A 122267-nucleotide genomic window follows, 5' to 3' on the forward strand; every position below is an offset into this window, starting at 1 on the left:
AACCGACTAGCGGAAACCGACAGGTAGAAACCGACTGGCGGAAACCAGGTAGAAACCGACTAGCGGAAACCAGGTAGAAACCGACCAGCGGAAACCGACAGGTAGAAACCGACCAGTGGAAACCAGGTAGAAACCGACCGGCGGAAACCGACAGGTAGAAACCGACTGGCGGAAACCGACAGGTAGAAACCGACTGCCGGACACCAGGTAGAAACCGACTAGCGGAAACCGACAGGTAGAAACCGACTGGCGGAAACCAGGTAGAAACCGACCAGCGGAAACCAGGTAGAAACCGACCGGCGGAAACAAGGTAGAAACCGACTAGCGGAAACCGACAGGTAGAAACCGACTGGCGGAAACCAGGTAGAAACCGACCAGCGGAAACCAGGTAGAAACCGACCAGCGGAAACCGACAGGTAGAAACCGACCAGTGGAAACCAGGTAGAAACCGACCGGCGGAAACCGACAGGTAGAAACCGACCAGTGGAAACCAGGTAGAAACCGACCGGCGGAAACCGACAGGTAGAAACCGACTGGCGGAAACCGACAGGTAGAAACCGACTGGCGGAAACCAGGTAGAAACCGACTAGCGGAAACCGACAGGTAGAAACCGACTGGCGGAAACCAGGTAGAAACCGACTGGCGGAAACCAGGTAGAAACCGACTGGCGGAAACCAGGTAGAAACCGACCGGCGGAAACCAGGTAGAAACCGACCAGCGGAAACCGACAGGTAGAAACCGACTGGCGGAAACCGACAGGTAGAAACCGACTGGCAGAAACCAGGTAGAAACCGACTGGCGGAAACCGACAGGTAGAAACCGACCAGCGGAAACCAGGTAGAAACCGACCAGCGGAAACCAGGTAGAAACTGACCGGCGGAAACCAGGTAGAAACCGACCAGCGGAAACAAGGTAGAAACCGACTGGCGGAAACCGACCGGCGGAAACCAGGTAGAAACCGACCGGCGGAAACCAGGTAGAAACCGACCAGCGGAAACAATGTAGAAACCGACTAGCGGAAACCGACAGGTAGAAACCGACTGACGGAAACCAGGTAGAAACTGACCGGCGGAAACCAGGTAGAAACCGACCGGCGGAAACAAGGTAGAAACCGACTAGCGGAAACCGACAGGTAGAAACCGACTGGCGGAAACCAGGTAGAAACCGACCAGCGGAAACCAGGTAGAAACCGACCAGCGGAAACCGATAGGTAGAAACCGACCAGCGGAAACCAGGTAGAAACCGACCGGCGGAAAGCGACCAGCGGAAACCAGGTAGAATCCGACCAGCGGAGACCAGGTAGAAACCGACCAGCGGAAACCGACAGGTAGAAACCGACTGGCGGAAACCGACAGGGAGAAACCGACTGGCGGAAACCAGGTAGAAACCGACCAGCGGAAACCAGGTAGAAACCGACCAGCGGAAACCAGGTAGAAACCGACCAGCGGAAATCAGGTAGAAACCGACCAGCGGAAACGGACAGGTAGAAACCGACCAGCGGAAACCAGGTAGAAACCGACTGGCAGAACCCGACCAGCGGAAACCAGGTAGAAACCGACTGGCAGAACCCGACCAGCGGAAACCAGGTAGAAACCGACCGGCGGAAACCAGGTAGAAACCGACCGGCGGAAACCAGGTAGAAACCGACTGGCGGAAACCGACAGGTAGAAACCGACTGGCGGAAACCAGGTAGAAACCGACCAGCGGAAACCGACAGGTAGAAACCGACCAGCGGAAATCAGGTAGAAACCGACCAGCGGAAACGGACAGGTAGAAACCGACCAGCGGAAACCAGGTAGAAACCGACTGGCAGAACCCGACCAGCGGAAACCAGGTAGAAACCGACTGGCAGAACCCGACCAGCGGAAACCAGGTAGAAACCGACCGGCGGAAACCAGGTAGAAACCGACCGGCGGAAACCAGGTAGAAACCGACTGGCGGAAACCGACAGGTAGAAACCGACTGGCGGAAACCAGGTAGAAACCGACCAGCGGAAACCGACAGGTAGAAACCGACTGGCGGAAACCAGGTAGAAACCGACTGGCGGAAACCGACAGGTAGAAACCGACCAGCGGAAACAAGGTAGAAACCGACCAGCGGAAACCAGGTAGAAACCGACCAGCGGAAACCAGGTAGAAACTGACCGGCGGAAACCAGGTAGAAACCGACCAGTGGAAACAAGGTAGAAACCGACTGGCGGAAACCGACCGGCGGAAACCAGGTAGAAACCGACCGGCGGAAACCAGGTAGAAACCGACCAGCGGAAACAATGTAGAAACCGACTAGCAGAAACCGACAGGTAGAAACCGACTGACGGAAACCAGGTAGAAACTGACCGGCGGAAACCAGGTAGAAACCGACCGGCGGAAACAAGGTAGAAACCGACTAGCGGAAACCGACAGGTAGAAACCGACTGGCGGAAACCAGGTAGAAACCGACCAGCGGAAACCAGGTAGAAACCGACCAGCGGAAACCGATAGGTAGAAACCGACCAGCGGAAACCAGGTAGAAACCGACCGGCGGAAAGCGACCAGCGGAAACCAGGTAGAATCCGACCAGCGGAGACCAGGTAGAAACCGACCAGCGGAAACCGACAGGTAGAAACCGACTGGCGGAAACCGACAGGGAGAAACCGACTGGCGGAAACCAGGTAGAAACCGACCAGCGGAAACCAGGTAGAAACCGACCAGCGGAAACCAGGTAGAAACCGACCAGCGGAAATCAGGTAGAAACCGACCAGCGGAAACGGACAGGTAGAAACCGACCAGCGGAAACCAGGTAGAAACCGACTGGCAGAACCCGACCAGCGGAAACCAGGTAGAAACCGACTGGCAGAACCCGACCAGCGGAAACCAGGTAGAAACCGACCGGCGGAAACCAGGTAGAAACCGACCGGCGGAAACCAGGTAGAAACCAACTGGCGGAAACCGACAGGTAGAAACCGACTGGCGGAAACCAGGTAGAAACCGACCAGCGGAAACCGACAGGTAGAAACCGACCAGCGGAAATCAGGTAGAAACCGACCAGCGGAAACGGACAGGTAGAAACCGACCAGCGGAAACCAGGTAGAAACCGACTGGCAGAACCCGACCAGCGGAAACCAGGTAGAAACCGACTGGCAGAACCCGACCAGCGGAAACCAGGTAGAAACCGACCGGCGGAAACCAGGTAGAAACCGACCGGCGGAAACCAGGTAGAAACCGACTGGCGGAAACCGACAGGTAGAAACCGACCGGCGGAAACCAGGTAGAAACCGACCAGCGGAAACCGACAGGTAGAAACCGACTGGCGGAAACCAGGTAGAAACCGACTGGCGGAAACCGACAGGTAGAAACCGACCAGCGGAAACAAGGTAGAAACCGACCAGCGGAAACCAGGTAGAAACCGACCGGCGGAAACAAGGTAGAAACCGACTAGCGGAAACCGACAGGTAGAAACCGACTGGCGGAAACCAGGTAGAAACCGACCAGCGGAAACCAGGTAGAAACCGACCAGCGGAAACCGACAGGTAGAAACCGACCAGTGGAAACCAGGTAGAAACCGACCGGCGGAAACCGACAGGTAGAAACCGACTGGCGGAAACCGACAGGTAGAAACCGACTGGCGGAAACCAGGTAGAAACCGACTAGCGGAAACCGACAGGTAGAAACCGACCAGGGAAACCAGGTAGAAACTCACCGGGCGGAAACCGACAGGTAGAAACCGACTGGCGGAAACCAGGTAGAAACCGACCAGCGGAAACCAGGTAGAAACCGACCAGCGGAAACCGACAGGTAGAAACCGACCAGTGGAAACCAGGTAGAAACCGACCGGCGGAAACCGACAGGTAGAAACCGACTGGCGGAAACCAGGTAGAAACCGACTGGCGGAAACCGACAGGTAGAAACCGACTGGCAGAAACCAGGTAGAAACCGACTAGCGGAAACCGACAGGTAGAAACCGACCGGCGGAAACCAGGTAGAAACCGACCAGCGGAAACAAGGTAGAAACCGACTAGCGGAAACCGACCAGCGGAAACGGACAGGTAGAAACCGACCAGCGGAAACCAGGTAGAAACCGACCAGCGGAAACCAGGTAGAAACCGACCGGCGGAAACCGACAGGTAGAAACCGACTGGCGGAAACCGACAGGTAGAAACCGACCAGGGAAACCAGGTAGAAACTCACCGGGCGGAAACCAGGTAGAAACCGACTGGCAGAAACCGACAGGTAGATACCGACTGGCGGAAACCAGGTAGAAACTGACCAGCGGAAACCAGGTAGAAACCGACCGGCGGAAACCAGGTAGAAACCGACCAGCGGAAACCAGGTAGAAACCGACCGGCGGAAACCAGGTAGAAACCGACTGGCAGAAACCGACCGGCGGAAACCAGGTAGAAACCGACCGGCGGAAACCAGGTAGAAACCGACCGGCGGAAACCAGGTAGAAACCGACTGGTGGAAACCGACAGGTAGAAACCGACCGGCGGAAACAAGGTAGAAACCGACTAGCGGAAACCGACAGGTAGAAACCGACTGGCGGAAACCAGGTAGAAACCGACAGGTAGATACCGACCAGCGGAAACAAGGTAGAAACCGACCAGCGGAAACCAGGTAGAAACCGACCGGCGGAAACAAGGTAGAAACCGACTAGCGGAAACCGACAGGTAGAAACCGACTGGCGGAAACCAGGTAGAAACCGACCAGCGGAAACCGACAGGTAGAAACCGACCAGTGGAAACCAGGTAGAAACCGACCGGCGGAAACCGACAGGTAGAAACCGACTGGCGGAAACCGACAGGTAGAAACCGACTGGCGGAAACCAGGTAGAAACCGACTAGCGGAAACCGACAGGTAGAAACCGACTGGCGGAAACCAGGTAGAAACCGACTGGCGGAAACCAGGTAGAAACCGACTGGCGGAAACCAGGTAGAAACCGACCGGCGGAAACCAGGTAGAAACCGACCAGCGGAAACCGACAGGTAGAAACCGACTGGCGGAAACCGACAGGTAGAAACCGACTGGCAGAAACCAGGTAGAAACCGACTGGCGGAAACCGACAGGTAGAAACCGACCAGCGGAAACCAGGTAGAAACCGACCAGCGGAAACCAGGTAGAAACTGACCGGCGGAAACCAGGTAGAAACCGACCAGCGGAAACAAGGTAGAAACCGACTGGCGGAAACCGACCGGCGGAAACCAGGTAGAAACCGACCGGCGGAAACCAGGTAGAAACCGACCAGCGGAAACAATGTAGAAACCGACTAGCGGAAACCGACAGGTAGAAACCGACTGACGGAAACCAGGTAGAAACTGACCGGCGGAAACCAGGTAGAAACCGACCGGCGGAAACCGACAGGTAGAAACCGACTGACGGAAACCAGGTAGAAACCGACTAGCGGAAACCGACAGGTAGAAACCGACTGGCGGAAACCAGGTAGAAACCGACCAGCGGAAACCAGGTAGAAACCGACCAGCGGAAACCGATAGGTAGAAACCGACCAGCGGAAACCAGGTAGAAACCGACCGGCGGAAAGCGACCAGCGGAAACCAGGTAGAATCCGACCAGCGGAGACCAGGTAGAAACCGACCAGCGGAAACCGACAGGTAGAAACCGACTGGCGGAAACCGACAGGGAGAAACCGACTGGCGGAAACCAGGTAGAAACCGACCAGCGGAAACCAGGTAGAAACCGACCAGCGGAAACCAGGTAGGAACCGACCAGCGGAAATCAGGTAGAAACCGACCAGCGGAAACGGACAGGTAGAAACCGACCAGCGGAAACCAGGTAGAAACCGACTGGCAGAACCCGACCAGCGGAAACCAGGTAGAAACCGACTGGCAGAACCCGACCGGCGGAAACCAGGTAGAAACCGACTGGCGGAAACCGACAGGTAGAAACCGACTGGCGGAAACCAGGTAGAAACCGACCAGCGGAAACCAGGTAGAAACCGACCGGCGGAAACAAGGTAGAAACCGACTAGCGGAAAATGACAGGTAGAAACCGACTGGCGGAAACCAGGTAGAAACCGACTGGCGGAAACCGACAGGTAGAAACCGACTGGCGGAAACCAGGTAGAAACCGACTAGCGGAAACCGACAGGTAGAAACCGACTGGCGGAAACCAGGTAGAAACCGACTGGCGGAAACCAGGTAGAAACCGACTGGCGGAAACAAAGTAGAAACCAACTGGCGGAAACCAACAAGTAGAAACCGACCGGCGGAAACCAGGTAGAAACCGACCAGCGGAAACCAGGTAGAAACCGACCAGCGGAAACCAGGTAGAAACCGACCAGCGGAAACCAGGTAGAAACCGACCGGCGGAAACCAGGTAGAAACCGACCAGCGGAAACAAGGTAGAAACCGACTAGCGGAAACCGACCAGCGGAAACGGACAGGTAGAAACCGACCAGCGGAAACCAGGTAGAAACCGACCAGCGGAAACCAGGTAGAAACCGACCGGCGGAAACCGACAGGTAGAAACCGACCAGCGGAAACCGACAGGTAGAAACCGACCAGCGGAAATCAGGTAGAAACCGACTAGCGGAAACCGACAGGTAGAAACCGACTGGCGGAAACCAGGTAGAAACCGACCAGCGGAAACCGACAGGTAGAAACCGACCAGTGGAAACCAGGTAGAAACCGACCGGCGGAAACCGACAGGTAGAAACCGACTGGCGGAAACCGACAGGTAGAAACCGACTGGCGGAAACCAGGTAGAAACCGACTAGCGGAAACCGACAGGTAGAAACCGACTGGCGGAAACCAGGTAGAAACCGACTGGCGGAAACCAGGTAGAAACCGACTGGCGGAAACCAGGTAGAAACCGACCGGCGGAAACCAGGTAGAAACCGACCAGCGGAAACCGACAGGTAGAAACCGACTGGCGGAAACCGACAGGTAGAAACCGACTGGCAGAAACCAGGTAGAAACCGACTGGCGGAAACCGACAGGTAGAAACCGACCAGCGGAAACCAGGTAGAAACCGACCAGCGGAAACCAGGTAGAAACTGACCGGCGGAAACCAGGTAGAAACCGACCAGCGGAAACAAGGTAGAAACCGACTGGCGGAAACCGACCGGCGGAAACCAGGTAGAAACCGACCGGCGGAAACCAGGTAGAAACCGACCAGCGGAAACCGACAGGTAGAAACCGACCAGTGGAAACCAGGTAGAAACCGACCGGCGGAAACCGACAGGTAGAAACCGACTGGCGGAAACCGACAGGTAGAAACCGACTGGCGGAAACCAGGTAGAAACCGACTAGCGGAAACCGACAGGTAGAAACCGACCAGGGAAACCAGGTAGAAACTCACCGGGCGGAAACCGACAGGTAGAAACCGACTGGCGGAAACCAGGTAGAAACCGACCAGCGGAAACCAGGTAGAAACCGACCAGCGGAAACCGACAGGTAGAAACCGACCAGTGGAAACCAGGTAGAAACCGACCGGCGGAAACCGACAGGTAGAAACCGACTGTCGGAAACCAGGTAGAAACCGACTGGCGGAAACCGACAGGTAGAAACCGACTGGCGGAAACCAGGTAGAAACCGACTAGCGGAAACCGACAGGTAGAAACCGACCGGCGGAAACCAGGTAGAAACCGACCAGCGGAAACAAGGTAGAAACCGACTAGCGGAAACCGACCAGCGGAAACGGACAGGTAGAAACCGACCAGCGGAAACCAGGTAGAAACCGACCAGCGGAAACCAGGTAGAAACCGACCAGCGGAAACCAGGTAGAAACCGACCGGCGGAAACCAGGTAGAAACCGACCAGCGGAAACAAGGTAGAAACCGACTAGCGGAAACCGACCAGCGGAAACGGACAGGTAGAAACCGACCAGCGGAAACCAGGTAGAAACCGACCAGCGGAAACCAGGTAGAAACCGACCGGCGGAAACCGACAGGTAGAAACCGACCAGCGGAAACCGACAGGTAGAAACCGACCAGCGGAAATCAGGTAGAAACCGACTAGCGGAAACCGACAGGTAGAAACCGACTGGCGGAAACCAGGTAGAAACCGACCAGCGGAAACCGACAGGTAGAAACCGACCAGTGGAAACCAGGTAGAAACCGACCGGCGGAAACCGACAGGTAGAAACCGACTGGCGGAAACCGACAGGTAGAAACCGACTGGCGGAAACCGACAGGTAGAAACCGACTGGCGGAAACCAGGTAGAAACCGACTAGCGGAAACCGACAGGTAGAAACCGACTGGCGGAAACCAGGTAGAAACCGACTGGCGGAAACCAGGTAGAAACCGACCGGCGGAAACCAGGTAGAAACCGACCAGCGGAAACCGACAGGTAGAAACCGACTGGCGGAAACCGACAGGTAGAAACCGACTGGCAGAAACCAGGTAGAAACCGACTGGCGGAAACCGACAGGTAGAAACCGACCAGCGGAAACCAGGTAGAAACCGACCAGCGGAAACCAGGTAGAAACTGACCGGCGGAAACCAGGTAGAAACCGACCAGCGGAAACAAGGTAGAAACCGACTGGCGGAAACCGACCGGCGGAAACCAGGTAGAAACCGACCGGCGGAAACCAGGTAGAAACCGACCAGCGGAAACCGACAGGTAGAAACCGACCAGTGGAAACCAGGTAGAAACCGACCGGCGGAAACCGACAGGTAGAAACCGACTGGCGGAAACCGACAGGTAGAAACCGACTGGCGGAAACCAGGTAGAAACCGACTAGCGGAAACCGACAGGTAGAAACCGACCAGGGAAACCAGGTAGAAACTCACCGGGCGGAAACCGACAGGTAGAAACCGACTGGCGGAAACCAGGTAGAAACCGACCAGCGGAAACCAGGTAGAAACCGACCAGCGGAAACCGACAGGTAGAAACCGACCAGTGGAAACCAGGTAGAAACCGACCGGCGGAAACCGACAGGTAGAAACCGACTGGCGGAAACCAGGTAGAAACCGACTGGCGGAAACCGACAGGTAGAAACCGACTGGCGGAAACCAGGTAGAAACCGACTAGCGGAAACCGACAGGTAGAAACCGACCGGCGGAAACCAGGTAGAAACCGACCAGCGGAAACAAGGTAGAAACCGACTAGCGGAAACCGACCAGCGGAAACGGACAGGTAGAAACCGACCAGCGGAAACCAGGTAGAAACCGACCAGCGGAAACCAGGTAGAAACCGACCGGCGGAAACCGACAGGTAGAAACCGACTGGCGGAAACCGACAGGTAGAAACCGACCAGGGAAACCAGGTAGAAACTCACCGGGCGGAAACCAGGTAGAAACCGACTGGCAGAAACCGACAGGTAGATACCGACTGGCGGAAACCAGGTAGAAACTGACCAGCGGAAACCAGGTAGAAACCGACCGGCGGAAACCAGGTAGAAACCGACCAGCGGAAACCAGGTAGAAACCGACCAGCGGAAACCAGGTAGAAACCGACTGGCAGAAACCGACCAGCGGAAACCAGGTAGAAACCGACCGGCGGAAACCAGGTAGAAACCGACCGGCGGAAACCAGGTAGAAACCGACTGGTGGAAACCGACAGGTAGAAACCGACCGGCGGAAACAAGGTAGAAACCGACTAGCGGAAACCGACAGGTAGAAACCGACTGGCGGAAACCAGGTAGAAACCGACAGGTAGAAACCGACCAGCGGAAACAAGGTAGAAACCGACCAGCGGAAACCAGGTAGAAACCGACCGGCGGAAACAAGGTAGAAACCGACTAGCGGAAACCGACAGGTAGAAACCGACTGGCGGAAACCAGGTAGAAACCGACCAGCGGAAACCGACAGGTAGAAACCGACCAGTGGAAACCAGGTAGAAACCGACCGGCGGAAACCGACAGGTAGAAACCGACTGGCGGAAACCGACAGGTAGAAACCGACTGGCGGAAACCAGGTAGAAACCGACTAGCGGAAACCGACAGGTAGAAACCGACTGGCGGAAACCAGGTAGAAACCGACTGGCGGAAACCAGGTAGAAACCGACTGGCGGAAACCAGGTAGAAACCGACCGGCGGAAACCAGGTAGAAACCGACCAGCGGAAACCGACAGGTAGAAACCGACTGGCGGAAACCGACAGGTAGAAACCGACTGGCAGAAACCAGGTAGAAACCGACTGGCGGAAACCGACAGGTAGAAACCGACCAGCGGAAACCAGGTAGAAACCGACCAGCGGAAACCAGGTAGAAACTGACCGGCGGAAACCAGGTAGAAACCGACCAGCGGAAACAAGGTAGAAACCGACTGGCGGAAACCGACCGGCGGAAACCAGGTAGAAACCGACCGGCGGAAACCAGGTAGAAACCGACCAGCGGAAACAATGTAGAAACCGACTAGCGGAAACCGACAGGTAGAAACCGACTGACGGAAACCAGGTAGAAACTGACCGGCGGAAACCAGGTAGAAACCGACCGGCGGAAACCGACAGGTAGAAACCGACTGACGGAAACCAGGTAGAAACCGACTAGCGGAAACCGACAGGTAGAAACCGACTGGCGGAAACCAGGTAGAAACCGACCAGCGGAAACCAGGTAGAAACCGACCAGCGGAAACCGATAGGTAGAAACCGACCAGCGGAAACCAGGTAGAAACCGACCGGCGGAAAGCGACCAGCGGAAACCAGGTAGAATCCGACCAGCGGAGACCAGGTAGAAACCGACCAGCGGAAACCGACAGGTAGAAACCGACTGGCGGAAACCGACAGGGAGAAACCGACTGGCGGAAACCAGGTAGAAACCGACCAGCGGAAACCAGGTAGAAACCGACCAGCGGAAACCAGGTAGGAACCGACCAGCGGAAATCAGGTAGAAACCGACCAGCGGAAACGGACAGGTAGAAACCGACCAGCGGAAACCAGGTAGAAACCGACTGGCAGAACCCGACCAGCGGAAACCAGGTAGAAACCGACTGGCAGAACCCGACCGGCGGAAACCAGGTAGAAACCGACTGGCGGAAACCGACAGGTAGAAACCGACTGGCGGAAACCAGGTAGAAACCGACCAGCGGAAACCAGGTAGAAACCGACCGGCGGAAACAAGGTAGAAACCGACTAGCGGAAACCGATAGGTAGAAACCGACCAGCGGAAACCAGGTAGAAACCGACCGGCGGAAAGCGACCAGCGGAAACCAGGTAGAATCCGACCAGCGGAGACCAGGTAGAAACCGACCAGCGGAAACCGACAGGTAGAAACCGACTGGCGGAAACCGACAGGGAGAAACCGACTGGCGGAAACCAGGTAGAAACCGACCAGCGGAAACCAGGTAGAAACCGACCAGCGGAAACCAGGTAGGAACCGACCAGCGGAAATCAGGTAGAAACCGACCAGCGGAAACGGACAGGTAGAAACCGACCAGCGGAAACCAGGTAGAAACCGACTGGCAGAACCCGACCAGCGGAAACCAGGTAGAAACCGATTGGCAGAACCCGACCGGCGGAAACCAGGTAGAAACCGACTGGCGGAAACCGACAGGTAGAAACCGACTGGCGGAAACCAGGTAGAAACCGACCAGCGGAAACCAGGTAGAAACCGACCGGCGGAAACAAGGTAGAAACCGACTAGCGGAAACCGACAGGTAGAAACCGACTGGCGGAAACCAGGTAGAAACCGACTGGCGGAAACCGACAGGTAGAAACCGACTGGCGGAAACCAGGTAGAAACCGACTAGCGGAAAACGACAGGTAGAAACCGACTGGCGGAAACCAGGTAGAAACCGACTGGCGGAAACCAGGTAGAAACCGACTGGCGGAAACAAAGTAGAAACCAACTGGCGGAAACCAACAAGTAGAAACCGACCGGCGGAAACCAGGTAGAAACCGACCAGCGGAAACCAGGTAGAAACCGACCAGCGGAAACCAGGTAGAAACCGACCAGCGGAAACCAGGTAGAAACCGACCGGCGGAAACCAGGTAGAAACCGACCAGCGGAAACAAGGTAGAAACCGACTGGCGGAAACCGACAGGTAGAAACCGACTGGCGGAAACCAGGTAGAAACCGACCAGCGGAAACCGACAGGTAGAAACCGACTGGCGGAAACCAGGTAGAAACCGACTGGCGGAAACCAGGTAGAAACCGACTAGCGGAAACCGACAGGTAGAAACCGACTAGCGGAAACCGACCAGCGGAAACGGACAGGTAGAAACCGACCAGCGGAAACCAGGTAGAAACCGACCAGCGGAAACCAGGTAGAAACCGACCGGCGGAAACCGACAGGTAGAAACCGACTGGCGGAAACCGACAGGTAGAAACCGACCAGGGAAACCAGGTAGAAACTCACCGGGCGGAAACCAGGTAGAAACCGACCGGCGGAAACCAGGTAGAAACCGACTGGCGGAAACCAGGTAGAAACCGACTGGCAGAAACCGACCGGCGGAAACCAGCTAGAAACCGACCAGCGGAAACCGACAGGTAGAAACCGACCAGGGAAACCAGGTAGAAACTCACCGGGCGGAAACCAGGTAGAAACCGACCGGCGGAAACCAGGTAGAAACCGACCAGCGGAAACCGACAGGTAGAAACCGACTGGCGGAAACCAGGTAGAAACCGACCGGTGGAAACCAGGTAGAAACCGACCGGTGGAAACCGACAGGTAGAAACCGACTGGCAGAAACCAGGTAGAAACCGACTGGCGGAAACCGACAGGTAGAAACCGACCAGCAGAAACCAGGTAGAAACCGACCAGCGGAAACCAGGTAGAAACCGACCAGCGGAAACCGACAGGTAGAAACCGACTGGCGGAAACCAGGTAGAAACCGACCAGCGGAAACCAGGTAGAAACTCACCGGGTGGAAACCAGGTAGAAACCGACTGGCGGAAACCAGGTAGAAACCGACCAGCGGAAACCGACAGGTAGAAACCGACCGGCGGAAACCAGGTAGAAACCGACTGGCGGAAACAAGGTAGAAACCGACCAGCGGAAACCAGGTAGAAACCGACCAGCGGAAACCAACAGGTAGAAACCGACTGGCGGAAACCAGGTAGAAACCGACTGGCGGAAACAAGGTAGAAACCGACCAGCGGAAACCAGGTAGAAACCGACCAGCGGAAACCAACAGGTAGAAACCGACCGGCGGAAACCAGGTAGAAACCGACCAGCGGAAACCAGGTAGAAACCGACCAGCGGAAACCAGGTAGAAACCGACCAGCGGAAATCAGGTAGAAACCGACCAGCGGAAACGGACAGGTAGAAACCGACCAGCGGAAACCAGGTAGAAACCGACTGGCAGAACCCGACCAGCGGAAACCAGGTAGAAACCGACTGGCAGAACCCGACCAGCGGAAACCAGGTAGAAACCGACCGGCGGAAACCAGGTAGAAACCGACCGGCGGAAACCAGGTAGAAACCGACTGGCGGAAACCGACAGGTAGAAACCGACTGGCGGAAACCAGGTAGAAACCGACCAGCGGAAACCGACAGGTAGAAACCGACCAGCGGAAATCAGGTAGAAACCGACCAGCGGAAACGGACAGGTAGAAACCGACCAGCGGAAACCAGGTAGAAACCGACTGGCAGAACCCGACCAGCGGAAACCAGGTAGAAACCGACTGGCAGAACCCGACCAGCGGAAACCAGGTAGAAACCGACCGGCGGAAACCAGGTAGAAACCGACCGGCGGAAACCAGGTAGAAACCGACTGGCGGAAACCGACAGGTAGAAACCGACTGGCGGAAACCAGGTAGAAACCGACCAGCGGAAACCGACAGGTAGAAACCGACTGGCGGAAACCAGGTAGAAACCGACTGGCGGAAACCGACAGGTAGAAACCGACCAGCGGAAACAAGGTAGAAACCGACCAGCGGAAACCAGGTAGAAACCGACCGGCGGAAACAAGGTAGAAACCGACTAGCGGAAACCGACAGGTAGAAACCGACTGGCGGAAACCAGGTAGAAACCGACCAGCGGATACCAGGTAGAAACCGACCAGCGGAAACCGACAGGTAGAAACCGACCAGTGGAAACCAGGTAGAAACCGACCGGCGGAAACCGACAGGTAGAAACCGACTGGCGGAAACCGACAGGTAGAAACCGACTGGCGGAAACCAGGTAGAAACCGACCGGCGGAAACAAAGTAGAAACCAACTGGCGTAAACCGACAGGTAGAAACCGACCAGGGAAACCAGGTAGAAACTCACCGGGCGGAAACCAGGTAGAAACCGACCGGCGGAAACCAGGTAGAAACCGACTGGCGGAAACCAGGTAGAAACCGACTGGCAGAAACCGACCGGCGGAAACCAGGTAGAAACCGACCAGCGGAAACCGACAGGTAGAAACCGACTGGCAGAAACCAGGTAGAAACCGACTGGCGGAAACCGACAGGTAGAAACCGACCAGCGGAAACCAGGTAGAAACTGACTGGCGGAAAACGACAGGTAGAAACCGACCAGGGAAACCAGGTAGAAACTCACCGGGCGGAAACCAGGTAGAAACCGACCGGCGGAAACCAGGTAGAAACCGACTGGCAGATACCGACCGGCGGAAACCAGGTAGAAACCGACCGGCGGAAACCAGGTAGAAACCGACCAGCGGAAACCGACAGGTAGAATCCGACCAGGGAAACCAGGTAGAAACACACCGGGCGGAAACCAGGTAGAAACCGACCAGCGGAAACCAGGTAGAAACCGACCAGCGGAATCCGACAGGTAGAAACCGACTGGCGGAAACCAGGTAGAAACCGACTGGCGGAAACCGACAGGGAGAAACCGACTGGCGGAAACCAGGTAGAAACCGACCAGCGGAAACCAGGTAGAAACCGACCAGCGGAAACCGACAGGTAGAAACTGACTGGCGGAAAACGACAGGTAGAAACCGACCAGGGAAACCAGGTAGAAACTCACCGGGCGGAAACCAGGTAGAAACCGACCGGCGGAAACCAGGTAGAAACCGACTGGCAGAAACCGACCAGCGGAAACCAGGTAGAAACCGACCAGCGGAATCCGACAGGTAGAAACCGACTGGCAGAAACCAGGTAGAATCCGACCAGCGGAAACCAGGTAGAAACCGACTGGCGGAAACCAGGTAGAAACCGACCAGCGGAAACCAGGTAGAAACCGACCGGCGGAAACCAGGTAGAAACTCACCGGCGGAAACCAGGTAGAAACCGACTGGCGGAAACCGACCAGCGGAAACCGACAGGTAGAAACCGACTGGCGGAAACCAGGTAGAAACCGACCAGCGGAAACCAGGTAGAAACCGACTGGCGGAAACCAGGTAGAAACCGACCGGCGGAAACAAGGTAGAAACCGACTGGCGGAAACCGACAGGTAGAAACCGACTGGCGGAAACCGACAGGTAGAAACCGACCGGCGGAAACAAGGTAGAAACCGACCGGCGGAAACCAGGTAGAAACCGACCAGCGGAAACCAGGTAGAAACCGACTGGCGGAAACCAGGTAGAAACCGACCGGCGGAAACAAGGTAGAAACCGACTGGCGGAAACCGACAGGTAGAAACCGACTGGCGGAAACCAGGTAGAAACCGACCGGCGGAAACCAGGTAGAAACCGACCAGCGGAAACCGACAGGTAGAAACCGACCAGCGGAAACCAGGTAGAAACCGACCGGCGGAAAGCGACCAGCGGAAACCAGGTAGAAGCCGACCAGCGGAAACCAGGTAGAAACCGACCAGCGGAAACCGACAGGTAGAAACCGACTGGCGGAAACCGACAGGGAGAAACCGACTGGCGGAAACCAGGTAGAAACCGACCAGCGGAAACCAGGTACAAACCGACCAGCGGAAACCAGGTAGAAACCGACCAGCGGAAACCGACAGGTAGAAACTGACTGGCGGAAAACGACAGGTAGAAACCGACCAGGGAAACCAGGTAGAAACCGACCGGCGGAAACCAGGTAGAAACCGACTGGCAGATACCGACCGGCGGAAACCAGTTAGAAACCGACCGGCGGAAACCAGGTAGAAACCGACCAGCGGAAACCAGGTAGAAACCGACTGGCGGAAACCAGGTAGAAACCGACCGGCGGAAACAAGGTAGAAACCGACTGGCGGAAACCGACAGGTAGAAACCGACTGGCGGAAACCGACAGGTAGAAACCGACCGGCGGAAACAAGGTAGAAACCGACCGGCGGAAACCAGGTAGAAACCGACCAGCGGAAACCAGGTAGAAACCGACTGGCGGAAACCAGGTAGAAACCGACCGGCGGAAACAAGGTAGAAACCGACTGGCGGAAACCGACAGGTAGAAACCGACTGGCGGAAACCAGGTAGAAACCGACCGGCGGAAACCAGGTAGAAACCGACCAGCGGAAACCGACAGGTAGAAACCGACCAGCGGAAACCAGGTAGAAACCGACCGGCGGAAAGCGACCAGCGGAAACCAGGTAGAAGCCGACCAGCGGAAACCAGGTAGAAACCGACCAGCTGAAACCGACAGGTAGAAACCGACTGGCGGAAACCGACAGGGAGAAACCGACTGGCGGAAACCAGGTAGAAACCGACCAGCGGAAACCAGGTACAAACCGACCAGCGGAAACCAGGTAGAAACCGACCAGCGGAAACCGACAGGTAGAAACTGACTGGCGGAAAACGACAGGTAGAAACCGACCAGGGAAACCAGGTAGAAACCGACCGGCGGAAACCAGGTAGAAACCGACTGGCAGATACCGACCGGCGGAAACCAGTTAGAAACCGACCGGCGGAAACCAGGTAGAAACCGACCAGCGGAAACCGACAGGTAGAATCCGACCAGGGAAACCAGGTAGAAACTCACCGGGCGGAAACCAGGTAGAAACCGACCAGCGGAAACCAGGTAGAAACCGACCAGCGGAATCCGACAGGTAGAAACCGACTGGCGGAAACCAGGTAGAAACCGACTGGCGGAAACCGACAGGGAGAAACCGACTGGCGGAAACCAGGTAGAAACCGACCAGCGGAAACCAGGTAGAAACCGACCGGCGGAAACCAGGTAGAAACCGACCAGCGGAAACCAGGTAGAAACCGACCGGCGGAAACCAGGTAGAAACCGACCGGCGGAAACAAGGTAGAAACCGACTGGCGGAAACCGACCGGCGGAAACCAGGTAGAAACCGACCGGCGGAAACAAGGTAGAAACCGACTGGCGGAAACCGACCGGCGGAAACCAGGTAGAAACCGACCGGCGGAAACAAGGTAGAAACCGACTGGCGGAAACCGACAGGTAGAAACCGACTGGCGGAAACCAGGTAGAAACCGACCAGCGGAAACCAGGTAGAAACCGACCGGCGGAAACCAGGTAGAAACCGACCAGCGGAAACCAGGTAGAAACCGACTGGCGGAAACCAGGTAGAAACCGACCGGCGGAAACAAGGTAGAAACCGACTGGCGGAAACCGACAGGTAGAAACCGACTGGCGGAAACCAGGTAGAAACCGACCGGCGGAAACCAGGTAGAAACCGACCAGCGGAAACCGACAGGTAGAAACCGACCAGCGGAAACCAGGTAGAAACCGACCGGCGGAAAGCGACCAGCGGAAACCAGGTAGAAACCGACCGGCGGAAACCAGGTAGAAACCGACCAGCGGAAACCAGGTAGAAACCGACCGGCGGAAACCAGGTAGAAACCGACCGGCGGAAACAAGGTAGAAACCGACTGGCGGAAACCGACCGGCGGAAACCAGGTAGAAACCGACCGGCGGAAACAAGGTAGAAACCGACTGGCGGAAACCGACAGGTAGAAACCGACTGGCGGAAACCAGGTAGAAACCGACCAGCGGAAACCAGGTAGAAACCGACCGGCGGAAACCAGGTAGAAACCGACCAGCGGAAACCGACAGGTAGAAACCAACCGGTAGAAACCGACCGGCGGAAACCGACCGGCGGAAGCCGACCGGCAGAAACCGACCGTCCATCCATCTTCTCAGAATAAACGGTAAAACCAGATGCTGTTCATGAAACCTCAATATTTATTCATACATGTACAGTTGAAACCAGAATTTTAAATGCACCAAATAAAAACATTTTTTTTCTCATTCTTTTACATTAACTCAGTGGTTCCCACAGATTTTCTGGGCCCCCTATGGATTACAATAAAATCCCCCCCAAAAAAGAAAAACAAAATCAACTGGTCCCACATGGTTCAACCCGACATAAACCTTTACACATATTTTGTTTTCAAACTCCACTCAAGTTTATTTCACACTTCAGGTTGCAACAAAACTACAAACCATCTTTACAGTGAAACACTTTTGTGTAACTGTGTTTTTTTTTTTCATCCATACCGCTTCTCGCCCCAACTGCAATGGCACGGCGTCCCCCCTAGGGGGCGCGCCCCACACTTTGGGAACCACTGCATTAAATCAAACCAAATTTCTCTTGTTTTATAGTTACAATTACCAATATTATTTATATTTTATGGGGCCGCTTAGAAGACACGGGGGAATTTTTTTCTTTTGCGTTTTCAATAATTTACTGGTTGGATCAGCAGCACCTTGAATATGGAAAGTCTTTCTTCTACAATGTAAGAAGGTTTTGTAGGGAGCGTTACTATCTCGTTTGTGAGATATCTGAAGTTTTACATCTTTTTCTTTAAGGTACAAATGCACCAAAACGTTTGTGCAAAATGCAAAAGCCAAACAAACCCAACATGGGATTTCTGTCTCTTTCCATTGTTTTTTACACAAACAGAAACTTTTCGTAAGACATAAGGAAAGACAAAATACATTTATACTATTTGGACTGTTTTTAGTTACATTCACAGGGCAATAAAGTCATTTAACAGTTTTGTAATTTTTTGCGTTGGTAGTCTGGTTAATAAAGATCCGTTTTCATGTTCAGCTCCATCTCAAATGTACACAAACAAACAACCAGATTAATTTCCAACCAGTTTTTTAGTTTTGCACCAAAGAATTAAAAATGTAGAAACATGTTTTCATTGAGGCTCTGTGAAAGTATTTGCTAATTTAAATTGACATTTATTATCACTGATTTACCCAAAATAGACCAGGCTGTATTTGCTCATTTATTGTGAGGAAACACAGAAGAAAAAATAAATTCCCCATGTCCTCTAGAGCAGCGGTCCCCAACCGGTCAGCCCTTCGCAATGTTGCTGCGGACCGGCGGGGGTCCGCGGACCAGTGGTTGGGGACCGCTGCTCTGGAGGGCTCCGTACTATTTGTCAATTGCCAAGAGACATTTTGGTGATTTTTGTTGAATTCAGATGTTTCCTTCCACAAACGTCTGATTGGTAAACTGGCAGATTTGAGTTATTTTGAGTCTCACCTGTGGATGTATTTTAGAGTCACACCTGGATCTCACTGCTTTCTCCTTTGACTCGAAGAGAACTGTGCCGCTGCTCCAGCCTGGTCCCTCCTTGAGAACAATTTCCAGATAGTTGAAGGCGCCGCATTGATCTGTTCAAACAATTATACGGGAGTATAAGCATGACGCAAATGTCCAACCGTCATAGCACTCAGGAAAGATATGGGTCCTGGTCCAAAATATGCAAACTGACCCCAAAATAGACGCCAAAGTTCTTGTGAAGATGCTGCTGAAGCTAGAGAAACATTTTCTGTACCAACGGTAGCTGAAAGGCTGCTCAGCAAAGAAGAAGCCATTACTAAAAAGAAAGATAAAAAGCCAGATTATAGTTTGACATGTTCCATTGTCCGATGAACTAAAGTTGAACTGTTTGGCCATAATCACCAATGTTACATTTGAAGGAAAAACAGAGATGCTTTTACCTTCCTTCCTAAATGGAGAGTATGGGGAGATATCAGAGCAACATCTACAAACATCAGCCAAGATGTTCAAGCTTAAGAGAAGATTGGTAATAATTTTGGTGATTCTGTTAGAGCCATAAATAAGAAATATTTAGATTATTTGTATGACTAATTAATCCAAAACAAGAGAAGTTTGTTCTGGTTTAACTTTAGAAACGTCTGTTCTGAGAAAGAGTGAGACGTAAATGATCATCCTTTACTCTTATTTTCATGTTTTTGTAATTATTTGTTTTCCATTTCATTCAAATACCAGATCAACTACTGAAATCTGATCATGGAGCTTTATTGTGAAATTGTGAAAAGAACAAAGACAAATAAATCCCTGTAGATTCACTGGAATGATGCTAACGAGGTTGGTTAGCACAATGTTAACAAAAGGTTACCAAAGGTGACAATGTTGCTCACCTTTTTCACTGGGACAGGGGTTAAAGGTCATGTTGGTATCGGGGTTAGAGCTGCTGCTGACCGACTCACCTGTTGTCAAGTGGTAAACGGTACAGGGACAAGATAAATATATGAATATCTTGGTATTTCTTTTCCTTAATTCATTAAATGGTATGGAGGCCAACAGTAGTCTGTAGCTAAGCTAACTATGCTAAATGGTTCATCTCACACGTCTAGTCACCTCTCTTGGAGAAAAACTGGGTTATATATATATATATATATATATGTACAGTACAGACCAAAAGTTTGGACACACCTTTTAATTCAATAAGTTTCCTTTATTTTCATGACTATTGACATTGTAGATTCACACTGAAGGCATCAAAACTATGAATAACATGTGGAAATATGCACTAAACAAAAAAGTGTAAAACAACTGAAAATACCCCTTATATTCTAGTTTCTTCAAAGCAGCAACCTTTTGCTGTGATTACTGCTTTGCACACACTCTGCATTTTCTTGATGAGCTTCAAGAGGTAGAAACCTGAAATGGTTTTCACTTCATAGGTCAACCTGCCCTGTCAGGTTAATAAGTGGGATTTCTTACCATATAAATAGTCATGAAAATAAAGAAAACCCATTGAATTAGAAGGTGTGTCCAAACTTTTGGTCTGTACTGTACATATATACTGTATGTATATATATATATATATATATATATATATATATATATATATATATATATATATAATTGAGTATTAGAGCCAGATAGAGAAAGATTTTTCTTTTTTGAAATTATGAGAATAAAATCATAATATTATGACAGCAGAGTTATAATATTAGACAAAAAGAAACTATTTTACCAGAGAGAAAAGTCAAACTGCAAAGTTTTGATATGGAAATGCCCAATCATTTCTAAGTCCTGTTACTTATAATAATTTGATGCTGATGTGTTAAAAGATTTTAATATTACCTTATTTCTAAAACTGCTTTTTTAAGCATAACTTTACCAAGTATTCAACAACCCTCATTTGATTTTTCTAAATTATATTTGTAATACGACCTTGTTCTGCTGATCTAACTTTACTATATTAATATCATGAGCTTATTCTGGTAATTGGTCAGTGAATGTGGATCACAGAACCGGTACCAGTCAACACGTGTTCCGTCTTTTTCACAAGAAAGGAATCGAACTCAGGTGAGGATGTAGGTGTAAACTGTCAGCCTTTAACTCCAGGATTGTTTTCCCACCACATAAAAACGCAGAACAAGATCATTTCACTAGAACTTGTTTAACTCCTGGAGATGTTCTGATGCTCATCAGGTCCTGAAACAGAAATCTGTCAGTTATCGCCTCATGGCTGAAGGCTGAAATGAAGAAATGTTCCTTTTGTTAATCATTGTAATTAACAATCATTTGTTTTATGAGTTTGAGATTGCAACTAATCTTTGGAAGTTAAATACACAAAAGGAAATTCATAATTGGTTGTCATCTAAATCTCTTCAAACTGATTCTTTTTATTGGAAATGGATCGATTATCGTACCATTTGCCTATTGGCTGAGCCGGTGGTCTCAGTCTGCATTCACTGGAGTCCTGCAGCTTTTAGACGCGTCCCTCGTCCTTCAACAGGAGTTTATTTACTAAATCATTCAACCTTGCACTTAAAATACTTTGTTCAACAAATTTAATAAGCTCAACACTCAACTGAATTCATCCATCCATCCATCCATCTTCTTCCGCTTATCCGAGGTCGGGTCGCGGGGGTAGCAGCTTCAGAAGGGAGGCCCAGACTTCCCTCTCCCCGGCCACTTCTTCTAGCTCCTCCGGGGGAATCCCGAGGCGTTCCCAGGCCAGCCGAGAGACATAGTCCCTCCAGCGTGTCCTGGGTCTTCCCCGGGGCCTCCTCCCGGTGGGACGTGCCCGGAACACCTCACCAGGGAGGCGTCCAGGAGGCATCCTGACCAGATGCCCAAGCCACCTCAACTGGCTCCTCTCGATGTGAAGGAGCAGCGGCTCTACTCTGAGTCCCTCCCGGATGACTGAGCTTCTCACCCTATCTCTAAGGGAGAGCCCAGCCACCCTACGGAGAAAACCCATTTCGGCCGCTTGTATCCGCGATCTCGTTCTTTCGGTCATGACCCAAAGCTCATGACCATAGATGAGGGTGGGAATGTAGATCGACCGGTAAATCGAGAGCTTCGCTTTTTGGCTCAGCTCTCTCTTCACCACGACGGACCGGTACAGCGCCCGCTTGACAGCAGACGCTGCGCCAATCCGCCTGTCGATCTCCCGCTCCCTTCTTCCCCCATTCGTGAACAAGATCCCGAGATACTTAAACTCCTCCACTTGGGGCAGGACACCCCCCCTGACCCGGAGAAGGCACTCTACCCTTTTCCGGCTCAAGACCATGGCCTCGGATTTGGAGGCACTGATCCCCATCCCGGCCGCTTCACACTCGGCTGCGAACCGCTCCAGCGAGAGCTGCAGATCACGATCTGATGAAGCCAAAAGGACCACATCGTCTGCGAAAAGCAGACTCAACTGAATTACTAGGTAAAAATCAGACATGAATGAAAACTAATGAACAACCAAAAGTAAACCAGCAAAAATGAACAAATGATAAAACCAACACAAAAATGTTACATTGTGAAATGTGAATATTGATATTCTGAATAGATGGTAAAGAATCCTGGTTATGTTATATGACGCTTTTCAGCTCTGACACATAAAACACAAAATTACTATTTTATGTTTTATTATCGACCCGTCTGGTCAATAATATTATATTATTATAATATTTTTTTTACAAATTATCTCTCATGCCATATTATATTATTATATTATTGTAATATAATATTATTATATTATCGACCAGATGGGGGCGCCACAGCTCTAAAATTTACAGCTAATTTGAAAGCGTTCATGACGCACTGCTGGCTGGGATCATCATTTTTTCACAGGAATATCTAAATAATTCATGTTTAAAGGTGGTGAATGTTTCTGTTTTTCTGCCTTTAAATTGTTTTGAATGTTTGATAAATTTGATTTTTCAGTTTTTAGGGTCTTAAGTTAGAAATTTCCTTATGTGCACAAATAAGAAAGTTGCAGACTGATTGAGGTTTTATTCCAAATGTTCCTGGTTTTAGGCTGGAAGGTTTTTAGATGTGAATCAAAGATGGGATTTTTCTCAAGGAAAAAAAACTGATTTATAATTAGAATGAAGCTGTTAATTTCAGGAGTTTAAATGAACCTAGCAGCTCTGGGTGGTTCTTCTTCATGGGTTTTGTTTTCTTCCTCATGTCTGGGTGTTTGTGCTACGTCTGCAGATCTCAGTAAGTCAGCAAATCTTCAGTCCAATAAGGAGGAAATATCATCCGTTTGCTGCTCTTCTGAACCTGCAAGATCTCCAGCGGTAAGACGGTTTCTTCTGATTCTGAACATTAGGATGATTAAAGCAGGCAAACATTTTGAAGAAAAGCATTGGATAAAGCAACACTGCTGCTTGACTCTAAAGAAGTAACTTCCTTTATTGGAGAGAAATATACACTGACACAGGAAAAAAAAATATTTTCTGATGTTTTGGTCAGAAAACTGACTGTTTTTTACATGAATAGTATAAATTTTCATTCCGTCTTACAGCAGTTCATAATTTCCATTTTATTTCAAAACCAAAATGAGCTTCAATCGACTCCATGCAGAACTTTTAGTTTCTACTGGGAGAAATTTATTCCTCATGTGTGGGACCAGTGTTACTGGACCAGCGTTCATTTTAGTTTCACTACGTATTTCAAATAAAAATGGATCCCATTTTAGTGTGTTACTGGTGCTAAAATAATCCCATCAGAATCATCTGCTGACTTGGAAACTGAAAAACTCAGAACTCCAGAAGAACCTCATAATATTTCACTAATATGTTTCTTTTTTTAGATCATTGTTTTTATTATCTGTTTTTCACAATTTAAGGATGAGATTTTCATACTACTGGCTAAAGATTTTATAGTTTGCATGAATTGTTTCTGTCAGATGCAACATAAATAATCTGATCACATATCGGCTGCTGCTTTGTTTAGACACTTTTAATAACTTTAAAATAAAGTTGAACGTGAAACCAAGACTTGTCGTCATCCTGCCTGCGTTCCTGTTTTCTCTCTGCAGCGTTTGGAGCCATGGGAGCCGATTTGGTCTGTGCGGTTCTGTTGGCTGTTGCTTTGCTGCCGTCAGCCGTCGAAGGCGACGTGAACTGTAACGGCCGTCCAGGAGAACTTGGACCTCCTGGACGAGACGGGCTGGCTGGGATGAAAGGCCAGAAGGGAGAGCCAGGTAGCACCTTCCTTCTGAAACCCAAGTCACATTTAGGATTGTTTTAAAAGGGACCTTTTCATAAAAATTCATAGTTTACATGTTTTGTTGCACTTGGGTTTCATCTGCTACTAAAAACAAGCCAAGAGCTTAAAAAAAATTAACTAGCTGGCAATAAGTTATTGCTTTTTGGTGTCTGGAAAATGAGCACAGCCTGTTACCTAGCAACCAGAGATGAGCTCCAGCATGTTTGGTCAGCTGGTTTTACCACTGTAAGCGCTGTACAATGGCTGCTGGAAAAGATGTGTGTTTTGTTGTTGATTTACCATCCAGAAACCTCTTTCTGCATTCTGGCTCCACTTCTGCTTTTCAAACATGTACCGTTGTATGATTGCGCATCTGTCTGCAGCCATTTTTACATGTGGGAGTAAACGTTGAGTTGAGGGGCGTGGCCAGCAGCAGGCTTAAAGTGACAGGACGTCCTAAAACATAGGCAGAGCTGAGCAGATTAAAATTTCATTATCTAAATGTAAAAATGATTTTGTGCGAAAAACGTAATGAAGATATGTCTATCCTAACCTGTTCAAAGAAGCATGATAAATCACCTTTAGGTTTTTCTTAAATATGTGATTTCACAACTTTAGGATTATCGATTATTGACTAAATACTTCTGAGTTTATGACTACATTGCATCTTTATGTGTACTAAACAGACTTCTGTCACTGGACTGAACCAAGCTGCAGCAAGTTGAGACTTTAGTTTAGTTTGATTAACTGATTTCTGCAGATGTGTCTGAACTTCAGGGTTTGCATTGTTGCCTTCAGGTTGACGCTGCAACCCTGCAACTTTTAGACCAACCCCTTTTGTTGCACTCTTCACTGGTTTATGACTTTGTCCTCAGCTGTCCGGGTGGACGGCCCAGTGGACACAAGCATGCTGCTGAGGCTGAGAGGGGACAAAGGAAGCTCGGGGCCACAAGGGCCGATGGGTCCAAAGGGTTACCGCGGTGACGTGGGAGCAGCAGGAATGGCCGGCAAGCCTGGTCCACCCGGTCCAGTGGGGATGGACCTCAACCCCGGTAAACGCCCCTACAGTTCGCTGCACACACATTTATATCTGACCTCAAACTCGCTGACAAGCACAAACTTCACATAGAAAAGCACCAGAATAACTGAGGAGGAAACGGAGACGGTTTTCAGTTATTTGGACGCTAAAGTCCAGGTTTCCTCCAGAAAACCTGCGGAGCCCGGTTCTACGGCGCCGAGCGCTCTGGGTGGCCCTTCAGATGATTCTGTGGCCCCCACTGCATTTCAAGAATGACTCAAATGCAAACGTTTTATATGTAATCAGGGTAAATTTATAACCAACATAATGTTCTTACAATATAAATTGTTTTAATAACCAAATGTTTGTAATAGAGACTTTTACCGACTTTGCTTGATTAAATATAGGAAGAGTTTTGAGAGAAAGAAACTAGAACAGAATAAATTTGTTCAAAAAGAATTTCATGAGATTGTCTTGGGAAAAAAGTGTCTTCAGTCAGAGGTTTCTTTGACTGTAACACAGACTGCTACAGCAGATCTCTCCTGCAACACCCATCATTATCTACAATAACTCTGAATTAATATGAATTATAACAACATTTAATTTCCCTTTGGGATCAACAAAATATTTTTGAATTGAAAACTAGATGAAGTTTCTTTTAATATGGAAAATCATTTTAAAGTTTGGATCCACATTTTATACAAGAGAAAAAAATCAGACAGAATTAATTGATTGATTTTATTTCAATTTTTCTATTATTAGCAGAAGTTTTCTGACTTGTTGATTTTTGCCCACATAACAAAACGTTTGGACGCCACTGGTTTAATTAATGTGTCTGTGTTTCCAGGTCAAAGTTCGTCCAATCAGGAAACTCACTCAGCTTTCTCTGTGAGGAGAAATGTCACCACATATCCACCTTTCAACCAGGTCGGCTGAAGGTCACATTTTTACACTCCAGGACTGATTTATTGTTTTTCTAGTCAGAACTGAAACTGAAAGCTTATTTGTTTCCTGTCAGAAAATAACTTATCAGGAAGCCGTCGTCAACACTAACAACAATTTCGCCATAAACACCGGCATCTTCACCTGCAGAACACCTGGTTTTTATTACTTCACCTTCCACTCCATCGCCAAGGTGCCTCCACTTTGTTACACTGCAATTCTGGCTAAAAATGCTGTAAAAATATGTAGCAGTTGTTGAACATCTGCATGTGATTTTAGGTCAGCGTGTGCCTGGGTTTAGTCAAAGCAGGAGAAGTAGAGAAAATAGTGTTTTGTGATGAAAACACTAGGAACTCTGAACAGGTAAGTGTCCAAATTATACTCAATATACGGCATAAAGCTGCAGTATGAAACTTTTATTCAAAGAAAATCTGTTTTCTACATTTTTGTGACAGAATAATATGAGAAAGATGTAAAAGATCCATCTCCTCCCAGTACTATTATTCCCATCTGAACAAATGTACCGCTCCCAACCAAAAACAACCAATCAGAGCCAGGAGGAGGGTCTTAGCGCTGTCAATAATCCTCATGAATGCACTGCTGAATGTGCTAAAGGGAGTGAGACAGATGTCAGGATTTACAGTTTTTCTGCCTCTAAGATGTGACATTTGATAAACCCTCCAGGCAGCAGAGAGGAGCAGCGTTTCTTCTCAGAGCTCTGATGTGATGAGTTGTGGTTTTTTTCCAGGTCCTGTCTGGTGGAGTCGTGTTGCAGCTGACGGCGGGACAGCAAGTCTGGCTGGAGTCCTACAGAGACCAGCAGCAAAACCTGCAGATCCAGAAAGACGTCGATGCAAAAGACGTCAGAGAAAAACTGATCATCTTCAACGGCTTCCTGATCTTCTCAAATTCATAATAAAACTAGTCGAGTTCTGATTTCAGAGTCTGAGGTTCAGCAGCTGCGTCACGTAAAATGTTTTCATATTTACTCATTTCAGAGCTGATTGATTTTTATTAAACTCTGAACCTAAAGTTGATCGTTTAATGAAGTGGATCCAAACTTTGGGGGAAACAGTAGCAACTACTCCAAACAAAATGTTGAGCATTTTTTATTCTAATGTTTATTTGCTGAAGATATAAACACCATATAGTAATCAAATAAAGCAGTCAGATGTCTGTCGTTCTTTGTAGACGTAAAAGAGAAAAGGCTCTTGCAGGTTTGCCAGATTAAAAACAAACAACAAATCATATCTTAAATTTGTAATATTTTTTCTGCTTTTCTTTCTCTTTTTAGCGACAGGAAGAGTATGTGGCTCACTCTTGCTTTATTTTTCCAAGTTTATTAAATGTCACAGGATGTTTTTAGAACTATTCCTAATAAAATTTAAAGATGAATACTTTCTGTTTCAAAGTTTTCCACTTTAAGGTTTTAAAATCCAGATCTGCATCAACTGCCTGAACCAGCAAAACACTTCAATGCTATTTTTGAACTGTGATTAATGGCCGGAAAAAATGGTTCTGAGGTCCACAAATGGCCCTCGGGCCGCACTTTGGTCACCTCTGATTTAATGCCATAAATATAACTCAAAATGTTTCTTTGTTCTTTTAATTCCAGTAGCAAATACATTGAAATTCTTTAAAATGTAGATTCTTGTTCTGCTAAAACATTTTTGCTTTTTGTTCATAAAAAAACACTGAATTATTTTAGTGTTTTTTAAAATTGCACTAAAATAATGAATTTGATCTTTTAACCTCAACCTTGATGTGTGTATTTTATTTTCTCCTCTCTATTCTTTACCTCAGATTCTTACAGCCAGATGAAGAGTTGAAATAAATAAAGAATGCAGTCATAGTATTAGGACAACAAAGTCATAATAAGCAATATTACCAACATAAAGTATTTTTCTATGAGAACAAACTTTTCTACTCTATAGAGTCACAGCAGGAGTGGTGGAGTTAAGATAATCATAATTATTCCTAATTCTAATTTTCAACCCTTGTTTATGTCCAGGTTGACGGCATCTGGCGTTTTCTGAAGCTAATTATGAAGAAAGTCTCACATCAACAATAACATCAAAGGAAAGTTAAATGACCTCAGACTGCAGAGGCTTTGAAAATAATCACACATCCCATTAACTTCACATATAGAAGTGGCACAAATCGGATTTTTGGGGGGTAAAAACATCAGAATTGGTCGTGGAAAAGTAAAATATGGATGTGATTCAGCTGCTGAGTGAATGTGTCTGTAGCAACATGAGATATTTATCTTCTCCTCAGAGTTCATGACAATCCTTCCTGGCTGATTCTGTTTCTTCCATCATCAAATCATTTTGGTTTAATTGTGCAAAGGAAACGAAACAAGTTGGGTTTCTGCACTTCCTCTTTCTGGATTATGGTGCCACACCCTGCTGTGACCCGTGGTGACCCACGGTGACCTGCCGTGACCCGTGGTGACCTGAGGCGACCTTTGCCTGCTGCCACAGTGGAGCTCCAGTGTTTCTCAATCCTTTACAGGCTTAAAGGAAACCGAACCAATCGGCCCAAAGCTGCAGAGAGAATAAATAATTCTTTGGTCATTTGACCTGCAGAGCCTCCGTGTTGTTAGCTTATTGTTGGATTCTACACTGACACCAACCCTGCTGGAAATATCTTTTTTATTATGTTTTATGTTTCCTGTTTGATACTTTACACTGTAAAAAAAACATTTCTAATACCAGCAGCTGTGGTTGCTGGAATTTTACCGTATAAATTCAGATTTTATAAGGTTTTAATGCATTTATATGTAAAATCGAATAAATGCAGTAAAACCCGTTTTTACACAGTAAAATTCTGGCACCTCTGGCTGCCCGTATTTTACTAAAATACAACAGACACAGAGATGGAAAACAAGGGGAAAAAACCAAAACAAATAAAGAGAGGAGAGGTAAAGAGTTAAAAGGGAAAAAAGAAAAGAATGGAGGAGAGAACAAACGACTGAAAACAGCCAAGAAATTTGTTCTACACCTGCAGAAAGAGAGAAAAAGACAAAAACTGAGAAACCATAGTAACAAACAATAATATAATAACTTATAATAATGATAATATCACTGAAAAGCTCTCTGTACTAATTAGTACAAGATGTATTTAGTGATAACTGCAGCCCAAGACAAAAAGTATCTGTAAGCAACTGAATCCAGACAGTTTGCTTGTGTATATAGGTTTTATCCATTAAAAAGTTCAATAGTCAACAGCAGGAGCTGCAGGCGCCCAGAACCCGACATGGAGGAGATCAGACCCAAAATCCTTCCAGAAGCCACGAGCTGCAGGAGGTCAGATTGATTTGACCTGTGAAGACGCTGCTGCAGTAATAAATGCCACTAAAATAAATGTGTGGATGAGTTTCTCTAATGTTGGGATATTATTCCTCCGATCCTGGAAATGTTCTTCAGGTGATAGAAGGCCGACTTTGTAACCGTCTTTATGTGGCTCTGGAGGTTCAGGTCAGAGTTCAGCCTGATGTTTAGTTTCCCTGAGACAATAACTGAAGCTGACTCTTGATCGCTCATCTTTAGGTCCAAAGATCAACACTTCAATTCTGTTTCTGTTCATCTGGAGAAAGTTTTGGCACTTTTTTCTGTTCTAAGTTTCTGTTCTGGTTCCGAGTCGCCCACTGGCTCCCTGTAGCTCAAAGAATAGACTTTAAAATACTGATGTTAGTTTATAAATCACTGAACGGCTCAGCACCACAATACATTAAAGATCTGCTGTTGTTGTATCAACCTTCCAGACCTCTCAGGTTCTGGTTCTGGTTCTGCTCTGCATCCCCAGAACCAGAACCAAACGAGGAGAAGCAGCTTTCAGCATCTATGCACCACAAATTTGGAACAAACTTCCAGAAAACTGTAAAACAGCTGTTACTTTGTGTTTCTGTGTTTGTTGTGATGTAAAGCACTTTGAAATGCCTGCTGCTGAAATGTGCTATACAAATAACATTTGATTGATTGATTGATAAAGATATGGTTACATCCCGTTCAGTTTAGAAATTAATAACGCTGGTGAGCATCTACACTGATGCTTATTGTTATCTCATATTTCTCTCCATTATATAGGGATTTTAAGGTTCTCAATCTTGTTGCAAGATAATAGAAATAATCTTAAAGTAGCATAATAATGCACATACTAGTATTCTAATTTGGAGGTTGGTGGAGGTTATTAGCCAGTTCTTGTTAAACACACTTCTGTATTTGTTCGCTCTGCTTCATCTCCGAGTTCACATTTTATTGTGAACTACTGCCGTGTATAACACTGCTGTCTCCATTGTTCTGTTTTTATGGAGACTTTGGGTGTTGCTTTGTTATGGGTTTATTTTTGGGTATGGGTTGTGGGGAGGACCATCTCAGCTCTTTATGGTTGTTTTTATTTTTATTTTCTTAAATGGTTAATACCACTGTAGACCCCGGTATGGCAGGACCAGGCACATCTCTTCGTTTCATTAGCTGGAATATCAAGGGCATGGGTCACCCTGTTAAAAGATCAAAAGTTTTTTCCCACCTGAAGCAGTTAAAACCTTCTGTAGTGTTTTTACAAGAGACTCATCTTCGCATTAAGGATCACAACAGGTTACGTTGCTCTTGGATGAATCAAGTTTTTCATTCAGATTTTAATTCCAAATCAAGAGGAGTAGCCATTTTGATTAGTAGAACAGTACAATTCTCGCCCACTGATGTTATAGCTGATAAATATGGCAGATATGTGATAGTTGCTGGAGTATTGATGCAGAAAAAGGTTCTTCTGGTGAACATATATGCTCCAAACATTGATGATGCTGAGTTTGCAAATAGATTATTGAGTAGCCTCCCGTTTTTGGATTCTCATTTGCTAATTTTAGGGGGTGACTTAAGTTGTGTCATTGATCCAGAGCTAAACCGATCTAATCCCCGTAAATGATCTAAATCTTTAATGGCTCAAGCATTCTCTGATTTCATGAGGCAGAGTGGTCTTATTGACCCGTGGAGATCCCGAAACCCAACCAGTAAAAAATTTTCTCTCTTTTCCAAGGTGCACCACTCTTATTCCAGAATTGATTACTTTTTTATTGACCAAGCTCTCAATTCATGTGTAGTTTTCTCTGATTATTTGAGTATAATGATATCAGACCATGCTCCTTTATTATTAGATATTCAGTTCTTATAAACGTAGTCGACCGCTGTGGCGGTTTAATTCTCTTTTACTGGCAGATGAAGAATTTTGTGACTTTATTTCTAATGCAATTGATGAGTTTCTGGTGTTTAATAAGAATGATTCCACTTCTCATTCACTGTTATGGGAAACACTTAAGTCCTATCTTAGAGGACAAATAATTTACTACACATCTCTGTCTAATAAAAGACATAACTCGAGGCTTACTGAATTGGCAACAGCCATTGCTAAACTTGATCAAAGATATGCCATAAGTCCCTCACCAGAATTATTTAAAGAGCGTATGGGTGTTCAATCAGAGATTGATTTAATTTCTACCAAAGAAGCTGAACGCTTACTTTTACACAGTAAAGGTTCATATTATGAATACGGCGACAAGGCTGGTCGTTTATTGGCACATCAGTTACGGCGCCAGGTCAACTCTCGTATAATACCTAGTATTCAAAATACTCGACAGGTAATTACAACCGACCCCACCGAAATTAATGATACTTTTAAATCATTTTACGCTTCTTTATATTCATCAGAATTTCCCACAGATAATAATAAAATGGAAGAATTTTTTCAAAGTCTTTCCATTCCTGCTATTGATATGGATGCTGCCAGGAGCATGGATTCTTCACTCAGCCTGGTGGAAGTAATAAATTCAATAAAAGCTCCTGGCCCTGATTAATTTCCCTTCAAATTTTATAAAAAGTTCTAGAAAAATTGGCACCACTATTATTGGCTATGTTTAACGAATCTTTAGAACGCAAGACTTTACCTCCAACATTAACACAGGCTACTATAGTTTTACTTCACAAAAAGGACAAGGACCCAACTTTATGTGGTTCTTACAGACCATTGTCCTTGGTGAATGCAGATGTAAAGGTGCTAGCCAAGTTGGTTGCTTCTCGTTTGGAGAAGTCCCTCCCTTTGGTTATATCTGAAGAGCAAAATGGCTTTGTCAAGGGCGTCAATTATATTTTAATGTGTGCAAAACTTTTTAATGTCATCTATTCAAAGCATTCTTCTGATATGCCCGAAATGGTCATTTTCCTGGACGCTGAAAAAGCATTTGACAGGGTGGAGTGGGAATACTTGTTTGTGGTTTTGAAGAAGTTCGGATTCGGTGATACATTTGTTTCTTGGATTCGTCTCCTTTATGCATCTCCCAAAGCCAGTGTCCATACTAATGATATATACTCAGATTATCTCTCTCTGTGGTACACGTCAAGGCTGTCCGTTGTCGCCTTTGCTCTTCATTATTGCAATTTAGCCTTTGTCTATCGCATTGCGCGCTTCCCCCTCATTTAGAGGGATTTTTCGGAATGGGACAGAATATAAATTGTCCTTATATGCAGATGATCTGTTGCTTTATGGATCTAATCCCGCTACCTCTGTCCCCACTGTCTTGCATATCTTAAATAATTTCAGCTCCTTTTCAGGCTACAAATTGAATTGTGAAAAGAGTGAATGCTTTCCCATAAACACTACTGCCTGTGATATTCAACACTCTGACTTTCCATTCAAACTCAGTCTCTCAGGATTTAAATATCTTGGTATAAATGTGACACGTTCTTTATCTGGCCTTGCTTCTGCTAACTTTTCGCCTCTTATTACAAAGACTGCGTCTGATTTCCAGAGTTGGCGTAATCTTCCTCTCTCCCTTTTGGGAAGGATTAATGTTGTCAAGATGAATGTCTTACCTAAATTTCTTTTTCTATTTCAGTCTATTCCTCTTTTTATGCCAAAAGTCTTTTTTGATTCTTTGGATAGGTTGATTGGTGGGTTTATTTGGAATGGGAAACCTCCTCGAGTTCATAAAACATTATTGCAAAAATGTAAACTCAGTGGTGGACTTTCATTGCCTGATTTTCAATCATATTATTGGTCTGCGCACATACAAAAAATTAGTTATTGGTTAAAATCGTCCAGTTCTCCTTGGTGCAAATTGGAACTATCTTCATGTGCTGGGTCTTCATTGTCTGGTCTAATTTTATATTCAGTACCTATAAAACCCTCTTTATTCACTAATAATCAAGTTGTTCTTAATACACTGAAAATCTGGTTTCAATTTAGAAAGCGTTTCATCTTTATGCCCCTTGACTAACAACCATTTGTTTCCTCCATCTCTTTCTGACCCATCATTTTCAGTTTGGTATGACAGGGGTTTAAAACAAATAAGAGACCTATATACATCAGGAGTATGTGATAGCTTTACAAATTTATCTTGTATCTATCAGATACAATTTACCTGGTTGGCATTTATTTCGTTATTTACAAATTCGGAATTTTGCCTCTAAATGTTTCCCACATTTTCCTTCTATACCCTCTGAACAGCCCTGGGAACAGATTATTGCATATAATCTACTTCAGAAAGCTACGATTTCAAAGATTTATCGTTTTATTTTAAATCTAAGGGTTGATTCTAATGTCAAAATCAGAAATGCATGGGATAAAGAGTTGGGAATCCAGCTGACCCAAGATATTTGGGATGACGCCATTGACAGAATTTGATCTTCCTCATCTTGTGCTCGTCTTAGTTTGATTTAATTTAAAGTTGTGCATAGGATTCATTTCTCTAAATCTAGGCTTTCTCAGATTTACCAGCATGTTGTGGATATATGTGATAAATGCAAAGGCTCTCCATGCAATCTTGGTCACATGTTCTTTCTTTGTCCCAAATTATATCATTTTTGGTCTAATTACTTCACAATTATGTTTTCTGTTCTGAAAGTAAATTTGCAACCTTGTCCATTTGTTGCCATATTTGGTATCCTCAACCCTACCTTAGTGCTAAGTTCTGCTCAAATGGAGATTGTTGCTTTCACATCTTTATTGGCTAGACGTACTTTACTGTTACACTGGAAGTCTGATAAATGTCCCTCAATATCCCTCTGGGTTAAAGACATGATGTTTTTTTGAAGCTTGAGAAAATCAAACACACCCTTCGAGGGTCTACACAGAAGTTTTACCAAAAATGGCAATGCTTTCTTTCCTATTATTCAAACTTGGAAGTTTTGCCCAATTGAAGGTGCCTGCTGCTGAATTTTGTGTTGGTTATAAGTATGGGTAGTCATATCTGATGAGTATATTTTTTATTTTATTTTCCATCAGGTTGACTTTAAGCTGAGATGGGAAGGGGGGGGGGGGGGGGGGTTCAAGGTTTTTTTTGTTGTTTTTTGTTTAATTTTCTTTTCTGTTGGAAAAAAAAAAGGCTGAAACTGCTGGATTGTAATTTTGGAATTTCTATTTTTGTGTAAATGTACTGAGGCTGCACAGTGGCGCAGTTGGTAGCACTGTTGCCTTGCAGCAAGAAGGTCCTGGGTTCGATTCCCGCCCGGGGTCTTTCTGAATGGAGTCTCTATGTTCTCCCTGTGCATGGTGGGTTCTCTCCGGGTACTCTGGCTTCCTCCCACAGTCCAAAAACATGACTGTCAGGTCAATTGGTTTCTCTAAATTCTCCCTAGGTGTGAGTGTGTGAGTGAATGGTTGTTTGTCCTGTATGTCTTTGTGTTGCCCTGCGACAGACTGGCGACCTGTCCAGGGTGACCCCGCCTCCCGCCTGGTACGTAGCTGGAGAGGCACCAGCAACCCTCCTGACCCCATCAGGGACAAGGTTGAACAGTAAATGGATGGATTGATATACTGAGTGTATTGATGTGTATTGATCAATATGTATCCATAGTGAGATGTTTATGTATGTTTTGGCTCTAATAAAAAAAAAAAAAAAGAAACAAAGAAATCTCAGCTATTTATGTCTGACTGGAACCAGTTGAGTTCTGGACCGACCTGTTCCAGTAATATCTGAAGGTCAACGGTGTCAAAAGCTGCACTGAGGTCCAACAGAACCAGCACTGGTTCTTCCACGGTCTGTGTTTATATGGATGTCATTGAAAACTTTGACTAGGCCGGTCTCAGTACTGCAATAACCATGGCAACCGGATACATCAAACTGGTTGTTCATCGTCAGGAAACCGTTTCACCGTTGGAACAGATTTTTCAGTCACTTTCTGATTAATGGAAGATAAAAAAGTGAATATGGAGCAATAAAAACACAAACATAAAGGAAACCCAAAGTCAAACACCAGAACTTCTTGACCCAAAGTCAAACACCAGAACATCTTGACCCAAAGTCAAACACCAGAACATCTTGACCCAAAGTCAAACACCAGAACTTTTGACAGACACTATGACTCCTTGTTCCCGCCTGTGGTTCTGCTCTGCATGAGGTCCAAACCGTCTCTGAATGTAATGTTTCATTCTGGATGTTCAACTTCATTTGTTGAGTATTTTTTGAAGCTTAGGTCCATTTCCAGGGTCTGTGAAGTTACTGGTTTGCTGTTGGGATTCAGTTCTGTCTCTGGATCTCTGTACCCTCCCAGAAATGCAGAACTGTCGGATCAGAAATCTTTCCTCACAAGATTTTATGCTGACTTCCTCGTCTGGCCGCTGCAGGACTCGGAGCTTCTCTTCACTTTGCTTTTTACTCCCTCGGTATGTTTTGGATCCTTAATAAATGTATTTTAATGCTGATTTTTGGTTTTATGGTTATCTCCTTTATTAAGTTTCTAAGTTTTTGTCAGAGACTTTAATGTCTTAATTCCCTTCTCCCTGTTTTTCCTGAATATTTCTTGTTGTTTCCTCCTTTGACCTGATTTTCTCATATTTAATTACATTTCATTTTCACATATTTGACTCCTCTGATCGTTGCCTCGTTTCCTCGTTAGCCTCATGCTCCTCCGACGTTTTCTCCTTACGGGAGCTCTGCTCTCATTGGCTGGACCTCTACTGGTCGCCATGGAGACCTGTCCAGCAATGCCAGGGATGCCAGGTCTGTACGGGTTGCCCATCAGGGTGGATTGTTTGTGGGGCGTTTCTGTGATGTTTTGTGTTGTTCCTCAGGTATTCCTGGACTTCCGGGTCGAGACGGCCGCGATGGGCAGACAGGAGAAAAAGGAGATCCAGGTAGATTTTCCAAAACCTTTGTCATGTTTGCTTTTCTGTTGTCAGATCCGGTTTAAGGTTTTTGATGATTTTCATGCTGAGATATTAATTTGTGTTTTAAGGTAATTAGCAAAACATTAGCAGTAGCTAATACCACTGAAACTTTTTCTTATTACTTCACATTACAGCCAGACATTTTAATCTATTTCAATGGATTTTTATGCGATAAACCAAAACACCACAATGTGGTGAATAACTGGGAATTGGAAGGACAATAATACATGATTTTCAGTTCATTTCCCAATGAAATCTTAAAGGTGCGTCATGGAATTGTACTCAGAACCTGGAGTGAGTGGACTGTTGAAGCGTTAATCATTTTTGGTTCGACTGGCACCAAGAACCAGTGAAGGAAACGACAGGAAGAAAAACTTCCTGCTTCAGGAAAAATGAGCTTCGGTGTCAGATTGTAGCGGTTGTAGGATTTCTCTTTTGTCTTTGGCTAAAGGCTACGAGCCGTTTCTCATGCTAACGCTAAACTAGCTGGTTTGTTTTGGTTGTATTTACCCAGAATGCCCTGGGTTGTAGTCCACTTCCTGCTTTTGGAGCGGCCTCCAGGCTGCTTACCGTTTACATATCCATTCAAACTGAACCAGAGTTCACTTCAACCGAACCGAGACGGAGGTTTATAGGCGGACCAGAGTTTATTACACATTCACAGCTCACCAAACAAACTGGAGTTTAATTAAAGTGGACTAAACAGTTCAAGTTAAAGCAAAGTGCAAATATATTTTAAATTAAAATAAAACAACTTTCACTTCATTTCTTTACACATAATTTTGTTTGCAAAACCCCATTTCAAGACAGAAATTAGATATTATTTTCTGTAAGTAACCAAAATGGTATGAAAACCAGGTTAATTTCTGTTTGTAGTTTAATATATTTTAAAAGTTTTATTTCTTAGTATGAGGTTGTAATGGAGCAGCACCAAAATGAAAACATCCACTCACTGTCGTTCACCAGGAGCAGAACGGACCGGCAGCCTGGGGCCTCAGAAGGGCCTGAAGGGGGAACCGGGCCCGGTGGGACCGCTCGGCAAACGGGGCCCGTCAGGGGAACCGGGCAGCGCAGGGATTCCCGGGCCTCCAGGAGAGCCAGGAGAAGCTGGGTACGACAACACAGACAAGCAAAAATAATAATTAATCTACTGTAATTTTTATAGAAAATCGCTTTACAAGAGAAAAATAAATAATAAACAGAACAAACACTTACATTATTTAAAATAGTTCAAGTATTTAGTTCACATGGAGGTGTTTCTATGCAGAATTAAATTAGCTTAAAAATAAAAGATTCAAGTGTAAAATTCAACAATTTTCCATAACTTCCAACAATTTTAAACAAAAGTTCAGCCACAAAACGAGAAGGAAGAAATCTGTCAAAGCCAACAAATACTTAAATACTTTCATCTGGATTTGATTTGATTTGAGTGCTGATGAATTAAACCCTTTGAAAATGATTTATGATTTTTTTATCCTGTTAACTTTTGTTTTTCAGTTTATTTTTAATGCAAATTAACAGTAAAGCTTATTTTAAGACCAAAAGGTCTAATTCAACACAGTTCAGTTGATTAAATCAGATTCAAGCTTCATTATTATTATTAATTATTACTTTCATCATTATTGCTGTTTTGTTATTTATAAATTGTTTTGAAAACTTCAAGTTGTTGTTAAACTTGAATTTAGTGATTGTTTTGGGAAAATAAAGTCCGTTTCTATTCTATAACAGGCAGCTCATTTTCATTTAAAGCTACACATTAAAATCACATCAATTATCAACGGAAACCTGAAAATGACATCAAATGTTCACTTCCTGGTCAAGCACAGGGCCACTGTAGGGTGGAACAACCGGAACAGTCCTCCACCAGAAACGCTCTAGAAGTGAGCAAACATGTGGCCTAAACCAAGTCAAACTAGAAAACAAAGACAGTCTTGCAGTAGTTCTGCCACTAGCTGGATAAAATATAGTAAAAAAAGTTGATTTCTCAGCTTCAGAACCAGAACCTTCCTGTTTTCTGCAGGTCGGCTGCGGCGCAGCAGAAGGCGGCCTTCAGTGTGGCCAGAGCAACGTCCGAGTTTCCTGCTAAAAGCAGCACAATTCGCTTCACTAAAGTCATAACCAACATCGAGAACGACTTCAGCACAGAGACGGGACACTTCAGGTCAGCATTTTAAACTCCGCTTGGTTTCAAGTGGATTTTCCAAACCAGGTTTAAGAATCTCCTCGTCCTCCAGGTGTCGGGTCCCGGGGATGTACTACTTTGTGTATCACGCTTCTCTGGAGGATAAACTCTGCGTGCAGCTGAAGCTCGACAACAATCTGCTCACGTCATTTTGTGATCATCGCCGCAAAAAACAGGTCAGAGCAGGAGGCGACTCTTCAGTTTGTCATTTTATTCAACATCTAGTCCTGAGCGGAGCCATCCTGCAGCCTCTGGATGCATCCTGCTCACTTCCCATCAGCACCTGCTTCCCCAGTAGCCATATTATTGCACAGGTTGAAATGACCAAAATACATTTGCAAAAATAAACACGGAAAAAACTCAATGCAAAGTTATTAAGACGAGGAGGTTTTTTTTTCATGTTACAAGAGTCATGTGATCCTCCAGATGTTACTACTGGCAGAAACGCTGAAGAAGACGACAGGAAGTAGTAGGAGGGTGATGGTTTGTTTTGCGTTTGGCTCCACAGTCACAAAACGTTTTGTGTCATTCCAACATGTTGAATCCGTAGCTCTTCTGTAAAATCGCCAACTATCATTTCCCCAAAGCGCCGCATACGCAGCCGCGGGATTTCGTCAGTCCAAAGCCCGAGTGATGCCGACATCTATTCCGATGTCTGAATTATTGCGTGAACAAGCTTATTCACATGTGATTTTAATTTCACTCCTTATTTGATGGAAACACCGCAATTGCGAAAGTGTGTTTTGTCGACATCAGCAGAATACAAACAAAGATTTGTTCCCAGATCATTTGGATCATTCAGATCTGCAGAGGCTTGTTAACATTTCATGCAGGTGTGTCGAAGCAGGAATGCATCTAAAGGTTCAGGACGGTAACTCTCCAGGACGGGACCTGAAAACTCCAGTTGAGCAGGAAACTCTGTTAAACTTCTGTTGTCTGGGAATTAATCTGGTTTTCCTGCAAATCAAGGAACTACTAGCGTATTGATTTCTCTTGGTGCACATAAAGCAAAATAAACACGATCAAACTGAAAATGTGCCATCATGAGCGTGCAGTAAGAGCGAGGTCTCTCCTGGTTCCAGGTGATGTCAGGCGGGCTGGCCGTCTACGTGTCTCAGGGTCAGGAGGTCTGGCTGGAGACCAGGGAGCACAGAGGGATGACAGGAAGAGGCAACGGCTACAGCATCTTCTCTGGGTTTCTGCTGCATCCTTACTGACCTGCAGCACGGACGCAACAACAACCACCACACAAATTCTCCTTACTTTCCCACTTTGTGTGTCTCCTATTCGGATTTGACTGAAAACCCAAACTGAGATGTTGAGAATTTGTTTCATTTGAATCGATTTCCTTGGTTGGATTTATCATTTTTGTGTCACCAGTAAAAAGATTTTCTGCTAAAACCCAATGTCCCAGTTCTCTCATTCCTTTACTTTTGTATTTTAACTCATCACTCTAATAAATTATGAACAAAGAGTGGCAACAAAAACTCTAGGATTTCTCACTGAGTTCCTTTCTCTGCACTGGGAGCTGATTCCAGTTGGAACTGAATATTTTGATTGACCAGAATAAGAGAAAAGTTTTATTTATCTGCAAACACCTGAGACCTTCACCTGAGTGGAGACCCCCCCCCCCCCCGATCTTCAAATGTATTACTAGGAGTACCAGAGAAAGGTCATTTAACATTTCTACCTTTGGACCCCAGAGATGGGTCGACTGACCTGAAGGATCTTATCTAGCAGGTGCTTTTGTTCAGTAAATAGGGCCATTACCTTATAAGTACCCTGGTAATGGCCTCAACGCATCTCACAGTTGCACAATTGTTCCTTAGACTTAGACTTAGACTTCGACTTCGACTTAGACTGACTTTGTTGTCATTTTCAATGCACAGGGTGTATACAGAACCAAATTTCGTTGCATACGGCTCAGGATAATGTTTGAGGTTCCAATGTTGTGAGTAAAATAAAATACAGTATAAAATATGAATATAAATCTAAATATAAAATATAAAGTGCAGGACTGACAGTAAAATAGAAGTTATTTAGCTCTGTACATGTGCAAGGTATAAAGTGGAGACCAGTTTTTGAGTGCAGTCCAGTTAAGAGTTCAGCAGTCTGATGGCAAGTGGGAAAAAGCTGTTTCGGAACCAGGTGGGCCTGCACCGGATGATGCAGAACCTCTTTCCAGAGGGCAGCAGGGAGAACAGTCCATGGTGGGGGTGTGAGGGGTCACTGATGATGTTTCGGCCTCAGGACACGCATCCTGCATCGATGGTTGACCTGACACTTCGCCCTTTTGCCTGAGCTGGGTGTGGAAGGTTGTTGCCGAAGCAGTTTCTCCTTGTGTGCCTTCTTCTCACTCACATGAGAGTTACCGAACTCTTTTGCAAGCTCAACCAGGAAGTCCACCCGTCTCTCCTGCACCCCAATGCATGCCTGATAAAGCACATGTGCATTCAGTGCTGCCATGTCAATCATGTTTGCCAGGTTTGCTGACCAGCTGTCACATAGTGATGGAACCTTGGTCACCCCCCGCAAGATTATGACTGAAATAAATGCCATTAGTTCTTGTGAACTAAATAGGTGAAGCAGTCACCTATTTATCCTCCACAGCACAAAAGGCTGCATGCAAATTTGCATGTGCTAAGTCTCCCAGATTTCTTTTGCTTACACTTTTTGCATGATTTTTTTGAGGTGGATCAACACAATTAATACCCTCTTAGCTTTATTTCAAAGAGAAACATTACGCATTTCTTTTAGAAAAACCTTTGCATACTTTTTGAAACAGATTGTATGTTTTGCAAACTCTATGTACATTTGGCAAAATGACCTGGATAATGCAGCACAACATCATGGATCAGCTGCAAAAGGTCACATCTCTCCAAAAACACTTCATGTATGCTTCAAAACTAAACTGAAGAGCACTACCTACAGGAGATCTGATCTCCTGCAGGTATCATAGATACCCACCCCCAACATGGACTATTCACATTCCTACATTCTGGCCTGACGGTCAACGGCCACATTTACAATTGAAGAAGAATGCTAATTTGAGCCATCAGAGTCGTCAGGGTGGACTCAGGGCCTTTTGGCCCTGTTTCGGGACATCAGGGGAGAGGTCGAAACCCTGGTACTCCTAGTGTTAAATCTAATAAATCAAACGTTGATTTGTGCTGCTATCATTTTAAAGATATTAATGAAACAGTTTCTGTAGATCATCAGAGGTTATTATCAACATCTTCAAAGCAAAAGCAGCACAAACTCACCACAAGCTTTTGACACCAATTAGATTTGAGTAATGTGTGTGGGGGGGAGGAGGGGGGTTCACCTTTTGACCTTTAAACTTTTGTTTCTATTTTCAAAGCAAAAGCAGCTCAAACAAAAAATGTTGCTGCACCAACCAACACAAAGGAAGTCGACTTGTTCGACAACAATTTTGTCTAATTTGAAGAAGGTGGATTGTTAGCTTTCTTAATAAAGATTTAATGTAGCTACAACAGAAATATTTAGTTTTTTAGCTAAAAGCTAAATGGTAAATTTAGTACTTATGTCACTTTATCAAGTCCAGAGGATCCCAAAGCTCTTCAACCTACATTCAGTCATTCAGGCACAAACTAAATGTTTAGTTGAAACTGGGACATTTGGAAATGAAGAGGAGAAAATAGAACCTGCAGTTTTTCTCCTGTTACAGGATCAAATCTACAGTTTTCACAATACAAGACTTTTATTGTTGAGGGTTTTTGTGTTTGTTGGTTTCATGTCTTTTTTTTTTTACCTTTACCTTTTTTGGTTCAGAAAATACAGGGAAACATTAATGTATTATAATCAACTCTAAAATCAAAATGACAATAAAAATCATGCAATGTGATGCCAGGAGTTTTATAATGCTACAAAAGAAAAGTTGTTTTCTGGTAAGCAGGACTTTTTGTATATATAACATGATTAGAGAGTTTAGGATAAAAAAGATTAAATGTTGAAAGTGTTGATGCTTCACCTCCCGACATTCTGATTCTGTAATTTTGCAATCTTTTATTTGTGGACACAGAAGTGAAATATTTAAACAGGAAGTTGGTGAAAAAGCTCCGTGATAAAAAAGTGATGATGAAGCAATAACAGGCAGATATCAAACCAAACATTTCACATTTTGTTCTGTTTTTCTGAACTTCCTGTCCAGATTCACTGAAACACAGACATCGATCCCGCCTTCTGCACGGACCTCAGTATCTGTTCCACAAATTATTTCATATCGTCAGCAGAACCAAGCTGCAGTTTTCATATCAATACATCCTAAGTAAGCTGCTCAGTCAGCTTCTCTGGTGCTCAGATCCTCTTTTCCATTTTTCATTCTGGGTTGGTTTTCACAACCAAACCACAAAGGATCAAAACAATCCAATTTAATATATACATGTATTTTAAACTAGAACTGAATTTTTGACCTCATGGATCAAATGAAGTGTTAAGTTTCACTGCAGCTGGCAGTGAAACGAACCAGAGGAAATTAAAAAGTTACCATTTTGACGCTTTGTGTGTTTTCGTGCAGACCCTGGTTTCCAAGCAGCCAGTTTTTCCAGAACCACCTTAAATGAGCCTTTCTGCTGCTCTGAAGGGGTTTTTAAGTTTTTGGTGTTTTTAGTCTTTGGCTCCTTTGTCACTTTAAAAATTGAGGATTGAATCAAAATGTTGGAAAATGCCATTTACTGCTCAGAAATGCATAAACTAATGAAAGTTAGCCTGCAGGAAGATTTGTTTTGTTTTATCTGTTTTTGAATCATCCTATTAATTTTATTTCTCTATTGTTTCGTTTGAGCAGAGTGACATGTCAGGAGGGAGAGACTGTTAAATAAAAGTGGGCCCAGGTTGGACCCTTGAGGAACCTCACAGTTAATAATTGTTCTTTACAAATGTAGAATTACCAACTGGCTGAAAATAATCCCTCCCTGGTTTGGTCCCTGGAAATATTCATTCATTTTCTACATTCACCAGTACTGACAATTTTTTACCAAGTTTAATCCACATGTTGCTGATGTAATCATTAAGCATTTGTAATGAATTTATTCAAACTACCCAATGGGATTAGAGTGGAGAAGTTAAACGATGTTGATCCATTTTCCCAAAGTATTCACACCCCTCATTTTCTACAATATTAATTAAGCAGCTTCTGGACTCTCTTGTTGTTCGGGTTTTTATTTAAGGGTATCAGAGTGAGGCTGTTGAATTTTAATCAGAAACATTTTCCTCCATCCATTTTCTTTACATCTTGTTCCTAGTGGGTCTGGAGGGGCAAAGGTGAATTTCTCCAGGGAAACATTTTTGGCGACAGGCGGGTTTCACCTGGTCAGGTCGCTAGTCCATTGAAGGACCAACAACCACACACACACACACACACACACACACACACACACACACACACACACACACACACACACACACCCACACCTAGGGAGAATTTAGAGAGACCAATTAACCTAACAGTCATATTTTTGGACTGTGGGAGGAAGCTGGAGAACCCGGAGAGAACCCACCATGCACAGGAAGAACATGCAGACTACATGCAGAAAGACCCCGGGCCGGGAATCAAACCCAAGACCTTCTTGCTGCAAGGCAACAGAGCTACCAACTGCGCCACTGTGCAGAAAACAGAAAACTCTCCCTTTCATGTCATATTGTTGTGCTACTTTGTGTCGATCTGTGATATTAAATCCAAATAAAATACATTCAAAGATTTTTTTGTCCTAATGTGATAAAACTGGAAAAGTTCCTGCGGTGTGAATACTTAGCGTGGCGTTGTGGAAACTCTGTCAGGGTTTTTACAAAACCCACCAAGGCAGGTTGTAAAGTCCAGAACTGGACCGAGCATCTGTAGACTTTAAACTTTGGATTTATGTAAATTAAATCCCCTCAATATTCTGAGTGTTCTCTAGGCGATACATTTATATTGAACACGTTTAAAATAATTATTTTCCCAGCTACCTGCAGTGAAAAGTCTGTGTTGTAGCCTAAAAACAGCTTTACTGACCAGCAGAGGGTTTTCTGAGTTTCACTTCATGTTTCCTTCCTGATTCTGCGCAGCAGGAAAACTTTCCAACGTCTTACTGCTGCACCACAGGACGACGGACATCATTACTGCAAATGGTGAGACTATCTTATATTTTATAAATGTTGTGCTACATGAAGTAAAGTTCAAATCGTGAAAGAAAATCGTTGCTAGATGGAGACGTGTGCAGCTTCCCTGATGGGCTAAAACGCGTTCAGTAGGACAGACCTCATCTTCAGTTCACAGAAAACTGACTATAGCAGTAAAGAGATGCTAAATTAATGCCGAGATCAAATGAAACATCATTTACATTAAAATGCGTGAATGTTCAGTTTGTCTAAATATTCTGGATTACAGCACAGATTCAGATCATTTTAGGTCATGTTACTTTATTAGTGGCTGAAGTGAAATTACTATATTTAAGCAAATTTAACCAAGATATTAGACATTTTTATATCGACTTTTTTTATTTATTGCCTGAGACAAAATTATGGAGTGTGAAAAATTAATTATTCTTCCTCTAAAGGCTAAAATACTGGCTGACAAATTTTCTGAACTGGCCAGCTCTTTGGAATGGGATTTCCCACTGTCTTTAAGAAAAAAGCATAGAAAATATTGAGGATAGAAAGTTCTATAATCTCTGCTGTCAGCAATATTTGAACTGAGTTTTAGTGATGGTGACTTTCACCATTCCTGCTGACAGCAGGTAGAACATGGAATAATGCTCCATTTGCCCACTTGTTGATGGATCTGCTAGCTTTTGGTTGCTGGTCTATCACACAAACTCCCAACAAAATACATTTAAATGTGGTTTTAATGTGAAAAAATGTGGGAAACTTCAAGCAGCATGAACGCTGTAGCAGGAAATCTAAAAAAAAAAAAAACCTCTTTACATTCTTGCTATTTTGAATTATTCTGGCAAAAACTAGATTTGCTTCGTGCAGAAGGTTTGGGTTCCGGGCGGCTATTGAGAAGCGATTGCTTCCCGTTTGAAATTTTACCCACTTGCCAACATTTGCCGTGACGTAGGCCAGTTAGACGCTATGAAGCTTGCCGGAAGTCGTCTGCTGTAAACAAAGCGCCCTCCACTGCGAAGAGAGAAGAGCCGATCCCAACGTTAATGTTAATTCAATATTTGGAAGCGTGGCCAACACGGACTGAACGGCTTTGTTCACGTCCTCGCTGTCTTTACCAAAGACTAAGACAGACTACAATTCTAAAACAGCACAGAAAATCAACCTCATTTTTCACAACTTCTTCCGTTCGCGGATTGGCGAAAATCCATGGAGGGAACCAAAAGCCCAGACTGTGTTGGCTGATTTTGAGTATATATCATATTTTGGGTCTGTATTGTGTTTCTGCCCAGGCCCTCCAGTGGCTGAGCTGCGGTACTGCATGGCTGCTTCTCTTGGTCTGCATCGTCCCGGTGGACATGCAGTCCTGCACCGGAGGAATCCCCGGGATCCCCGGGATCCCCGGCACCCATGGACCCAACGGACGGGACGGTGTGAAGGGGGAGAAAGGAGATCCAGGTGAGCTCAGGCCGGACAGAACCTGGACTGAAGATAATCTTTTTGACTTTGAGTTGACACAGTTGAGGGAGTTTGGTGTTTCAAACATGCAGCACAGCAAACACTTTTTACGTTTTTGTTTTTGATTAGAAGCCTGAGTGAAGTTGCTCCCAAAACAATTTAGTTAGATTTTGGGTAATGTGGGGAGGCTGGTTGACCTTTGAACTTTAATATCTTCAAAGCAAAAGCAACACAAACAAAAAGGTTTGCTACACAAGCAGAGTGGAGTTGATTGTCACCAGTTTTCTCTGATTTGAAGGAGGTGGGGGGGCTGGTTGACCTTTCGTGACCTCTGGAAACATTTGTTGCTATCTTTAAAATGATAGCGGCACAAACAAAAATTGTTGCTGCTCAAATGTAGTGGAGTTGATTGACACCAATTCTGGTAGATTTGGAGAAGGTTGTGGGGAAGCTTCATTCATACCGATGAGCATGAAATCAGTGTTTACCTCCCTGAACAGGTGAAGGAGGCCAGCCAAACAGGGGCCAGAAAGGGGTGGCAGGTATGCGGGGCCCACCGGGCCGGCCTGGTATGAAGGGGGACACGGGCCTGCCGGGCCCTGCCGGATACCCGGGCCAGAAAGGGCAGAAGGGAAGAGCCTTCAACCCATCCAACAAGCAGAAATACGTCTTCTCCTACAAGAGAGCCATTTCAAATGCAGCAGAGAAGAATGCGCCGATTAACTTCAACAGGTGAGAGGAACCGGCCGACGTTTTTACAGAAACCAGGGAGGAATGTCACTGACTGAGAGGCTGAGCAGATCAGTTATCACAGAGAGAGTCATCAAAAAACCTGGATGAGGCTGGAAGTGGAGCCAGTGATCAATTAGAGGCAAACTGAGACGACAGCTCTGTGGATTCTAGTTCATCTGAGCTGAAAGGCAAAACGTTTGGTTCAGATGGAACCAAAATCAGGATCCAGACTGCAGGGTTTACTGAGGCCAACATGGATCCAACCGTACATCCAACTGTACATCCAGCAATACATCCAACAAGACATCATCTAACCGTACATCCAACCGTACATCTAACTAACAATTCATTGGTCCATCCATCCATCCTGCGACTTCTCGATCCATTCTTTCCTAAACCTGAACCATTTAGCTGCAGTAAGATGGTAAAAAAGCTGCCAAGCATCTAAAAGTTGCAGGATGGCAGCTCTTCTTAGGCTCTCTGATATCGCCTCAAGTCACTATTAAAGATGAACTTAGATTTGTTTTCTAAAGCAAAAGCCTGTTATTACACCAACAAATTGTAGAACCAACTTTTCACTTTTGAACAACACAAACATGTGCTTTAAACTCCTGCAGAGTGATTTTGCCTGAGTTGGAGCCACAGTTTCAAGGAGAGACGCTGGTAAACGGGACGTTCCAGTGTACAATCAAAGGAGTGTATTTCTTCAGTTTCCACGTTTCAGCAAAGACCCGAGTGAGTCTCAGGGTTCTGTATCAGACCGTCTGCTTTGCCTGCAGGTTTCAGGCTGAGATTCACCATGATTTCACCTTGCAGGTGTGTCTGAAGCTGATGAAGGGCAGCGAGGAGCAATTCACGCTGTGCGACAGCGCCGACGGTTTCTTGGTCACGTCCGGCTCGGCGGTTCTGGACCTGGAAGTTGGAGATAAAATTTCTGTGGAGCTAACCGGGCGCACCACCATGGTGGTGTCGCAAAGCAGCACCAGCCACAGCTTCACCGGCTTCCTCATCTTCCCCACCTTTTAACCCTCCGACCGTCCACCAGCCCGTCCACCAGCCCGTCCATCAGCCCGTCCATCAGTCCGTCCACCAGCCCGTCCATCAGTCCGTCCACCAGCCCGTCCACCAGCCCGTCCATCAGCCCGTCCATCAGCCCGTCCATCAGTCCGTCCACCAGCCCGTCCACCAGCCCGTCCATCAGCCCGTCCATCAGCCCGTCCATCAGTCCGTCCACCAGCCCGTCCATCAGTCCGTCCACCAGCCCGTCCATCAGTCCGTCCACCAGCCCGTCCATCAGTCTGTCGGACATTTCTACCAGTCAGAGGAAATATTCATTCTTGGTAGTAAAGGCTGTATCTGTTCTCCAAAAATGACATTTCACGTTTCTCATGAAGACTGCACAATCAGAAAATCTTCCCAATTATTTTTACCTGGTTTCCAGTGCAAATACTTTGTACACTTGAAATAAAACAAAACTAACTTATAAGTAACTTCTCAGCAAGAAATATGAGCTTATTTCAAATCAATAAAAAGTTTTAGTTCCACTTGCAGATTAGTTCACTTCTAACATGGGAAAAGTGTCTTTTGTAAGCAAAATAATTTTATAATGAGACATTTGTTATAAGACCAATGTCTTGCAACAGTATAATTCATACAAGTAATATAATTAATTACATTTTATTAATATAACATATTTTATTAAGAATTTATTGACTTAAAATAAGCTACTATATCTTGCTGAAAAATTATTTGTAAATTCGTTTTTTTTATTTCAAGTGTACTAAGATATTTGCACTAGAAATAAGACTCAAAATTCTTGGGAAGATTTTGTGTTTTTGCAGCGACTTATTGGACGTCTTGCCTGTGTTTTACTGAAACTGCAGTTTTATTTGTTTTGTCAGCATAAAATCTTTGGTCCAGTTTAAATAAAGTTAAAATCAGTCAGTTTGCTTCATGTTTTATTTAACCAACAACCCATCCATGTGTCTCTGAACGCAGTTGTTTCAAAGTATTTAAAGGCTGTCAAGAGAATATGACCAGGACGCTAATGTAGCAACAACTAGCAGAGTTACTAAAATAAATCTAATGTTTAAATGAGATCCAGACAGTAACATTTATAAAGCAATAAGGTTTTACTGCAGAATGAAATTAAATTGTATGAAATCTTAAAATTTTTCATCGCCAGATTTTTACAAACATGACATTATTGTATGTTAGTAAATTGTATTAAGAATTTCATTTTATTTTTTTACACATTAACCACAAATAAACCAATAAATTACATATTGCAGACTGAAACCCCTGCAGCAACTTCTCCATCTCAGCAGAAACATTAAACAGCAAGTTTGACAAAAATCAATGAATTAGTTTAATCACAAAAAACTCCAACAATTAGAAAAACATACCAACAATATTTTTGACATTTAGCTAAAATCAAACTTCTCACTTTCACAAACTCTTGCAGAGGTATAGTGGCTAATTATTACATCTACAATCAAAAATGTGTTGAATTAGATTTTAGAAAATGACATAAGGAAGTAAATCATGTTTAAATGTGTGGATGGTGACCTGCAGTGTGTGTGTATCCCAGGTGTTAATGAATGGAACCACCCTCTCAGTGAATGTGTGTGTGATGGTGTGCATGTGAAGGTTAGAGTCAGGGTTAAAGAAGGACAGAGATGCTTTGTCCCAGTCTGTGGAGCGTCGTCTTCTCCTCCAGAGCACGTAGTGCATGCTGCGTATGTTCCATAATAATACGCTAATCCCACATATTCAGGCTCACCCTGGGATTTAACCGACTCTGCCGACACCCCCAGCTTCCAGCCTTTATTTCTTTCAACCTGGATATCCCAGCTGTGAGTCCCAGAATCAAAGCCCTCAGATCCCAGGGCAGAGTGGCCAGCGGTGACCCTCTCTGGGTTTTCTGGGAGATTCCCAGTCTGTCCCAGCGTCACACTGGTGAAGTCACTCCCAGATGAGCCGTGTTTGGGTCCAGAACCAGAGGAGTGTAGGTCACCATGTTCTCCATGTTGCTCCAGATGTTGAAGGCCAGGTTGCCCAGATGTTTGGCCTGGTCTATCAGAGCTCCTGAGGGCAGCTGTGGATCCTCCAGCAGGGGGCAGCGCTGGACTCTTTCCACTGCAGCCTTGTAGTTGTGCAGGAATGAGACGTCTGCAGCTCTCAGCTCCTCCTCTGTGGCTCTGACTGTGTCTGAAAGAGCTGCTATCTCTCTGCTCAGAGCCTCCATCTTCTCCTTCATCATCCCCCTCTTCTGCTCCTCTTCCTCCCTCAGTGCAGCCAGCCTGGCCTCCTCTTCCTCTGCTAGAAACTGATGAAGCTTCTTAAACTGCTCAACAATCTGCCTCTTGGCCTGTTTTGTCTGGATCTTGATGTGGTCTGCAGTTCTAACGCAGTTTTCTTTGACTTGTTCAAGGAGCTTCAGTTTCTCTTGTAGCGCCGTCCTGATGTCGTGGAAATCCTGTTCAGCGTGAGACGGATCAGGATCTCTGACATCCTCCCATTGCGAAGCCATCTTTTTCTCTGAATGAAGCAGAAACTTCAGAGCAGTTCTGGTTCTGTTGAAGCTGAACAGATGGACAGTAGTGCACAGGTTTAAACTTCAGGAGACGTTTGTCGAAATGAGAGGCTTGTCTGTTTTTCTCAGGTCATTTCCTGGTCTGGTTCAGGTGAACTTCAGAAATCGGACCAGCCTTCGGTTTCATCCTGCACATAATGCAGCAGGTATGAAACATCCTTATCACAAACTGTTTCTTTGTTTTTCTTTGTGCATCGTTTCAAAAAATGTCATCTGATCAGATTGTTGGTCTGATAAAATGCCGGACAGTTTTTCATTTCTGAGGAACCTCTTTGGTTTATATCTTGATATAAATATTTCAAGATGAATTCAGAGTCGTTGTTCAGATTCGTGGGAAAGATTTACATCAGTTTTGTTCCAGTTTTTGCCATAGAGGTATTTAATTTATTCAACGTGGCAAATTTGGACATTTTAGTAAATTAAAAAATAAGACGTGCACATAACATTCACGGCCTTTTCCACCATAACTAATGATTGATCTAAAATGTGTCTTCAGATGGATTCAAGCTGTAGAAACTTCGTTGTATGCATTTCTAATATTGTGTAAAAAAAAAAATCTTAAGTGGTTAAATCTCCAGGATGCTGTTTTTAATCCAATTAATCACAACAATCACATTAATTACTAAAATAATCGTCAGTTGCACCCCTAAATTTTATCCTCTTAAATGGAAAAATGTTCTGGTACAAAGTATTTTTCTTTCATATTCATCTAGAACAACTTCCAGCGACTCCTTAGATTTGTGAGCAGCGAAGTTTTCATAAGTTCATTTTTTGCTGTCAAGAATGAACCGAAGTTCTTTCTAGAGCCACAAAACTGCAGAAAAGTTAGGAACCTGTTCTTTAATACACCGATTTTAATGCAAATATCCAATTACCTTTTTAAAACTGAATTTATGCTCTGCTTTATTTTTATGCATTTTTTAAGCTTTACATCATGTTATGTTATTCCCTCATCAAAAACATACCTGGAGTGTTGCTTTGATTCTTCATGCAGGTTTGAGAAATCCTTTCATCTCCATGGCAACCATTCAGCTGTGCAAAACGCCTGGGTGGACCTAGCTCCGCCCTTCAGGCATAGCTCCTCCCCCACTCTGCTCCTTCAAACTAGCAGGTAAAAACGTTAAGGGGTTAATAGAGGAGCCATGTTGTGATGACTTCCTGAAGGCGGAGCTTCAGACAGAGCAGGAGCTTTTAAAGAGACAGAGGCCCAATTTCAAGACGTTAAAATGAGAAAGTAAATTTTTAAGTCATATTTGATATATACAGCATTTTTATAACAATTTCAGGTAACAGTTGATTATACTATGAAACGGAACTATGAGCCTGGAAAACGCAAAATACTTTAAAGTATTTTTCTTACAAGTTTGTTTTTCCCTTTTCAAAATAAAAAAAGAAGCGAGATTTAGAGTGGATTCATTTTTCTAGATTCCAGTTTATTTTAATTATCAAACATACAGTACATCAGATCAGGATTTAGTTTCACATTCCCCAATACAAAATGAGAAGTTTTCCCAAACCCTCTGATACAAAAACTCCTTTTCATCCTAAAGTATCAAAAGTAGCAGTGATAATGGCGACGGCATTAACGACACCAAGACAGATTCAATGTTCTCCAGCTCAGATCATGATGACAGAGGAAACGGATCAGAACCGAGCCACTGGCTCAGGTAGTCTGTGGCGGACTGCAGCAAGCAGCAGCTTGAAGGCAGCGTAAACAGGCAACTTTTACGGCAACATCGAGGAAGAGATGAATTCTGGGAGTGACAAATAATCAGTAGTTTCACAAACTAAAAGGAAGAAGTCCAGTTTTTCCCCAACCGGGATGAAAAATCACCGTTTGGCACCAATTTGGTTCTGTTGGCCGTTTGTGGTGTGGACCAACCAGCTCAGAAGACGTTTCCGTCCTGGAACTGAGCGTTTAACAGGAAAGTGCTTTGTTATCAAGTAATGCCTGTTTTCCCTAAATCCAGTTTAACATTTTGGGATCGGGTTGGGATTCTTTTTAGCGTTTTAACTCCATTAAAATGTTCAAGCAGAAAATCCTGGACTTTTACAGAGAGGGAGGATTGAGCTTGTTTTTTGTTCAGCAGCGTTTTCATTCGACAGTAATCTGTAGTGCAGTCAATGTTTCCTCTCCAGCTCAGCAGCAGGCGGATCCATGGTTTTTCCCGTGGTGCATTATGGGACGGTGACGTTGAACGGGGATCCTGGGATGTGGTCGTCGCCCCACTTGACCACCAGGACGTAGCCGCCCCGTTCCTTCAGCACGTAGCTGACGTTGTACTGCAGGTTCCCCAGATGTTTGACCAGAACCTCCTCACAGGGGACCTGAGGGCCGTACACGCCCACCAGCAGCATGTTCTTACCTGGGAGGAGAGAAATATCATTACAGAACCGGAACCAAAACTCCCACTAGTCTGAATCGAAAGGGATCTGCGCCATCTTGGTAGGCAGCCCAAACGACAGCTGAGCCATGAGAACGACAGGAAAGTTTACTGACACTCTTAACCAACATGCGAGAGAAAAGTACGGGATCGACCCGTATGAGACGGATAATGTGGACAAGCTGCCACCGAGGGTCAAACTCATTTTCATCTTGGGCCAAATCAAGATAATAAATATTCATAAAAGGTCAAATTTGTTATTGCACACCTTCCTGTACAATCTGCACTTCAGGAAGTGATTGTTTGGAACAGACCTCTCACCTGGTTTAGCTTTGCTAACTTTGTTGCTGGTTTTGTGAAATTGAACACAGTACAGCTTTGGTCAGAAAGCACAACAAGCTTTTCACTGATGCATTCTGGGTACAGAATAAACAATTTGCTGAACCTCATGAAGAGCATGAGGAGAGGAAACGAAACTGTTGCGTAAACATTGTTCATCTCCTTCAAAATAAGAGCATGAATATAAATGTCTAATTGAATTCTTAACAGGCGATGACCAAAACATCAACACAGATGTTGAACTTTATCCAACTGAAAGTTTACAGCACAGCCATGCAAGTTAGAGATTTAGAATTTATTTGGGAAATTTACCTGAGTGGAAGCTAAGAGCGCTAAAGTTAGCAAAAAGGCTAAACAGAAAGTTAGACAATTACAAGTGTTCACAGAAGTGGCGGTCCATTTCTGTGACACAGCTTCACCCCCTGGGGACAAAGCGGGCGGCGTACTACCGGATCATGGTAGCAGTAATCCTCAGCACCAGTTATTGTAATGTTGAAAGTCGCCAGCGGCTGCACGGCTCAGCCTCCTACCAGCTTTGCTGCAGTCCACAGAGAAGTTGCTCTTCTGGCCCACGAAAGCCTTGCTCAGTCCGGGTCCTCGGCTCAGCACCTTGCTGGCGTCCGAGTCTCCCGGTCTGGGCATGGCGCTCTGAGCGAAGCTGCCGCCGGCTGTTCTTAGAGTCGGATCCAGCGTCAGGGTCGACGTCTCGTTGGCGTTGGTCACGTTCACCAGCCGGTTACCTGAGGAAACGCAGAACGCCCGCTGTGAGGGTGAAAGGTGTAGCTTTCGACCTGGTGGGGACGGGATCTCATCCCCGTACCTGTGACTCTGGCCTTGAAGGGGCTGCCGGTGATGTGGTTGGGCCCTCCGTATTTGACGCTGATCATGTAGGTTCCCGGTGCCATCGGAGTGTAGTGAACCTTGTAACCTTCAGGGATTTCCTGGCAGTCCATCTTCACTTTGGACGGACCCTCGATGGTCACGGCTAGCGCTCCGGGTCCCGCTTTGGTGTTGTTAATGATGAACTCCGACTGGGTTCCTGCAGAAACAAGAACAAAATTTAATCATTCAGGTTTCTAATTTCAAGCATTTTCAAGGCTCAAACTTTTCCAGCACACAAATTGGAAATAAAACAATAACAATGATGAAGATTGGTTGGATATGTGGGAAACACATCAGACATCCACCAATTCGCGGATATGGAGGGAATTCACATGGAAAAATCTAGTAGGATTTTTCATCACGCCTAAAGTTAAGAATAGATATAAGGACACAAACATGAACCGTGGATCAATGAACGCCGATCATTCTCACATATTCTGGTACTGTCCTAAAATTGCTCAATTTTGGAAAAATGTACATGAAACTGTGAAGAAGATTCTGGGATATGATATTCCTATGAATAGTGTGGTACTATATCTTTGCAATTTTAACAATATCAAAGTAAGGGTAAAAGACAAGTATCTGATTAAGATATTGTTAATAGCTAGCAAGAAAGCTATTACGAGGAAATGGGGAAAGGCAGATCCTCCTTATCAGGAACAATGGACTGGAATAATAGAAGAAATCTAAATTATGGAAAAACTGACACATCGTTTGAGACTTCAGCAAACACAAATGGAAGAAAAGTGGATGAAATGGACAACATTCAAGACCAAAGACAGCACAAAAATAAACAGGCAAACTAGACGGGTCAAAGGTCAAATAGAGGAAAAGCTCCCAAGCTAAAGTTTTATGTTATGTTGAATGTGAGGTGTTCATGTACATTAAGTACGTAAACAAAAGTGAAAAATACTAATAAAAAGTTAAATGATAAAAAAAACAATAAAAAATGAACAAAAAAGACAGTTTCAGCTCACGGTTATTTAGGCCTGTTATGATCAATTTTGCTGGACGATAAATTATTGATAAACAGAAGTTATTGTGATGAGCGATAATATTGTCATTTTGAGACCATTTTCAAGTTGTGATATAATAATGCAAGAAAACATTCTCATATCGATAACCTTTAAATTCTAATGAACATTTAACACTGAAACTGAAAAACATTTTAAATATCAAAAATAAATAAACAGAAACAACAAATAAAATGAATCACAGAGTTTATAAACCAAACCTTCCTCCAAAAATCTGTTTAGTTGAGACCAAAGCAGCAGAATGAAGACTTTTATCATCCAGTGTTACGGCTGCAGTGGGTCTCTGCCCTTTTTCCTTGCAGGGTTCTGGATCCAGGCCTTCTGCAGGTGTTGGGTTTTTCCCTGATTGGTTCTCTGCTGCTTTAAAAGCTGCTGTGCTGCAGCAGACAGGAGGCTTTTCCTCTCTCCCTCCTCAGAACCCCATTTGGTTTGGTTTGTATCTTATGGTTGAGTTTTGTTAGGTTTGTTTTGCATTTGCTTATTTCTGGTTGGCTATGGGTTTTGCATTAATTTATTTTGGTTTCTCATTTCAGGTGTTATTTCTTTAGTATAATTTAATAAATTCAATTTTCATTTAATCAGAAAATCTTTGTGTGGTCTCCTTTAATGTTACCCCACCAAACGAGCCTGGTGGACGTAACAAAAGAGGAAAACAATTAATCACACAAATGGAAATGATTGAGTTTGTTTTCATTTATGATGCAATTAATTGATTTATTGGTTATTGCAACAGGCCTATTATTGTCAATATCTTGCGATGGCATTTTACAGCATCGACAAGATGAACTAAAATAGAACATTTTATTTTTTGAGTGCGTCTCTTGCTCACTTTAAACCCGACTGGTAGGAGAAAGTAAAAAAAGAAACAAATATATTAAGAAATGTTCCTGCCAAGTTTTCAAGCATTTAGCAAACAGAAATAATTTTAATAATTGTGACGAGAGAAGTTTATTCTGGTTTAACTTCAAACAGAAAAAAATTATATTTATATATAAAAATTATATATTTATTATCTCTAAATATCTGGTTTCAACTACAAATAATGATTTCCAAATGTTAGATTCATTTTACAATAAATAAGGACTTTATGAAGAAATAAATCAATTTGAAAACCTTTCAAACATGTAATTGAAACCCGTTCCCTAAAAGTGTCTCGGATGGACACCAGCTTTAAACTGAGAAAACATCCATAACTGACGGACAGGAAGCCAGGTTGAACAGGTGACTCACCTGTGGTGCCTCTCTCCAGACCGGATCCGTACGCCGTCACCAGACCGGGCTCTCCGCTCTGTCCTGGTTCTCCAACCCGGACCTGGAAAGGACTTCCTGGGATGTGAGAGCCGTTGAACTTCACGTCGATGGTGTGAACGCCGTTCTCCCTGGGGATGAAGCGGATGGCGAACTTATCTGGAAACAAGAACGGCACAAAGAGCCTGAACACGATTCACCTGCTCAGGTTTAGAAACAGAAATCAATTCAGGAGCAGAATTTCAGAACGACAAACAAAATTGTTTCGACAGATTCTCACCTCAATGACACACTTTGTTGTTTCAATGACAAATTCTTGTTTTAACAAACTTGTTTAACGTCAAGTTTCTTGTTTTAATGAGTCTTTCTGAACAAGAAACTTGTTTTAACCACGTAGCACATTAAAAAAAGACCATCATTAAAACGAGAATTTCTTTTCTTCCTGTTGAATAATTCAGGGATAAAAAAAAACTAACGTTTTCTGTTTCTTCTGATTTAAAAGCCAAAGGTTAACATTCACATTTTTAATCTCAGATTAGAAGCCATTATTATATCAGGCAGTTTATTAAAAATCAGTTTTTATCGATTGTTTTGACCCCTGAAGACGACAGGCTGACCTTTCTCCAGCTCCGTGACGACGCACTCCTCCAGCGCTCCAGACGGACTGTGAACCTTGGCCTCCAGCTTTCCCTGTGCTCCATTCAGACGCACCGCAAAGGATGCTGGGTGATTCGCCTTCAGACCGGACTCCTGATGAGTGGACAGATGAGTAACTTGAGCGAAAGCAGCGTCTTCTGACTCCATTAGGATTTATTCTGGGCTGCAGACGTTCGGATCTCTTCACCTACCTGAGCTCCTTCCTGCAGCTGCAGCCTCAGACAGTCAGAGACTCAAAACTTATTACATTTAGGCCTAAAACTTTAGATCTGCATTTCTTTTTAAACAAATATTTTAAAAACGGACACAAAAAATTACTAACCTGGAGACAAAATTAACCTTTTGCCATTTAGTGGAAACTAAAGTTAAACTTTTTTTCCCCATTAAATATCTTTAAAAATTACTGTTGATTAGCTCTATAGTCTTTATAAAGTAACCTTACATTTAAAAATGTTACGTTTTCTGGCATTTAGCAAATAGAAATAATTTTAATAATTCTAACTGACCCAAAACGAGAGAACTTTAGAGAAACAGACAGAAAAAAAATGTGTATTTGTCTTTAAGTTTCTGGTTTCAACTACAAATACTATTCAAATCTAGGGTTTAAATCAAATGTTAGATTGCACTTCATTACAAAACTGTGCAGTGTAAATATAAAGTACTTTTAAGGACTTTATGCAGAAATCAAGCACTTTCCAAACCTTGAAAACACCTAATTAAAATCTGTACAAACTAAATATCTTTAAAAATGACTATTTCTAAAGTGTGTTCTCAGTCTTTATAAAGTAATATTATATTTCATAGGTAAAGCTCCACTAAAAATGAATAAAATGATTATTTTTTCCAGTATTTGATCAGGAACGACTGATGCTTTCAGATGCTTAATGTCCTCTGGAATTTAAAATGAGATGCAGAAACCTTTGGACCTGAAACTCGTCTACTTCAGATCAAAATCACCAGAATAAATGTGAACAGACATGAGGCGTGCTGGCCTGCTGCAGTGCTGCAGTCAGAGCTGATGGTGGCGCTGTTAAAAGCCTTTAAATGGACACAAGAGAAACACCGACAGTTCCACACCGAAGGAGGACGAACCAGAACCAAGCAAAGAACCAGACACAAACGGACCAAGTTTGCATGAAATCAGCTTCTATTCTTCACATTCTGTGTTTTTTTTTTGGGGCACTCAGTTTAACTTTTGAGCTTGAGTTAGCAGATGAGTTTTGGTCTTTAGTTAGTTTGCTTGGCTGTGGTCACAATCCATGGGAGCAGCTGCATAAGAAAATCTAGTTGGTTTTTTCCCCAAAATGAAGGTTTGACAACCTGAGAGGTCGACTGAAAAACCGTCAGGAAGAGAATTTATTTAGGTTTTAACCTGAAATGTTTTAATGCAGAACTGGAGAAAATTCTGAATTGTTGCGGCTTGTTTTTAAAAGGGATGAGTTGCAGCCATTCAGGTTTATGGAGCCAAAATTAAGGGCTATTTTTAACAGTCCATAGCAAAAACATAAACACAGACGTACAGCTATTTAACTGAATGTCTACAAAACAACCAAATAAATTAGTAATTTAGAAATTATCTGGAAAAATTTGGGAGACGCTAAGTTTTCAACGTTAGCATAAACGCTAAACACCGAATGCTGGCAGTTGGTAACCAAACGTTCAACAAAGACGTTGAAGTTTAATGAGCCGAATGTTTGCAACTAAATTAGCTCTTCAGAATTTATCTGGAAGAATTAATTTAGGGGAAGCTAAGGGCATTAAACGTTCTCAGAGTTAGCAAACATGCTAAACGGCTAATTACCTGAATTCTTAATAGACTAGAAACAAAACCTCAACACAGTTGTTGAATTTTACTTGCCTGTCTTAAAAACTTTTCGTAAAATACATTAGCACTTCAGGATTAATTGACAGAAATAGATTTTGGGGAAGATGGAGATCGACACCAGCACTCCTCCTCCATTTTCTTGCCCCAATTGGATAACGGTGCAAGAAAATGGAAGATTAAGTGGAATGTAAGAGCACTAAGCAAAAAAAGATTAGCTCCGCTATTAGCAGAAGTGAGCCCACCACTGAGTTCGGCCAATTCTCTCTCCTCCTTCATGTTAATCTATGTTATTCTCCCATCTTTAATTTGCAGATTTGAGTGACATTTTTAACATGTCTTGTTGCATCAGTGCACCCGAAGCAGTCGAACCCTCACAGGTCAGCAGATCTTCCATTATCTGGGAGTTTTATGCAGCTGTGCCCCAACGTCCCTTCAGGAAGCAGGACAAGGCAGGGTGTGGAGGTGTCTCCTCATGCCTCACCTGAAGGCCGGCAACAGTGAGGCGCCGCGCATCGTTCACCGGCGCCACGACCGGGACCAGGTAGGGGCTGTCGGGAATGTGCTGCTCGTTAAACTTCACCGAGATCTCGTAGTCGCCTGCAGAGGAAGGAGCGGCGGCGTGACTCTCAGCTACCTTCAAAAGCAAAGCTGCTGCATGAACTGTCTGAGTGCTAGCTACCGGGCTCCTGAGCCACATAGGAGATCCCGCAGGATCCGTCTTTACGGTCGTCGAAGGAGATCTCCGCCCTGCTGGGACCCTCCATGGCGACGGACAGACCGCCGGCGCCGGCCTCACGCGTCCAGATGCTGAACTCGGCTGTTAGCGGGTCAGAGAGGAATGAAAGTAAGTTCTGATCTTAAAGCTGCAGTTGGCATCGTCTCCCCCAGTGCTAACTAGAAACAACCAATCACAGCCAGGAGGAGCGTCTGAGCGCTGTCAATCACCCTCCACGTGGCGCTGCTCATCCTCTCCCTGCTTGGCTACAGCTTCATCAATGCTCAGGCTAGTTAGCATAGCCACCAATGGTGGCAGACAAAAGTGTTGTAACGGGAAAGAGTTCCTCCGCCGTTAGCACAATTAGCAGCGCATTTATGAGCTTTACTGACAGCGCTAAGACCCGCCTCCTGACTGGTTGTTAATTGCTCTCAATCATCCTCATGAACGAGCTGCTAAATGTGCTAAATGCTACATGATGTTTTGCAACATAACATCTTTATGTATTTGTAACATAAAAATGTTAAGTTATAAATAACTTAACTTTTTTTTATTAAACAAAAAAGCTACATACTTTAACAAAACCAACCAAACTGGTATATAAAATAATTACGCCGTGTGTGCAGCACAGTTGCTCGACACCAGACTTGCTTGATTTTGTAAATGTGGGGAGGCCGGTTGACCTTTGACCTCTGGTTCGTACCTGGCTCCCCGGCCAGCGCTCCCTCCAGGCCCGGACCCCCGGCCGTCACCTTGCCCGCGCCGCCCTCTCCCAGCGGGCCCACCGTGAACTGGAAGGGGCTGCCCGGTACGTGCACGCCCCTGTACTTCACGCCGACGCTGTGCACGCCCATCTCCGTGGGAACGAACCGCACACAGTAGGTGTCGTTGCCCATGGAAACCAGCTCAGCGGGCCGGCTGGTTCCAGACGGCGAAGTGACTTCAGCGGTGATGTCCTGCATGTCCATCGCTGCACAAAGGTAGAACAACAGAGTTAATGTACAGATTATTTAACTCAGGAAGAATCTACTCAGATTTAAAGTCTTTCTGTAACGTATTAAAGATGTTTGATTTGACCCAAATCTGGAAAATCTGGGGAGGGAAAAACTCTAAACTGTTCAAGGAGCTTTTTGTCACTGGGCTTCCTAAGGAAACATTTTGAAATAATCAGTCAGCCTGGATGTTGCCAGAAACGGCAGAAGCGTCACACAGGCACTTAAACATCATTCATCAGACCAAAACCTCGTTTTTAATTAACAAATGACACCAAGTATTACAAATTTAGCCATTTTGGCCCTAAACTTCGGCCTCTACTTCACTGTAAAGAAAAAAAAAAATCTTCCCAAGAATTTTTGGACTATAGTGCAAAAATCTTGTATTTTGGACATTTAAAATGTCGTCCAGTGTTAAATGTTCATCAGAGTTGAAAGTTTATTGACCTGTGAGAATGTGCTCTTGCATTATTATTATTATACCATTACATGAAAATTTTTTCAAAACAATAATATTTATCGCAACGACGTCCAACTAAATTTGTTTTCGCGGTAGGCCTGGTGAAAAGTTAAAAACCTCCTAATCACTAACAGCTGCGACTCAGAATGAAGCATTTCATGCAGCAAACCTTGCGCTCCGTGTTTAACAACGCACCCTCCGTCCCAGCCGGACCGGGCACATCAACAACCCAAACACCCGGCGCCGCTGCCGCCAGCACCAGACCCGAGAGGCCGGAAATGAGGCACACTGGGCCCAGGGAGGGGCTCCGAGCCTGGGCGGCAGAAGAGGGGCGGCTGCCCCGACCGCCGGGTCTTCCACACCACCAAAGGGAGCAGTGAGAGCGGATAGAGGGGCGAGAGAGGAGCTGCTGAGATAAAACCAGGAGGAACCAAGTAGCTGGAGAAGAGAGAGGAAGATGGAGGAGACACACAGATGGAGGGAGAGGAGAGAGAGAGAGGAGAGGAAGAGGAGAGAAGCTGGGGAAGATGAGAGATGATGGAGACGGGGAAAATTAAGTTAGAAGAAATAAGGAAAGTAGAATCAGAAAAGATCAAACACAGAAAATGAGACTCATCAAGTTGAGAGAAGAACAGAAAGCTGGAAAATAAAACCAGGCTGAGCGGCTCTGATGTGAACAGCTGAAAAACTATTTCTCTTCTTGAGATTCGTTCTATTTAAACTAATTTTGTCATAGTTGGGGTGTTTTCGAACCTGATAGTCCAGTAGACACAGTTTGACTGATTCAAACTAAATACTTTAAAAAACGGTTCCCCTCCTCACCTGTGGGGGTGCTGCATCAAAACAACAGAAGGAAACTATGCAAAAACACACAAGATGACAATGAACACAACTTCCTTCTTCACAAAATGTAAACAAAAACAGAATAGAGTGAGATTTAGGCAACCGGAGGACTTCTAGCACTAGGCTAGCACGTTTGTTTTGGTTGCATTTACCCAGAATGCCCTGCCATGTAGTCCACTTCCTGGTTTTACAGCGGCCTCCGGTCCGCTTGGCGTTTACATATGCATTCACTTCAACCGAACCGAGATCAAGATTTGTAGACGGACCAGAGTTCGATTAGCATTCACACCTCACCAAGCAAACCGGACTTTTCAAGTCCGAGTGGAGTTGGATTAAAGCGAACTGAACGGGTCCGATGTGAATGAAGCCGTAAACAACCACTGAGTAAATGCAAAACATAAAAATACAACCTGCCTGACAACATGAAGGAGACGAGAATCTCAGAATCAACTCACCATGTTTCTTATAAAAAGCAAAAAGTCAAAGAGGGTTGAAAGCTCTACAAACTCTTAAAGGCAGTCGCCCAGGGCGGCACCAACCGGTGGTCAAACTGGATGGTCAGAGTGTGTTTTTACCGGGTATCTTCAGGTTGAGGTCGCACATGCTGCCGACGCTGGCGACCGACGCCGCCTTCTGTCGACAGGTGATGCTCTCCCGGATGCGACCTTCGCCGGTCACCCTCACCGTGAACGGACTTCCTGTAAATAAAAACAAAGCTTCATCAAACCTCCGGGCTTCCTCGTCGGAAAACCCGATTTCTAGCTGATCTTGCCTGGAACGTGTTCCTCTGCAAACCGGATGGAGACGATGTAGTTTCCAGGTTCGGTGGGACAGTAGGAGACCTCACAGGTCCCGTCCTCCACGTCCTTCGTCTGGATGTCCACCTTACTGGGACCTTCAATAGCCAGAGCCAGGCCGCCGTAACCTGTCCAAACGCAGAGAGCAAAGGTTGAGGTGCAACGCCTCGTCGTTTGGGTCGTCAGAGGTCAGGGGGCCGGACCGACCTGCCTCCCTTGTGTCGACCACAAAGCTGGCGTTGGTGAAGGTGGTGGCCTGAACGAGGCCGTCGCCGTGGGCTTTGACTCGTCCGGCGTCTCCGATCTCGGACTGGACCACATTGATGGTGATGGGGCTGTTGGGGACGTGCCGGCCGTTCTTCAGGATGCTGACCTGGTGTTTGCCCACCTCCCTGGGGATGAAGGAGATGCCTGCAAAGGAAATGGAAGGGAATCAATCACCTGTACGTTATCAATGCCGGAGGACAAAACGATTCTTTTACTGACCAATGCCATCGAAATGAAACCCGGAAATGTAGGCATTACTGATTTAGTGCAGAGCGCCACAGCAAAGGGGAAAATAAAGCAGAAAACCTCTTGAATAATAACTCTACAACACTCTCACTCTGTGTTGGCTATGGTACACACAGACCCGCTACCATAGCAACTGAGACGACGACCATATCAGGATTAAACAGCAAAAATCACTCAAGGATTTCCCACACAAAGAGAATATTCAATCCATTACAATATTACTTTTTTATGCTCAATGTTTATTTTGTGATTATTAATAAGTGATTGCTGTGGTAGATTAGCCACTTGGATTCACCAATCTACAAAGGTTGTAGATTGATGAATCCAGGCCAGTGGTAGCTAGCAGACTAGCTACCTCTGTTAGCTAGAGGTAGCTAACTAACAGACTAGCTAATTTAACCACCCGTTCTACAGCACATCTACATCTTAAGGTTGTCAAAGTCAAGCCAGCACAATGGACCCAATTTCCCCTCACTGGCTATTTTTTCTTGGATTAAAAGTCCTTCCTGACCTTCTTATCTTGTTATCTTAGTGTGGACTATTAGTAGCAAAACACTGCGTCCCTCTTTCTTTTTTACATCAGGCGTCTATTTAAGATTTAGTGCATTATATCGATAATCAAACAGCTCAAACCGATGCCAGTCATCGCTGGGAGATGGGCGGGATGTTTCGCACGTGACTTCACAAAGCATCGCACCAATAAAGCAGATTAAGAAGCAAATATGTGTGTTACCAATGTGGTTGTTGGCCATCCTTTTCAGCAGGCAGGGCTCGTCCCGTCCAGACGGCGCTCTGATGCTGGCGGTCAACACGCTGAGGTCAGTCTCGTTGATGTCCAGGAAGAAATCTGCTGCAGAGCCCAGTTTAACCTGAGAGCGGCGCTGGTTGTCCTCTGGAAAACACGGCGACAGGAAGACGAACAAAAACTACATCAGGCTGGAGCAGCATGGACAAGGTGAGCGATGAAAGACTCGCCTCTAGCCGTTGAAATTACATTTATAAAACCTAATTCAGAACTAATGACTAATCCGGTAGACTGTTTAATATGGACCATGCCTCAGGGATTTTGTGTTTAATACTCTGTATTTTTGTTCAGCTAATTATAGCAAAAGCCCAACATGTTAACGACCACAACTGAAATCCATGAGAAGTGGACTATTAAAATATTCTAATAGTTCAGACACCAAATATATATGAATTAGTATGCTTAGCGGAAGAAAGGCTCAATAAAAATTACAAGGAAAATAGACAAAAAAGAACAAAAAAGTGGAAAAAAAGAAAGTGAAAAATAAAATTTATGCAGAAAATTAAAAAAAGGGAGAAAAGAAAATTGGAAAAGGAAAAAGATGAAAAAGGACAAAACAGAAATTTTATAAAATCAAAACTGGACAACTGGAAAAAAAGAAAAAGATAAAAAAACAAAAGAGAAGGACAAGAAATAAAATAAATTGGGAAAAAGATTTTCTCACTTATGCAGCCAAAAAATAAAAAAATCATATGTTTGTACGTATGTATGTATGTGCTCACAAATATACAACGTTAGAAATGAAAACTAAACTAGTTGGGATTGGACTGCAGACAGCTGTCCTTTAAAAACGTTTCTGTTCAACCTGCTGGCTGATGCTGGGATTAAACATTAAACAACACAAAGTTTAGTTTATGTAGAAACTAAACGCTACATCTAGAAATGTAGCGTTTAGTTTCTATGTTCCTCAACTCTGGAACAAACTCCCAGAAAACCTGAGATGTGCAGAAACTGTTAAACAATAAATTTATGAAAGCTTCCTAAAGAAAGGTGCCAGTCAGTCACTTTTCTAACTTGTATTTTGCTTCTTTATTTTCTGTGAAGCATTTTAAATGAGGTGGAGCAATGTAGCATTACCATAAAAGTAGAATTTTTCTGTTGTGTGTGTGTGTGATGGTTATTGTCCTGTTTAAGGCTGTGTGTGTGTTGATGTGGGTTCTGACCCGTGATCCTGGCGGTAAACGGGCTGCCTTCGATGTGATCTTCGTTGTATTTGACCAGGATGTTGTAATCTCCAGGCAGCGTGGGAAGGTAGCTGACGGTGCACGTCCCGTTCTTATTGTCTACGCAGCTGATCTCCGCTTTGGACGGACCCTCGATAGCCAGGTCCAGACCGCCTGGAGAGAGAGAAGTTTAGATTTGTTAAAACAGCTAACCACCTGTAATGTGACGTTTTTAAACATTTCTATGCTGGACTCGCTCCTCTCCTGCAGCGTACCTTCAGAGGCGTCTTCTGTGCAGACTGTGAAGGTCGCCACCTTGTTGGCGACGCCGTAGCTCAGTCCAGGCCCGAAAGCCGTAACGTTGGGGCTGCTGCTGTGGTTCACGTAGAACTGGAGCGGAGACTCTGCAACAAACAGAACACTGTTCAACCGATTTATAACATTTCTTTTAAACAGAAAGAGTGACTGCAGGAGAGAAAAGTCACGGTTTAAAACATCCACTGAAGTTTGGAGCAGAAAGACATTAACCACTTTAATAGGTTCTGGTATGATCACTTTCTCCTGGTACCAGCTGCAGTTCCTTCTCTGGACAGCAGATGTCTCCAAACTCAACACATCTCACCCATTAAACATTGAAGTTTATTTTTCTCTATATAAAAACTGGTAATTTTACTAAATAAAAGTATTTTTGGGTTATTTTAAATATAATGTAAACTAAAAAAATTATTATCAGAGCACAAAGCATAGAATTTATTTATCTTTTATAACAGTTTTTCTGCATCGGACAGATTTTTACAAAGTTCTAAAAGCAGCTTTACGTCGGTACCGACCTGGGATGTGTGTGCCGTTGTACTTGATGTGCATCTCATGCAGGCCCGGCTCAGTCGGGGCGTACTGGACTATCACTGTCCCATTTCCGTTGTCTGCGATCAGCGGCTGCGCAGACTTGCCTGAAGGCATCAGCACCTCACCTGCAGAGAGAAACGACAGTGAAGGCATCATTTCCGCTCTCCGTTCCCTCTGCTCCTCTCCTCTGTGACGGAGTTTACCGGTGATTTCTCCCGGCCTAAAGGCGAACGGGATGATCATGTCAAACGGTCTGAAGCCACTGCCGTTCACGCTGCTGCTGATTGGCTGGTAGTTCTCTGACATCACCTGGACGACACACAGGTGGAGAGGGATTAAAGCTGGAAACAGACTCCCTGAACTGCACTGCAAACATGCTACTGCATCCAAGCGTTTACATCCATGCTCATATCTGTACAGATCTACAGTTTTTTATTGTTAATTGTAAATAATCTGTTTTTTAATGCTCATTTAAACATGAGCATTTTTTAATTTTTTTTTATGTAACCAACTCAGTTAGAAATTCCTCTGAACTGGAGTATTTATGTCAAAAATATTCAAAATGAAATCATTTTTAAGTACATCGAGTCAAAGATAATGTTTCTCTATTATTTTATATATACAAATTGTCCGTTTTGTGTTTAAAGATCTATATGGATAAATAAGATTTTTTTTCTTCAAACTGCTCCTTTTCATTAAAAACCTGGGTTGACATGTTCATTTTAAACTGTAAATTAATTCAATAAGATTTGCCCTTACTGTACTTTGTTATATTCTATCTTTGTTTGATAATATCCAGTGTTATATTATCCATAATTTATCCATAAAAATCCAAACCTGAACAAATGACCAGATTATTAAAATCAGACCAATCATTATAAAATAAAAATTTAATTAGTGTGAACTGTGCATATTTTATTGGCTCTGGACATGAACAGATGATCTGCAGGACAAAAAGGATGAATTTTGTTGGTAATCCATTACAAATATCTGGAACATGGCTGTGTGTGTGTGTGTGTGTGTGTGTGTGTGAGAGAGCTGGTGAGTGTATTGTGGTACCCATGGCTGGAAGCCAGCGCTAGGGGGACCGGCCTGTCTCTGTTGCTGCGCCATCTGCTGTTGGCTGATGGGAACTGCATCAGTAGCCTGAGGGACACGATAAAATGGATTATTTCTAATCATGAATAAAGTTACCAAGAATTACAGAGTTCCTCATAAAGTATTAATTTCCTCCAAAAGGTTATTTAAACCACAAACTGCAGTGGATTTTATTGGGACTTTAGGGGGGAGGCCAGACCCCTTGGAGGCGGGGCTAAGTCCACCCAGGCGTTTTGCACAGCTCAATGGTTGCCATGGAGACTAAAGAATTTCTTAAACATGAATGCAAGAATCAAAGCAAAGCGGAAATAACATTATAACAATTTACACGGTACTGCCCTTTTAACTGGTTTCTATACGTTTCCTGTGGAAATCGGCAGTAAAAACGACGATCTAAAACTCGACTCGGCATAGTCAGCCTCACGCTGTCATTTTTATGAAAGGAAATAATCTTTGCGTTGATGTAAGTTAGCGACGGCCCCCTCACCATGACTTTGAACGGACTGCGCGGGATGTTTTCCCCTCCGAAGCGGACGTAGATGGCGTAGTTCCCCGGAGCCGGCGTGGCGTAGAAGATGTCAAAGGTGCCGTCTTCGTTCTCCAGAACCTGGGCCTCCACCTCGCTGCCGTCGGGTTGGACCACCACGCAGCTCACCTTGCCCTTTCCGGCCGCCTTGGCGTTCACCAACAGGCCCAGCTCCTCGCCGATGGCCACGGTCGGGCCCACGCCCGGTCCTGGGGAGACGGAACCGTCACCGATCTGAACCCACTGAACGAAGAGCCCACGGAGAGGAGCTGGTCCCCCCCACCTTCTTCCAATCTCAAAATTGGTGTCATACATTCAGTAAAAGTTTTTCATTTTAAAGACATGAATAAATGACTCCAGAGATTTGCCACTCCCTGATTGCTACAAAAAAAAAGTTGCACAATCGTAGCCGAGTTGATCGTCACCAAATTTGTTCAAGTTCGTAAATGTGAAGGGGGGGAATGATTGACCTCTGACCTCTGGAAACTTCCCGCATTTACAAAAATCAAACAAATTTGGTGTCCAGCAACTGTACTACAAATATTTCAGCTGCACAACCATAGCACAATTAACTAATATCAACTTCGTTTGATTTGGTTAAAGCTGCAGAATGTAACTTTTATGCGTTTTTCACATTTGTTACAACTGTCAGTATATCATGACAATTTATTATGAGACAGAATCTGTGAAAGGTTTTCCTCCATGTCCTCCCTGAGCTGCTATTGGCGTTTTAAGAAATTAACCAAAATCAACCAATCAGAGGCAGGAGGCGGGACTTAGCGCAGTCGATCAGTCTGATGTACTCACTGCCAATTGTGCTAATGGTGGATAAACAACTTCAGGAAAATGTTTATCCGCCGCCATCGGTGGCTGTGCTAATTCTAACGTTAGCATTCATAACAGAATCTGCTGACGGGGACAACCTGGCAGCGCCACATGAGATTGTGACCAACAGCGCTAAGACCCGCCTCCAGGCTGTGATTGGTTGTTTCTATTTAGCACTGGGAGAAGGTGGAGAAGTTGGATTTTTCATAACATAATGACTGTCACAACAGTTTCAACATATTTAAAAAATATATTTTTTATAAATTTAGATTGCAGCTTTAATGTGGAAAACCTCAGAGACTTTTTTTTTGTAAATCTTAATTATAGCAGCACAAACAAAAATTTGTTCTCAACAATAGTTTGACAGCAATTTGGTTTAATTTGAAGAACTTCGCTTGGGTAAACGCCGTTTTTACCCGTCACCGTGCATTTGCTGGCGTCTCCGGTCGCCGTGGCGCGGACTCTGTAGGGCGACGCCGGGATGTCGTCGCCGCCGTACTTTATGACGATGGTGTAGCGCCCGGTGCGGTCGGGGACGTAGGACACCGTGTAGGTCCCGTCATCGTTGTCATGGATACTGGACTGCTTGGGTTTCCCATCCTGGTCCTGCGGTGGACAAACGCATTGTGACGCAGTCTCTTCTGGTTACCATGTGAGGCGAGCGGCTTACTGACCGTGATGAGCACGCTCAGCTGGCCCTGGCCGGCGTCTCTGGCGTCGATGTTGAACTGGACCGGGAAGCTGGCGGGGACGCCGCTGGTCAGCCCAGGGCCGCTGGCACGCACTTTACTGGCGTCATGGGTCGGCAGAACCCTGAACTTGAACGGACTGAAGGGATCAGATAAAACAACAGTTAAGAGTTGAACGCTAAAATTTCAACATTTCAGAAGCTTTAGTTTGAAAACCTTTTGGGATCGTTTCCTTCTGTGGGTAATTTAACTGATTGTCTTGGATTATTTTGAATAAGATTCATTTGAATTAAGTACTCCATAATTGTCACGGTAAATTTTTCTTGGTGATAAATTATCCCAGAAGTTATTGCGATAAAGGATGATATTGTTGTTTTGAGACCATTTTCAAGTAATATAAAAGCAAAAGCATGTCATATAATAATATAATAATCTGAATGCTTCCATTTTCCCCATTGATGGGTTATTTTGCTCTTAATATGAAGATATATTTTTTAATATTTTTCCTTTAAGTAACAAATATGTACTCCCAGTATCACCCAAACACCTTGTTGTGTGTGTGTGTACCTGCGTGGAACATCCTCGTCTGCGTATTTGACCGAGACGGCGTACGGTCCCTCCATGGATGGCGTGTACGACACGGTGTGCGTCCCGTCGCCGTTGTCCGTCACCTCCACCGGTTCTGCCAGCCCCTTTGGGCCCGTGACGGCCACCGCCAGCGGCGCCTCGCCAGCCTTCCTGCAGTCCACACTGAAGGATTGTGGGATATTTGCTCTGACTCCCGACGCCACACCTGGACCCGACACCTTGACCTTACTGGAGTCGACCACGGCTTTCACCGGGACCTTAAATGGACTTCCTGGAAAATAAAAATATGAGGGGTTTAAATGTAAAATACAGGTAAAAACTTAAATAAAAGTGTTTTTTTGCCATATTTGTTAAAAATGTCACTTTGGTCAAAATATGGTAAGAGACAGATAATTATCTGTAAACACTGAAACGAGCACAGTGGTGTCCAAAATGCGGTTCAGGGGCCGTTTCTGGTCCAGGGCAGCTGCTCGATTAAAATCTTCTGACAATGGAAAATGCTCTAAAGTATTTATCTTTTAATAACCAACATTTCAAAGCAAACAGAACCACATTTATTTAGTTACTTGGTCAAAAATGAAAGTTACTGCTTTCATTTGATCGATTAAACTTTGGTAAAAACAGGAAGCGTTAAAAGTAAAAAAAGACACAAATCCTGTTCTTGCAATATGGCAAATGTGCAAAATCTTTTTTTAATGTTGGCTCTACAGTGATGCCCTTCCTTGTTAAATTAACATATTGAATAATTAGTTTATTGTTGAACAGGAAAAACCAAATTTTTTTGTGTGTGATTTTTTCCCCTTCTTGTGTAAGATTTTGGCATTTTAATGGATATTCAAGACAAAAGCAGATCCTCCTTTTACGTCCTGCTCATGTGCTGCAGATGTGTTCAGACATCATGACATCCCCAGCCGGCGGAGCAAACATCAGAACCACGAACCGACGCGGCTCATTAAAGGTGTTAAACACGCCAAACAAAGTCAATAAAACCGAGCCGCGTCTTTGCCGTTGGAGCCAAAAACCTCTCGGCCACATCTTTGAAGCATTAAAGTTGATCGCTCGGCACGAGTTTAACGAGACAAAAACAATCCGACAACCTCAGAACATGAGGCGGAAATGAGGCCCGAGACATCAAAGTTTATTTATGATGCGTTCAAGGCGAGTGAGACGCGAGTGAGTGTTTCATTCCTTTTCGTCACGTCATATTTATCATAATCCCCACAAAGAAACAAAAATCATCTGAAATCCGGATTTTAACGAGAACATCTGCTAACACTGAGCCAGCATCAGACTGAAGAACAGAGACTTAATCCTGCGTGGAAGCATGACCTCACCTGGGATGTGCTCGCCACCGTAGGTGATGTTGACGTCATAGAGGCCCGGCGTGAGCGGAACGTACTCCACGCTGCAGCTGCCGTCTTTGTTGTCTTTGCACGACATCTTGGACTCAGACGGACCCTCCACGGTGATGCCGAGGCCACCGATTCCTGCACCCCTGTGGGGAGAAACGACGGCATGACGGTAGAGAACAGGTCCAGCAAAGACGCTGTCTTATGGTTTATGACAGGTGGGAAAGTTTTACAATCTCACGACTCGATTCAGATTTCTGGAGCCACAATTCAAAAATTAACTTGTTTTTTTTATTTAAAAATAATGATTTCTGCTTTAAACCATCAGTGTTCAAAGGATTCTCATGATCTACTTGATATATATTAATATTTGTTTAGTTATTGAAACAATGGTTTTGGTTTTTGAGGATTTAATTTTTGGAAAATGTGTATTTTTGGGGGGTTTCCATAGTTCAGAGTGATGTCAGCATACAGAGGGCGGCCATCTTGTTTTACAGCTTCTGTTAATTTGAACTTTAAATTCAGGTCAGCTCTAAGAAAAAGATAAAAACTTCAGTAATGAGAAAAGCTGATTTTTCTCACTAAGAAATCATTTTGTTTTGGAAGATGCGACGCTGTGAAGCACCTGGTGATGATGCTGAAGGCGTTGTTCTGGTCCGTCAGGGCCTGCTGCAGCCCCGGCCCAGTGGCCACCACCCTGCTGGGGTCGCAGCCCTCCGTCACAGAGACTCTGAACGGACTCTTGGGAACCGGAGCATCGTCGTACAGAACGCTGACGCTGTGGACGCCTGGGAAAACAAACCAGACGCTTCAGAACCCCAACAGTCCCACAGGCGGACGGGTCGGGTCTCGCCCTGCAGCCTTACCGTTCTCGAAGGGCGTGTACTCGACGCTGTAGGTCCCGTCGGCCTGGTCGGTGACCACGCACTCCGTCAGAGCGCCGGACGGATTCTTCACCTCGGCCTTCACGTGCTCTCCTCCTCGCCGGGTCAGAGGTCGGGCGTCCACTGTGAAATCCGTGGTGGCTTCTCTGAAAACGGCTGCAGAGGAAATTTAAAGTTCTTACACTTGAATTTTAGTGACTTTTCCCCCAAACGGATCTGTTCCAGCCGCACACCTTGGCCCTCGATACCGGGTCCAAACACTTTGACCTTGGAGGTGTCGACTGCAGGATCCACCATCACCTTGGCCGGGAAGCCTGGCACGGATTTACCTCCGTACTTCAGCATCAGGGTGTACATGCCGGAGGTCAGGGGGACGTAGGTCACCGTGTACGTCCCGTCCTGGTTGTCCACCACCTCCGTCTTCGCTTTCATGCCTGAAATACAGAGAAAAAATATGACAAAACATCATATTTAGGATTATTCTTTTGTCTTCACACCGAAACGTTCCTCACATTCTGCTTTTTCAACAGTTTGAGCTCAGATTAACTGGATGAGAATATCTAAAGATCAATGTTCAGGTCTTACCATAGATTTTTATGCCGTTACTTTTTCCACTTTCGCTACATACATGAAGTAAAATGGTGCTTCTTAAAGAAATTACCACCACTTTTCTATTCTAGATATTAAAAATATTAAAGTTGTATTTTAACAAAAGGTTAGGTAGCTTTAGCTAGTGTAAAGTTTTATTTTTATGGACTGAAGACAAATTGACTCTTTGGTTTTCAAATGTTGCAGATGTTTGATTACATAAAGGAGGCTGAATATAAATTCACACTTTTCTAAAATAAATAAACTCTTTCAACTGGAAGTTCTGTTTATCTTTTATAGAAATCTCAAACTTGCACGAAGGCTTGTTGTAACATGATCAAATTAAAATTTAAACACTTTCTAAGTTCTAACTACTGACCAAAACAGGTTTAAGTTCATCAAATTAACTTTAATACAACTGAATTATTTTGGATAATGTGATGCCTCAAATGATACTTTATCTACAACATAAATAAAATTAAACTAGCTTTCACTTCTTCACATGAGAATCTTGCATTTTTTCCAGCATTGTTTAGTGATAAACATAAAAATTATGAAGTATAAAAAGTTATACAACTTGCTTTGTGGGACATATTAGCCAGATAATTTATTTAATCTAATAAATTTAATGGAAATTAAATTTTTATGTTATGTATTTATATTGACACTTTATCATTATTTTGCTCAATTTCTATATTTTAAATGTGAAGTTGAATTACAATAAAGGTTTTCTTTTCTATTAAATGCAGGACGTTTCAGCCTTCCCTCCAATTTAAAACCGGTGTATTAAATCTGATGAAAACTTTTACCCAGAAGTCTCGCTGCTTCTTCGCTGAACACACTTTGACCCAGGTGGCCGTTTACCAGCCGGTCTTACCTAAGCCCGGCCCAGACTCGGGCGCCGCGTCCAGGCTGAGCTGACCCGGCCCGGCCCGAGAGCAGTCCACATTCAGAACGCTGATCTCTCCAACCTGCAAACACCAGAGGCCCAGATTACTTCTTCATTTCTGGACCGAAACCATCATCTCTAGTTTAAAAAAAAACAAAACATAAATGCTCTGAGCAAACCTGAACAGAATAAATCTGCAAACACTTTAAAGTTTAAGACCTTTAAGATTATTATCAATTAAATTTAAGAACTGCATCAACTCAGAAACAGCCTTAACACCCAGAAAGCAAAGCTTCCTGCACAGAATAAAAGAGATTAAACAACAAAATGTAAGGCCTGTGGTTAGGTAAGCTTTCGTTTTTTATGTTTTTTAAGGATGTTACTAGAAAACACAAAATAAAATAATTTTACTTCTTTCCTTTTGAGCGTCTTAGACTGAGAAAAACACAAAAAAATTAAAATCTCTTTTTGTCTCAGTCTTGAGAGCCGATTGTTTAGTTGCACCATTTAATATAAAACTTCTGCTTTAAAAAATGTTTATACATTTGATTATTTCTGGAGAAATAACCTTGGAAAGTTGTTTGTTTATTAGGGATGCACCAAGACACGTTTTTCACTTCCAATACCATATGTGAGATTTAGTATCAAACAATACCGACCCGATACAGGAAAGCAGCTGATTGACTTAAAATGCTTCTTTTTAAAAATGTATTGAATTATAAATGTATTTTATAACTCTGGACCAGAACAGCACATTTAAATACACCATTAGCTTCACCAGTTGAAACCTGTAAAAAACAACTTTAATTTGTTCAGTCAGGGCAATTAGGAGAATAGCAGCTGATGTCAAAAAATTGCGAAGTAAAAACAAACTACATGTACAAAATAAACTACAAAAAAACTACTTTCAAGTGGTTTAGGAATTTAGAAAAATAACAAAATAAATAATGAAGCATGGCGTCGCTGAGAGAACAAAGCCTAGAATTAGACTGAATAGATCTGCCCTCATGGATCAGAAACCTTATCAATACCCGATCCATAATTTTTCTCAATATTGGGATCAATGTAGATATTAATATCGGATCGGCGCATCTTTAGTTTGGACTAAAACTTGAAGAACTCAAGATGGCTGAACAATAAAAGCAGCAGAAAAGTCTCACCTTCGCCTTCTTCAGCCCCGACCCTGAGGCGACCACCTTGGAGGGGTCAAAGGGCATCTGGATGTCGGCTCTGAACGGCGAGCCGGGGATGTGGACGTTTTCAAACAGGATGTTGACCAGGTAGTCTCCGGGCTCGGTGGGCAGGTAGGAGACGGAGCAGGTGCCGTCGCCGTTGTCCGAACACTCGATCTTCGCCTCGGTCGGACCCTCCACCGTCAGGCCCAGACCGCCGGTTCCGGCCCCCTTCGTGTCGATGGTGAACTCGGCCGGGTCGCCGACCAAACCTCCCTTCAGACCGGGACCGAACGCCTTCACCTGGAACCACAACAGACCGACGTTTTCATTTAAACCTGAAGTTAACCAGGGAAATAAATACTTTGGTCAGAGTAAAAAAGTATTTGGTGAGGAGGCGAATCAAGCGCTGAGAAACTGATCATAAAATCTGATTCAACATTTTAAAATTCCATTATTCTTCTTTTGTTTGCGTTTGATTTAAATTTATTTTATTAGAAACTGCTTTTTTTATTACAAACTATTACTAAATATATAGTTATGTGCAAATTCTGGCAAATTAAACATTAAAAATGACTACAAATATCCAGAAACACTTAAATCAACACTTTTCGATATTAAACTTTACATAATAAAACTTACAGTCGGGTCACGTGACGCAGTTACCCTGAGCGGAAGCTTGTCGCTTTGCTCCCATTTCTCTCGAGACAATTTGGTTTATTTTTTCATTCCATCTGAACTAAAAAGCTGTAGGCTTATCTTATAGCAACCCGACACCATGCCCAGCCCTGAAACAGCCAAATCTTCCGCCTATAAACCAACTGAAGAGCCAACAAGGAAGAATATGCTAACTAGCAAAGAAGCTAATCGGCAACTCAACAGCACAAGCTGCTCGCTAGCGGCTCTAGCCGCAGATATTTCTCAATCTGTCACCGAGAAGATTTCAGCTCTGATGGATAGAAAATTTAAGGACTTTACCGCCACTTTGAGTAACATTTCTGCTAAATTAGAAGCCAACACGGAGCGCATTACGGATGCAGAGCACCGCATTTCAGCGGTGGAGGATGACATGGCGGCGGCGGGACCCAGGTGTTTTACTAAGAGTAGAGGAGCTGCCATACTAATCCATTACAGTCTTCCCTTTACATTGGAGAAAACTATGAGCGACAATGATGGCCGATATGTTCTTATCTCAGGTTAGTGACTCTCCAGGTGTCGTACAGTTCCAAGTCTTGGCAAAACTCTCTCTATCTCAGACTTTTTCTTGATGTTGTAGTAGATCTAGGAGAAGACTGGTCAACACATGGGTCATGAATGCAATTAACCCCCCCCCCCAATACAATATACGCTGTGTGTGCTTTAACAGCCGTAATTGTGTAGTGTCTCTTTAAGATACTCTAGTATTGCTAATGATGTCACAAGTATGCGCCACGGCTTCTCTGTAGAGAGCGTGGGAGAAACGTGATATAGACGGACATGTTAGCTCCCTAACTTTCTTTAGTAACGTTACGGGTTGTTTGAACTCTTCTCATTTTCATGTCTGATAATGTAGCAGCCGTTCAACCGGCTTTGTAAGGTTGGTGAAGAGCGTATTTATTAAAGGACAACACTGGAATTCCCAGTACCAGTGTGGTTGGGCGTTTTTGACCGTCCTGACGAGTCTGCCGCCTCCTCTCCTCCCTTAAACACAACCCAAGCGTTACACTACCGATGCAATATCCGACAAAAGCTTTGGGAAGAAAGTAGCCTGATATATATTTGGACCATATATGCAACCTATTAAAATGTTCTCTATAAAGATAACCTCCCTTAAGGGTGGAAAAGCTCCTGGACCTTCTGGACGGCTTCTGTCCAGAATTCTATAAGAAACCAAGCCACCTAGTGGTGGGACCACTTACTGACATGTTTATACACTCGTTTGGGCGTGGAGACTTTCCTCCAACACTTAACCTGGCGAACATCAACCTCATCCTTAAAAAGATAAACCATCAGACGTCTGTTAGCCTTGTCGGGGTAGATAGTAAGCTGCTCTAAATTACTGGCAATGAGGCTGGAGAAGCTTTTGACTTTCTTAATAAATCCAGATCAGACTGGGTTCATACACAATCGTTTCTCCTTCACAAATATGAGAAGATTACTTAACATAATTCAGTACTCAAGTCAAACGAATTGTAGAGCCTTTGCTGTATCTTTAGATGCTGAAAAGGCTTTTGATAGGATTGAGTGGAAGTACTTATTTAATGTTTTGTAGAGATTCGGGATAGGAGGCGATTTTCTGAAATGAATCAAGATACTTTACAGTTCCCCGTCTGCCTGTGTTATGACTAATGGTGTTCGACCTCCACCTTTTACTCGACAGGGTTGTCCTCTATCCCCGCTTCTATTTGCTCTTGTGCTGGAGCCCCTAGCAGTGGTTATTAGATCATAACAAAATGTACATGGCGTGATGATTGGCGGTAAAGTTCACAAAATAGCGTAACAAAACCTGACATCTCGATACCAGCTATCTTGTCCACTATTTATGAGTTTGGTTCTTTCTCAGGTTATAAAATCAATTTTGATAAATCGGAAGCAGTGCCATTAGGTGGTGCTACTGTCCAGGACCTACCCTCTGGTAGGTCCCAACATGGCTTCATTTACCTTGGAACTAATGTGACCCCTAACCTGACAGAGCTATGGAAGCTCAACTTCTCTCCAACACTTAGGGAAATAAGGAGGGACTTGGAAAGGTGGTTTGACCTTCCCTTATCACTTATGGGGCGTATAAGTTTAATTAAAATGAACATTTTCCCACGACTTTTATATCCCCTCCAAATGTTACCCCTTTGGCTATCCAAAAAACTTACTGTGGATATAGAGAGAGCATTTTCCAGATTCATTGAGACCATGATAGAAAATCACAGCTTTACAGCTCCCTGTGGACAGAGGTGGCTTGGCTTTGCCAAACATCTATTATTCCAATTGGGCTTGCCATGCTCGTTATCTGTGGGAGTGGTTTCATGCTCATCTCAACTCGAACCCTTGCCTTGACTCGTGGGCCTCTCAGCCTGCTTCCTTGTGGAGCCTCACAACCGGAGATAGGAAAAGGCTATCAAGAGATATTAAACATAATCCAATCATTTATAACACAGTTAGGGTGTGGCAGAGAATTTGGAACCACTCAGGAGGTGGGCTCTGCTCCTCACTCCTGACACCTTTTACAAGGAACCAGGATTTTATCCCAGGCCTTCAGCCCAACATTTTGACCTGTGGCATAGCAGAGGAGTGAGAGTGATCGGAGAACGTAATCATGACTTTTCAACAATTGCAGTTAGGCCTGTCACGATAGCAAATTTTGCTGAGCGATTAATTGTCTCAAAAATTATTGCGATAAACGATAATATTGTTTGAAGACCTTTTTACACTGATTTAATGGAAATGATGTAATAATGCATGTGATTTCCTGCCAAAGATAGATACACTTTATTTTCAAAAGAATATTTAACACTGGAGCTGATAAACAAAATAAACAAAACAACCAAAAACAAAAATAAAATGGATTCTCAGTCTCTATTAACAAAAAACGCACTTAAAAAAAAAATTAAACAACATAAAGTAAAAGTGGAAATAAATACTGCATTCAACCGAAAGAGTGCAGATTATGAAGTCTATATACTATATTGCCCTTCAGTAATAATTAGATTTAAATAGAGAAAATGGGCACATCGACTACCTGATGCAATAGTTCACACTACATGATTTTTTGCTCCTATTTTTCCCCTTATAACAATCTTAGATCGTTGGTCTTTCTAAGATTGTGTGGTGTGTTATGGTAGATCATCGCTCCGATCTAAATCAGGGGTTTTCCCCGACTGGGATCTTAACGCAGCCTGTTGAATGTGACAGGCAGCCAATCAGAAAGCCTGGATTCTCCTCTGCACTTTCTGAGGGTAAATTACGGAGGGGAATCCCAAACAGCTGACACAGCGCAACCCGAAGTCCAGCGGACATTGGAGATGATATGTGGAAACAACATTAATGTTTATTCAACATGCAAAGAATATAGAAATGACAAGAGGAGGAGTTGGAGCGAAATACTGCAGTTGATAAACCCGGTAACTTTTCAGCTGTTCTTTGTTAACGTGACGTAAATAGTTTATAATGATTTTCATTCAGTCAGGACTTTACGCTGACACTAGCCACATGCATTGCAGGTAGATTATAGTAAAGCATTGATTAATGCCTGGTTTTAAAATTAGTTCACTGAACTTGTAGCCATTATTTTGTGCCCATTGTTGGACACCACACAGCAGGATCGAACCGGATGGAACCGTTATACCAAGGATTTCTGTCGGCTAATGTGTGGTCTGTTAGGTTTTGAAAATGGGCCAACAATCAGCCGATAGATCTAAGATCGTGTCGTGTGCGCTGGGCTTTACACTAAGGAAATGAGGAAGGGAGGAGTTGAGCCTTTTTACATTCAGTGTCATTAACAGAAAGAGAAAAAGGCCGGAAGAGGCGATAAAGCGTCGGTAGTTTTAATTTATCGTACGATTAATCGATTTATCATTTATCGCGACAGGCCTAATTGCAGTCAAAATTTGGTATCCCTAAAGAACACGTTTTTGGTTTTCTCCAAATTCGCCATTTCATTGGTTCTGAGGCTCTCTGATTCTGGCTTGGCCACACACAATGAGATTGAGAAATTCCTTGTCGACCAGGAAAAACGTAGGAATTTTATTTCTGCTTTCTCTGCAGTGCTCTACTCTCTTACCCCAGGCCGTCCAGGGACATTGCACGGAAATGGGAGGGACACCTTGACACAGCATACATGGAGAATGACGATGAAGCCATTAATATGGTTAATTCAACCTTTATACTGTATGTAATATGCTCAGAGACACAGTATAAAATACATCATGTACATATAACACCTTTTATACTGAATAAGATGGATCGCCAGCTCTCTGCCTTATGCAATAAATGTGGAAGAGAGGTTGGAACGTATTACCATTATTTCTGGCAATGCAGACTGATTAAACGATTCTGGGCTGCAATTTCTAAAGAGCTGAGTGACGCGTTTCATGTAAAAATCAGATGTGGCCCAGGTCTGTTTCTTCTTGGCCTCCCTTCAAAATCAGTCACTCTGACACAATCGCACTTCAAACTTTGTGACAAATTATTGCTTTTGGCTAGAAAATGCATTTAAATTAATTGGATTAAGGATAAACCACCAACTATCACACAATGGTATAGAGAAATATTTAGGGTCCTCCCTCAGTTCTTAAGAGTAATGAGAAACATTTTATTGATCTGTGATCTGTTGCTCAGCTATTTACCTAAAGAGCTGAGACAACTTGTGATGAGGTCAGAATCCTAGAAAGTGGAAGATCTCACCAGGTCTTAAGTAAAGAACATCCTCCTTCTGTATTTCTATGCATCTTTCTTATTTCTTTGATCACCTGGATAAATATGATTGTGTTGATGTCAGGCTTTAAATATGTCTGTTAATGTTTGCCAACCACTGAAGACATGATTTAACATGAATCTGGCATTGTACGGCGGCTTCCTTTTATTTTATTTTTATGTTTGTTTTTGTTCCATATCTCATACTCATGTAAGGCGATAGGCAGCACAGTGTAAAATTTTCTATTTTTTCTTTTTGTGAAAACACAAAACTAATAAAAATGTTTTAAAAAAAACCAAACTTACAGTTGGTAATGGGCAGTAAAAGTACTCCTAAATGCTACTCGAGTAAATGTAACTAGTCCCACGTCTGCAAATAACTAAAATGTTAGTGACATTAACTTTAAAGCACTAATAAATGTTAGCTGTCCCAACACTAAACGGCTACAACACTGTATTTGGTAGAAGCTAATGCTAAAGTGCTAACTTCAATTTAAATTTAATCTGCCTTTAAAAACTAAACCCAACTGGCACAACACTAATCTTGGTCTTATTTATATGTTCCTCAGATATTTAAGTTCATATCTCGCTCCGTTTTATTTTATTCCTGTTGGTTTCTTGCTTTAAATAAAGTTAGTGGAGAAAGAGAAAGTGAGGAGAGGAAATGGAAGTGCTGCACAAGGTGGCTTCAAAATAAGAGCATTAATATACATGTCTAAATGCCAAAACATCGACACAGATGTCAAACTAACCAAGACACAAAACAGCTAAGTAAATTAGCGATTTAGTGCCAAGTCAAAGCTAGCAAAACCGCTAAATGAAAAGTTAGCTCTGCTGTTAGCAGATGGTTTCTTTATGGTTCAAACCTGAAATAAAAACACCAGAAAGTGTCAGTTTTCCTCCTTGCGGACGGCGTGTTGCGCTCACCTTACTGGGGTCTGGAGGCAGCTGGGCCTCCACAGGGAAGGGGCTTCCCGGAACGGGGTGCTCGTCGTAGGACACGTTGACGGCGTAGACGCCCTCCTCTCTCGGGGTGTAGCGGACCAAACTGACGGCTGCTCTCCCCGGCTGAGGCTCCACTTTACAAGGCACCGCTCTCTGGCTGGGACTCAGCTGGAAACAAGAGGAGCGGAAAGGGCTTCGTCATTATCAGTGTTGAGTTAAAAAACTACAAAAATGTAAACTGCAGCGTTAATACCGACCACTTCCACCTCCAGCTGACCCTGGCCTCCGGCGCCCTGAGTGTCCACCATGAACTGCTGCTCCTCGTTCACCTCCACCCCTGGAACGAGTTCAGGAAGCTTCAGCTGCGACTCAGAAACACGATCCTCTCGTTTTGGATGACGCAAAATAATACAATTTCAGAAAATATAAAGGAGGAATGAAGCGATTAATCAGATTAATCACAACGAATCAATTACCGAAATTATCGTCAACTAATTTAGCATTTAATTATCATTAGCTGGAGTATACAGACGGAAAAAAGTCAATTGTTGAAACACAATCAGTAACAGGTAGGGAAATGTATTCTCTACTTTTTACATGTAGAAGATACATTTCTACATGTAAAGAAAACATATTATCTTTCTACAATTTTTTTGTAAAAAATGTAGAAAGATAATATGTTCTACCCAGAAATCAAGTTTCATAGTTTCAGCTTCACCTGGTTCAAATTTTGTAAAAATAAATAAAACCTATTTTTTACATCAAACTTTTTTCTGTTAAAAAAAAAATCCTATTTTCTTTATTTCCTTCATTTTTTTTTAGCAATCCAGGTTCTGATCAGATAGATAAACCAGATCAGCCCTCCAGAGGTTTGGGGCAGAACGCGCTGAACTTTTCTTTTTGTGCTGCAGATGCTTCCTTTGTTTCAAATGATCAAGCATTCACTAAAGGAATCGTGTTATTGCATTTTAGCCAATAAAATGTTTATTAACTTAATTTTCACCAGATTAATCCATATCTATAACAATCATTAGTTGCAGAAGCAAAAACTATCAGATAAAACTCCTGATAGTTCAGAGCTGAAGTTTCAGACGATCCCTGAACGTCTCACAGCCTCCAGTAAAAAACAAAACGTCTCACTTCCGTCCAGGTTGTCCACAGAGACTTTGCTGAGGTCCAGCGGAGCAGCAACGCCAACCGTGAAGGGGCTGCTGGAAATGGGGTCACCGCCAAAGGTCACCACGATGGTCATCTCCCCCTGCAGACACCCAGAGCTAAATCAAGCTCCTGTCTCACTGCAGAGTGACGTAGTTTCATCCTAATCCCATTCTAAATGCTGGATTAGAGAGCATTTAGCATGAATGCTCTCAGACCTGCTGCACAGGCATGTACTTGACGGTGTGAGAGTAGTCGTAGTTGTCGATGATGTCAAAGTCTTTCACCGACGAGGAGAAGGTAACGTCCAGCGGAGCTTTACCGGCTCCTTTGGTTACCACGGTGAAATGGGTCGGCTTACCACTCTCCACACCTGCACAGGTGCAGAGACAGAAAAGAGTTCAAAACCAGCAGAGATACTCCAACGATCACATTAATCCTGATTAATCTATTCTTGAAATAACGGTCAACTAATTTAGTGATCGGTTAATTGTTAACTGGAGAATACAAACAAAAAATGAAAATTAGCTGAAGAAAAGCTGTTAAAAAATGTTTGTAAATATGATCTGGACAACTGAGTATTAAAGACATTTTAATAAAAGATTATGAGAATAAAGTCATAAATACAGATAAAGCAAAAAATACTAGAGTGAAGTAGTAATAGATGATGAAATTGGAATTTAATTCTGGTAATATGATGCTGTTTTTGTGACTTTATAAAAAATTATTTGTGAATTTCTATTGTAGTTCTGCTCAGAAAACCTCTAGAGGCAGATTTTGCTTTTGCTGCTTCAAATTATGTAAAAAAATAAAACTCAAACTCAGGCACCTTTTTTCCATCCAGTTATTGATCATTTAATTCAAAAATTAAACACATCAGCTGTATTTATATTATCCTTTGCTCTAAATGATCAATAATTCACTAAAGGAATGGCATGTTATTGCCTTTAATGCAATAAAATGTCTATTTTTTTTATATAGAAAAGGATGCGAATCATTTATTTGCATTTTAATGTATTTCTGACATTGTAAAAAAATATAAGAAATCAGATTAAAAAATGTCCCAATTTCTTTATCTGATTGTCAAAGCAGCTGATTAATTGTCAGAATAGTCGATTAAGAGTTGGAATAACTTAATTTCTAAAATAATCGTGCATTGCTGAAGCGGAGTGAGATTCCTCACCGGTCGGGGCGAGTCCCGGACCTTTGGCTTTAACCTTCGAAGCATCGTGAGACGGCTCCACTTTCACCAGGAACGGACTGAGAGGGACTTCCTGGAGATCATCCAAATACAAATAAATGACATCACAAACTTTATGAAGCTCCCGGCTTGGCGTTTCAGAGCTTTGCTCGCACCTGGTCGGTGAACATGACTTTCACCGTCAGCCTGCCCGCAGCAGGAGGGACGTATTTGACGGTGAACGTGTCGTTGGCGTTGGGAATGATGTCAAAGTCCACGTCGGCCTCCTGGTCACCGTCTGTGCTGGAGTCCCACTTGATGCCCACGCTAACGTCCCCTGAACACAAACAGAACAAACCAGCTGCACAACCCGATACCTGCCGGGCCCTTACGGGTGTAGAGACAGTTTCTGCCTCTAGGGGGAGCCGGCCGGTTTCACCGACACCTGAAATACTCGGGATGCTGCAGGTTTTCCAGTAATTTAAACAGAGCGAAGAATTCAAAAAATGAAGTGAGCAGACAGACGACACTGCAGAGAGTGAAACCAATGACGGCTTCGAGATTTTCACTTTCTCCATGTGAGTTTATGTTCATCTCAACACAACAGAAACCAAACAGCCTCCAACTCTGCTCAGCTCATGAAAGATGAAGTCAGATCTTTTGTCCTGTTTTAAGAGCCACATTGTAATCATTTATCGTTTATGTAATTTGTTGGTTCAGAGAAAATATGGGGAAGGTTGAGCAAAAAGCTACAAAAACAATCAAAATATCTGCAGATTTGTAAACAGACTTCATTTCTTGTCAAACCAAACTCCTAAAAAGAGTTTTAATTTCCCCAAAAACTCATTTTCCAAGTATTTTAGGACGTTTCTGTCCCCTAATCATTGACTGTTAATGATGAACATGAGGGAGTGTGAGCAGGTGATGAATAGAATAGAATAACTTTATTCATCCCAGCAGGGAAATTATTTCGCAGTTACAGCAGCATAGAGACAAGACACAATAACAACCACCACTGAGTAGTAGTTGTAGATAAAATAAAATATAACATGCTGTCAATATAAAAGCAGCTTAGAGCAGTCCTTGCAAAGATTCAAAAAATGCAGATACAGTATGTATATGTAAATATATGTACAGCAGTGTGCCACAGTGCAGTTGTGTGAAATCGGACTGATTAGAGCAGAACAATGATTTAGCTTTTATTGTACAGTGGCAGGAAGGATTTCCTGTATCTGTCCCTACGACAGCGGAGCTGGAGCAGCCTATGTGAGAAGGTGCTCCGCTGTCTGTCCACTATGTGGTGTGCGGACCATGTGTGTGTTCCTCAGCGTATGAATTTCCTGCAGGCATATTTCAGGGTCATGAAAGTGTGTGTGTGTGTGTGTATTGTACCGTCTCCGGCTCCTGAACAATCCACGGTGAAGTGTGTCGGCTCGTTGGCCTTCAGCCCACTTCGCTCCACTCCGGGACCGAACACCTTCACCTTGTTGGGGTGACTTCCTTTCCCCACGTTCACCTGCAAACACACACACACACACACACACACGCCCACATGGCTCTTTAATTGAAGCAACATTCTCAGAATGCAAATACAGCAGAAACACTTGCCCCTTCACAATAAAAGCACTTTTATATGCATCCAATGGACATTGATGCTGAAATGAAGTATTACATCAATCAATCAGGAATTCAATAATTTATTAGTTTGAGAAGTTTTGACCTAGAAGTAGAGCTGCAGATTTAAACTTCAAGCTTCGGACCCAAACAGACCAGAATCATGACCAGACAATAAATGCATCAGTTTTAGTCATTTTTTAAAATCTTACAACTAAAAAAATGAATAGTAATTATGTTTAAATTTACTTTTATGCTCATATTTATTTAAGCTTTTTGCTGGTTTATTCTCATTAATTCGGTGATTTATTTGAAACACCCTTAAAAACATTTAAATATTCAGGATCAAATTTGAATTTTAATACTCAATATAATAAAAATTGATGCTGGTGAATTAAAATATGACAAGACAGTCATTAGAATTGCAGATAAATATTTAAAAGCCCAAATATATTAGATTCTTGTTCCTTAAAGTAAAACTTTTGTTTTTTGTCAGGTGACAGGATTTATTCACATTTTCTCAAAACTCTTCCAACAAATTAAGTGTTTTTAGATGTTTTTTTTCCCTTTTACATCTTTGGATTCTTCACAGAAACAACCCAAGTTAAGACATAATATTATGATTTAAATCAGCATTTCATATTTTAAATGCACCGAATAATAACCAGGTAGAAACAAAACAAAAGAGCCAAACGACAGTAAAACATTTCAATTAAACTTTATTTTTTTAAACCAATTTAACTTTCATTTGATTTACTGATTAAAGTAAAAGTATTTCAGTACAATGAGTAAATAAGATCTGAACACAAAAATGAATAAAAATTGTTTCTTTCCAATGAAATTTGAAATGATTCAGCATCTCCAAGTTCTTATGATGAAGATTAACGTCCAGTTTACCAGCCGTCCTTCAGACCAGTTGGAATTTTAAAACCAGTTGGAAAGGAAAGGTGCAGCTTTTAAACTTTGACTTCTTGAAATGATGTTTGGACCTTTATGGTCTCAGAGCTATTTGGATCAGTAATCCTGATCCAAATGTTGCTTTTTATTACAGAGAAACTTCTATAAATACTCAGATTCTTCTGCTGCTCCTCATTTAGATAATTCAAGCGTCTCTGCCAACTTCTGATTTCTGTTGGCATCGTCAGAAATTCCTGAACGATTTGCAAACACTATTTCAGTTTCTCATGAGATTACGCTGCAGGTGAAACCAGAACACAGAGCAAGAGAGGACAGCTGGTAAACTGATGGACTAAAATATGACTAACAGAATTCAGAGAGATGTTAGTGGAGAGGAGTGGTTAGTAAACATTAACTGCACAAAGAAAACCTTTTCCACTAAGGACACAGATCACCTTAAATTCAATACACATGGAAAATCTACGTTCATTTTCTATTTATCATCAATCTTAGAATGACAAATGGAATGAAAAAGGTTTTCATTTGACAGTAAAAAAAAAGATGTGAAAGCCCCACTAATCTGAACCTGTGAGGTTTTCCAAACCATACATTTCTGCTCCTGTGCTGCTGATGATTTGGCCAAAGGTTTCAAACCTCGTCAGACAAGCTGCTGCATCGCTAACGTTTTCTGACTCAATGAAAACAGCAGCAGCTCAGGGTTTAGTGAGAAACTGACCTTATACTGACAGTACAGTCAACACTCAAAGATCCTCTATGTGTGAAGAGCCTCCACTCTGCTAAGACTCCCAGATCTAAACTCTCACTGGTCCATTTCAACATATTATTATTCAGTCCTTTTTTTCATGGTTTTTATTTTTTTGGTGATACTTTAGAAATATTTGCAAGAAATTTAGCAATTTTTTCCCCTCATTAAACCCTAAAAAAGTACCTTATTGCAAAATAATGCCCTCACTTCCAGAGAGAACAGAGTAAATGTGACTGTTTGTATCAACTGCAGATTATAACTTGACATCAAGTGAGGCAGTAGTAAGAGATACTGCCACCTGTTGGTGGGAGTTAGCATCATGTAAACTCAAGAAAAATTTTAATCTGTAACTGCAATAGTGCAAAAAATGCAGGGATCTGTGGATTTTGTGTAAATTTGAAAAAACTAGTGATTGATTATTTTGTGAAGAATAGCACAGGTTGAAAATAAAATAATTTGCGTGATTAGCTTTGAGTCACAAAAGGTTCAGGTGAGTGAAACTTAATAAAAAGATACACTTAAAAACAATAAAACTACATTCATAGGGATTACAGTGCAGACATGGGTGATCAGTGCATGAAGAGTGAAACAAACACAAGACACAGTGAGACAGTGAGACAGCACAGCCGAGTTAAACAGAACAAAACAAATTCACAACGTATAAAAATAAAAGCTTTTGGGATTTTTTTGATCAGTAGTTGAACATAAAGGACAGCCGTTACATCTGGACAAAAATCAAGATGTTTCATTCAGAAACATGTCTTAGCTGAATAGTTCAGTCAGTAACTTCAGTAAATACTTTTAAAATAAAACACCTGCCAAAAACATAAATCACTTTAACCAGCAGAAACAGATTCATCTGCATTTATTCAGATAAAATAGACTCATTAAAAAAGGTGAAGGAGGTTCAAGGATTTCACTGAATCATTCAAACTTAAAGACGACAGACATTTTATGTCTTGCTTTGTTCGAAGGCGACTTTGAGATCAAACTGAGTACAAAGATCGTACACTGCAAAAACACAAAGTATTTTTGGTTTAATTTAGTGCAAATATCTTATACCTCATTGAATTAAGACAAACCTAACTTAAGTAACTTTTTTAAGGAAAATCCTTAATGTTGATTAAAATGTACTAGCTCCACTAAAATTATTTCACTTATAACAAGACATTTTAATAATGTCAATAACTTCTTTATCAGTATTTAAAGAGGCAGTATTACATGCTTTCCAGGTAGGTAATCAAGTAACTTAGTTAACTTTGTCATAAAAATGCTATATATATCAAACATGACTTAAAAGAAACTTTATTTCTTGATTTGACATCTTGAAATTGGGCATGTCTCTTTAAAAACTCCTGCTCTTTCTGAAGCTCCGCCTTCTACAAAACATGGCTCCTCTATCAGCCCTTTAACAACGTTTTTACCGGCGTTACTCCAAGTAGCTCCTATAATGAGCTCAGTAGTTGCACCAGGTGTTTGCAAATTGCTGCTGGCTAGTCTGAAGGAGCTGAGAGGGAGGAGCTTAGTCTCAAAGGCAGGGCTAAGTCCAACCATGCATTTTGCACAGCTGAGTGGTTGCCATGGAGATTAAGGCAGCTATGTTTTTGATGAGGGAACATCATTAACATAATGTAAAGCTAAACAAGAAGATTTTTTGATTTTTTTTTCATTATACTGCTCCTTAGAACGAGCTCCTGTATTTAGCTTAAAGCTACACGCGAGTTTTTGAGGTTTTGTGTTATTTCAAGCGTTATACGCTGTAGTGCAAACTAGACAGAAATGCTTAGTAAGATTTTGTGTTTTTACAGTGTAAACCTGAGGAAGTACATAATGCATATATCCATTTATTTAAAGCGTAAACGTGTTTGCAGAAACGCCTCCACAGCTCAGTAACGACCATCTAATACTTGAACCTCTGCTCAGTGCAAGTCGTGATGATGATCAGAGGTTTCCTGGTTTTTCTGGCTGAACTTTTGATCAAACATCGCTCTGACTCGACCGTTTTTACCGTCTCGACCTCGACCCGCTCGTTGCGTTTGAGCAGCGTTAAGCTACTTGCTGTGGTAAGGAGGGGCTGTGATTGGCTGCTTACCCTGAAGGGGCTGTTGGGGACGCCGACTCCGGCCCAGCTGACGGACACGGTGTGCTTCAGAGAGGAGGCGGGCGTGTAGCAGCACTGGTACAGGCCTTCCCCTTTGCTCCTCACCTTCACCTCCACAGGAAGCCCCTCTGCATCCTGAAACACACAGATGGCAACGAGACGGGCAGGTTAATCACACAGTACAGGTTTAATGCTTCACTTTCCTCCCCTCTTCTTATAAATCCAGTAGTTCATCCCAGACCAATGAATCATATTTGTTGAAGGACGATTTTGTTCATCTGGTTTGGTTTTTATTTCAATTTCATTTAGGCTTTAGTTTGGTTCTTTTGGGTATTTAAAATGTCTTCCAGTTCTACTCTTAAAGGTGACCTATTTTACTTCCTTGATCAGGTCAGGATGGATCTATGGGCGACACAAAACATGTTCATTACATTTTTTTGGACAAAATGATTCTTAGATAATGAAATTAAAATCTGCTCAGTTCTGCCTGTATTGAGATTTTAGGGCGTCTTGTCACTTTAAATCCACATCAGCTGCTGCTGGCCACGACCCTCCAACTCCATGTTTACACTCGCACTTTAAAATGACTGCAAACACAACTGTACATTTTTGAAAAGCATAAGTGGGGCCTCCTGCACAACCAACAAGAATGCAGTAAGTGGTTTCTTGATGGCAAGACAACAACAAAATTTGTGTGTTTTCCATACAGTGATAAAACCAGCTAACCACGTGCTGGAGCTCAGCTTGGTTGCTATGTGACGGGACGGAACTCGGCTGGGGTTGCTAGGCAACGGGGCGGTGCCTGCCGATTTGTGACTTTACATTCAGAAGGTTTTTGAAACGGCTCTTTCCATTTATTGCCAAAACACAACCAGTTGGTTATTTTTAGAAGCTGTAGAAACCCAAATAGAACAAAAACTTGCAAAATGTGAATTTTGCATAATACATCCCCGTTAAGTGCTCACCAAAAATTAAGGTTTTATTGGTTATTGACAGGATGTTCTTGCATTATTTTGTCATTATTACATTTGTTGAAGATGGTCCCAAAATGACAATTTTATCATTTACCGGAATAAATTCTAGGACAATTTATCGCTCAGCTAAATTTGTTGACAGGCCTCAGCAGGACAAGCAGGACTGGAACAGGGAACCTGCCACTGAAAGTCTTGGGCCTAGTTAAAGTTTGAATTTGAAGTTCATTGAAATGCCATTCAAATAGTTTCAAAATGCAAGAAACTTTTCCCAGATGAAAGTGAGGAGTTGAGAAAAACGCTTCAGACCAGTGAAGTTTCTCATTTCAATTAAAAGTCTAAGCTTTCCTCAGAACTCACAAATCTAACAATATGAAATGTTTTAGCAGAGTGAAGGTGAGAAATGGTTGCTATTCGATTCCACTGCAAAAGGCGACTAAATGGTTGTGGTCTGATGATGCAGATTTGAAAAATAAAACGTTGTTGGGTCAGGGTGAAGCTGATGGCAGCAGAGGAAAAACTGAAGGTTTGAAAATGAAGATTTAAGACTTGAACTAATCATGAAGAATCAGAGTTTGAACGTTTCAAGGCTCTGACCTGAGCGGTGATCTTCAGAGGCCCTTTCCCGGCGTCTTCTGCCTCCACCGTGAACTCGGCCAGCTGGTCCACCTGGCAGCCGCTCGGCTCCAGGCCCGGCCCGTAAGCCTGGACCTGAAAACAGAGGAAAGGAGATCAAGACCTCCCACTAACGTTACAAACTACGGAGAAAATACTCCAGTCTTCTCCATTAGGGCTTAATGAGTTAACCTAAAGCTGATGAACTCATGATTCATTGATTAGCGGTGAGTTTTCTCCTGCATCCAGAGGCATGATGGTCTCTAAGGTGAAACTTAAGGAGTTTATCAAGCTTGTATTTCAAAACAGAACCACTTGAAGAGCTCTTATGTTCTGGGATACCGCTGCCATCTTTGATTCTGTATCAACTGGCTCTGACCAGCTGTGCCCTCTACTGGATGGAGGCCAAACTACAACAGTGAAATAAGGTCTAGGAAGGTGTTTTTAGTCATTTGATGGCAACTAATTTTAATCTAAAATCACTAATTGTAAGTAAGTAATCTGTATATTTTGTCTCTCCGACCTTCTCCGGGTGGTTGGTGTTGTTGTCGGGGACGATGTGGGCCATGAAGGGGCTGAGCTCGATGTCCTCTTCGTCGCAGGTCACATGGACGGCGTATTCCCCGGCTTCTGTCGGCCAGTAGCGAACGTCACACGACCCGTCGTTTTTATCCTCGCACTCGATTTTAGCCTGGGACGGACCCTCGATGGCGAAACCTGAAGCACAGCAAACCAGAGCAGAGTGGATGAAAAAAATAAAAAAACATTTGGCAACAAGAAACTCTGAGGATTAGGTGGATGACTTCAGAAGAGAGAAACAGGTTTACCAAGAACTCCCACGTCGGTGCCGATAGACTCCACCACAAAGGTTGCAGGTTTACCCACAATGCCACCCTTCAATCCAGGACCCCAGGCCCTGATCTGCTGAGGCCCCGCCTCCGGACCGATCACCACGTCAAATGGACTGTTGAGGAAAAAAACATTTTAAAAAAGGAGGACGAGTCAGAATGAAAGAAGAAAATCTGCAGCTCTGCTGAAACATGGAAGCAAAATATGCGAGTTTCTCACCGAGCCCCATCAATCAGTGATTTATCCACATCATACGGAAGAACATTAGGGCCACAAACAAATCACTTTTTTCTCTGAATTTTGAGGGAAAAAAGTCCAAATTCTTAGTTTCAGTGGCTCAAATTCCTCTACTGTAATATCTTCAATCACTGCAGAGAAACATTTATATGTATGAATAAAATTTCAGTCTGAATCAGAAGAATAAATGCTCATCTTCCTCCTGCATAATGTGGCCTTTAATAACCTGCTTGGTTTTCCTTCCACTCAGTAGAAAAAGAAAGTTTAGTTTTAAGGTAATTGAGCTTGATAAACCACTCTGTTGAAAAAAATCAGGAACCTCAAACTTTCTGGTCTGTTAAACATTCAGTTCTGACTAACTAAATCCTCCAGTTTGTCTCCAAGAGACGCTGTGGTGCTTAAATATGCACAGAAAACAAAATATGCATCAACAAGCACTTCATTCCAATCAGATCAGAGGATGTAATCCTGCAGAGCTGATGTCAAAGGTTCGTTTTGCTCCTCACCTCTTGGGGATGTGCTGAGCCCCCCAGGTGATGGAGACCGTGTATTTTCCAGGACTTCTCGGGTAATACTCGTAGCAGAAAACGCCGTCCTGACTGAGAACCTGCTTCACCGGCTCCTCGTTGCCTTCTGCAAAGGCAAACAGTCATACTTATACAAACAGGTAAAACTGATTAAACAATGTCAAATTCTCTTTTTTGACACTTTTTATTTTATTTATTATTCTTGAGAAACAGTGATTGAATGCAGAGAGGAAGACTCTTAAAGATATTATTAAAACTGACAGACTTTAAGGTTTCTCTGGAAGTTTGACGGAAGAACAAACTTTACTTACTGGGATCTTTGATGAGCACCTTCAGCTCTCCACTGCCGGCGTTCCTGGTGTCCACCTTGAAGTCCCCGACCTGCTTGACCCTCATCCCTGCCGGCTGCAGACCCCGACCCGTCGCCCTGCAGGCGCCTGGCATGCAGGCTGACAGACGGACAGAAAACTTAAACTGGCAGCAATGTGTTGATCAAAACTAGGGCTGAACAACATGGCCGGAAAACGCATCATGATATAAGCATTTCATATCGGTCAATAGATAATTACTGATTCGTTTTTTGTTTTTAATATCTGAAATACTACCAAAATGGCAACGTGACCTTACTCAAAGTTACTGCTAGCTAGCCAGAGACAGAGCGAGCTGCTAGCTGGCCAGAGACAGAGCGAGCTGCTAGCTGGCCAGAGACAGAGCGAGCTGCTAGCTGGCCAGAGACAGAGCGAGCTGCTAGCTGGCCAGAGACAGAGCGAGCTGCTAGCTGGCCAGAGACAGAGCGAGCTGCTAGCTGGCCAGAGACAGAGCGAGCTGCTAGCTGGCCAGAGACAGAGCGAGCTGCTAGCTGGCCAGAGACAGAGCGAGTTGCTAGCTAGCCAGAGACAGAGCGAGTTGCTAGCTAGCCAAAGATTGAAGGAGTCAGTTGATGCCACCAGTTTTATTTAGCTAGCTGTGTTATTTAACTGCCTACCTGCCCCAGAACACTGTGCGGTTCTAGATCAGATTTCAGTGAAATTATTGAAAATTCTATAAGAAGTACCATCTACTGATAATGATCACGTGTCTATCGCGATACATATTGATTTATTGTCCAGCCTAATGAAAACAATAAAGAATAAACTCCTCACCCGGTCCGATGTCCACAGCGAAGGGGCTCTTAGGGACTCCCACTCCTCCGAAGGTGACGGTGATGGCGTGCGGTCCGGCCTGCGTGGGGCGGTAGGTGCAGCGGTACATGCCGTCACCCTTATCCTCCATCATCACCTCCACGCTGTTCTGGCGGCCCTGTGGGTCTCGGATCATGGTTGTCACGTCTCCCGTTCCAGCTCCTGTTCAGAGCAAACGAAGAGGAAGAAAGCTTCAGCCGAAACGTCGTTGACCGGTTTAAAGAGACGGCGGCGGGTCGGTGCAGCTCACCTGCCGTGTAGATGTCAAAATAGGTGGGTTTGTTGGCGATGTTGCCCACAGGTTCGATTCCCGGGCCTTTCACCGTTACTTTGGATGCGTCTCCCAGCGCCTTGTCCACATTCACCTCAAACGGACTTTTAGGAATCTGCTGGCCTGCAAACAACACCGTCACCTGGAAAAAACAAAATGATTTGTTATCAACTCCAGACTTTAAAGGTGACCTTTAACCTTCCTAGAACACTTTAGGGTAGCTCTATCCAAAACACGCTCATAGCTCTCATGATCAAATTGCCGCAGAGGTTAGTCTGATAAACAATAATATTGCTGTTTTGAGATCATTTTAAGTTCTATAAAGGTAAAGTCATGCAAGTACACCCTCTGAAAATTCATTAAACATGTAACACTGGAAGACATATTAAATATCCAAAATAAATTAAACACGCACAGCTACTAATAAAATGGTTGGATCTAAATAAGCTGTTGTTGGCCACGCCCCCCCAACTCAATGTTTACACTCAAATGGCTCCAAACAAATGCACAATTATACAACAGTAAATCTTTGAAAAGCAGAAGTAGAGCCTCCTGCACAACTAACAAGAATGCAGGAAGTTGCTTCTGTATGGCAAGTCAACATCAAAACACTCGTCTTTTTCAGCAGCCATTGTACAACGCATACAGCGGTTAAACCAGTTGACCAAATGTGCTGGAGCTCTGCTTGGGTTGCTAGGTAACAGGCAAAGTTCCACTGGGGTTGTTAGGAAATGGTGCAGTGTCCATGAAATGCGACTAAATCAGCAGGTTACTGAAACGGCTACGTGGTTTTTTTTAGTGCTTGAGCTGCTTTTTAGACCCAAACAGAAGGATAAAAACACACAAAATGGGAATTTTGCATTAAGTCCGACTTTAAGTGAAGCAAACGTTTATGAAGCTGCTATAATCCACCATAAATCTTACCTTATGAGGCCCCATGACTTGAGGAACGTAGGTGACGCTGTACGTCTTCTTGCCCTCGTTGGGCTCCACCTTCAGCTGAAACAAACACGGGGACATTTGAGCCTGAGCCTTTGACCTTTGACCGGAGGGGGATCGGCCCCCAGCATCACCAAACGGAGCGTTACCTCCTCCCGGGTGCCGTCTGGATGGTCCAGGTAGGCCATGACCTGACCCTGACCCGCGCTGAACGTGTCCACGGTGAACACAGCAGGACGCAGCACTCGGTTCCCCGTAGGTTCGATACCTGAGCAACGTAATAATAATAATAATAATAATAATAATAATAATACGCTAGTTGACGTTTTAAATGCTGACCAAAGATGTATTCCATGTATTTCATTGCTGATTGTCAAGAAAATTATAACTGGTAATTGGAAGAATGACGTCACCAACGGTGGAAACTGATTTTTTTTTTTTTTTAAAGTGTATAATATGGAAAAAATATTTTTCCAACCACAGATGGAACATGTTTAAAGTATTGTTCTGTTTTTGAAGTGTATAGGTTGGGAACTGGCTCCAACAAAAAGGAAATGTTAGTTTTGTTTAATCACCTGTTTCTGGTAATATTGTGTAAAAATATATAAATAGTTTGAAAAAAGAAAGGAGGAAAGACTGAATCCAGACTCTGTGCCACACACAGAGTCTGAAAATGATTCAGCCAAACTGGGCTGTGATTAAACCAGTTCCCCTCTAAAAACCTGTCAATTACAACTTCAAAACAGGAGGAGGGATTTTAGTTCCTGGAGTAACTTCTCTTAAGATTTTTAAACAGTAAAAGGGAATTTGATGAGTTAACTGAATTAGCTAATTTTACCGTTTTATAATTCATGACTTGCCCTCAGTCACACACTCTCCTTTAATGGAAAATGTGTGACTGAGGGGAAGTTAATTGAATTTTCAACAGATTGTTTCAGGCTGACAGACAGTAAATCAGCTTTTGGCTTTAATGTTGTAAAACTGAAAAAGGCAGAAAAAACAGAGAAACATGGATGATTTTACAGAGACTGAGTGGCTTTAGTGTGTGTTGCTTCTGCAGATATTAGAGTATTTCCTCTTCTGGATGTGTGTGTGTGTGTGTGTGTGTGCCATTGTTCACCCCAGCAGGAAGTCGCTTCCTTTCATTGTCAAAGCAACATTCCCAGTGCTCCCATTATCCAGCGTGTCTGGTTTTACTTTGTGTTTTGGTGGAAACATTAATCTACTGCAAAGGTGTCAAACTCATTTTTGTCTTGGGCCAAATTAAGATAATAAATATTCTTCAAGGGCCAGTTGGGCCAGGATACATTGATAAAACTGATTAATAAATTAAAAATATTAATTGCTGTCTCTGCATTTTATAAATACTTCTTAAAATTAAATATTGAACATCTTTTCACGTTCAGCTTGTGATTGTTTTCATTATTTCTTTGCAGTCAAAATCACAGATTTCGTGGTGCAAATTTAGAAATATTTGCGCTAAGTTATGACGCTACATGTGACTTTGTTATTCACCATATTGATCGCTGACTAGTCATCAAATAACACAGAGGCAGCGAAAGACAGAAATACTGCCTCCTACTGGAGGGAGGACAAAAAACAAGAGTGTTTTTCACAATTTCTGCAGAAAATTTGCAACAAAACTTAGTTATGCATTACCATGAAAAAATGACTGACACTCGTGACCTTCTGCATCCCAAACAATTGTGACTGACGGTTTGGTTTGCGGTCATTGTTGGGGTCAGAGGTCAGGGTGTTGAGTTAATTTGGTTTCGCAGCGCTGCGTGTGTGGGTTTACCGGGTCCGTATGCGCGGGCCTTCTTGGGGTTCAGTTTGGGTTTGAGCGGCGCGCCGGGCTTTAGCTTGGCTTTGGGGAACTGAGACAGGTAGGTCATGACGGACTGCTCGTCCACGCCGGGGTCGATGATCTCCTCTGGAGCGATGACCTGCGGACATCAGCGGGACAAGATTCAGGAAGAGCAGCTGACGGAACCCGTCTGCTTCTGAACCCAGCCAGAACTTTCTCCAGACAAACAGAAGCAAAGCTGAGGTTTTTATTAACCCCGACGTGACAAATTGTCCCAGAAGTTATTAAGATAAATAATAATAATATTGTTGCTTTCAGACCATTTTCCAGTAATATAATGGTAATGGCATGATAACATTCTCAGAGCATTAAAATGTAAATTTTAATGAATATTTAAGACTGGAAGACATTTTAAACATTCAGAATAAATAAACAGCAGAAATAACAATTATCAAGTTTCTAAAAATGGTCCAAGTTGAGACTAAAGCACCAGGCTGGAGAAAAAGAGAAAAACACTAAATCATTCAAATGGAAAATTGTTTTAATTTATATGATTGATTTATTAGAGTCAACCCACAGCTTCATTTATTACAGCCTGAAATCTGGCGATGACCTCTGACCTGAGCCTTGGGTCAGCAGAGATGCTTTTTATTTCTAATGCCAAAAAAAAGTAACTAAATAAAACTGAAAATTAAACAGAAGCTGAAAGGTTCAATAGCAAAGTCTGGAGTTAATCTGAGCAGATTCGCCAGAATATTAACGATAATCATTCTATAAAAATGTATAAAATGTTTGAATGAGCCACAACACGGCAGCAACGTAAAACAAACAGGTGAAAACCCACCTGTGCGATCCCCAGCCAGTCGTCAGCCAGCTGCATGGCTTCAGTAGCGTTCTCCACTGGTTTCACTGGATCCCAGGTCTCCCAGTCTGGACACAGGCCTGAGAGAGAGACGGCATTTGTTAAAGAATCAGCAGCAACAACTTTACTGTTAAACACAGGACAAAAATATCCTTATAAAACATAATTACAAGTTTCAGGCATTAAACTCTGGCTTTGCTCTAATGAGCAGCCAGACAAAACCAAACTAACCCAGATCAAACCGATCCCAGCAGAAACCTGAGATTTACAGCAGAAAAGCAACATTGGTGCCGACTGAACTTCAAAATAAATCCAGTTCAGCTCTTTGAGCTTCAGGGATCCCACTGCCTGGTTTACCTGGTGCACAGCTGTCCACCAGTGCTCCCAGTGCCCTCCCGTTCCTCCAGTCCTGGCTGAAGTTGGTGATCGGCAGATCAGGAACTTTGTGTTGGATCCAGCCCAGCAAACGCTGCTTAGGCGTCTTTGTCTCTGCCTGAACAGAAAACAAAACGATTAGATCTGCTCTCCATCTAAATGTTTTTTTTCAGATGTTTTTAAATGAATAGAAGAAAAACAAACAAATTGAACGAAATCTGTTCACCTCTTCGTCCTCGCCCTCCCAGGCTGGCATGGAGATGGAGTAGTGCAGGATCAGGGTCCAGATCAAACCCAGGATCAGCTTCAGGTTCCCGTCTACAATGGCTTTAGAGTCTGAAACAAAAGATTTTCCATCATTTTAATGCCACTGTAACGTTTTACTGATCCAGACTGGATATTTTATTAGTTCTATAAAATGAGTTGAAGAAATCATCTTTTGGTTTGTCGTCTCACCACATTAATAAATGACCTGAAACTTTGATCTCCAGCTGTACAGAATAAACTACATAAAAACTGTTTTCTATTCACAACACCAACAGAACCCAGTAGATGAATATTTGGGCATTATAAGCCTGGCGGGCCTCCAGGCTTTACTTCCCCCACCAGACTAACCTGTTTATTTAAATAGAGTGTTTTATACATCAGTAACAGAAGAGACGGATTAATCCAGGGGTGCCCAAAGTGAGGCCCGGGGGCCATCTGCAGCCATCAAGACAATGCTGTGCGGTCCTTGATCACAGTTCAGGCCGTTGATGCAGAAGTAAAAATAATGTTGGGGTGAAATTTTCACTGATGCAACACAAAGTATTCATCTGGTTTCTGCTTTCAATTTCTTTCATCAGTAAAAGGAAACTAAAAAAAAAAAAAACATCCAGTGGCTTCAAGCTAGCCTTTTTAGTTCAACAAGCATGTCAAAATAAAGCTCATCTCATTAAAATATCATGCTTAGTTTGTTTATTTTTATGAAAAATGAAAACAAATGATGTCGTTTTTGTTATTAAAATTTTGTGTTTCTTTCAACTTGACATTTTTGGACCCGATGCCAAAAGGTTTGGACATGCTGGATAAAGCTAAGCTTCAAACTGACTGGACTGGGAGTGAGCGGATGCTAACCAGTGAGCGGATGCTAACCAGTGAGCGGTTCCCATTAGCCTGACACGCCGTCATTCTAAACTATGACCTCTGATTGTGCGACTCTGGATATTTGTAACATTTTTAATGAAACGCAGTGGGTCGCCCAGAGCGCCTAACGGCGGTTTAGCAGGTTTTCTGGGTGAAACCTCAGAAGTGTAAACACTTCACAGCAGCAGAGGAGCTGGCACACACCCAGAGCTGCTGGACGCGTTTGTCTCTGCATGCTTGTGCAATCGTGTTGCCGACAGAAACGAGTTGCCTCCCCAGTGTTTAGAAAAGCCCTCTGGTCCAAACGGGGGAAGCTCCAGTTCTGCTGCACAGCTGAGATCCAAACACGTCTCATCAGCTCAGGTGGAGGCGCCGCGCCGCGCCCCTGGTGACACAATGATGACTGAGCGCCTCAGAGGAAAAGTTACGACATCAGGATTCCTGCATTTCTAATCTTCTTCCATTATCTCACCGTTGGTTTAATTCAGACTCCAGCTGTTTGGTTCCTTTACGCCTCGTTTCTAATTAATCTGGATTCACTAACTTTCCTTTTCTCCCTGAGGTCGTAGCAATAAACTTGTGCAACAGGCCGTTTGTCACTGGGAGCAAACTTCCTGTTAGTTTGCTCATCATTGACCTTTAACCCCACACCCACCCACAGATGAACTCAGCGCTCTGATTAATCACAAGTTCACACTTTCTAGCCTGAAACCAGAACTGATCATGAATCATGTTTTGAAGAATTATCCTTAGTTTATATGAATATCGTCTCCAAGTGAAAGAAAGTTTAACATAATGACTCACACTGTGAAACTTCATTCTGATTGATTCAAATCACAATTATTTAGTAAGTTGCTCATTTAGAAAAAGTTGCACAAAACTTACTTTGTTTTCCTGTTTGAAAAATATTTTAACATGTTTAGAAAGAAGAAAGTGAATAAATTAGTTTCTCTACTAAGAAAAACAAAAAGGGTTTGTTTGTTTGTTAAATACTGCCTGGATGACTCCCTGGGGTCATCATGACCTCTGACCCCAGGGAGACTCGTTGCCAATTAACTCAGATTTCATTAATTTAATAATTTTAATAGTTTAAAAAAAAAAACAGACTTAAAAACATTTGCAGCTTCTGAAAAACTAAACTTTAATAATCAAGAAACTTGTAAAAACAAACTAATTCTCCATCTGTGATATTTTTATTTTTGCTGTAATAAACCTTTTATCTGAAAATGTTTTGACACTAAGAAAATGATATTCGTTTAAACTAAAAGACAATTTATGTATTCACTTTATTCTACTTTGAGCATGTCTGGTTTTTACTTTTATTGTGATATTTGCCTTTGTGTTAAAGATCCTCTATATAACGTTATATTTCATGTGTTTCTATTATATGATCTTAACTGATAATAACTGCAGCGTTGCCACTTTATCTTTTATTCTCCCAGATTTGAGAAACTAGTTCAGAGCTAACCGAGCCGTTTGCGTCCCGTCAACAGTTTTCAGGGCAACCAGGTTGTTGCCATGGTAACCCATTGTTCACAGAGGTCAGCAGTTTAATCAGTTGTGTGTACATGGTAAATTATTTGTGGAAACAGCCGTGATTACAGAGCGCTCCAGTAATCTGCTGCATTGTTCTGCTGCAGCTAACCACGGCGACGTCTCCACCGCCATTAATGAGCCTCTCGGGCCCCAGAGAGCAACCCGAACCCGGTTCTGGTCAGGGAGGAGGGAAAGAACCATCACATCCTCCCCACCTTTCATCTAGAAAAAACAGCAGTTTCCCCACGTCGTTCTGCTTCAGGTGAAGTTTTAAAGCCTCCGCTCCTGCCGACACCTGCAGATTTGTTGCTGCGTTTCCATGGAGACGCAGCAACACCCGTACGCAGGAAGAGCGGCTGTTGCTGGGAGGGTTTCTGCCAACAAATAAAGGCTGAACGAGTCTGAGGAGAAAAGGAAAGCGAGATAAAGCCTAGTGCTTGTGTGGGCAAAGGTGAGGCAAGCTGGAACCGAACAGCTCACTCTTATCAGCGCGGCACACCCCGACCCGCACAGGAAGTGACATCATCGGCAGCCAGAGCGACGCCCAGACATACCTGCTGTGGCTCTGACCCGATCCCAGTCTGGTACTGGAGGTAAAACAGGGGGGAGGATGACCAGTTTATGGTTTTATGGTCCCTGCAGGAGGACTGGTTGGATTTTATGAGACATGCACTGCAAAAACACTAAATCCTACCAAGTAATTTTAACCAGTTTCTAGTAAAAACATGCAACTACACTTAAAACAAGACAAAACTAAATGTCTCAGCAAGATATAGGAGCTTGTTTTAAGTCAATAATTCCTTCATGTCGATGAAAAACTAGATTCACTAGATTTACTGGCAGAATATTTCACTTATAACATCAAGTGAAATTAAGAATTTACTTAAAACAAGCTCCTATATCTAATTTGTAAGTTTCTTTTATCTTATTTCAAGTGCACTAAGATGTTTCCACTAGAAACTAGAGCAAAATTACTTGGTAAGATTTTGTATTTTTTTCCAGACTTTACTAATTGAGACCAATAAAACAGATTAAAACCAGACAGAGGAAAAGTCACAGCAGCGTTTGGTCTAAATCTGTGCTTTTGTTTTTTTAGTTGAAAACAGCCAAAGATTTCGTTTTCATAGAATAAATGAAAGGAAAAACAGGGAAGATGGAACGTGAGAGAGTGGAGATCTCAGGTGGAGATCTGTTAACAAGAGGAGGCAACAGGATGCAGAGTGGGTCGGCCCCCTGAACACACAGATTCCTGTGGGCTGAGATCATAACGTCCCACCCAGCCAGCCTCTCACCCCCCCAGCTCCACTAAACACAGAGGAACAAAGACCGTCCTCCAGTCGGTCTGCAGGTAAACCGCCAGCAGGAGCCACTACATTAAATATGGAAATCAAATCCTGGAAAAACTGCCACTCATCCTGCTTTACATCATTTATTACGATAAAGTCCTGAAAAGTTGCTGTTGATAAACTGGATGTGGTTTTGATCAGATTCACAGCAATAAACGCTTTATCAAATATAAAACAGATTTTTGATTTTTTAAAAATCAGCGTTAAAGTTAGATTTTGTAAACAAACCAGACCTGCAGCCAAACTTTGTTAGCACAGCTGATCCTCATTAAGTTTTTAAAGTGCAGAAACTTCCCGTCGAACCGTGTCTACAGTTTAAAGACCATTTTATGAGACGCCAGTTAAATAAAAATATCCTTTATTGTCCCAGAGAGGGAAAATTTAGGTGCAACAGAAGCATTGAGATATGGAGGCTCAAAAACATCAAAAATCAAAAAGTGTTCAAAAAATTATCTGCACAAGACGAACAAAAATACTGTTCAGTTCTCCGATCCAAAGCCTGAGAAACTGGATATAATGACTTTTCTTCTTTTAAATGTGCATATTGTGCATTAAATATCACTAATAAATACAAAACCTTCATCATTTACAATACTGTAGATAAAAAACAGAAGAAATGTTATTTATGTGTTTTCCAGGCACAGAGTCCCATTTTGTAGCAAAGTAACCATGTTGCCTTCAGTTGATATAAAATGCTATGATGACTTTTACTTCCCCATTTAACACCTTGAAATTGGGCCTCTGTCTCTTTAAAAGCCACAGACCAACTCTAACCCAACATTTCTCCTCCGTTAATGTTTCTACCAGCGTTGCTCTGAGCAGCAGCTCCTATAACGAGCTCAGCAGCTGTTTGCTAATTGCTGCTGGCTAGTCTGAAGGAGCCGAGTGGGGGAGGAGCTGCGCCTCAAAGGCGGGGCTAGGTAAACCCAGGTGTTTAGCAAAGCAGGATGGTTGCCATGGAGATCAAGGGATTTCCAGGAATGTTTTTGAGGGAATAACGTAACATGATGTAAAGCTCAAAAAGTTTATTTGCCCCTTTAAGATGAGTAACGTTTAAAGCTCAAGTTTAGGGGTCTCCTCTACATTTACTGCATGGTTCATTGTAACCCTAACCCCCGCCCCACCTGTTGCTGATCAGACTGTCACCCATTCTTTAAAACCAGCATGGCTGTTAAGCTGCTGACTGAAGGCTCCACCAGAGCAGACAGCCTGACTACACCGAGCATGGAAAGCTATTAGCTCGCTAAAAAGTAGAGAAACCTCAACAAATTGATCAATAAGCACTTAAACTTGTTTAAGATTATTATTAAACTTGTAAAGATGGTTCATACTTAATGTAATTTTAGCATCTAGCAATAATTTTAGCTTATTACGGATCAGGTCAGAATAATCGCTCAAACTGTAACTGGAATCTTTAATTATCAAGTTTTATAAAACTTGGTGTATGAATCCAAGCAAATCGGATCAACGTCATGAGATGATGTAAACGGTTACCCAGATCCAGTTTCAAACTCTTGGCTCAAAGTTTCTGTTTCTCTAATTCTCCTTAGGCATTGCTAAAGAAAACCAACGTGATCAACATTAAGAGACTGAGATCTTTTCAAAACAATGAAATTAAGTCATGTCTATAAAGTCTCGTCAAGCGGAGACGCTTCAACACGTCTGTCAGTTCCTAAACAACCCCATCATTTATCCAACCTGATCCCTCTAGTCCAGCTTCTTGTGTCGTTGAAGCTCATTTACAATGACTAACAAACTCAGGGTGGAATTAAACTTCCCAACAGCATGACGGCACAGCAGGAGCCGCTGGGGACCTCAATGCCTGATGCACGGCTGAAATGACAACAACACCGGAGTCACATGACTCACAGCAGCAGCAGCAGCACAGAGGGGGCCGCCGAGCGCATCATAAAACCTCCAGATTACAGACAGAAAGCAGCCATGAGGCCTTTAATGTCTTTGATTTGAGTAACGAGGGTTGAGCATGAGACAGAGGCCGTCATTCTGCCTCCGACTCTCTAATCCGGCTGTGGTTGGATGCAAACAGCATCAAAGACGGAGGAAAAGTTTCTCTCCACCAAGCCTTGAAGTGAACCAACAGAGAAGTTGAGAAGCATCAGCAGGCCTGGAGGGCGACCAGCATCAGAACCTGGGTTTAAATGTTCAGACTGAGTCGGGTAGTCCAGTTGGCCAAGCTGGGTCCACATTCTGGATCTCAAACTCCTTTTGCTTTCAGAGCTCAAACTAACCACTGCTGGCCATCAATAAGACGCTCGATGAAACCGGCATCCTGGAATTTACTGCAGTCGAGTGAAACAAAAAACAGCAAGCAGGAAGGGAAATGGGTTTAAACAGAACATAAAATTTAAATACAGATTATTAATGATGAACAAATCGCTGCAGAAACGAGAACCAGGAGCCACAAGGGATCCGAGGAACCCGGGCCGCGCTGCCCTGTCATTACCACAGACATCTGGCATGACGTCCTCGCAACAAACACCCAGCAGCGCTTAGCCCCGCATGACCTCACCCCGCCGGTTCCCAGGCCGTGTCGTCATCAGAACCAGACCCGCCATGTGGTGAGGAAGAGGAGGACGAGGGAAGAAACATATTTTCTGAGCTGATGCAAACATCCGTTATCCAACATTTGGTCCGTTTTACATCCTTAACAAGGTTTGACACAAACCTCAGATCATAACAAAGATCAGTTTCTTTCTCCTTTGGAGTTTCTGACATGTTTTAGTCTTTGGATTTCAGCAGAGACAAAACATTTTAGGGTCAAACAATTAAAACTAAAGAGAGGAAACGGTTTGTTTGGTCTGAGTTCAGTCAATCAGTGGAAAAAAGAAGTATGAGAAGAAAAAGCTGTTTGTAGCAGAGCCAGGCTGCAGGAGGTTCACCACAGTAACCATCAGTGAACCCCCCCCCCTCCCACACACACACACACACACACACACACACAGCAGGAGTTTGGTGAGCACAGACAACACGATGCATTCCTCAACCTCTTGGCAAAATCTGCATGACTGCAGAAAAAATTAAATCTTACCAGTTTTTAGTTTTCACACAGGATCAATTATCTATTTATTAACTGACCTGATTAGAAGATTATAAACGCAAAACGGCGAAACTCAAATAGTCATTTTGTTTTTGTGTATCTATTGGGGTGAAAGATTGATGTCGAAGTACAAGATTGGAAATTTTAAAACTCATTGAAAAAAACAAACCGATGCAAAGATAAAGAGCTCAGACGGGTCCAGCTGCAGACGGACTAAAAGTCTCCTTCATCCTTCATCATCTTCTTGTCAGACCGCAAATTAACCAAATATTAAAACAGTGACGGCATCAAACTCTGCGTCACGTCTGCCAGAAAATGTACAGGCGAAGTGAGAAAACATTAAACGCACAGAGGGAGACGGGATGACGACGGGTCAGGAAGCTCTGCTGTGAAATGACAGGTTGTCGGGTGATGAGAGACTCGACCCAAAGCTCTCAGAACCAAAAACCAACTTCCACCCATCAGCACACACTGCAGTTATTCACGGTCAAAACTGCCCTTTTCATGCTTCGTTCAGATTAAAAGGTCAAAAATATCAAGACAGAAATTGTTCAAATCACAGCTGTGAAGAACAATAACTTCATTATTGATTTTGCTAAAATGCTTCTAAAGTAAATAAGCTAAAACAAGCAGTTTTAGTTTTGTAAAGCTTCTGGTTTTTATTGTGATAGTTTTCATTTCAAACATTCAACATTTAGAGTTTAGACTAAACCCAGCATTCACTTTGCATTTCACTGTCCTTAGCTAACAATTAGCAAGGCTGCTACAAAGCTAATTAGCATAGCATTTTTAAAACATTTAGTTTAGAGACTGTTTTTTGCCAATACAATAAATGATACTGGATCATTTACTGTATTCTTTCCTAGAAAATAAAAACTTAATTACAAGCTAAGAATGTCACAAAGCTAATTGGCTAAGCTAATGTTTTAGCTTATCTAAAAAAAAGAAAACAGCGTGTTTCACATTGTGTTTTTGCTCAGCATTACACTCATTTATTCCTAGAGAATCTTTATTTTGAACAAAATCATAAGTGAAAATCAGATGCTAATTTGGTTAATGTAGCACTGAGCAGCTGCTAATCCCAAAGCTAACTGCTAGCATAATCCTAAACTGAATTCAGTAAAATAATCCCTGAGCATTTAACAGAGTGGCTGAGAACTTTATAGGTTGTTTCCTTGTCATGTTTGTCAAATATTTAACCAGTTAGCCTAAATTAGCAGCCAAACCACATAGCTTAGCAATTACCCCAATTACAAAGCTAATTAGCATTTTATGTTGTTGCCATACTAATTGTACATGAGACTGTTTTCTATACACTTAAATGTTTTTGTTTGTTTCCAACAGAAGGTCAGAGGTTAAACCCAAGATGTTTAGCAAGGCCAATTATCCTCCAGAAAGATATTTCTGGTTGTATTTCCACATATTTCACATTGTTGCTTTGGTGGCTTTAAACAGTTTATAGTAGCCGTTTGGCAGGCAGCTCATGGTTTTTAAACCACAATATTTTTCTAGAGGCTGCATGAAATGCATAAAAAGCCAAACTGGACAAAGTAATGGAAAAAACGAAAATACAAACCTGAACCATCGTTTTACAAACAGAACAGATGATGTTCATTTTTTACTTTTTGCACAAAATGTTTAACATTTCTTCAAACCTGAACCAAAGTGAAACATTTCTCTTACAAACAAGGATTGAAAATAGAAATCAACTTTAAAACAATATGCTGATTCAATAAGCTGCCTTTCTGTTGGCATAAATTTTTACATATAGGGCATAAAATGTTAAACATGTCTGGTGAATAATCTGACTAAAGAACTGATTCAAACTTTACATGATTGGAAAGAAGATTTGCATTCTGATCACTTCATTAGGTGGCAGAAAACAAAACCTGTCAGCTCTTTTAATATATTAAAACTTTCATAGGAAGTAAAACAACTTCATTAGAAAGTATAAGTAAAGGTTTCCTAATGCTGGTCCTTGAGGTACACCGTCCCGCTGGCTTTACGTGTTTTCTTGACCCAAAACAACATATCTGAAGTGGTGGGTCATCCAAGTTTTCCAGAACTTTGTGACCATCTCATTACAGGTGTGAGCCTGGAGGCGTTGGACCAGGAACCCTTTCAGGGGCGGGTAGGTTACCAAATAATAAACCTTTTTGATGGGAAGCTGTGCAGATAATCTCTCATTAAACACAGACGTGTTTTGTTTCAGTACTGGACAATTTCAGACTTGATCACAGAAACTTCCAACCAACCTATGACTTTTTGGGGGTTTTTTTAAACACTTTTATCAAAAATGATCAATAATTCATCAGTTTAGTGTTTCTCTAAAGAATGAAACAAGTGATGAAGCTCCAGCACTGAGGCATTAACCAAAACAAAGAAAGTGTGTGTTCAGAGAGCTGGTGTGTAAGCCTATATCCTGGCTTCTCTCAGGTTTCCTCTCCAGCAGCAACACTGGACCCGGCAGTGTCTCCAACACTCACAGCTCGGGTCACTGGCGAGTCCCGACAACAGTGAGAAGACAAATGGCCGGCCATGTTTTTAGCTCGTTTCTACGTTGAACGACAGAAAAAGAGTCGCTCCACCCGACACGACTTTACGTCTCAGTTTCTCAGCCCAGTCTGACCTCAGAGAGGCTTTTGGCCTCAGGACCTTAGAAATGCCACCAGTTTAATTTCAGGCTGCACACTTTGCATCATAAGGAAACAGTTAAGTTTAAATAAATTTGAATAAACAGAGACAGGATCTTTGTGAGAGCCTGAAGCAAACTTGTAACCAAACCCAGCAGAAGGCAGAAAGGATGAAGGTTATTTGTCAAAGCTTTGTGCAGTAATGGCTGTAATTGTGTCCCAGCACAAGGCTTCTTTCAGCGAGAGCAACAACCTGAAAGCTGTTGAGACTTTTCCCTTTAAATGAGCTCTTTGTTCAGATGCCACTTTCATTTGTCATAAAACCAGCCGTCGCGGTGGGTACCACGAGATCGGACCCAGACCTGTTTATCAAGTTCAACTTTTTATTTACTCCAGACCTTCATTGAGCGGCCCGTGTTGAGATCTGGTTGCGATTATTGATCTGATGGTAATTACGGGATAAAGGAGCGCTGCTCGTCTCACAGATCAGGATCTGGGCCACCCAGCATGTTCTACCAGCCAAAATTACAAATAACGAGCCATAAATAGAAAACCGCCAGCGTTTGGTTTTTACTCAACAGAAGAAGTACGATGGAGCAAACGGAGCCAAGAGGAGAACATGTTTTAGCAGGAGGAAAAAGAGCTGCGAGCTTTCAGAGTGTGAGAACGCGGCCAACACAAACACTTCTGTCAGCTGTGACTTATGGAGACGGAGCGCTTCAAAGATACAGGGCAGATTCTGCATATTAATGGCTTCAATTCCCATCAGAACGCAAGAAAACTATTTATGACGTTTGGAACGCCGCACCGTTTCACTCTGCTGCTCTGGAAAACTTGGTCAGGTAGCCGATCCAGGGTTAGACTGACGGAGAGTCTTCGGCCTTCGCTGCAACGCATTTAAATCTTTTCCATCTGAACCGTCCTGAAAACCAAAACACTGGCAACCAGCTGGAGCAGGACTGCAGAAAACTTCTAGTTCAGTCATTATTCTGATGATTAGTCAAAAAAAGGAACATTCTGCAGATTTTTCATTAAACTTTATATGTTAGAAATCTATTAAAAGATGCAACAAGATTTTATTTCATGAAATGCAACATATTTAGTGAACACTTGATCTGTAGCAAAGAAAGCAGCTAAATGCTTCTAAAATCACCTGCCACTTGAGTTCACAGTAAAACATATTTATAAGAAAAATTCCTCAAGTGCAAAATGTATTTATTGTAACGTTTTGACTTAATTTCTGCTCTGTACTCTTTCAGCAAATGGACGTTTTTCTGAGTTTGTTATTTATTCATTATTGATTAATGATAAATCGGATGAATCGTCCCAAACTGGACAGACTGTTTCACAGCACAAATACTGTGTTTCAGAAACACATACACCAGCTAATTCTGAAAACGGCCACAACCAGAGATCTGTCGGCTGAAAACAATAAAAGAAAATCATTACACTGTTGAGAAGATGATTTACAGACTGAGGAGAAAGAAGTTTGAAATTTGAAGAGCTTACAGCAAGACAGGATAGAAAACTCAAGATTCACAAGAAAATACAGAGAAACGGGGATCAGCGAGGAGAAGTGTGAGCGGGACGAAGAGGAAACGACGCCTGGATGGAAACATGGAAACAGAAAAGCAGCACAGATCCAGTCACCGAGGATCTGGGGCAGCAGGTCGGGGCTGCAGGGCAGACGGCATCAGCAGATGTTCACATCATTCCGCCAATCTGAGGTCAAAGTTCGGTGATGATGCAACTTTCCTCTGATCGAAGAGCAGAAGCTAAAATGATCCATGAAGAGCCTCTGTTCAGCAGAGCTCTTCTGAAACTCCAGGTCCATTTGACAGAATCTGAGTATCATCAGTTCTGGTCACCAACTTTCATATCATCAGGTTCTGTTTTCTTTGGACTCACGTCAGTTTATCACGTTTCAAATACTGCAGCAACATTGAGCAGAAATCAACTTTTCACCATCTTCCTCAGCCACATTTGAACAAAATCACAATATTAACGTGGCAACGTTGGTTTTTTCCATCTTGATTTTTGCTACAAAAGTTTTAAAGAAATAATAAAAAGATGGAGAATTGTCCTTCAAGAGTCTGAAAAGGTGCAACATGTAAACATCCAACAGCAGAAAATGGTGACAAAACAGCTCAACTGAATTATAAAAATATGAAGGTTGTATTTTGAAATGGTCAAAAGATATATTTGAAGTAGACGTGATTGGTTACTTTTTTTTTAAAAAGTCATTTGGTCTAAATTCATCAAATTCAGGATTTTTGCTTTGCTAAACAAGATCAAATCAAGACAACATCTTCATTTACTGCAGTTTTTCATTTTCAACTATTTGAAAAATCTGCATGTTGATCAAGATGAAAGTTTGACGAGTTGTTCCAGGGGTCAGAGTTAGAAATCTAGTGAATCTAGAAACATTCACCAACTTTCTTCCTGTTTCTCTCCGGCTGCAGACTGATCACATGATCTGATGAAACTTTGTTTACGTTCTGATTATGATAAACCTGCCTCTGATTTAAATCGTTCCACCACAGGATGAGATCCAGCTTCCGATCTTTTCCACAGATGTTCCTGCTTGTATCTTTTCAAGCGGTACCTGAATGCATCACGAGGAAAAACGCCGCTTCGCTGCAGCCAATCGGCGGCGTTGCTGGGACAACAGGTGGAACGTCCTTCACTTCTCACAGACCTTGAGAGGCTTTTCTCTGAGTTTGTTATCAATTACTCCTGTGTGTGTGTGTGTGTGTGTGTGTGTGTGTGTGTGGCCCCCATACGGCTCCTCTCTCTCTCTCTCATTAGAGCGGAGAAACTGAACTGTGTGACCAGATGAGTTTCAGCCCAGCTCAGTTTTTCTCCACTAACTGAGCAGAAATCAGCCAGAGAGAAATTGGTGAACACAGGAGAGGTCAAAGGTCATCTAGACTTTACAGAGCAAACACATTAAATAAAACTCTATGGAAAAAAAGTTAATTTCCCAAAAATTAAAAATTTTTTTAAAAAACTTTCTGAGCTCCGAAAGTCAAATTTCCAAGTTCCAGCTTTATTTCTAAAACACTTGAATTAAAAAACACAATTGACCAAAGTGGTGTACTGTACACCACAACCAGAAATAAAAAAAAACTTTGACTAAATGTTTTTAGATTAATCTCAAAAGTTTTCTAAAATGAACAGATTAAAAGTGGAAATTTCTGAGTTCAGAGTCAAACTTCCAACTTTACAAGATCAGAAATTTCTCAGGTTTTTTCTGTTATGTGAAAAATTTTACAATTTCTGAGCAAATATTCAAGATAAAACAGTTCCATGTTTTTCTAGAAAATATTGTAGCTTAATCTCCAAAGTCAGTTTTTTGGCAGAAATGGACTTTTTCCTGCTGCTTTTATTACAATGTAAAAAAATATGTTGTAAAACTCAGATTAAGAAGTGAAGAAACAAAAATAATCCCTTCTGTTCTGGATGAAAGTCCAACCAATCATCACATGCTGATGTGATGATGCAACAAGATCAGAGTCAGTATCGCTGAAACGGCATTCATTCATTCATTCATTCATTCATTTGTTCATTGTTAACATTGGAGAAGATCCAATTCCCACTTCACACCTTCCAGACAACTCGGCTGTAACCTTTAACCCCTACAGAGTATTAAGGCCAGAAAGGTTTTTCTATTTTTAATTGAGAATAAACTCAAAATACCAGAAATCAATATTACCAGGAGTTGTAAAATTACTACTGTGTTCTTTTAATAATGACTTTAATCTCACATTATTTTGATTACATGACTTCTCGCATCATCACAACTCAATTGGCCTAAAACTTTATTCTCGAATTATAACTTCTCTCATATTACGACTTTTTCCCTCAATATGACGCATCTTATGACTTTTTGTAAAAAAAAAAAAATAAAACTCTGATTTTCTAAAAACAAATTCAGATTCTACCAATCTGGAGGTTAAAATCTGTTTTATATTTTTAAAGTTATATCAGAGTAATTCCCACAACATAATGGGGGGAAAAAAAGAGATAATTTGTAAAAACTAGTGATTCACAAATACTCCGACTCTTCTGATTGGGAGTTTGTCTGACTCTCCAGCTAGCAGCTGGTCTGTTTCCAGATCTCACAGCCTGAAACTAAGCGGAACGATGACATCACCTCATTATCGGCACCAGCAGCGATAAAGATCCAACTCTGACACAATCACAGATTAACCCGTCTTAGAGACAAACAAACATGTAAACACCATGATAACGTGACGGGAGTCTGAACTTCCTGAAAGCAGCAGAGTGAGCCGAGGGATGTTTACACACGGCGCCATGGCAACGGCAAGCCGAAAGAGCAACTCTGCGTGTGTGTGTGTGTGTGTGTGTGTGTGTGTTTGGTTTCTGGTTGAGGAAGGGAGCAGCTGGACGGACGCTTGGTTAATGTGTCACAGAAACCGAAAGAGTCCAAACTAAAACGAGTTTCATGGAAAATGAAGTCAGAGGAGCGGCTCTGCAAGTGGCCTACACAAAGTCCGGATCCACTCAGAAACAGACGGGAGTTCATGTAACTGCAAAACGATGGAATAAAGAAAAATGTCCTAAAAAGAGAAACAAAGCCCAAAAACCAGTTAATTAAATCAGGATTAGCAAGAAAAGGATTTAGAATGAAAACAACAAATAAATCTTGTTACTGCAAAGGTTACAGTCCAGAAAAATGACTAAACTAAAATTAATAAACTGCTCATACTTTTTAATATACATAAAACAGCAAATGTAGTTTTTTCCCCATTTAATAACAGCAACAAGTTTTAAATCTAATTTTCTTGTCATTAGGTTAAAAACAGAATTAAATATATTTTCCATAAAAATCAACATCCCACAGAAACTATTGACTCTCATAATTAAACTAATTTTACTTTGTTGTCCAACTCACAGAATGGATGATGGAAATAAAAAAAACTTTTGAAAATATGGTCTGTTATTTATTATTTTAGAAAAAACATGTAATGTTTAAGTCACAGACTTTCACTGTGATTTAATAAACTGCAGAAAATCTAAACTAAAGAACAAACTGCAGGAGAGAACAGAGTAAAACTTTGTCTTTGTACATAAATACAAATCCTGCAAAATGCCAAGAACATTTCTGCAAAAGGCAACAAAATAAATCAACATGATAAATTGGGAAAAAAAATGCAATAATTTCCATTTTCTTTAGCTTCTCCACCAAAAAGTCTTCAGACTGTTGATTTGGTCTCAACTAACCAACTGTTTAATTCCTTCTGTCGTTTTATCCATTTTGGATATTTAAAATGTCTTCCAGTGTTAAATATGCATTAGAATTGAAAGTTTATTGATATTATTATGTCATTATCACTATATTTCTTGCAAATGGCCTCAAAACAACATTAGTATTGTTCATCGCAAAAATGTCTGTGACAATTTATCGTCCAAAAACATTTGTTATTATGAGAGGAATAGCAAAATATGTCATCTTCCTGTTGACCAGCATCACCAGTATCACCAGTATCACCAGCGCAGGCAGCAGAACTGCTTCCAGATTAAAAACAACCTGAAGTCATAAAACGCTGCGCAGGCAACAGCCGAGCGCTTCGGATCCTGTTGGGCCTGTTTTCAGAGCGCCAAGCGATTCCTGTCGCTCCAGACAGACAAACACTTTCTCAGACATCAACAGATAAAATAAATTTCCTCACTGAGCCAGAAAGGAAACCGAACCCGAGAAAATGCAAGGAGCAGTGATGAAACGGGGAAAAACCCAACAAACGCTGTTTGCATACCAGAGCTATTAACACACGTTATTTAGTGGCTCACATGGAGGAATGAGGGAAAAATCAAACATTAAATATGTAAATTTGATGTTTGAATTGACCGCTGGGAGTAAATACAAATGTTCTGGTTCAGGGTCAGTTCTCAATGATTTTACCGACGGGCTGGGAGGAAAAACCCGATATCTTCTGCAGGAATTTGTGACAGTAAACAACTTAATGTGACAAATGCTGCAGCAAAGGTTGATTTTTCCAAAGGGATCCAGTCAGCCATGATGCCACCGAGGCGTGACGACACACCCGCAGCACAACCTGCTGCTGGAAGGGACCCAGGCAAGATTTCACAACCAGGAAGGTTTTTCCCACACATTCAAGGTTTCTTTCTGGGAATCCTGTAAACTTTAGACGTGTTCTGCAAATACAAACCAAAAGGAGTTAGTTTTCCCACTGAACACAGGACTCCTAAACGCCTCATTTACAGCCCAGCCGGCGTTTCTGTTCATCGACCATGAAACTTTCATCCGACGCCCCCAGAGGAGGCAGTTTGGCACGTCTCAAACCAAATCTCCCTAAAAAGCCAATTTTCACCAATTAGAGGGGCAGACAGACCACTGGGGCTTTTCTTAAAGAGACAGGAGCTAAAAAAAAAAAGTTTTATGTCCGTCAGGTAAAGGTGCAGATTATAGCCGAGGTTTCTAAAGCTGGGGGTCGGAGGCCGTTTGTGGGCGATCAAACACCAAGGTTTGGGTCTTTAACACCAAATATAATGATCAGATCTTCAGACCATAACTTTCTGTTTAACCAGTTATCAGCAGGATAACCCAAACTGGTCCAGTACCAGTGTGTCCTCATACCACTAAACCCAAACTGGGATCATGTGCATTTCTGGTCTACATGTTGGATCCATATTTAAAATCAGCGACAGTCCCACATCGTTTTCATCGTTTAAGCAGCTTCATTAGTGAAACTCGTATTAAAACTTCTGCCTGGTTTGAACTAATTGATCAGTAAATATTGGCTTTGCCACGTTTACAATCACATCTGATGAGCGAACCGTCAGGAGGTGAAGGCCACAGCGACCGGGGTGGGCAGCATTTGACTGATGAGGCCATTACAGCGTTTCCGTGGCGATAAGGATGAACACTAATCGTAGAAACTGACGAGAGCTCAAACAGCAGCGGATCATAAACTGAAGCAGAGGCAACAAAACGCGACGTTATCTGCAGAAACAAACGGTTAGCGGCCGATCCTGTCAGAACAAAAAGGGGTTTACACCACAGCTGAGGCCATTCATCATGATTCATTGATCTTTGAAATAATTAGGTAATTTAGTAACTGATTAATCGTTTACTGGATTCTATAAACCCAAAAAAGGCAGTTTGAAACAAAAACATATTCTGAGCAAGAGTACAAAAAAATACTAACATTTTGCATTTAAGATAAAAAAAACACAAATAAAATCAAATCCTGTCAAACTGGAAGTTTTAGCTTCACCAGGTTAAAATTCTGTAAAATATATATGAATATTTGCTTTCTGGTCATTATTCAGTTAGATTTTTTTTTAAATCCAGCAGAAAAGACTGAACTTTTATTTTTTACTTCAGATGAATCTCTGTAAAATGTTCACTGAATGAATGAGATTAGTGAATATTAGGCAATAAAACATTTATTTTCTTATTTTAAAAACTCTGTTTCTAATATTGTTAGGCCTGTCAGAGTCCAAGCAATAAATCAATTACATGATAAATTAGAACAACCTCAATCATTTTTATTTACATGATTTATCATTTTTCTCTTTCTACCAAAAACTGGATGAAACGTCTTCAGTTTGGTGTTTTGGTCTCAACTTTTCTTGAAGATTCATTTTCTTTACAGAGACTCCAAAATTCATTTTTTTTGTTGTTTATTTTGCATATTTAAAATCCATTTCCAGTGTTACATGTTGGAATTTAAAGTTTATTGGTCTTTAAAAATGCGTTTCTTGCGTTATTATTATTATAAGTGTGCCAATGTTTTTCATCCAATTAGTGGTCAGAATAATTGATTAGTAAAATAATTGTTAGGTGCAGCCCCACTTCAAGCACATTTCTAATTTAAGAGCGATTTTATGGTGTAGCTGCAGCAAGTTCAGCTCGGCTCCCACTCAGTCATTTCCTCTCCTGTGGTGGGAAAACCAAAATGAGAGCAACACCAGCGTTTACGCCGTGACCTCGCCTCCCTCAGCAGCTTTCCTTCTCTCCCTCCGAACGCTGGGAACTCCACCGAGGAAGAACCGACATTCGCTCTGAACTCAGAGGAAAAGAAAGGCTGCAGTATTCATGAACTTTCTACAACGTTTCACAGCCAACGCTAAAACCCCTCAGAGGATCGGCGCCGGCCTCCTGGCCGACCTGACGGAGAAAACCCAGAACATTTCCAGGTGATGCAATGATAACAGCGTCTTCACAAGTCTGTGTAAAAAGTTAGGGATGGGCAGAGGACCCAAAAACTGGGATCAAGTAAAAGTTATCCAAGAAATTACTCAAGAGTAAAAAAGGATTTGGTAAAAAGTCAACTCAATTACTGACCAAATCAACAATCATTTAACATCCAAGTTATGTAGAAATCTTGGTATTTTAAATGACAATTCTTAAAAGTAACAATGAACCTTTAACAGAAGCTGCAGGCGTTTCTGTCTGGTGAATTTCTGGTTAGAAAAAATGACAAGAAATTTATGAAAACAAACAAAAACATCAAGCCTGGTTTGTGTTGAGGACTGAGACGTTTTCACATTCCTTCAAAATTCATTTATGAATATAGCTGTTCATGGGAATTATGTGTTTTAATATATTTTAATCTTTTTTCTATTATTGTAACTATACTGCACCTGGAACTTTTATTGAAAAAAATTACTTTTAGTTTTGTTTTTTTTGTTTTCTTTTTACTATGGTGTACTTTTTACTTTTACTTGAGTAATTTTATTAAAGTATTTCTACTCTTGAGTAAAATTTCCGGATTTTCTACCCACTGAAAGAAAAACAAACATTTTTTCTGTCATCTTGTCCGTCTGTCACCAAATCCTCGTTGCTTTCGTAACAAATCAGTAACTTTTGGTTGAGAAGTCGACACTTTCTCTTTCCTGTTCTGAGAAATGGCCGCCATCCATGTTTCTCTTTCAACGGCTCCGCTTCAGGATGACCAGCAGTGCCCCCTGCTGGCTGGAGGTCAAACTACAACACTAAGCGGAGGTCTTACCAAACATTATTAATTAATGATTTGAACTAATTAATCTAATAAATCATCAACAATTAACCGCAAGTTGATTAATTGTCTGCATCCCTAATACAAACACATTTTCCCTTTACTTGGTTTCATTTTATGCCAGCATGATATTTCAGTATAGTAATTTTCTTTCATTAAAAGCTACAGGTTTTTGACGTTTCCACTTTAAATGGGAGAAACATGGAGGTCCGATCTACGGACAGGAAGACACACCTGGTGAAGCCCGGAGGCAGCAGCAGGTGAATCAGCCTGTTGACTGAAGGCGAAGCTGTTCAAACAACTCAACCTGACTGGTTGCTGCGAAGTGAAAGACGGTTAGAAAACTAAAACTAGCTGATGGAAGCATTTTATCTCGCCATTTGGATGCTGGCAGATCGGGAAGCGAACTACAACACAAGGCATTCTGGGTAAACACAACCAAAACAAACGAGTTAGCTTAGTGCTAGTGGGAGAAAAGACTCTTAAAAACTAAAGACAAAAGTCAAACCGTCCATCTGCTAAAATCTGATGCCACTCAATTTTTCTTTACATTTCATGAAACAGGAAGTTGTGCTCAGTGTCTTCTTCAGTGGTTCCTGGTGCAGCGCCCCCACAGGCGGCGAGGGAAACAGGTTGCTGAAACGGTTCGGTTCGTTTGACTCAGTGCAGCAATAAAGAGAACCGCAGCAGCTGAAAACGTAGTCGCCAATCAAGCCGAGTCTACCGAGATATATATAAATATACGTAAATAAGTTATAACATGTAAAATGTCTTAAACTGAAGAAGAAAAGGTTCCTAGTGGAAACTATTTTTTACTCAATATTCAAGAATTATTTATCGAAAACAAGCTTCCACATCTTGTTGAAAAGTTACTTGAAGTTGGTCAAGTTAAGATGTTAACACTAAAAACTAAACCAAACTATTGGTAAGGTTTTGTGTTTTTGGAGCATCCGGTTAGAGGGTATTCAGGTGGTAAAAACAGTGTTGTATAGTAACAAAGTAAAAATACTTCACTACTTCACTTAAGTATATTTTGGAGTACTTCATACTTTCCTGGAGTATGAAAATTTTTGATGACTTTCACTTTTACTTCACTATATTTCCGAACTTAATTGCGTACTTTTACTCCGATACATTTCAATGTGTGGTTTAGTTACTCGTTACAGAAAAGCGAGAGAGAGAAACAAAGTGTTTTGACCCCACCTACTGATTAGCAAGTAGCAAGCAGGCTACCGAACAAAGTCCGTAGCCTACTTGCCTGGGCTTGTTCATCACCTCCAATAGGATACACCTGTTTCGCTTCTCCCATTAAACACAAAGCAAGTCTCGCAATCAGCAGCAGCCACATGGAGGAGGAGACGGAGACCACAACGACTGCAACTACGTCGGACACGGCTCCAGGGGAACCACCAGCTGGTGATGAGAGCCCATGGCCTTATTTAAACACAATATACTCTTTCGTGGGTGTTAAAGATTCGTCGTACCGCATGCAGTTTATGTTATTCCTGGCCAAAGATGTGGAAATTCTATCTTACAAAAACTCCCCGTCCAACTTGAAGAAACACATCGAGGTAACGTCTTATGAAATGGTTATAATCCTCCTGTTTCAGTAACTATAGCTTGGTCACTAGACACTACTGTATTGTGAAACGTTGACCATAAATGAACTTTGTTTGGCATTGTTTCAGTTCCATACGTGGTGTATTTAGCTTAGGCCTAATGTTGACTGTAGCAGGCTACCTAGACTCCTCTGTTCAAGGGGGGACAGAAGCCATAGCGATAGCAATTTAGACTCAATTTAACGAATATAGGAAAGGCATGCAAGTTCAAAACCACAAACCATTAACATGTGCTACTCTTTAAAACTGGAACAATTTATTAGCAGGTTTAATTTTGCCTGCACTTGGTTGGGTACATTATTTTAAGTGTATTTGACAAGTTTACCAAAATATAAAAAAATGTCATTCAAACTGCATTTGCTTTGTTTTACTTTTTACTTGTACTTTTCATTACATTACTTGAGTACATCCATTTTTACAGTAATTTCCATACTTAAGTACAAGAAGTTTCAGATACTTTAAGACTTTAACTCAAGTAACATTTCAGTCAGTGACTTGGACTTTTACCAAAGTCATATTTTGGAGAGGTACTTATACTTTTACTTGACTCTGAGATTTCAGTACTTTATACAACACTGGGTAAAACCCCCTAGTCAAAGTCCAGACTTAAATAAAAATCTGTGGCATATTCCAGTAAAACACATTAAGATCTGAGAAATCTTTTCAATCCACTGCATATTTGTCTTTTTAAATCATGGTCAACTCTACTTTCCGATCTTAACTCCTCCCACGCCACTCCCAGTTCCCTCCTGCCGACTCACGCCTCTGGTTGCAGAAGGAGGAGACCCTCCGCGAACCCGAGAGGAGGATGAATAAAGAGAAGATGGATGTTTGCTCCTAATCCTGCAGGGCAGGCTGGAACAAATCTGGGTTTCTAAAGAATCACAGCAAGTGACGAGCTGAACTTCCAAACAAAGTGGAGCAGAAACCAGTAAAAACCAGTAACAACCAGCAACAACCAGTGATAAGCCTCCTGTAGAAACGCTTCGACAGAAACGCACCGATCAGGACATTTCCAGGCCGATATCGATTCAGTTTTATCTGACCTGCTGATGCAGAAAATGTTTGTCATTAGAGGAAAAGAATCTGAATCCAGCAGAAAACGGTAAAAACAGAGAAACTGCGTCATGTTTTCACCCAGAGGAGTTGATTAGGTTTTATTGTGGCAGGCTGGGCAACACATCCATCTTATCAATACATTTATTTTTAGCTTTCAGAGATTTACTGTAAATCTGTATCTTTTTCCCACCAAAGCACTCCTTAGGTTTCCACAGTTCATAGTGATGTCAGCACACACGGCGGCCATCTTGTTTTTAAGTTTCTATTAATTTACACTTTAAAATTCAGGTCCGTTCTACAACGGATTGGTATGTTTTAATGTTTATTTTAATTATAAGAATAACAATCATAATATGAGAAGAACAAAGTAGCAATCTAGTTAGAACATCAGGATAAAAAATGTAAAATTAAGATGAGGAATGTCGAGCATCTTGTGAAGTTATACTTGGTATCAGTTTTAGAGGTAACATTTTATCTTTGAATATATCAGCATGAAATTATTGCCAGTAGCAATAATTTGAAACAATTGTGTTTGTTTCAAAGAACTGAGCTGCTCACATCAGATTCTGATGACTAGAAGATTTTTCCATTTTATTTTCTCATCAATAAAAATTCTCGTAGCCTCAGTTTAATATTTCACCATCCAACTCACAGAAAGGAAGATTCAAATAAAATACACTTAAAAATTTTTTTAAATGGCAGCAAATATTTTCAAAGAGAAGAAAACGAGCAAAACAGATCTGATTTTAAGCCATGTTGCCCAGTTGTTGTTTTGATGCTTTAAATTAACAGAAAATGTAACATTTAGCTCAAAGGTGGGGAATCGGGCCGGTTCCGATCTGAAATGGTTGCGGTTTCTCTCCCACAGAAACTCAATGACCCGTCAAGAAGAGCTGCTAAAATCAGCTACTTTCATTGATTTTCCACCTGAAAGTTCCTCCATTTCCTGAACTCAGCATGAAAGGCCTTAATGAAAACCTGGACAGCAGGTGTGCTTCATCTGCTGCTGGTTAACTCCACCCAGACCTGGACCAACCAGCAATCATTTGGAAATTACACCTTTTATGCACCTCACCTCAAAGTAGGAAGGTTTTATCACCATCAGGTCTTAAAAAGTCAATTAAATTCAATAAACAGCAGCTGAGAGGACAACACTGATGCATCCCTGGAGTTTATGAACTTTAATGAGTAAACTGCAATTAAATCTGTGTCAGGTAATTAAAAACAGAGGAAAAACATTTTTAGCCAGGAATAGGAGAAACTAAAGCTTAAGGAACCAACAAACCTCAAGTATTACAGTAAAATTATGCTAAATTAAAGTTGATACGTTTGTTTTTCCTATAAACTAAAGTTAAAACAGAGTATGAATGAGTAGCACCACTTCAACATATTTTTACTCCAGTAAAAGTCAAAAGTAGACATTCAAGAAATTGCTATAAAAAAGTATTTAGTAAAAACTCTACTGAAGTACAAAAATATAAAGTCAAGTGAAAATTTTGATATTTAAAGGATCAAAATGCAAAAAAAAAAAAAAAAGTTTCCAGATCAGTTTCTCTCCATGTAAAACTTCAGAAACTTTTGGGGGGAAAGTATTTTCAGGAGAGTTTTTAACACACTGCATTTTTACTTTTACTTCAGTAATTTTATTGTTTACTCTGATTTGAGAACATTTTCTGGATTTTCTACCCACTAAAGAGAAAAAAACACGTTTTAACCAAAACCTCACCAGACACAGAGACACCTGCAGTTTGTTAAAGTTTCAGAAGTTGTTTTTTGTTGTTGAAAGAAACTGATATGGAAACTTTTTTTGATATTTTTTGACATATGAATCATTATCATTTTAGTCCTTAAAATATCAAAATGTCCACCAAGCTTTCTATTTTGGTCCATTGTTTGATTAATATTTAAATATTAAATTATCGATCATTGATCAGTTACTCAGTGAACTTTTTAACTAAATAATGTTTTACTTGAGGAATTTCTTGGATGGCTACTTTTTCCTGTTATTTGAGTAAAAATAAGTTTTAGTAAAACTACTTTTACTACCCAAACTTTGGTTAAAACACGAGGAAAGTTAACTTCCACCCTGACCCTCCCTCCCCTCCGGTTCTCCGCCAGCGGGGCTCCGCCAGCTTCCACCCCGCCCAGGCCGCTCCGTTCTCGGTCACTCACCGATGGAGACCAGCTTGATGTTCTCCCGCTCCAGGAACTCCAGCGCAACCGACACGTTCTCCAGCTTCATCTGCCTGAAGTTGGGCCTCGGGTGGTACTTTCGGTACATTTTCTTCTGGCTCAGGACCTCCAGCAGGGCGATGAGCCGCAGGCCGTCCCCCAGGTCCAGCTGCAGGTCCACGATCCGCTTGTTGACGCACTTCAGGTGCTCGTTGATCCAGCGGGTGAAGGTGTTCTGCTGGATCTTCTTCCACGGAGCGTCCTCCGCCAGGTCCTTCTCTGTGGCCGGCATGTTGTTTTCTTCTTCCCCCCCCCGCCCGGTGGGTTCGGTTCTGGTTCTGGTTGTGGTTGAAGTGTGAGTGAAGCCGAAGGTGTTTCCTCGGAGCCGCCGCAACTTGGTTTGAAGTCTTCGCCTCACCTCGGCCAGACTATAGGCTGCTGCTGCGTTCACTGCGGCTCGGAAATCACAACTTCCTCTGATTAACCCATGTTTTTCTTTCCGACTTTGATATTAGAATACACGATGCGCTCTGACGCAACTTTATTAACATATAAAACTAACAGGGAGTTGATTTGTAGCATTTTTACCAGAATGAATGAGGCAACTCTTGCAACAAACATATACTCTTTTTTATATTTTATGTTTTTCCTTAATTATTCAATTCAGTTAAAATAAAATTTTCTTAAAAAGTTGTAGACGTAAATGAACTAACAAAAACAAAAATAATATAAAATGTATATTAATATTTTAATATATAAATTGTAAATTCAAAATTGTCTTTGTAAACTTTGAAATGACTTTTGACTTAAAATTTAATTTCCCTTTGGGATTGATAAAGTATTTTTAATTTATATAAAACAAGATATCTTGTGTTTTATGTCAAAATCAACTTTGTAAAGAACCTACAGCACTATAACTCACGTTTTGATTATTTCATAACAAAATTACAAATGTGTCAAATTAAACATTTATATATAAAAGTGCGTTTGAGTGAAAACATCCACCTAGTTTGAAATGTATTTTCTGTTTTTGCTTCTTCCTTTTGTGAGTAATAATAGTCTAATAGAGAATTCTGGAATATTAGCAGCATAAAACGTTTTAAAATGTATTCTGATTGAAAATTTAATATGAATCTTCATCACTGGAAAGGGAAAAAAGGAGTAAAATAAAAAGACCTTGAAGGTCCATTTTGCTGAGTCACTATTGACATCAAGCTTTCTGCTGTTTCAGGCCCAGCAGATCAATAAAGTTTGATCTGATCGGCTTCCATCGATTCAGAACCAGATGAAGGTTCTGCCTCCTCATCACGTTCAGTTAAATCAGCAAATATGAGACGATTTAAAGTTAAAATGGAGT

The 122267-nt window shown here is 42.8% G+C and overlaps 4 protein-coding genes across 6 annotated transcripts; 3 read left to right on the forward strand and 1 right to left on the reverse strand.

Moving 5' to 3' along the window:
* Window positions 1-23324: 23324 nt before the first annotated feature.
* Window positions 23325-27728, forward strand: c1qa (complement component 1, q subcomponent, A chain). The gene is made up of 7 exons (XM_028004007.1): window positions 23325-23460; window positions 24204-24368; window positions 25249-25425; window positions 26239-26318; window positions 26410-26526; window positions 26613-26696; window positions 27082-27728. The coding sequence occupies exons 2-7, from the start codon at window positions 24215-24217 to the stop codon at window positions 27247-27249; spliced, it is 780 nt and encodes a 259-aa protein (XP_027859808.1). The 5' UTR covers window positions 23325-23460; window positions 24204-24214; the 3' UTR covers window positions 27250-27728.
* Window positions 27729-35829: 8101 nt separating this feature from the next.
* Window positions 35830-40082, forward strand: LOC114135609 (complement C1q subcomponent subunit C-like). Its single transcript, XM_028003031.1, has 7 exons — window positions 35830-35990; window positions 36224-36327; window positions 36399-36461; window positions 37461-37605; window positions 38515-38655; window positions 38729-38852; window positions 39759-40082. The coding sequence occupies exons 1-7, from the start codon at window positions 35881-35883 to the stop codon at window positions 39891-39893; spliced, it is 822 nt and encodes a 273-aa protein (XP_027858832.1). The 5' UTR covers window positions 35830-35880; the 3' UTR covers window positions 39894-40082.
* Window positions 40083-44674: 4592 nt separating this feature from the next.
* Window positions 44675-48915, forward strand: c1qb (complement component 1, q subcomponent, B chain). Of its 2 annotated transcripts, none has more exons than XM_028003033.1 (6): window positions 44675-44805; window positions 46074-46239; window positions 46740-46971; window positions 47589-47706; window positions 47788-48040; window positions 48269-48915. In XM_028003033.1, the coding sequence occupies exons 1-5, from the start codon at window positions 44803-44805 to the stop codon at window positions 47995-47997; spliced, it is 729 nt and encodes a 242-aa protein (XP_027858834.1). In that variant the 5' UTR covers window positions 44675-44802; the 3' UTR covers window positions 47998-48040; window positions 48269-48915. The 2 variants fall into 2 exon arrangements, with proteins under 2 accessions (XP_027858834.1, XP_027858835.1); XM_028003034.1 differs by having other exon boundaries at window positions 47788-48017; window positions 48246-48915.
* Window positions 48916-51978: 3063 nt separating this feature from the next.
* On the reverse strand, window positions 51979-121328 carry flnba (filamin B a). Of its 2 annotated transcripts, XM_028004104.1 has the most exons (49): window positions 120911-121328; window positions 97581-97690; window positions 97337-97472; window positions 96962-97059; window positions 96109-96256; window positions 94460-94578; window positions 94296-94370; window positions 93351-93513; window positions 93062-93262; window positions 92231-92368; window positions 91899-92025; window positions 91134-91270; window positions 90830-91023; window positions 90289-90402; window positions 88712-88855; window positions 84735-84858; window positions 83519-83679; window positions 83346-83436; window positions 82381-82535; window positions 82148-82265; window positions 81265-81344; window positions 80990-81175; window positions 74666-74980; window positions 73494-73587; window positions 72262-72462; window positions 72011-72184; window positions 71770-71932; window positions 71130-71290; window positions 69775-70066; window positions 69193-69346; window positions 68935-69124; window positions 67655-67902; window positions 67129-67215; window positions 66273-66378; window positions 66054-66194; window positions 65499-65627; window positions 65224-65397; window positions 63989-64147; window positions 62950-63153; window positions 62718-62870; window positions 62521-62643; window positions 60354-60620; window positions 59615-59752; window positions 59417-59532; window positions 57071-57203; window positions 56436-56612; window positions 54110-54328; window positions 53820-54029; window positions 51979-52932 (listed from the first exon to the last, which is right to left on the reverse strand). In XM_028004104.1, exons 1-49 carry the CDS (start codon window positions 121200-121202, stop codon window positions 52745-52747), a joined length of 7827 nt encoding a protein of 2608 aa, XP_027859905.1. In that variant the 5' UTR covers window positions 121203-121328; the 3' UTR covers window positions 51979-52744. The 2 variants fall into 2 exon arrangements, with proteins under 2 accessions (XP_027859905.1, XP_027859904.1); XM_028004103.1 differs by lacking the exon at window positions 67129-67215 and having other exon boundaries at window positions 52745-52932; window positions 120911-121202.
* Between the last annotated feature and the right edge of the window lie 939 nt (window positions 121329-122267).

Source organism: Xiphophorus couchianus, chromosome 20 (assembly GCF_001444195.1).
Source record: "Xiphophorus couchianus chromosome 20, X_couchianus-1.0, whole genome shotgun sequence".
Classification (NCBI taxonomy): domain Eukaryota; kingdom Metazoa; phylum Chordata; class Actinopteri; order Cyprinodontiformes; family Poeciliidae; genus Xiphophorus; species Xiphophorus couchianus.

What these genes read in the sequence shown, in the direction of transcription:
- LOC114135609 (XM_028003031.1), top strand. Translation starts at nt 35,881, where the DNA reads ATGCAGAACTGTCGGATCAGAAATCTTTCCTCACAAGATTTTATGCTG. An exon ending in AGGAGAAAAAGGAGATCCAG is followed by an intron (nt 36,462 to 37,460) that starts GTAGATTTTCCA and finishes GTCGTTCACCAG; the next exon opens with GAGCAGAACGGACCGGCAGC. An exon ending in GGAGAGCCAGGAGAAGCTGG is followed by an intron (nt 37,606 to 38,514) that starts GTACGACAACAC and finishes TGTTTTCTGCAG; the next exon opens with GTCGGCTGCGGCGCAGCAGA.
- c1qb (XM_028003033.1), top strand. An exon ending in GCGCCGATTAACTTCAACAG is followed by an intron (nt 46,972 to 47,588) that starts GTGAGAGGAACC and finishes AAACTCCTGCAG; the next exon opens with AGTGATTTTGCCTGAGTTGG. An exon ending in ACGTTTCAGCAAAGACCCGA is followed by an intron (nt 47,707 to 47,787) that starts GTGAGTCTCAGG and finishes TTCACCTTGCAG; the next exon opens with GTGTGTCTGAAGCTGATGAA.
- flnba (XM_028004104.1), bottom strand. Translation starts at nt 121,202, where the DNA reads ATGCCGGCCACAGAGAAGGACCTGGCGGAGGACGCTCCGTGGAAGAAG. An exon ending in TTGTTCAGGAGCCGGAGACG is followed by an intron (nt 83,680 to 84,734) that starts GTACAATACACA and finishes GTTTGTGTTCAG; the next exon opens with GGGACGTTAGCGTGGGCATC. An exon ending in TGCAGAGGAACACGTTCCAG is followed by an intron (nt 62,644 to 62,717) that starts GCAAGATCAGCT and finishes TTTTATTTACAG; the next exon opens with GAAGTCCGTTCACGGTGAGG.
- c1qa (XM_028004007.1), top strand. Translation starts at nt 24,215, where the DNA reads ATGGGAGCCGATTTGGTCTGTGCGGTTCTGTTGGCTGTTGCTTTGCTG. An exon ending in GGGGATGGACCTCAACCCCG is followed by an intron (nt 25,426 to 26,238) that starts GTAAACGCCCCT and finishes CTGTGTTTCCAG; the next exon opens with GTCAAAGTTCGTCCAATCAG. An exon ending in CCTTCCACTCCATCGCCAAG is followed by an intron (nt 26,527 to 26,612) that starts GTGCCTCCACTT and finishes ATGTGATTTTAG; the next exon opens with GTCAGCGTGTGCCTGGGTTT.